General features: G+C 44.1%; 4 protein-coding genes and 1 long non-coding RNA gene across 11 annotated transcripts in view; 1 reads left to right on the top strand and 4 right to left on the bottom strand.

Annotated features, from left to right (window-relative positions):
• Positions 1-4,044: 4,044 nt before the first annotated feature.
• On the bottom strand, positions 4,045-36,456 carry EMC9 (ER membrane protein complex subunit 9). Of its 2 annotated transcripts, XM_085856698.1 has the most exons (6): positions 36,299-36,456; positions 35,942-36,155; positions 28,517-28,593; positions 16,041-16,110; positions 7,593-7,687; positions 4,045-4,636 (listed from the first exon to the last, which is right to left on the bottom strand). In XM_085856698.1, exons 2-6 carry the CDS (start codon positions 36,140-36,142, stop codon positions 4,483-4,485), a joined length of 597 nt encoding a protein of 198 aa, XP_085712824.1. In that variant the 5' UTR covers positions 36,143-36,155; positions 36,299-36,456; the 3' UTR covers positions 4,045-4,482. The 2 variants fall into 2 exon arrangements, with proteins under 2 accessions (XP_085712824.1, XP_085712825.1); XM_085856699.1 differs by lacking the exon at positions 36,299-36,456 and having other exon boundaries at positions 35,942-36,284.
• Positions 36,457-42,261: 5,805 nt separating this feature from the next.
• Positions 42,262-55,983, bottom strand: LOC147012449 (palmitoyltransferase ZDHHC3-like). Of its 4 annotated transcripts, none has more exons than XM_085856700.1 (8): positions 55,867-55,983; positions 54,200-54,240; positions 51,939-52,173; positions 51,498-51,622; positions 47,620-47,716; positions 46,143-46,224; positions 45,620-45,750; positions 42,262-45,351 (listed from the first exon to the last, which is right to left on the bottom strand). In XM_085856700.1, exons 3-8 carry the CDS (start codon positions 52,149-52,151, stop codon positions 45,193-45,195), a joined length of 807 nt encoding a protein of 268 aa, XP_085712826.1. In that variant the 5' UTR covers positions 52,152-52,173; positions 54,200-54,240; positions 55,867-55,983; the 3' UTR covers positions 42,262-45,192. The 4 variants fall into 4 exon arrangements, with proteins under 4 accessions (XP_085712826.1, XP_085712827.1, XP_085712829.1 ...); XM_085856701.1 differs by having other exon boundaries at positions 55,689-55,976; XM_085856703.1 differs by lacking the exon at positions 55,867-55,983 and adding an exon at positions 55,574-55,596.
• A 10,549-nt stretch (positions 55,984-66,532) lies between these two features.
• Positions 66,533-119,281, top strand: UBA2 (ubiquitin like modifier activating enzyme 2). Of its 2 annotated transcripts, none has more exons than XM_085856706.1 (17): positions 66,533-66,727; positions 67,208-67,291; positions 67,392-67,462; positions 70,975-71,039; positions 71,257-71,357; positions 72,417-72,538; positions 76,600-76,667; positions 81,019-81,146; positions 82,842-82,968; positions 86,180-86,403; positions 110,866-110,959; positions 111,221-111,333; positions 111,568-111,723; positions 112,134-112,230; positions 112,329-112,434; positions 118,090-118,232; positions 118,364-119,281. In XM_085856706.1, the coding sequence occupies exons 1-17, from the start codon at positions 66,602-66,604 to the stop codon at positions 118,540-118,542; spliced, it is 2,004 nt and encodes a 667-aa protein (XP_085712832.1). In that variant the 5' UTR covers positions 66,533-66,601; the 3' UTR covers positions 118,543-119,281. The 2 variants fall into 2 exon arrangements, with proteins under 2 accessions (XP_085712832.1, XP_085712833.1); XM_085856707.1 differs by having other exon boundaries at positions 86,258-86,403.
• On the bottom strand, positions 108,469-110,479 carry LOC147012451 (uncharacterized). 2 transcript variants are annotated; one of them, XR_015051624.1, is made up of 3 exons: positions 109,417-110,478; positions 109,125-109,313; positions 108,469-108,992 (listed from the first exon to the last, which is right to left on the bottom strand). It is a non-coding gene; the product is annotated as an uncharacterized LOC147012451 (long non-coding RNA). The 2 variants fall into 2 exon arrangements; XR_015051623.1 differs by having other exon boundaries at positions 109,125-110,479.
• A 1,052-nt stretch (positions 119,282-120,333) lies between the features above and the next one.
• Positions 120,334-144,179, bottom strand: part of LOC147012452 (myosin-6-like) — a 90,045-nt gene continuing 66,199 nt past the window's right edge. Inside the window, exons 30-40 of the mRNA XM_085856705.1 lie at positions 137,656-137,839; positions 137,366-137,531; positions 135,705-135,829; positions 134,649-134,957; positions 127,684-127,887; positions 125,680-125,805; positions 125,407-125,577; positions 124,680-124,784; positions 124,458-124,553; positions 124,179-124,313; positions 120,334-120,603 (exon numbers count right to left, since the gene is read on the bottom strand). Coding sequence (XP_085712831.1) covers positions 120,586-120,603; positions 124,179-124,313; positions 124,458-124,553; positions 124,680-124,784; positions 125,407-125,577; positions 125,680-125,805; positions 127,684-127,887; positions 134,649-134,957; positions 135,705-135,829; positions 137,366-137,531; positions 137,656-137,839 — 1,639 coding nt within the window. The 3' untranslated portion in view covers positions 120,334-120,585. The remainder of the gene's footprint in view (positions 120,604-124,178; positions 124,314-124,457; positions 124,554-124,679; positions 124,785-125,406; positions 125,578-125,679; positions 125,806-127,683; positions 127,888-134,648; positions 134,958-135,704; positions 135,830-137,365; positions 137,532-137,655; positions 137,840-144,179) is intronic.

The raw sequence follows: 144,179 nt of genomic DNA on the forward strand, positions 1-144,179 counted from the left end.
GGAGAGGAAAGTTGCTGCAGAATTTCAGCCGGATGAGCCCAGCGGTTTGGCCGGAGAAGTCAAAAAATTACCCCCGTGTGGGGGCGACGGTCATCTCTATAATACCACAAGTTCTCAATGTTCAGTGATGACCGAAGACTACTGCACAGTTCTACTGTGCAGCTCGAACTGCGCAGTTTGGTTAAAGATGACTCGGCATTTTGGCGCGCGCGCACGAAATTATATTTTGAAAATAAATGCCGACGTTTACATTTAGGGTTTTGAAACTTGCACCTTCGGTGGAAAATGTATAAATATAAAAGGCTAAAAATGTGTTTTATATTTATATTTCATTTCTCCTTCCTTCCTTCTTTGCGAATCACATCGGCGTTTTTGGCCATCTTCCAGATCACGTGACGATCAAAAGGGAAGGAAATTCAAAAATCTGTCCAGTTAGATACAAGATAATATTTTTTACTATCATAATCAATAAACACTTGGCGAATATCTTGTAGAATGGCAGACTAGATAGGTTTTGAAAATGGCGATTTTTATAACTTAGGTGACCTCGTGACCTTGACCCTGATCTTGAACCCGGACAAAAGTTATATCGTTGCGCAACACTCATCGACCTCGACCCACATACTAAGTTTCATCAAGACCGGAAAGAAAAATTGTTGATGGACGGACGTACGGACGGACATTTGGTCCGGCTTTATGAGGTCATCTCTACCGAGATGACCTAAAAATATAACGAGAGGAGAGAGGAGAGAGGAGAGAGAGACATCAGATGCTTCCAGAAATCACGTTATGTTGTGCAAAATAATTTTCAAAGGGCACTGACCTTTGACCTGTTGACCAATCATTAAACCAGTTCACCTTTGTATTGCAGTCCTACTTGTGCCAAGTTTGGTCGAAATCCCTGTCGTGGTTCACAAGCTATTGTGGTTACAAAAGACAATAATGTACGGATGGACAACCCCAAAAAAAACTCTGTCCTTTGGCTGCAGAGGCATTAATAAATAAACCCCCAAGAAGCAGCCACATCTCCTGTAGTTACTTTTCTGAAGAGTGCAGTGCGAGAACCAACTTGTTAAGAAGACGTTGTGTGTGAATGTCCCGTGTATTAAAGACAATTAGCCAGTATATAATAAAACTGAACAAAAAGGCAAACTAGATTGGCACTCAGCAGAGTGCATAGCTCTTATCTGCCAGGCTGAACAGTTTAAGTTTTGTATCTCACAGATAAGCCAGATCAAGATCGGGACGTGAACTAAAATCAAATCGGCTTATTCTTGTCACCGAACCAACTCTTCTACTTAGTTTTGTCACAACTCATCCACATTTTGATACATCATGACATATTGCTACGGATTTGGGAGCCATCTGCACACAGACAGTCAGCAGTCCCCGGAGTTCAGTTATTTCGATAAGTATGTGTTTATAGTTGGAATCCATCCCCTTTGTCTCATGGGAATTACATGTGTGCGCGACGAGTTATTTTATAGTCAGGTTTATTACATCCTCATCAACAACAACAACGACACCACCCTCACTGGACCTGGTCGCCATTACGCACGTGTTCGGGACCACGGACGTGAGCGGAGGTTTCGTCACCTCAGGGCTGGCTTCACCTTAGCCAGATGGAGTGTTCGGCCCAACCAATGAAGGGCCGCCACGAGTCGCCTGACAACCGACCGTCCAATCAGGAGGCGAGTGGCGAGGAAAAGAAACCCCTCCCACCTCAAGAAGAGGGGTCTGGTGGTCAGGACGAGTGCGTTCTGCAGGATCGTGGCGAGTGCGTTCTGCAGGATCGTGGCGATTGTGGTCTGCGGTCTTGATAGCGAGTGTGGCTTTGTCTGGGTCGTGGGTTCGAGTCCCACTGTGGTGTTTTGCGTTGGAGCGCTCGAGCTGGGATCCCCATTCCCGTCCACGGATTTCGAGCTCCACAAGTGCGGGTCCGGTGAAACCGCACGAGGCGGGGAGGTACCCGGCTCTACCGAAAATAGACCCACGAGGTCCATTTATTGTGTGTGTGTGTGTGTGTGTGTGTGTGGCGCCATCCTGTAAGTAGAATTGTTGAAGTGCCTTGTACATACCTGCATTGCTTTTAGTCAGTTTAACTCTGCTCTCTGTGTCCTCTTCCCCGATTATTATCGTTGTAAAATAAACCCCTGTTAAATGTACCAGCTCGTTTTCTGTGCTTTCTTCCATTGTCCTCGTATGGTGCGTGTTGCGAATTGGTAGGGCTATTCGTGCCGTGGATTGTTCATTTGGTCCAGCACGGCTTTGGTAACTTCCGCTCGGTTACGCCGGATCGGAGTCGGTAATAGCGACTCGATTCGGACAAAGTTGGTCAAGGGTATGGTTTTCTCCGGTAGTTGGACGACGTGGGTATTTCGGTATATTGAAATTTGGCAATTAACCCTACCCCACGCCGTCAAAATATTGGCGACCACGGTCCGCTAAAGGACCCGTGACCTTTCAGACTTATCCGAGAGTCACGACCTAAATTCCAGGGTGTTCAGTGGAAACGACTCTGCTGCTCCACCTAGTGATCGTTCATCGCCACCGAATCCCCGGCCCACAACAATATATCGTTTTTGGCCCAATCTCTCAATGAAGAAAATTACTTTTAAAATTCTCGCATCCAGATCTTAACCAAAATCGAATCGATTCATCCCTGTAACACACCCAACCTTTTCACCAAATTTCGTCTGAATCTGTCAATAACCTTTTGAGATAACCTACTCACAAACAGACAGAGACAGAAAACAGGGTTGAAAACACAAACTCCCTCCACCTTTGGTGGCGGAGGTTAAGATTCATTAGATTAGACAGACAGACTACTATGAATGGATAGTTCTGGGACCGATTTGAAACGTACCAGAGGTCTCGAGTGACAATTTCGAACCCTCCCGGCAGTGGCCTCATGATGAGGACAAACTAGTTGAAGCATGGCCACACCACATGGGCTTTTGACGCTCATTGCACCTCCATGTAGAGACTCAGGTGTTCAAAAATTTTAAAACGTTTTTCAGATTTAACGTTTGCAAAAGAAATAGCCGTATGGCACAACATGGCGCCCACATGAGCACATCTACAAAAATAAGTCTCATTTGATGTCCTTATATTAAAAGCAAGAGTCCTTACCTTACATGATGCGCATTTGCTTTTGAAAGTGATGGAACTAAAACAGGTTTCGCCCATTGTTTCCACAAACCATTCTTTCAGAATGTATAATCTACTTTTAAAAGCTTCCACAGGTTGGTTTGGTACTTCTGATCTCCTGAGTATAAATTCAATGCTTTATGACACCCATGTGCTAAAATATGATATACAAACACATAATAGTTGAGCTTTTAAAATGTGACAAATTATCAGATAGAAATCCCCATTGTACCACTACAAACAGACAGACACAAACACACAGTACCAGACTTGCTCGATAATCACACCAGAAACCAGCTCCACAGTTTCTGCATCTGGGGATTATCGATCGACTTTCAGATATCCCGATAAATTCATCATTCAGAGAGCAGGTGGATTGAGCCCCATATCATGAAACCATTGCAACAGATTCCAATTTGGTCACATATCATCTGAATGGAATGATCAAGTTTCAGAAGAATGAGAGGTGCTTCAGTGTTCGAGTACAGCACACTCACTGTATATGGCTGCGAGTGTAGTTTTTAACCGGAGTGTGCAGTGATCGTACACTTGTGTGTGCAGTCATGCACGAGAATGCGGTCATGCATGGATTGGAAACTCTTGATTGCACACTCTGGGCACTGCTTTCCCCTCAGCCCCAATGAAGAACGTATCCCAAGACCAATGTACTGTAAAAAGGTGCGCTTCCTCTTAGAATGTGATCTTAAAATGCAGGAAAGTGTTGCTCGGTCCAAAGACTTTTGTGCAAACATTCCTGATATTTACCAGCCTTCTATCACCGAGTCAGGCACCATTAGGTGGGGGTGAAGGTGGGCCTGCTGTGGGACAGGGTGCGGCTTGTTCGTGCGATCGTTTTAAACATACACAGTCAACAGGAAGGACGCGAGACTTAGCAATGGACAAGGTCCGAGCAGTGTTCATGAAATTGCACAATGTCAGCCATCAGTGCTGAGATACCCTCAGAACAAAGAAAAAGGTTGTTTCAAAAGGAATACATGATGGGTTGGATATCTCCATGGTATTAAGGTGCACCACCACCCAAAAGGGGCGACGTCCAACAGTCACGTGGATTTTTCACAAATTCACATCGACACGAGAAAACCGATGGGGCAGAGATAAACGACAAAATGGCAATTTAAAGTTGTGCAAATTCACAAGACGTTGATGTTGTTGGACATCTGCCAAGTTGTCATTAGAAACGTATAAACCACAGACATTTAAACTACAGACATGTGGAAAGCTCACAAAATCAAGTAACAAGTTAATTTCAAATCATTAAAATAAAAGTCTCATAAGATACAATCTTGTCAGGATACCAAGAGAGTGCTTAACTTAGCACGAATCCAGAATCATGCGATTCACGTGATCGTTGGCCCAGTCTCTTCGCAAGTCGTCCAGGTGGTTGTCGAAGTCACTGAGTTCCAGGTAAGCTCCAGACCGGATCAATGCCTCACTCACGGGCATGCAGTCAGCTTCCGTGACGACGCTGTGCAAGGCCAGAGCACCATAACCCAGTCAGCACCACGTGGGCAGTCACATCTCGAGCTTTTATACCACACCAGCTGTCAAGCTAACCACAATGCAGCATCTACCAGGGATCATTGAATCCAAAGAGGTGAATTTTTTATCCATTCCAGCCTAGTTTCTCCACCATATATATATATATATATATATATATATATATATATATATATATATATATATATATATATATATATATATATATATATATATATATATATTGTTATTTAGAGTTCACGGATCATTGGGGATCGATGCATTTTTACACACAACCTCGTCGTTTCGACTTGAGAATGGTACAGGATGTACCTGTTGTGAAATTATAGGAGTCCTTTTGTATGGGTCTTATGCGATGTGATAGCGACCGGGCCCAAACTTTCGGAATCTTGCAAGCACCATTTTAGTTGAAGTGTCAGTCAAAGTCAAGTCATGCCACAAAGAAACGTATCACACGATGCTGCTTAATCTCCAGGTTAAACCATCCGTTGCAAAAACAAATAACATCGACATAACCTTGGGTCTGACACACCATGTACTACACATTCGTCGTGCATGTCGAAAAGAAACAAGACATCAAGGTCACGTCATGTCATCCAAGGTAACATTGCAACTGCATAACTCATGAAACTCATCCTGGTGTTGGAAATAAATGAACAGCTCTCGTACAGACATAATCTTTCCTTTGGAATGATGATTCACTAATATTTACAGCCTATCCAATTTCATCACATTGTTGATCAATATTCTTGTATACAGAAATATATCTGAAGAAAACATGGAAATACAGAGGGCTGAGGAGCAAACATACAGACAGTGAGAAGGGAAGGGCCAGAAGTAAGGAAGAGCTGATATTGGAGTAGACTAGCTAAATATAGGATCTGACACAAGGTGATGATAACACCTTAAATTGATGAAAGAATGATTGAGCAGAAGCTTAGGAACTGTTCCACAGTAGAATAAAAGTAGAACAAGAGATTGGGGGTGAGCTATTTACCTGGACTTGCAGAAAGAACCGAGCAGGTGGGGTAGAACAATGAGCATGTAGAGCAAGCAGGACTGAAGTGAGATGAATGATTGGAAGTGCCGATTGCGCAAGACCAGAATAGTCAAGTAAAAAGGGAGGTTTTCAAAGGTCTCCAATCGGACGGCGGTGAGGAAAAGCTCAAGCCCAGAGTCTTGATATCCACTTTGGACATGCCAATGATCCTCGGCGCTTTTGCCTCCGTAGCTCGACTGCCGCATCGGATCAGACCGATACTACATAAATGAGTTCAGGAATGAGAGTTTGCGAATAATGCCAAGGCGGTGTCTGCCTCTTGAGGCCAACTGTGAAATCTCTGCTTTGTTCAAACTCTTTCTTCGATATGCTTAGTTGTCCAAACTAAATCAAACAAAGTATCACAAATCCTTTGGGTGTCTGTTGGGTGGTGTGTGGGAACGATGGGGGTGGGGAGAGGAGGGTTGGGCTTGTTATTATAATACATGTTGGTTATAATGTACGATTGTGTAATGTTTGTGGAGGTGTTATACATTGTAAAAGTTTGGAGTAGAAGGTGAACAGGTTATAACGTCAGAGTTAGTCTTTGACATATAAAGAATGATCGCTGAGGTGTGAGAATTTCCCCCATTGCTTCCAGCTTTAGAAACACCAAGAAAACACTTGTAGCTTGTAGGAAGAAGAACCATAACAGAGTTAGTCAGTCTGTCTCTCTATCTCCATCTCTCTCTGGGTGTAAATAGGAAGGAGAGAAGGAGTTGAGTTGTTGTGCTGTGCTGCGTTTGGTTTGATGGATAAAGTGAAGGTTGCACGACTCTCATCTTCCGTTGTGGATTGAAGGATCTAAGGAACCATCACGTTCTCTTGACAAAGGAATGGAAAAAATGACAAAAGAGAAACTATTTTGTAATCACACATCAAAATCTTCCTCCTTTGTTCCACAAGTTTTCATCATGATTTGCTAAGTTCTATCTGTGTTTCTCTGTCAGTTTGTGCAGTCAAGAAAAAGATTGTGTCATTCAAATGGAGACCTTGGATTTCCTCCATGGAGCAGTGGTACACATTCAAAGACAAAAATAGACTACCATTAACAGCAGTCATGAGCACCCAGGTGCCAAACTATAACCTCAATTGCAGAAGGATAGAATCAGTTGATCTGCCAGCTTGACCAAGAATGGGTTTGACTCTTGCCATTGTTGCAGTGCGAGCAAGGGGTGTATCATGGATTACACCAGTCAGACTTGCCAAGTTCTCTCCCAGTTGAGTACAGGAACCTCTACACTCATGGATGCCTGCCTTCCTCCTTGTATACAAGACATGCTGCATTCAAAAACATGATCTCTTCCACACTGTTGGTTTGTGTGACAAATGACTATTCCATGAGCAACCTATCGGTCCTCGGGACTGGGGTGGGAGGGAGTCACAAATCTTTGGGATTACAGAAAGGACACCAGGCAACTAATTCCAGAGGCTGAGGCAGCTGCCCGGTGTTTGCAGCTCCAAGGTGTAACACCAGCCCATGACGAGCGAAGAAAAGGTTTCAAAACTGGCAATGGGGAGAGAGCATGAGCACAGATATTGGAATTAAAGAAGAATCACAAAAATGAAAAAAAAACAAATGTAGAACCGTACATACATGTGAAAGTACAGATCATATTGACCATCTAAATTAGTACATACACAAAAATGGTGAAATGTACTCTCGACAAGCCTTTTACCTTCCTTGCCATTCCCTCTACCTACGACAGCTGTCCTTTCCCTACTTTCCCAACACTCTCCTATCCTTTCCCTACTTTCCCAACACTCTCCTATCCTTCCTGCTTCTCTTCCTCATCTCAATGTAGCCCCCTCCCCCCCCCACCCCTTTGTGCATACATAATAAGTAGATGGCACAGTGATCGAGAAAGAAGTTGCAAGCACTTACAAGCTGTTGTCCTTTAAACTCCACTTTCCCTCATTGTACTTGTAAACCTTCAGGGGCAGCCGACTGTGCCTCGAGCCAAGTCCCTCATTTTCCAGCTGGGGGATCAGAAATGGTGTGACGTGTGTGGGACGAAGGAGGACAAATAAATGGGAATAATAAGAAAGGGGGAGGGGGGGGAGTTAAAAAAAATTAAGAAGAAAAAAAGAAAGAAATAAAGTATGCATAATGAATTATTAATGACCATCAATCAGCCTCTGAAAGCTAATTCAGATGAAGAGTAAAGTTAATAATAAACCATTTTCCACTTACACTTTACATGGTTCAAAAGCAGTTTCTTTCTAGTTCGCACATTTAAATTAGAGTAATTTACACCATGAACTTAGAAGAGGACAGCGCACTCAGACCACTACATGTGGAGCACAAAAACATGAAGACCAGGACGTGTGGAGCACAAACACACTCGGACCAAGACATACATACATAGATACATACATACGAGTAGATAGATAGGTAGCATGCGCCACAGCATCCACTTTCCGCAAGTCCTCCAGGGGCCTCTGTCTAGCCATTCCCCAGGCAGATGCCTGGGCCATCCCCATCTCTTCGGGATAGGACATTACAGGCACCCATCTGAAGGGATCGCCTCAGGTTAACCCAAGGAGACTTGCTGAGTGAAGTGTTTTTATGGTGGCCGGAGTGCAACTCCTGACACCAACCTCCTAGGAAAGGTAACCCACTGCAGCAGGACGTCCGCAGACACAATTGAGCACCAGATATGGATAACCGTTGGCTCACAAGAAGCTTCTCCGCCCTTTGACAGATTTTGTTTTTAGTCCTACTGGGTGTCCATATCCATAAAGCCTCCTCACCAGGAGGAACCGGTGGGTGGAGCCGGTTTAGTGACCGACACTCGACCGAGGCCATGACCTGCAGGGCACAAACACACTCGGAACACGATGTGTGTGTGGGTTCAACGTGGAGTACAAACATACTCAGACCACGATGTACACGCCATAAATTAAGTTTAAAAATAAATTGCGACTTCAGAAGGAAAAATATAACCACTGGACCTGCAGCTTATCTGGGCCCTGTCCTAATGTTGTAACCCAAATTTGGTAGTATTGACTGGTGGGCCTGGAGAAGAAGATTTTTCAAGGAATTTACGGATTTTCCCAATACGTTATTGAGGTTGCTGAGGATATTGGCAGTGATGAAGGTGCAGCAGGAGCAGGTAGTGGTGCTGGTACAGCAGGAGCAGGAAGTGATGAGAGTGCATGCAGTAGTATGGGTGCAGTGGGAGCAGGAAGTGGTGAAGGTGTAGTGGGAGGAAGAAGTGGTGAGGGTGTCACAGGAGGAGGAAGTGGTGAGGGTGTAGCGGGAGCAGGAGGTGGTGGTTGTTAGTCAAGGTGAGGGCTTGTGGGGTGGCTGGTCAGGTAGCTAATTAGATTGCAAACTGGCTTAGTGATAGGAAGCAAAGAGCGGCTGTGAGTGGGAGGATATAAGTAGTGGGGTACCTCAGGGATCAGTACTCGGACCATAATTATTCATTACTTACATCAATGATTTGGATAGTGGGGTAAACAGTAAGCTTTCCAAATTTGCAGATGATACAAAGCTCGAAGGGAAGGTGGATAGCAGAGGGGGTGGTGATCAGATTCAGGAAAGTATTGATACTTATATAGATTGGGCAGAAGAATGGCAGATGGAATTTAACCTGAGAAAGTGTAAGGTGTTGGGGATGGGGAAGAACAATAGAGATTACAGGATGCAAGGGGTAATTTTGGAGCGTGTCACACAGGAGAAGGATCTGGGGTGGTAACAGATCCCGGATGTAGACAGGCAGCACAGTGCCAGGCAGCTATAGGTAAAGCAAATAGGGTTTAAGGTGTATTCGGAGGGGGATCATTTATAAATCAAAAGAGGTGGCGTTAACATTGCACAGGAATTCAGTGGGGGCCACATCGAGAATATTGTGTGCTGTTTTGGTCATCACAACTCAGGAATGACATAGATGTTATAGAGAGGGTTCAGCGCAGGGCTAGTAGATTGATTCCGGGCCTAGCTAGACTTAGCTATGAGGAACGGTTGAAGGAAACGGGGCTTTATTCATTAGAAAGGAGGTGGTTACGAGGAGATATGATAGAGATCTTTGAGATAATGAAAGGTATAGATAAAATAAATACAGAATAATTATTCAGCAAAGTCAACAGTGATAGGACCAGGGGGCCATAGCCTGAGAGTAAAGAAGAGGAGAGTTAGGATGGTAGCAAGGCAGGAGTCTTTTACTCAGAGAGGAGTTATTGCATGGAATGGTCTCCCTAGAAAGGTGGTGCAACCAAAACAGTGGATAAGTTTAAATTGGAATTAGATAGGTACCTGGAAGTACTGGACATAGAGGGGTATGGGGATGTTGGCAGGATTTCTAGGTAGCTTGAGCATCGATGCGTGAGTTTGTACATGTGTGCAGAGTGTTGTTTGTGGGCTTCTTGTTAAGGGGTGTTGAGTGGTTGTGTTTTTGTTTTTTAACCAAAGACGGTATTCGCTCTTGCCCCCTCCCCTGGGTGGGTAAAAACAATTTTTTTTGGATTTTTCATTTTTGGTCTGGTGTTGATAAATTGGTCTGGTGTTGATGTGATGCAGGCATGATGTGATGGGCTGAATGGCCTCCACCTGCGTCTGATTTCCTTGTGTAAATTTGTCATCAAGTCCAAAAGAGAGGATTTATCATTGGGAGATATCCGGGTTGGAAAGTCAGTCTCGTATGTTTATTTTTCTGGTGTCAGCACGCCACGTGTTCTTCATCACGATCTATTCTTCCTCTTGGAAAGTTACACAGCTCGAGTCAGTCCGATGGAGTCACAGAAGCCTTTTGCTGAAGTGCTGGTGAGAGATACCAACACCCAGCCAAGTTGCATGGTGACAATTGATATCATCACGTATAAGGAAGAGAGATTGGAATGAGTCGTTTAAAGTTTGTCCATGTTGTCAGAGAGAGAAAGAGATGTAGATGGAGTCGTCACTGTTTGGAGGATGGTACAACACACAGTCAAACAAGAGGTGGGAGCGGAGCGGAAAAATCACAGCGGACATACTCCTGGGGTTTGGAAGGTGTAAGAGCAGTAAATGGAGAGTGAGAAATAGAGTTCCGTGAGGGGGTGGGATGAATGGAAAGCCAAGAGAGGGCAGGACGAATGGGAAGCCATGAGGGGAGGGACATGAAGTGGAGGGATACTGAAGAGGGAACAGAGAGGAGGGGTGGGGTTGGAAGAATGTGGGCTTGTAGATGTGGGGGATGGTCCTGACACAAAAGAGGTTGACACATGAAGTGGATTTGATTGTTGTTTGTAGCCAACCTCTGCAAACTGGTCTTCTCAAGATTCCTGTATTTAACATTCTGAGATAAAGATCCTGTGATGGGTGAATGGAGTTTTGGTTCAAGGCACGGAGAAAAGTCGTGCTGTAGGAACCGGAGGATGGATGACAGTCTTGGTACTAAGGTGAGAGCCAGGTTTGCAAAATATGTCTTGTGCAGAAGAAGAGGAAAAAATAGATCGTGATGTGGAACAACACGTGGCATGCTGATGACAGAAAAATAAGGGAATTTAAGCATTTCAACAAGTTTTCAAAAGCTTTTAAAGGAAGAAAGACAAAAGCATTCTCTTTAATGAAGATATTGAGAAAATGACAAAGGCAAAGGATAGATGTACAGGAAGTACAAGTAGAAGGCAGAATAAGATAGTTTACAAGTGAAAGTTTTTTCTTGGGGGGGAGGGAGGGGCTTGAAGCGAGGGGGAAATTGAATAGCGTTGAAGGTAGAAAGGACATTTTTGGAAAAAAAGAAAATAAACAGGACGATAAACACCCTCAAAGCCGAGCCGATTAAGCTCTGGCTATTTGAGAAGGCCAAGGTTGCGTGAAAAAGAAACCCAAATTCAACAGACAGACAAGACACGATTTATCATGGAAATTTTTTTTATAAAAACACAAACAGCACACACGGATGAAAATGCAACCGAAAAACATGACAAACCTGCTTCGGAAAACTTAACTTTGATTCAGGTGGAAGGAGCAATTGAGGAACAGACGTACACATGGAGCAAACCCGAACCGGAAGTTCGAAGCCTCAACAAGACTATTCGTGTCTTTGTAACTCACAGGAAAATACACTGATGTCGACTCATGTCAAATGCACAAGTTCCACAATGAGCCTTCAGTCAATCATGAAATTAAAATCCTGGTTACCACTTCACTTTACCATATTTTTACTAACACATAACATTGACCACCTGTTCATCTTAAAGTGTTGTTATTCACATTGAGGGTAAAAGCTGTTTCCAACGAGTAGCGATGAAAATAAATAAATCGATAAGGTATGACTCGTTCGGCTCACAGTCTTGCTGTACATTAAACCCGTCTAATATGGCCAATGCTTCTTGCCAAGCATAGAGAAAGCGGTTGACCAAGTACATATTTGATTGTAATCACAAAACAAGTGAACTTGCCTTTGTGGATGAAGTAAACCACGATGGTTGAAATATTGCAACAAGGATACTTGTACAAACTCGTGAAATAGCACAGCTTCTGCTCAAAACATGTGCTTAATGAGCTGTCAAATATGTCATTAACACCGTTTCCTTGTGCAATGCAGGTGAGCATGACATGTTATGAAGTTGTGTCAGCCAATTTCGAGCATCTTCCCACACAATACAGACGCTGCGGTTCAGTCATGCTCACAATGCACTCCCAAGTTGGCATCAATATCCTGGCTCTCGCTGTGCAAAATAAGTGCTGCCCACCTTAACTTTTACGAATCACTCTTTGGGAATCTACCCGTGGGCAGGTTATTTAATTCAAGGAACTCTCCATCTACAGCTTTCCTTTTCATTCCGGCATATGAGTACTGCCTTCCGCCTGTCCAATAGTGACATGCTTTGTCTCCCTCTCTGTTTGGGATTCCATGCTTCCTTATATAATCTCCGTAAGCAAGCTTTCCTCTCAACATGTGCACTCCATCTTTTACGTCGTTTCCTTTCATCTTTAACAGCGTTCTCTACGTGTCAAACATCTCCAGCACTCCTCATTACTCTGCTGCTACGACTCGCTGATCTCCACGTCTCCCTGCATAAAACGTATAAATTATTAACTCGTCTATTCTTTCCTTCCCCATATCTGACTTGTCAGTCATTTTTCTTTCGACAAAAGCATCTCTGCCTAGTTTTGATATCTAAACCACATCTTCCCCTTCACGATGATTATCCTTTTTGTATTTTTGGATACCTTGACGAGGCTCATATGAGAGCTAACACACAAAGCACAGCAAGGGGAGCATGAGACAAGAGGGGCAGGAGAGGGAAGGACCAAACAGTGGGGAACAGAGGCATTTGGAGATCTGTGGAAAGGAGGGGGATGGGGCGGGGAACACGGGGTATACAAGATGGACATGCAGGGACTTTCAGAAAGGAAAGCAGGTAGTTTGAAGGAGGTGGGTTTGGTGTGGATTAACGGGGATAGGAAAGATCGAGGATTTGGATGGGGGATGATAAGAGGTGGTGGTGAACAACTGTTTTGAAGGCCTGGAGGGAAGAATGGGATTGAACAGAGTGTGGGAGTTCATTCCAAAGGCAGGAAAAAAAGAGGAATGAAAGAGTGAAGGTGAGCAGTGATTTTGGTAGTTTTACCAGAAGGGGATTTTTGGCGGACCTTGAGTGCCCTGCGGAAATATGGGGGGGGGGGGGGTGGGACATATCGCACACAAAGCGGGAGGGGGGGTGGGCGAGACCAGAGAGGAAATGGTAGAAGACCGAAAGACCACACATTCACCTGCCTGCGGTGAGAGAGTGAGAGGCCCAAAGACAGCCTCATCGCTGGAGATACCAATGATCACAAATGCCTTGGTTTCCACAGCGTGAATCCGAGAAAGGTGAGAGGCAGGAGCACCATCCCAGGAGGGGAGAGCAGTACTCCATCAGGGGAGCGGCCAGCAGTACTACATGTTGCCAATAACTCGAAGTATATATTGTGAACACATTAACAACCCGATTCAAGCTATCCACCATAATCTGCAGCCCATCCTCAGAACTGTGCAACAACACTTTATAACAAGTGATCCTCACTGTCATGATCCTCTTACCTCACTTTTGTTCCTTCCTCAATTTCCCATAATGCTTCTGAACCATTGCCTCTGCATAGATGTTGAAAAGTAGAGGATAATGAGCATGCCTTTCTCACACCTCTTCTGATGATATCTCGGTATCTTACCACTGAAAATCCCGGCGATCCAGCAATATATATATATATATATATATATATATATATATATATATATATATATATATATATATATATATAGAGAGAGAGAGAGAGAGAGAGAGAGAGAGAGAGAGAGAGAGAGAGAGAGAGAGAGAGAGAGAGAGAGAGAGAGAGAGAGAGAGAGAGAGAGAGAGAGAGAGAGAGAGAGAGAGAGAGAGAGAGAGAGAGTGAGAGAGTGAGAGAGTGAGAGAGTGAGAGAGTGAGAGAGTGAGAGAGTGAGAGAGTGAGAGAGTGAGAGAGTGAGAGAGTGAGAGAGTGAGAGAGTGAGAGAGTGAGAGAGTGAGAGAGAGAGAGAGAGAGAGAGAGAGAGAGAGAGAGAGAGAGAGAGAGAGAGAGAGAGAGAGAGAGAGAGAGAGAGAGAGAGAGAGAAGCCGGTAGGTGGCGATGGGTCGCCAAGCATGTAGACGATAAGATATAGAGCAAAATGGATGTCATATAGTGGATAGGGAATCACCTGAAGATTATGCATATCAAATCTCATCCAGTTCCATCTACTGATAACTACTCGGTATCCATTTGAATGAAAAGTACCGAAAATGCGGTTTGAAATCGGAAATCCCCAAAGTTCGAGGGGGTGCTGTGCGTGAACAAAGATCGAAATCGAAAATTCGGCTCGATCATTTGTGCACAATGTATTCCAGACGATTAGTGTGAATTTTCATGACCATCCGACCATAACCCAAGAAGGAGTAGCATTTGGCACGAAGGCACCTCCAGCTCTCGCATATTATCGATTTTTGCACCAATTGACCTTTGACCCTGACCTAAGCGAAATCGGTCAATATGTCCTGAGGCAAAGGTGTAGTACTCATTGAGTACCATGAACCTGCAAAGTTTCATTCGTATCGATGCACTCACCTGGTCGCTAGGGGGCCTTCAATTTTTGCGCATACCCTAATTGTAGGGGGCGCTGCGGGTAAAGTATTCCATATATCACAAAAAGCGGAATATATTTGATAGAGCATCACCTGTAGATTGTTCGTGCCAAATTTCATAACCCTACATGGGATAATGGCTTTCGGAATTGATTTCGTGTTAACGGTACAGATTTTGAAGGTTTTTCGGTTGGTGCTAGGTAACCAAAGCGTCCCTAGCAACCATCACAATTTCCAAAACACGAGGCCATAAGATGTACCTACCACCCGAGTTTGGTCAAAATCCGCCCACGTTTCCTACCAATTATGCTGATGACAAACGAACAAACATCCCAACAGACAGAATTACTGACAATAAGGGTCACCTATTTCGGCGACCATATATATATATATATATATATATATATATATATATATATATATATATATATATATATATCTCCTGCATCCTGACGACCGAGAGAGAGAGAGAGAGAGAGAGAGAGAGAGAGAGAGAGAGAGAGAGAGAGAGAGAGAGAGAGAGAGAGAGAGAGAGAGAGAGAGAGAGAGAGAGAGAGAGAGAGAGAGAGAGAGAGAGAGAGAGAGAGAGAGAGAGAGAGAGAGAGAGAGAGAGAGAGAGAGAGAGAGAGAGAGAGAGAGAGAGAGAGAGAGAGAGAGAGAGAGAGAGAGAGAGAGAGAGAGAGAGAGAGAGAGAGAGAGAGAGAGAGAGAGAGAGAGAGAGAGAGAGAGAGAGAGAGAGAGAGAGAGAGAGAGAGAGAGAGAGAGAGAGAGAGAGAGAGAGAGAGAGAGAGAGAGAGAGAGAGAGAGAGAGAGATCACCTGCATCCCGGCCACCCAGCGAGAGAGATCATCTATACCTCGCCGTGATCTCATGAGTAAGATCATCTGTATCTCGAGGAAATACAAAGATGGAATTCGGTCTCCATTCACCACTCACCATTGCTGTCTATCCTATATGCAATTCTGTGATCAACCGTATATCAATCCAGTTAACCAAAATATTCTTCAGAATGCCAAACAGTTTTATCCAATTTCCTTCATCAAAGGCCTTCTCATAGTCTATGTAGCATACAGGCAAACCCTTTCCCTGTGTAGGTGCTTCCTTCACAAGAGCTGTTTGACAAATAAGAAATCTCAACGGAATATTTCACAAGGTAAGTATAAAAGGAGACTTTTTAACTCAAAGTCTGGGTCACAAGCCCTTCGAGTGTAAATATTAATGACTCTATGACGATTTTAACAGTGTATACATTTTAAAATATTACCATCACAAGGAGACCCGTTCCGTTGTTGATTGCCACTCTCTCCGCTGTGCGAAAGGCGACTGGATTTGCCCTGCAAGATGGAGGGTGAATTGGGGAAGACATTGGCCGGGAATCTGGAGCAGCCCCAGGAGGTACAAAAACAATAAAAATACAAAAATATAATAGAAATACCAAAATTTAAATAAAATATTATTTTAAAAAATATAATAAAAACATTTCACAATCAGTGATTCCCATCATATCCATGCACCCTCCCAAAAAACCTTCACTGTGTTTTAGTTTATTCCCATTTTTCTTCTTTCTCACAACAGATATAGCGTATGCCAGGGGACAAGGGTAAGATGAAAAGGCAGAGTAACTCCAGCAAAAAGAAGGGATTAAAATACTAAACAATAAATTTATTTTCATTTTCTTCTCTCCTTAATGTTCTTGCTCGTTTATGACCGATACACCCTTTAAAGCACTTTCAGGATCCTGAACAAAGCCAAAACTACAACAACAAAAAAAATGTACAACACTGGTCATTCAAGCCAGATGGCCAATGACCATGACGAAAACCAGTTCAGCTGGTCTTGCCAACCACAGGGTGTGCTGAAGGCCCCTCGAGCAGTCTGTACCAGGCATAGATGGCAGTTCTGAGATAACAATTTACATTTCCATGGAACACGTTCATGGTCACAACATGCAAGCTGTTTGTTTTTACAGCTTCACGTTCAGTGCTCTATCGCTGCCTTACCCGCCACAATCACCCGAAAAATTGAAATCCTCTATGTCACCAATTGTATTGGCACAGCATGTTCACCCTTAAAATTGACCCTCCCAAATTGTTTGTGCATATTTTTTACCCAACAATACAAAACAGAATGTCCTCATTGTGATATTATGAACAAGGCCACCCAACCAGCTTTGATGCTGCACTACCATCAGGGCTCTTGTATCAAAATAAAGACCAATTACTGCACCATAGTCCCAAGAAGGAAGCCAGACGTTGCAAAACACACACACACACACACACACACACACACACACACACACACACACACACACACACACACACACACACACACACACACACACACACACACACACACACACACACACACACACACACACACACACACACACACACACACACACACACACACACACACACACGTTACTAACCAACGCCATCTTCGAAGATGGATGGAGGTTACTGTTTACACCCCTTTGTTTGTTTGTTTGTTTGTGAACAGTATTACGGAAAAACTCCTCGACGGATTTCGACGAAACTTGGTGGGGGGTTAGGTATGGTCCAAGGATCATGCCATTAAATTTTGAACTTGGTCCCCCCCCCCCCAAAAAAAATTGTTAGAGAATTTTTTTCTTTTTTTGCATTTCTACATGTTTTAAGTGATTTCCAACCCCCCCCAAAAAAAATTGTTACCCCCCCCCCCAAAAAAAGGGAATTTTTTTTTGCATTTCTACATGTTTTAAGTGATTTCCAACTCCCCCCAAGAAAATTTAGAGAAAATTTTTTTTTTTGCATTTCTACATGTTTTAAGTGGTTTCCACCCTCCCCCCCCCAAAAAAAAATTGTTAGAGAAAAAAATTTTTGCAACTTTTTTTTCAACAAAATTTCGATTTCTTTTTTTGCATTTCTCCATGTTTTAAGTGATTTCCAACCCCCCCCACCCCCCCAAAAAATGTTGGAGAAAACTATAACTGTCAGCACTGTTGACATCATTTAATGATTAAGATATAAGATTCACTTGAGTGACCCAGCAGTATTGGCGGCGGAAGTTTTGCACTCTCCTGAGTGCTCCCCCTCTAGTTTTATTAACCTCCGCCATCTTCGAAGATGGATGGAGGTTACTGTTTTCACCCCTTTCTGTTTGTTTGTGAACAGTATTACATAAAAACTCGACGGATTTCGACCAAACTTGGTGGGGGGGGGTTAGGTATGGTCCAAGGATCATCCCATTAAATTTTGGAGTTGGTCCCCCCCCCCCGAAAAAAAATAATTGTTAGAGAAAAAAAAAATTTTTTTTTTGCATTTCTACATGTTTTAAGTGATTTCCAACCCCGCCCAAAAAAATTGTTAGAGAAAAAAAAAATTTTTTTTTGCATTTCTACATATTTTAAGTGATTTCCAACCCCCCCACCCCCTCCCCAAAAAAAATTTGAGAAAATTTTTTTTTGCATTTTTACATGTTTTAAGTGATTTCCAACCCCCCCAAAAAAAATTGTTACCCCCCAAAACAAAAAAAAATTTTTTTTTTTTGCATTTCTACATGTTTTAAGTGATTTCCAACCCGCCCCAAAATAATTGTTACCCCCCAAATTTTTTTATTTTTGCATTTCTACATATTTTAAGTGATTTCCAACCTCCCCCCCCCAAAAAAAAAATTGTTAGAGAAAAAAAAATTTTGCAACTTTTTTTTCAACAAAATTTCGATTTCTTTTTTTGCATTTCTACATATTTTAAGTGATTTCCAACCCCCCCCACCCCCTCCCCAAAAAAAATTTGAGAAAATTTTTTTTTGCATTTTTACATGTTTTAAGTGATTTCCAACCCCCAAAAAAATTGTTACCCCCAAAACAAAAAAATTTTTTTTTTTTTGCATTTCTACATGTTTTAAGTGATTTCCAACCCGCCCCAAAATAATTGTTACCCCCCCCAAATTTTTTTTATTTTTGCATTTCTACATGTTTTAAGTGATTTCCAACCCCCTCCCCCCCAAAAAAAATTGTTAGAGAAAAAAAAATTTTTGCAACTTTTTTTTCAACAAAATTTCGATTTCTTTTTTTGCATTTCTACATGTTTGAAGTGATTTCCAACCCCCCCCACCCCCCCCCAAAAAATGTTGGAGAAAACTATAACTGTCAGCACTGTTGACATCATTTAATGATTAAGATATAAGATTCACTTGAGTGACCCAGCAGTATTGGCGGCGGAAGTTTTGCACTCTCCTGAGTGCTCCCCCTCTAGTTTTATTAACCTCCGCCATCTTCGAAGATGGATGGAGGTTACTGTTTTCACCCCTTTCTGTTTGTTTGTGAACAGTATTACATAAAAACTCGACGGATTTCGACCAAACTTGGTGGGGGGGGGGGTTAGGTATGGTCCAAGGATCATCCCATTAAATTTTGGAGTTGGTCCCCCCCCCCGAAAAAAAATAATTGTTAGAGAAAAAAAAAACATTTTTTTTTTGCATTTCCAACCCCGCCAAAAAAAATTGTTAGAGAAAAAAAAAATTTTTTTTTTGCATTTCTATATATTTTAAGTGATTTCCAACCCCCCCCACCCCCTCCCCAAAAAATATTTGAGAAAAATTTTTTTTTGCATTTTTACATGTTTTAAGTGATTTCCAACCCCCCCCAAAAAAATTGTTACCCCCCAAAACAAAAAAAATTTTTTTTTTTTGCATTTCTACATGTTTTAAGTGATTTCCAACCCGCCCCCCAAAAAAAATGTTGGAGTAAAGAACTATAACTCTGTCAGCACTGTTGACATCATATTTAATGAATAAGATATAAGGTTCACTTGAGTGACCCAGCAGTATTGGCGGCGGAGGTTTTGCACTCTCCCGAGTGCTCCCCCTCCAGTTTTATTTATGTAAATACCTCCTTTATTTAATAGATCTATAAATAAATTGTGTATATGTATATAGTGTTAAACCAATAATATTAAAGAATTTACCTCACCAAGATAATTAATTTATTATTATGATTATTATTATTACTAGTGCGGGCCCGTAGGTGCGTGCCAGTATGTGCAGCTTCGTTCCTTCGCTCTCGTAAACGACGACTGGATTGGGGCATTTTTTCAATTAGATCGGACCAACTGTGGTGAATTAACGTGAATCAAGGGACATGACGCGGGATCACATGTTGTGCGTCTCGCGTATAAGGGGATGTCTCTCTGCGGCACGAGTGATTGTCCCCGGGGCATTGCTATTGACATCGGCTGTCCACTTGATGCTCGTTAACTGAAGGTGCTCATTGACTGGTGAGAATGGAGATTATATCGAACTCCGTGCTTACGCGGATTAGTCTGCAATGGTTAACTGCACATGTATACGTTTCTGCTTATGTACTCCTAGCTGAACCTGTATTTCCTGGTGTGTCCACAGAAGCGGCTCCAATCAAATGGAATAAAGCCTAAACTCTGAAGGTTCATCTCTCGCTCTCATTTCAATTTATTCCATTTAATTTTCTCGGCTCTCTCAACCAAAGATGGACAAGATCTACAAACCAGAGAGGTTCGACGCAGACCCAAACACGACTGACGCAGAAATGAAATGGTCACATTGGTTCTGCTCCTTCTCACACTATCTGACCATCATCGCGGAGGGAGCTGACAAATTTGCCGCTCTCGTGAATCATGTCTCGCCCAGCGTGTACAGGCTCTTCTCGGGGTGCGACACTTACGAAGCAGCGATTGACGTACTGCAGGCGCTCTACGTGAAGCCCAAGAACGAGGTATACATACGACATCTTCTCAACACACGCAAGCAAGCAGCCGGGAGACAATCGATCAGTTCCTGCAAGCTCTGAATCAGCTGGGAAAAGACGGCAGCTTCCGGGCCGTAAGCGCCGAGGAACACCGAAAGGAAGCGACACGGGAGGCATTCATCCAAGGACTCAGATCAGCCCACATACGGCAACGCTTACTAGAGAAAGCGCAACCCACTCTTGACAAGGTAGTCGATCAGGCTCGAGCGATGGATACGGCTCAGCAGCAATCTGAGTCATTTGGGACACCAATGCTGCTCATGAACGCTGCTACGATGGGAACCCAAGGAACCCCACTGGCACAGACACAGCCAGACATGAGGGATGGAGAAACACCCGAGGAGCCGGATACCCAGACCTCGTCAAACTCCTCAGCAACTGCTCCGGTCGGTAAATGCTTCTTTTGTGGGTACAAAAGGCATCCTCGTCAAAAATGTCCAGCCAGAGATGCCACATGCATGAATTGCGACAAGAAAGGGCATTATGCCAGGGTATGTAAATCTACTCTAAGGAGGAATAAACCCACTTCTGCGGCTCTCTACTCGCAAAATAAATTGACTGCAGCCTCTCCGGGGAATCTATCCAAGGCTATCATCAACGTGCGAATTAACGGGCATATGGCTGAGGCTCTGGTTGATACCGGTAGCTCTGAAAGTTTCGTCAACAGCTCGCTAGTGAAGGGCAGGAAATGGGTAATCCACCCGACTGACAATACGGTATGCATGGCCGCCACCTCACTACAATCCCGCGTACGAGGGTACTGCAATGTTGAATTGGACGTAAAAGGGTACACGCATCGGGATGTAAAGGTGCTGGTGCTTCGTGATTTGTGCGCAGACGTAATTCTGGGTCATAATGTCCTCAAGCAGCACACGAGCGTCGAAATACCCTTTGGAGGAAGCAAGCCTCGTCTAATTTTAAATGCGCTGACCACCGCGGAGGTGACGTCCCCCAGCTGTTCGCTAACTTGTCGCCGGTCTGCAAACCGATAGCGATCAAATCGCGGCGATATACCACTGCTGACATGAATTTCATCACTTCAGAAACCAAGCGATTACTGGAGGAGGGAATTATAGAACCGAGCGATTCGCCATGGCGCGCACAGGTGTTAGTGACCAGCAGTCAGAACCATAAGAGACGGATGGTTGTCGATTATTCCCAAACGGTCAATCGCTTCACCCAACTCGACGCCTACCCCCTGCCGCGCATAGATGAGATGGTCGAACGCGTGGCCAATTATAAGGTATTCAGTACCATCGACTTGCGAAGCGCCTATCATCAAATTCCCATCCGAGAGGAAGACAAACCGTACACTGCATTCCAGGCAGGGCGGCGCCTCTACCAGTTCAGAAGGATACCATTCGGTGTCACGAATGGAGTAGCTTGCTTCCAACGGGTTATGGACGACATCATCTCAGATGAAAACCTCGAAGACACTTTTGTTTACGTGGATAATGTCACAGTGTGCGGTAGGGATCAGAGGGAACATGATAGGAATCTGGACAGATTCTTGAGCATTGCTGGAAAATATAATCTGACTCTCAACTACGAGAAATGCGTATTCTCGGCAAGGTCAATTGACCTTCTCGGCTACACGATAGCCAACGGCACAATTAAGCCTGATCCTGAGCGATTGCGCCCGCTCCGTGAGCTTCCACCACCTCAGGACTTGCAGACAATGCGCCGGGTGATCGGGATGTTCAAGCATTATGCGAGATGGATTTCGCAATACTCCGAGAAAATATATCCCCTAGTGCATTGCAAAAACTTTCCACCAGATGCCGCTGTCGTGAAAGCTTTCCACGATCTCAAGGATGATATCAGTAAGTCCGTGGTTTTATCGATCGACAGCTCGGTGCCCTTCGTGGTGGAAACCGACGCTTCAGATCACGCCATAGCTGCAACACTTAATCAGTCTGGGCGGCCGGTCGCTTTCTTCTCGAGAACTCTCTCTAGAAGCGAGCAGAGACACTCGGCAATAGAGAAGGAGGCGTACGCCATCGTCGAAGCGCTGCGTAAATGGAGACATTATTTACTGGGAAACCACTTCACGCTCGTTACGGACCAACGATCCGTGGCTTTCATGTTTGATGGGAAAAATAGCGGGAAAATTAAGAATGAAAAATTATGAGATGGCGGATAGACCTAGCCTGCTACAGGTACGACATTGTTTACCGGCCCGGGAAGGAAAACCCTGCTGCAGATACCTTCTCCCGGGTCTACAGTTCGGCAACAATCAGTCAGGCTTTGCAAGACCTCCATGTGTCTCTGTGCCACCCAGGGGTAACCAGGATGGCACATTTCGTACGCAGACAAAATCTTCCCTATTCTGTTGAAGATATTAAACAAATGAATGCTTCATGCCCTGTTTGTGCTGAACTAAAACCCAGATTCTTTGGCGCGGCATCTGGCAGACTGATCAAGGCTACTTCACCCTTCGAGAGACTAAACATCGACTTCAAAGGGCCCCTGCCCACCGAGACAGACAACAGATACATATTCACCGTTGTTGATGAATATTCAAGGTTCCCTTTCGCGTTTCCGTGCTCGGATATGACCTCGGGCACTGTCGTAAAATGTCTGTCTGACGTCTTCGCTATGTTTGGGAGACCTTCGTACATACATTCAGACAGAGGGCCGTGTTTCATGTCGGCCGGGCTAAAACAATTCCTATTAGAGCACGGCATAGCAACTAGTCGAACGACGGGTTACAACCCACAGGGGAACGGGCAGGTGGAAAGGTATAATGGAGTTATTTGGAAAGCCATAACTCTGGCGCTGAAATCGAGAGGACTGGGCCCCGAGCGATGGGAGGTTGCTCTTCCTGACGCAATGAATTCCATACGCTCTTTGCTCTGCACGTCCACAAATGCCACTCCTCACGAACGTATGTTTACTCACCAACGACGTTATGTTGACAGTCAAACGGTGCCCAACTGGCTGACCCACCCCGGTACAGTGTTCATGAAACGCCCGGTACGACAAAGCAAGTATGAACCGCTGGTGGAGGGGTCGAACTCATTGACACTAATCCAAAGTATGCTCATGTCAGGCTCCCGGATGGCAGGGGAGACCACTGTGTCGGTTCGCCATCTGGCTCCCGCCGGTACTCCTCCCGCCGGTACACCACCTCCTGGCTCTCCTCCTTCTGACATTTCCCCCCAGGAACTCCGCCAGGCGACGGGGCTGCCGTGTTCCCCCGAGGGCGATCGAGGAGTCATCCCCGGCACAAGTCGAGGCTCACCAAGAGGATCGGGAGTCTCCCTCAAGTGAAACTGCCGTTTACTCCCGGAGAGGTCGACGAATAAGGCCCCTCGACGACTCAATCTGTAAAGGGATTATCGGCATTCTCGCTGCTCATGCTCCTATATGCCCATTATATCATATATCGATGCTCATTTCCATGCTCCTACAACTCAAAATAATCACTGCTTGGCATGTATGCTCCTGTAGATCTATTAGTCCGCGTTGCTTGAAATGTATACTCCTATAGAGCTAAAGCAATCATGGTGTGTAAGATGGGCCCCTAGTTACATTTTAAAGGTGAGGAGAATGTGGTGAATTAACGTGAATCAAGGGACATGACGCGGGATCACATGTTGTGCGTCTCGCGTATAAGGGGATGTCTCTCTGCGGCACGAGTGATTGTCCCCGGGGCATTGCTATTGACATCGGCTGTCCACTTGATGCTCGTTAACTGAAGGTGCTCATTGACTGGTGAGAATGGAGATTATATCGAACTCCGTGCTTACGCGGATTAGTCTGCAATGGTTAACTGCACATGTATACGTTTCTGCTTATGTACTCCTAGCTGAACCTGTATTTCCTGGTGTGTCCACAGAAGCGGCTCTCATCAAATGGAATAAAGCCTAAACTCTGAAGGTTCATCTCTCGCTCTCATTTCACCAACCGTATCATAAATGGCCATAAATTTGGAAATGCCTGGGAAACATACTCAGGTCCCCAGCATCAATTGTGACGTCATATCAAATGAAGAAGAAGAATTGTGACGCCCCTCTCTCTCGCCTCTTCTCTCTCACCCTCCCCCCTCTCTCCCCCTCCCCCCCCTCTCCCCCTCCCCCCTCTTTCCCCCTAGTCTCGCCCCTCCTCTCACCCCCTCTCTCGACCCCTCCTCTCTCCCCCCTCTCTTGAATTGTGAAGCCCCCTCTCTCTCACCCCCCCTCTCTCGCCCCCTCTCTAATTGGCCGTAACTTGGAAACCGCTTATCCGATTAATATCAAACCTTGAAAAGGCACATCCGCGGGTCCCCAGCAATATTCCTGGCAAGTTTCAATCAGACCGGACCGTCAATCATGCAAATAAATAAATAAATAAATATTGTGACGTCATAGCACCGTGTCTTGTCATTGGTCGACAGATAAATGGCCGTAACTTGGGAACCGCTCGTCCGATTGACATCAAACCTCGAAAAGGCACATCTGCGGGGCCCGGCAATATTCCTGGCAAGTTTCAATCAGATCAGACCAGCGGTTGTCGAGGAACGGCGGAGACAGACAGACACAGACAGAGACAGACAGACACAGACACACACACTGCTGGAATTATAGATAGATTATTATTATGACTAGTACGTGCGTGGCCGTACGAGGAAATTTTTTTAAAAAAATAAAGAATTGTGACGTCAATTGTGACGTCATAGTACCGTGTCCTGTCATTGGTTTGGTAAATAAATGGCCATAACTTGGGAACCACTTGTCAGATTAATATCAAACCTTGAAAAGGCACATACTTATCTTGTTTCCATGCACCACCGAACACGGTTTAAAACCATGCTGCCCTTTATACTTCATTTCCTTGTAATCTATCCATCCCAGTTTGAGCTGTCAAAGTGAACTCGCTCCCATTTTATCAGGACCTTTCCCAAAGTGTGTGGAAGCATGATAGGGGTGATGATCGATCATGTACATAGAGTCAATTCCAAAAGAAAGAGGATGCAGTTTGGCCGACGATGATCCTAACGAGAGAGTGAAGTTTATGGCGAGTTATCGCAATTCCCCATGCTTCCCACCAAAGGAAATTTGAAAGAAAACCAAAAGTTCCACCGTGAATGACCCAATATCAAATAGAGGTTTTTTTAAATAAAAAAAAATTGCCCCGTTTTGACTTCTCTGACTCGAAGTCCCCACCCCCTGGGGAATTAACCCGAAGTCCAAGCCCAAAAAAATCGTTACATACTTCATGCATAACATAGTTTGATTTTTTTTAAGTTTTAAAAAGTACCCGTAATTACATTTTTGGTATTTGACCTTTGACCCTGCCCCAAAGTGTCAGGGCCAAAAATGACTGCTCTTGCACCTTTGTGTCATGTGGTGATCATAACTACCAAGTTTGGTGAATTTCTGCCCAACCGTTTGGGAAGAGATAGTGTGACAGACAGACAGACAGACATACACACCGTCACGGTTCTGCAAAACCGGCACTCCCACGAGGCAAAGGCATACAACATACAGTGGTCCCAAGACAGCTATTTCATTACCATTTATTTTTGATGGCCCTTCCCTTATGTCTAATGGGTTTATGGGACAATATACGTTATGTGGGCTCTTGGTAGGTCTTTAACCCCATCCTTTATTTTATTTACTTTGCTGCACCACACGAGCCTCTCCTTCACACATGTCTGCACGCAAGCAGTTCAATAGCATACGCATGCCATTTCTCATTCAAATCACATGCCATTACCCAACTGACGTGCTACTTACAACTTCTCCAGACTCAGACTACAATGCTACAACCTTCATATGACCACAACGCCTTTATAAAAATTGTCACACCATAGAACCCAACTCAAGCTCACCCACATTTACTATTGACGCCACAGCGAACAACGAACCACTCTTCATCATGAACCACCACACTACAACTGCTACGCTACATCACCACTGCAGTTTCTCAACCACAGTCACCGCTGATGACCACCACCGCCTTTTGGGACCAGCAGCGATTGGGGGGAGGGGGGCGCGTTCACGGTGGAGGTGTACGACTAAATACCTCACCCATGTTCATCTCGGAGCTCTGTCGCATGGCAAGGCACAGAGACAGAGTCCACTTCTGGAAACCAGGTCCTCATAGGGGTGGGACCAACACAGTGGCAATCATCCACGTGCCAATGGGGGCACGGAGTAAAGCTGATAGCTCCGCCTGATCCGCTTCTAAGCTCCGCCCCCACCAGGGTATTATAAAGTAATGTGCCTTCTGCACATTGTGGTTCATTCGCCGCACTCTCTGGCTGCATATTCTTGGTTTCCTGGCTCGACTCGGTTTTGGGTGAATTCCTGGTTTGCGGAGTAGACGGAGTGGAACGGAGCACTGCACAATTGAGTAGAAGAGCCAGACGCCAGACGCCAGACCGGGCGCAGTTCAGATAACCTTAGCATTTTCACGCGCAGACCTCTTTACACTCACCATTAGTCTATCTCCTCACTTTCTTTTCTTTGTTTCCAAAACACCCTGATCCACATCTTTACACCTTCCTCTCCACATTTCACCACAACTCACCGCGCCTCCTTCCGACCACGCACCATTTGACGCCTTCAGTTCCCCCCTCCCTTCCCCTCCTCAGCAACTGGGTTGTGTTGGTCCGTCGACCGCGCAAGGTAAAAAGAGGTCACAAACACCTCGTTCTTCTCTCATATTTCCTGCTCTCTCACCTTCCTCAGGGAATGATTCTGATGACACCAGTCATGTAAGCGTAATTAAGATTGTAAAAGTTTAGTATTGTTTTAACTCCGCCCTGTGTCTTCTATTTTGTATACACATGCATATTATTTTGTCACATCTCACGATTCCTTGCTTTCCCCTGCTGTACATATTTTCTGTGTAACAAATCCCTTTTATTGTACACATGCTTTCCCTAGCCCTCGCTTATAAATAAACTGCTTGTGTTACAAATGTACCCAGTTTGTCACGTCCTTTCCTCCATCGGTTTCGCATCGTCCGCATGTAGTGCTAGCCGGGAAATTCTACCTCACCGATTTCCTTCGTTTAGCCAGCGCACACCCACTGCATTGCTCGGCAGCAATCCGGATGTGCGTTGAGGGCACGAAACCCACCTTGTGCAGTCGTCCAAAGGTAAGGTACCACACGAAGTGGTGAAGTCATGTCAGGATTGACAGTAACAATCGGCATTCATGGTTGCTCAACAACACCTTGGAAGGAAACTCGAATGCTTCCACTCGTGGTAACCCTCGAACCTCGGCACGTAACAATACATACAATATCCCTCCCACACCCCTGGTTTTTATTTTTTATATATTTATTTTGGCTCGGATAGACTGTTTGCCGACCATGGTTTTCAACTCAGGTTGAGTGGTGCTTGGAATGAAGGTATTAGAGAACCAACATGATAATGAACCTCACAATACTGCTGCGTCTGTCTGTTATGAATTGTTTGAAGATAAAATTTTTTTTGAAATTCTGCAGTTTACTTCCCAGAGGCCCGACATGAAATCCAATAAAACCATGTTGGGATTTATTTTGCGATGTCGCAAGAGGTTGAAAATCGATATAGCACAAAGCACTGCTGAACCTGCACATGCTCTGGAGCAATTGTGAAATATTCTGCATGGCATCGTAATCCATCAACATTTATTAGGAAATTATTATCAACAAGGATGGATGCCATGGTGACCCCAGATAAATTAAATGAATGCACATTTCCTTACTGTCCCAATACCTTTTGGTAATATGGGTTGTCAAAAACTAGAAATGTTAGTTTTATATTTTTACTAGGCCTATTTATTTTATATTTCTCCAAGGCCCAGTGAGGAGCTTGGACATTAATCATATGAAGGACAAAAACATTAATGTACGTGAATGTACATTAGTAGACAATAGACAAATACTTAAGTGCAGTAAATGGGATTTCAAGTACAGTAAAGTCCCAACCATCAGCAAGCATTGTATTGGTTCAGACTAGATCGCTAAACAGAGATAACACAGATTTCGTTCCTGGAACTCACATGGTGTCGTGCTGGTTTTCGTTCACTTGGTAGTAACCAGCAATAACCAAATCATGCTCTTTGCACCAGATGTCAAGCTGAAGATGGAAGAGAATGAGTCTTGTGTGTGCTTAGTGTATTAAAATTATGCACAGCGTTACGGAATAATAAAAGTAAATTACAAATGTTATGATGGTAGATACTGTGGTAAAAGGTAACTGAAATTAATTAAGTATATACTGTGTCCAGGTCGCCTTGCTACCAATAACTTGCTGTGAGGCTGGGCAATGGGAAAAAGAATATGAATGTGCTTTGAACAAAGCTGTGTTGAGGTTAATGTATCGAAAAGACATGACAACTGCACGACCACATGAAAGAGAAATGGACTGGGGGGAAATAATTATTATGGGACACACTGAACCGGACCAGTAAAAACTCAACAGCAGAGACAAGGGAATGCAGATGCAGGCCTCCGAGTAACCTTGTGCGAGACACATAAAATGACACGAAAGTGTGCTGCTGCTTCAGGAGGGTGAGATGATGTGAATCAGGATGAGGGACGGCTACGTGCTAATGCACATTGCATTTTAAAACCGGCATTCAGTAACGAGGGCATTAGGAGTGCTGCATGTGAATCGAGACTGGTAGTGCAACTCCAACACCCCCCCCCCCCCACCCAACCCCAAGTCTCGGCCTCTCCACCATCCCAGGTCTTGGCCCCTCCACCATCCCAGGTCTCGGCCCCTCCACCATCCCAGGTCTCGGCCCCTCCACCATCCCAGGTCTCGGCCCCTCCACCATCCCAGGTCTTCGGCTCTCCACCATCCCTCCCCCTCTCTGCATTTCCAACCACCCCACGTCTAGGCCCTTCCACCAACCCCACATCTCGGCCTCTCCACCACCCCAAGTCTCGGCCAAGAGGTTAACAACAGTGAGGATCACTCATTATAAAGTGTTGTTGCACAGTTCTGAGGATGGGCTGCACATTATGGTGAATAGATTGAATCGGGTAGTTAAAGTGTTCCCAATATATACTTTGAGTTAATGGAGGAAACATGGAGTACTGCTCTCCCCTCTGGGCTGGTGCTCCTGCCTTTCACTTTTCTCGGCTTCACGCTATGGATACCAATGTATTTAGGATCATTGGTATCTCCCGTGATGAGGCTGTCTTTGGGTCTCTCACTCTCTTACCGCAGGCAGGTCGGTGGTCTTTCTGCCTTCTAGTGTCCTCTCGGGTCTCGCCCCCCCCACCTCCCTGCTCTGTCAAGGTCCGCCAACAACCCCCTTCTGGTAAAATTACCAAAATCACGAATCACTGCTCACCGTCACTCTTTCATTCCTCTTTTTCCCCATCTTTGGAATAAACTCCCAGACTCTCTTCAATCCCATTCTTCCCTCCAGGCCTTCAAAACAACTGTTCACCACCACCTCTCATCATCCCCCACCCAAAACCTCGATCTTTTCTACCCCCGTTAATTCACCCCAAACCCACCTCCTTCAAATTCCCTGCTTTCCTTCCTGAAAATCCCTGTAATGTCCATCTTGTATACCCCGTGTTCTCCACCCCATCCCTTTCCCTTCCACAGATCTCCTAATGTCACTGTTCCCCACTGTTTTGTCCTTCCCTCTCCCACCCCTTGCTGTGCGCTGTGTGTTAGCTCTCATACGAGCCTCAACAATGTGTACAAAAAATATACATCGTGTAAAGATACGTTTGCATGTCTATAGGATACAGAGTATTCAACCCCAACGGACCAGGAGTCGTGGTGGTGATAAAGTGACGTTTATCCTTCCCAAGTGCATTTATTATTCAATACAACTCCACATTGTTATAGAACACAGTTCGCATGTTTCAGTGTCATTTCGGGTTTTCAAGTTAAAAGCGCATTTCCCAAATTAGTCATTTATAATTCTCTAACAACAAATCATTCCCTCATTGTAATAATATCAAATCGAGCAAAAAAAAAAACCCCTATGGCAAACAATGGCCTGCACACACACGACGTTCCACCACAATATTAGGTGACATCCACCCTACACTTGTTCCTGGGGATTGTTCGAACACAAAATGCATTCAAACCCTTCATTCATGTGGTGCGGGTTGTGCGAGACCATGTGTGTCCCAGGGTCAGGCCCTTGGACTACAAAACGGGCGGGTTCATTACTCGTCAGCAACTAGCAAAGATAACACACACAGACACACACACAGACAAGCTGGTAGGCGGACATGGGTAGTCGATCAAGTCGAATTTAGTCGTTTGTCAGCCGTTACTAGCCAACAAAAGCGTCCATAGCAACGATTCTTTCTCACACATAACTAGGACATACCATACCAGTTTCATGTATATCTGACTCATAGTCTCTGAGATATAACGAACTTCGTTTTTTTATTGTTTTCGACCAGGGTTCATTCAAAGTCTATCTTCTCCGACAGTTTTCATAGGATCCGGCTGGAAATTTTTGACAATATGGCTGAATATGGCACAGTCGCTCGTGGCCCGATTTTTGATTTTTGAAAAAACAAATTTTTGACATTTTTTTTTGAAAATTTCAAAGGCCCGTTGCTAGGCAACGGATGGGTCCAGAGCAACGGTTCTCATTTGCACACAACTAGGTCATGGTATGAACCTACCAACCAAGTTTCATCGAAATCGCCATTGTATTAACGGAGCACTGGACCGAACAGACATACATACAGACAAGCCCGGTGGGCGACATGGCTGCTCGCTCTAGATGGAAAGCTGGCCGACGCGACTCGCCGATATTCATGTACATGCTATCAATCAATTTAGCACAATAAATATGATTATCACAGCCCTCTTAGTTTGCGCCCAGAAACCCGCCTTGCGAAATTTCAGGCATGTTTCCAAAGAGACTCTAACAAATGGCAGCCCTGGTAATTCCATTTATCTATTCGCTAAAGATTTTATTTTTTTATATGATGCTGAAAGAAATTCTCCTTGGGCACAAAAAAAAACAGGTCCCTCGGAGGTCCAGTTTCGGAGGTATTGATTTTTTTTTGTATAGTCCACAATAAGTGTACGATGTACGATAAAGTATTTTAGCTGTTGCTAAGCAACGGAGGTGTGCATAGCAACCATTCATTTTTGTGCAGATGCAAGCCACATTGTACACATTTCACCCAAGTTTCATCAAAATCAGACTCTTTCTCTTAGAGATATTCGCAATTAACCGTTTCTGAAATGTTCGACATGTACTCACCCAAAACCTATCTCCTCCTACAAATATTTTTGGTATAGTAGGGCTGCAAGTTAGCATGAAGGGAGCAAGATAGATTGCGTACAGAACTCTAAGCTTCGATTTTTCGATTTTTTGGGGGGATTTTTTTTCGATTTTTTCAGGTCAGGTCAGGTATGGGAGCATGTGCCAGAACAGTGCGTCACTGCATCCACTTTCCGCCGGTACGCCAGGGGCCTACGTCTGGCCATCCCCCAGGCAGATGCCAGGCCCATCCCCATCTCCTTGAGATGATGGTCAACCTGCTGCAACCACGAGGCATGTGGTCGGCCCACTGGCCTCCTCCACTCATGAGACTCCTTCACTGAGAGAATCTGGTGAGCAGGATCAGCGTCAGGAAAACGAGCCACATGTCCATACAGCCGCAACTGACGCTCACGGACTATGCAGGTAACAAATCTCATCCTAGTCTCTCTCAGCAACCGCTCGTTGGACACAAAATCCGACCAGCGATAGCCAAGGATTCTCCAAAGAGACCTGGAACCAAATGAACTAAGTCCCCGTCTCAGATCTTTGGTCAGAGTTCAAGTCTCGCATCCATAGAGCAAGACTGGAAGTACCAAGGACCTGAAGACTCGGACTTTCGTCCTCCCGCCCAGGTACCGGCAGCGCCACACCCCATGATCCAGTGAATCCATGACTCCCCAGGCCCGACCCAGACGTCTATTGACCTCTGACTCACAGCCAGCAGAGACATGAATATCACTGCCAAGGTAAGTGAATCTCTCCACGACCTCAACATCCTCACCACAAACAGACACAGACAGGACAGCAGCATCCAAGATGTCACCGAAAGCCTGGATCTTAGTTTTGACCCAAGAAACCCGTAATCCCAGCGGCTCCGACTCCTCAATCAGCACCTCGAGGGCCCCCAAGAGGATGTCTAAAGTCTCCGCAAAGATGACTGCATCATCTGCAAAATCAAGGTCCGAGATCTTGACATTCCCAAACGATGCACCGCAGCTTGATCTCACAGACATCCTCCCTAAAATCCAGTCCAAACAAGTGCTAAAAAGTGTGGGGGCCAGTAGACACCCCTGACGAACTCCAGTAACAACTGGAAATAAGTCAGAGATGGTACCACCACACTTCACAGTACTCTCAGTACCAGAGTAGAGTTCAGACATGAGATCGATCAGTTTTGGTAGCACCCCACGAAGACCAAGAATCCTCCAGAGGACATCCTGATTCACTGAATCAAACGCTTTACAGAGATCAACATAGGCTGCAAGCAGCCCCTGCCGAAACTCTCGTCTGCGTCCGGTGAGGACACGAAGAGCAAGGATACGGTCAATCGTTGACCTCTTTGGTGTAAAGCCTGACTGCTCTGGACGCTGGTGCTCAAGCAGATGGTGGTGAACCCTATCAAGAATTATCCGAGCAAAGACCTTGCCCGGCACCGAGAGCAGCGTCACCCCTCGGTAGTTGTTGCAGTCTTGGCGATCACCCTTCCTTTTCCAGAGAGGAACAACAAGGCCCCTCTTCCAGTCAGTTGGGATGATGCCTGTGTTCCAGGCAGAGCACAAAACTGCATGCAATGACACAAGTGCAGCATTTCCACCAGCCTTGAGAAGTTCAGCATGGATGCCACAGATCCCTGGAGCTTTGCCCCGTTTCAACCGGTTCACCGCAGCCCGTGTTTCCACAAGCGTAGGTGGACCACAGTTGATTCGAGGGTCAGCAACAGGGATTGTAACACCCTTGACGTCCAACTCGACAGCTGGGGGATCAGCCTGGTACAACCGCTCAAAGTAACCGGCCCAGCGGGCCTTCACTTCAGACTCCTCTGTCAAGAGACTACCACTCTCTGCTCTGACTGCAGTGCTCCGAGGGATGGGCTTGGATGAACGCAATGCGTGAATTCCCCTGTAAGCGGGACGAGAATCACCTGTCCACAGGTGATGCTCTACCCCCTCACAGATTCCTCGCAGATAGGCCTCCTTGTCCACCCTCAGTGCACGTACAGTTTTACGCCTCAGCTCCCTGAACAGCTCAGCTCTGCCATTCAGCCTGGCCCTGCGACTCTGGTCAATGGTATCCAGTGTCCCTTGAGAGACAAAATTCTTCTTTGCCCTGCGGTGAGTTCCAAGACATCCACCGGCAACATCAAGGATGGTGGTCTTGAAGGCACTCCACAACTCTTCAGGACCCCCCAAAGCACCCAGACCCCCTCAAGTGTCCACTCAGCCTGTTCGCAAACTCCTCAGCTACTCTCTCATCCCTGAGCTTGCCAACATCCAGCCTAGGCTGGGATGGTACCGTTCTCCAGGATTTAAAGTGCAGCTTTAGAGTTGCTACAACAAGCATGTGGTCAGTATTGAGGAACTGAGCACTCCGGTGGACCCTGCAGTTCTGGATCATCCTCCAACGACCGTCAATGAGGACATGGTCAATCTCCTTTGCCACACCGCCAGCGTTGGAATACCAAGTCCAGCGATGAGCTTGTGGGTGCGGAAACCATGAACCAGCCACCCTAAGTCCATGACTTCTTGCAAAGTCAAGGAGCTTAGTGCTATTCTGGTTCATAGTTACTGACCCATGGGGACCAACACACACCTCATAACCATCCCTATCAGTTCCAGTCGATGCATTGAAATCCCCCAAGACTAGAAGTGTATCTCGTCTGGGACACTGATCAACCACAGACTCGAGCATGGCGTAGAATGCATCCTTCACGGTGAGATCACTCGCCTCAGTCAGAGCAGAAACAGAGACCAGGGAAATGACACCTTAGGAGTGAGGAATCCTTAATCTCATAATACGCTCGTTGACCGGTGTTACCTCAATTATCATTGGGGTCAGCTTATTGGAAACAGCTACAGCAACTCCTTGGGTATGGTAACCATCAGAGCGACCAGACCAATAGTAGGTGTAACCACCCACCATGATCTCACCGCAATCTGGTCTCCGAACCTCAGAGAGAGCTGCAATCCCGATGTCTCTGTTATCATCTGAGCTCAAGCGTTTGGACAGGTGATCATCCTCTCTTAGGGATAGGACATTCCAGGCACCCACCCGAAGGGACCGCCTCAGGTTAACCCAAGGAGACCGCCGTTTGGTGGACGACACCTCAGCACCACTCCGACACTCTCTCCAGCAATCTGACCCAGGGATGTTACCCCGTGATTTCCCTCCTATCATCAGAGATTGGGGGTCCCGAAGGCTTTGCCCCAATCTCGTCATCCGTTGAGCTGCCCTGCGAAGGGAAGCTGCACAGGAGGTACTCCCACGGAGTGGGTTTTCAGTTTTCTTTTCATTTGTGGGTTTTGCAGAATGAAGGGTTTTACGGTGGCCGGAGTGCAAATCCTGCCACCAACCTCCTAATAAAAAAGTAACCCAACTGCAGGAGGACGTCCACAGACACAGTTGGGCACTAGATATGGATGGCCGTTGGCTCACAAGGAGCTCCTCCGCTCTTTGACAGGTTTTGTTTTTAATCCTGCTGGGTGTCCATATCCAAACACCCTCCTCACCAAAAAACCTGATGGGGGAGACGGTTTAGTCGCCGACAACCCGACCATGGAACAGGTTAGTACAGGTTTACATGGTACCTGTAGCAGGTCACAGATCTCACCTGACCTGACACAAGTCGATTTTTTGACCGCTTTAAAGGGCCCGGGGTCCCATATTCGAAAGCACACTATTCCCAGAAATATTGGTCCTACCTACCAAATTTCATTGGAATCGGTTGAGTGGTTTAGCCCCTAGGCTTGACCAAAGTTTCGCGGACAGACAGATGGAAATGTCCAGAATAAGGGTGCTCTCAGAGCAGCCAACAGACAGACAAATATATCGACGGAAATACTGATAAGGGTCGACTAAATTGACTACCCAACACACACACACACACGCACACGCACGCACGCACACACACACGCACGCACGCACGCACGCACGCACGCACACACGCACACACGCACACACACACAGACACAGACACACAGACGCACACAGATACACACAGACATAGACACACACACACACGCACACACACAGAGAGACACAGACAGACAGACAGATAGATACGCACACAGATACACACACACGCAAGCTGACACACACACACACACACAGTCACCCACATACACACACATACAAACCCACACACACACACACACACACACACACACACACACACACACACACACACACACACACACACACACACACACACACACACACACGTACCTGCGTTAGGGCCACCTCGAGCATCGGGGCGAGGGGCAGGGCCACGTGGAACAGAGGGACCGCGTCCACCAAGCTGACGCGCTCGAGGTCCGGGGCCCGTTTGTCCCCCAGGAGAAGGCCGCACACGGCCCGGTGCGGGTACTTGGCCGCATGCAGCACCATCTTGGTGTAAGCTTGGACGGTCACTTCGACCTCGGCCATGGTGGACGGACTCCTGAGGGGGAAGAAAAAAAAATTACATCCGAGGTCGATGTTAATTGAAGCCGATAACGTGGTCACGTATCCGAGAAGCGGAGACCCGTCTGTCTCCAATTCACGTCACAGAGATGTCACAAGTACGGAAAACGTCGCGCTCACCTCACGGCTCACGCCGACCGTCAAAACGCATTCACGTCAAACATTATTACCGCCTTGCATTTTCGTTTTTCAATATTGGAGAGAGAGCAATCCTTACGTCCATTAATTTTAAATGTTTAAAAATTCGCTCACATTTTTCCAGAAAGTAAACCTTTTTCAACTTTATCTTTAAAGAAAAAAAATCTCCATGCGAGGAAAGATTAAATAAAATTGAGGAACGACAGCCACGCTTGCCATGACGAGGAGGTTATACCCTTGTCGGTGAGGTCTTCTTCTTCTTCTTCTTCTTCTTACACTTGTTTTGGGTGCAGCACAAGGCTGTGGGATGCAGCATCATTGGCTGAAAGCGCGGCTGCGCCGGTGATGCAGTGCCCCCCTGTAGATTATGGCAGGAATTTGGAATTTGTTGAGGATGCCGGCGATAGCTTGCTTACTCTTTGTGAAACAAAAGACACCGTGGGATCTTTAACGTCCATCAACCAATGCCGCAGAAACAGGGACGCCTGTGTCAAGGTCCACAGAATCAGAAAAACTTAAAATATTTTTGATGTGATTATATTGGTTTTTAAGGAATAAACAATTAAAGACCTGAACGTGGTTTATAATTGTAATAAATTTTTGAGATGTTACGGTTAAAAACTCGAGCAATTCGACTGCGCGCAGTCGACGGGTATGCCTCCGCTCTCCCGCACAAACACTTGACTATTGACATATTTGACCCTTGACCTTTACCGCATCTGGCCCAAAATCTAATCACTTAATTGACCTGTCTTACTTTACCTTTGTACCAAGTTTGATGAAATTCTGTCCAATATTTCTTGAGTTAGGGCGTAAACAGTAAAATATCAGAGTTTGACCTTGACCTTTGACCCTTGACCTTTATAACATCGGGCCCAAAATCTAATCACTTAATTGCCCTGTCTTACTTAACCTCTCTACCAAGTTTGATGAAATTCTGTCCAATATTTGAGTTAGAGTGTAATAAAAATAACATTTCAGTTTGACCTTCACCTTTGACCCTTGACCTTTATCACATCTGGCCCAAAATATAATCACTTAAGTGCCCTGTCTTACTTTACCTTTTTACCAAGTTTGATGAAATTATACAATTTGCTTCTTGAGTTATCGCGTAAACAAAAATTCGGACGGACGGACGGACAGACGGACGGACGGACAGACGGATGGACGGACGGACGGACAGACGGACGGACGGACAGACGGACGGATGGAAACCCGGAAACATAATGCCTCCGGCATCCTTGGTGCGGAGGCATAAAAAGCAAACCCGTTGGGTACCGCTCCTCAAAATTCCAGATAAACTGTCATGACGTCATCCAGGGAAAGATCGTCAACTCCTAATGGATAATGGCCGCACAACTCGCTTCAGACGCGTCACAAAGTGAATTTGACGAATAATTTTCTGATCAGGAACGCCTCGTCGTGTTGTGTTTAACGTTTATGTCGACACAGAAAACGAATCACTGCACCATCGCTCATGGAACAGTGCGGAGTATTTATTGCAGCATTCACTAAACATCATCAGAGGCACAATAAACCGGAACTCGCACAACCGGAACCGGAACTCGCACAACCGGAACCGGAACACACTGAGAGCCATGAATATTATAATGACGTGACCTCTTTCTTTTTCTCTCCATTTTAGATAAAATTTTCTTCTTGTATCAATTAACCATGTTACAAAGGGATGAATCAAGATACCCAGGTTGAATAAATGCAAACAGCTTCCTCACCAAACGAGGTGTTCGGCGAAGAATAGATCATCATGAACCGTAAGGAGTAAACCACGTCTGGGCGAAGGCAATCAACAAACAGGATGCGTTCAGGGCCTTCATGGATGAGACTTTCTCCTCCAGCTACTGGGGTTTATTCTACCCCAAAATTGTTTCACATCATCCCTGAAGTATGAAATCTGTTCGATGTTTCCTAAAGCGTCTCTGTTGAGTTGAGCACCTCAGAGCGGGTGCCACGGAAACCGGGCCAGTGGAACAAACAAATGGCTGGATATAGGTGTTGTAAAAGTTGGTGTTACAGGATCAGGGGCCTGGACCAGGGTCTGCAGCACATAACCAGGCGAGGAAGACCGTGGCCTGGATCACGTATCGGCATCTCTGCACCAAGAGGCAACTTAGGGATTTGTTCCAGAGCTGGTGGTTGGAATAGAACTGGTGGGGCCCATCGTGGGCATAGTTAGTTCCATTGTCACCAGCATTGGAGCTGTGGAAGGTGTAGCCAGCTTAGCCATTATGTTAGGGTTGATAGGAATTAACTCGGGCGGTGTGGAGCAATCACCATGACTGGTGTGATGAAAGTCAAAAGTCGAGAAAACTGCAGGGAAGGTGTGGAAGGAAGAGACCTTGCAGCACTCAGAAATCTTGACTCGATAAGTTGTGCTGCGTAGCTGGGAACCGATGAACTTGTGAATATCGCATCAGTTGTCCTCGACAGAGGTCGCATTGGCAGCCTTGAGATTTGTTGCGCTCGGCATGATGGTTGATAAGGAATAACCCTTTGGTCAGATAGGGGAATCTGTACATTGGAGAACTTGTCTCTCTGTGTCCATAACTCTCTCACAGAAAGCCCCTGGAAACGAAGATGCGAGTTGAGTCGTGCAGTGATGATAGACAGGGCCAAATGTGTAATGGGGCCTCCCCGTGGATCATGGCGTAGAAGCTCGTCCTCCAGTTCTCGTACTGCTTTCTCTGCTACGGGGTTATTGTTTGGGTTTTGGTTCTACTGAGCTCAATGGTGATGTTGTGTTCATGTAGCAGGTTATCACCAAACCAGAGCAGAGAACCCAGGGGCAGGATCAGTCTGTATGATATCCAGTGGAGACCATCCAGTGGACGAAATCCAATGCACAATTGAAGGAGAGCATCCCTTAAGGTGTCATGGCATTCATTGGAAATGATGCAAGCAGCTGTGTAAGACGTGATACTGTTGGACGACTAAAATGAGTTGTTGCTCACGTTTGATATCAGGAAAAGCTGGATGTGACTGGGTAAGGAGAGCAGAGAGTAATGGTTTTGGGACACAATATTGAGAAGCAAACACAGAGTTTAGGCATTCAGCCTTTTCAGGGATGGTGTCAGCTGTGAAGGCTGAATGCCTTTTCAGCTGAACACTTCCCACATAACTGTTATATAAAACTGTTACATTCAAACGATTTCAGAAGTTTCACAAATTCCATCCATGACATCATTTATACCAAGCTCATCCACAATGTGTTCAAAATGTAGTTTAAATTTCGGGGGGAAAACCCCGTTCGAAGATGTCCGATTACATCTCATGAGATCTGATAAGAAATCTCAGTTTGTAAGGGATAGCTCCCACAAGGCAGAAAATGCATTGGCTGGTTTGCCATCACTCCTCAGGGCAGCAATTTGAAACTCGGCCATTGTGCGTCAATCGCCTCCCTGCTCGACTTTATTTCGAAAGGTAAAGTGGGATCTTGAACATCCACCAGCAGATGCTGGCAGACAGGACAGGTCAGGTCAGGTATGGGAGCATGTGCCAGAACAGCGTGTCGCTGCATCCACTTTCCGCCGGTACTCCAGGGGCCTCCGTCTGGCCATCCCCCAGGCAGATGCCAGGCCCATGCCCATCTCCTTGAGATGATGGTCAACCTGCTGCAACCACGAGGCACGTGGTCGGCCCACTGGCCTCCTCCACTCATGAGACTCCCTCGCTGAGAGAATCTGGTGAGCAGGATTAGCGTCAGGAAAACGAGCCACATGTCCATACAGCCGCAACTGACGCTCATGGACTATGCAGGTAACAAATCTCATCCGAGTCTCTCTCAGCAACCGCTCCTTGGACACAAAATCCGACCAGCGATAGCCAAGGATTCTCCGAAGAGACCTGGTACCAAAGGAATTAAGTCTCTGTCTCAGATCCTTGGTCAGAGTCCAAGTCTCGCATCCATAGAGCAAGACTGGAAGTACCAAGGACCTGAAGACTCGGACTTTCGTCCTCCCGCACAGGTACTGGCAGCGCTACACCCCATGATCCAGTGAATCCAAGACTCCCCAGGCCCGACCCAGACGTCTATTGACCTCTGACTCGCAGCCAGCAGAGACATGAATATCACTGCCAAGGTAAGTGAATCTCTCCACGACCTCAACATCCTCACCACAAACAGACACAGACAGGACAGCAGCATCCAAGATGTCACCGAAAGCCTGGATCTTAGTTTTGACCCAAGAAACCCATAATCCCAGCGGCTCCGACTCCTCATTCAGCACCTCGAGGGCCCCCAAGAGGATGTCTAAAGTCTCCGCAAAGATGACTGCATCATCTGCAAAATCAAGGTCCGAGATCTTGACATTCCCAAACGATGCACCGCAACTTGATCTCTCCGACATCCTCCCTAAAATCCAGTCCATACAAATGCTGAAAAGTGTGGGGGCCAGGACACACCCCTGACGAACTCCAGTAACAACTGAAAATAAGTCAGAGATGGTACCACCACACTTCACAGCACTCTCAGTACCAGAGTAGAGTTCAGACATCAGATCGATCAGTTTTGGTGGCACCCCACGAAGACCAAGAATCCTCCAGAGGACATCCCGATTCACTGAATCGAACGCTTTACAGAGATCAACATAGGCTGCTTGCAGCCCCTGCCGAAACTCTCGTCTGCGTTCGGTGAGGACACGAAGTGCAAGGATACGGTCAATCGTTGACCTCTTTGGTGTAAAGCCTGACTGCTCTGGACGCTGGTGCTCAAGCAGATGGTGGCAAACCCTATCAAGAATTATCCGAGCAAAGACCTTGCCCGGCACTGAGAGCAGCGTCACCCCTCGGTAGTTGTTGCAGTCTTGGCGATCACCCTTCCCTTTCCAGAGAGGGACAACAAGGCCCTGGTTTAACAAGACAGGACACCTGGTTTAACATCCCTTGGAGGTATGCCATACCCGTTGATGCAACCCCGTGCCTGTGAAGCACCGGAGTGGGATTCTGATCTGTTCTTGCATATGGCAGCTTGGCTGCCGGGTAGCTATCATTTCTTGGAAGCGTGGCTGTGCCGCTAATGCTGTGCCCCACTAACAGTACACTGGTACTCATTTTGCCAACCTCAGAAGGATGACAGGCTGAGTCAACCCCACCTGGTGTTAATTAATTCAGAAGCCAACGGGGCTTAATCTCAGGACCCGAAAGGTCCAAAGCCAACCCCCCTAACCACTAAGCCAACACCAGGCTGACTGGAATGGGATTCGAACACCAGCTAAATGACTCAAAAACAAGTTCATGACCTCTGAGCAGAGCTCAACTGCCAATTCTAATTGTAGCTTCCTCAAAAACACATTAAAAAACAACAAATTATTTTTGAGGATTAGTGATGCAAGTTCTCACCTGGTACAGGAACGTTGCAAAAAGGATATGATCTCCTGCCACGCCGCACCTTGCCATACAGGTCATGTCTGTGAACTGTCCACTTGTGGCCTTCTGTTATCTGGAACCCATCATCCTGTCCTTTCAATCCTCCGATTCTCAACTTCATGTTAATAAGCTTGACGCACATCCAGCAAACCTGTGGACAAATACCACGCCATAAACCCGTTTGACGAGGACGATTCAAATCCGAGCTGGAGTTTTGTTAAAACATGCAATCAAACTTGTACGTATCACACGGTACGTTACAAATAAAAGTTATATTTACACTAATGTTCATGGCATTCCGCAGCTTTGGACACACTCTTACCTCTTGTCCATCGATGGAAGATTTAATCAGCCTTCAGTGTATAACTCTGTAGGACGTTACGGAGTGAGTGCAGGACGTCATCGTCAGTCCTCCGCTGATGTAAAGCTTATCGGTGTTGTTACATCCTTCCTCGACACAAATGCACCAGCTACCCAGAGGTAGCACGGTAGAAAATATTTATGGACAATATCTCCCATCGATTGTTTAACAGGTGAAACCAACGTATGACGCGAGACAGGAGGATATTTAATAAGTAATTTATTCATCCCTACTGTCTACCTTTAAAACATTAATGGCATTTGAAAGCATCCCCCATAACAATTATTTTCCCCAGAACCCCCAAAGTAAAAGAAACACTCAATGATTTTAAAACTCCCCAAATGATAAAATACACATCCAGGTTTAAATGGAATTAACTCAAAACTTTTGAGTCAGTAACATATTTCAGGGACCCAGTTCTTGAAATAAAACTCCAGCAGGTTACAAATGTGTGAAGAGGTCAGTTGTGGACACGTTTGAAACATCCTTTCCCAGTTGAGTACGCACAGGTTGAAGTCTGACCGGCCAGTCGCGTTACAAGTCCCAAGGGCACTTGGTATCACCAAAGCAAGCAGATGTATCCAAATTCACTGCTCGCTGTTAAAGACCATCAATACAGACCGGCTGCTGAAGTGAGGATGGAGGGATACAGGCTCGTTGATGTGTCAATGCAACCAGAGAGGAGATGCCTGCTTGTATGTCATCTCCGAGACACCAGCAAGGCAGTAGATTCGTCGAGTACCGAACGGCTAGCAGATAAGATCAACCAGCATCCGCAGGGCTGCGGCCAGTTCTTCGGTGAAGGCTTTGACGTGCATAATCAGTCTCAGTTCTACATGCAGAACTCTCAATACTACCCTCTTTGCTGGTTGAGCCTGGTTTTAAAATGAAATCTGCCACAGGACGAGCAGCCAACACGGCTGTTCCTTCTCACACAGGTCGCATCGTGTCCTCCTGCTGAAAGTGCAGTGCTCTCTGCCCGTTATTTTGTTTCACAAAAGGTCACTCAGAGGCCGAGCATCGTGGTGTCTGCATTCACTCGTCTCTGCTGAGGAGTTTGTACTGGTCCAGTTCAGTGTGTCCCATAATTTTTCTTTCCCCCAGTCCATTTCTCTTTCATGTGGGAGAGCAATTCAGATATTTTAGCCGAAACACAGCTTTGTTCAAAGTAATTTGTCAAGCCACTTGAACATTAGCACCCACCTACTTTTTCTTACCAGTAGCCCTGACATTCCTTTACTTCTACACTCCTTGGGGCCGAGCCCCACAACATGAGTGGGTGCCTCTTAACACAGTGCATACTCACTTAATTTCAGTTACCTTTTACCATATTTCAAATTAAACGGTGTTCTTTAATCGTGGTATCCGTTGCACTTGATCATCACCTGCCTGTGTAAGCATTGGGTGTACATTTAAACAACCTTTTGACGATGTCATTCAGCATGAAGTTCATGGGTCCGACAGGATGGTGAAAAGGTAGCACATTTACCTCTGAGCTGTCTGGTCTCGGTTCAACTCCTGACCCAACTATAAACTGTGGGATTGGTGTTTCACCAGCAAGATGTTGCATCACAAAGTGCACCGTCCCGCGGGCACGGATGGCCGTTAAACTGGGAGTCCCTTCTGCTAGCATTAGTCGGTGGACGTTAAAGATCCCACGGTGTCTCATCTTTGGCAACCTGAACAAATTACAAATTCCTGTCGAAACCAGCTCCAGACGAACGTCAAACCTGGGCAGGTGGTTGGTGAAGTATTTGTGCCAAAAACATTTCAGCCAACCCCACAAGGAGGAAATAAAAATAAATTTTGACCCAGTCAAGGCTCGTGGAAGAAACAGAACAAAAAAAAAACAAAACAAAAACACGAGGAAGGGAGGGGGGTGGAGGAACCCATCAATAGCAGGTTTGAGGGGCAAAATAGAGGGATGAGGGACATGGGGAAGAATGAGAGCAAGGGAAGGACACAGAGGAAAACCGCAAACTCTCAATCAGAGAAGTGAAAGGGAAAACTCGACACTCATAAAGAGGTGGACTTGGAGAGAGTTGATGGGGGTAGTTGTAGATGAAGGATGACCTGAGAATCGGGGTCGTTGGTAGTAGATTGACCAGAAATTTAATTATTATTCTCTGCGACACAATGTTGTCTCAAATCACCTGCTGCCAATCCTCATTTTCAGCACACTTTAAAACGAGAAACATCTGATTCTGGATTACAGACATTAAACACAAATTCCCTCAAAAATCTACAAACATGCCTCTGCCATTACAACCACCAGTCTTCCACTTGAAATAAATCCCAAGTAAAAGTTTTGTTTTTATCATCCATTCCCAGAGGCAAAAGTAGTTAAAGGGTCACAGAGTCAAGTTGAACCAGGCCGTCACGAGTGAATAAAATAATTGAATATTCCAAACATCTCAAACTCTCATATTTATGAGAAGCCATTTTGTTCCAAGAATGCCTTCAATTACAGCTTTAAATACACTGAAGCTTGTGTCACCGAGCCGAAAGCAAAATGCGACTGAATCGGCAGATAGTTTCGTGCGTACCGCAACTCCATTGTTTGTTTTCTTAACACGAGAACGAGTGAAATATAAATTGCAAATCAGATTGTTTCACTCATGGCCCGTATGAACCGCAAAAGTGGGAATCGGGCGATATCGGCGCCGGGATACAGAGTGGCCAAGTTTTGCATCAACAGTCTCTGTTTTCAGAGTTCCACCGCGTAAGACCCAATGGGACATGGCCCTTCAGTCCCGACCAGCAGGCGTCGTTGCTCGTAGATTGACCAGAAATTTAATTACTATTCTCTGCTCCACAATGTTGTCTCAAATCACCTGCTGCCATCTTGATTTCAGCAGTGCCCCTGCGAAATTGACGCTCACGCAAGAAGGGGCGGCCCTTCGCAAGTCAGGGTTAGCATTTGGAACGTTGTGAAGCCTCCGACACAGGTGCCGAGTCGTGCTGTGAAGTTAAAATGCAGAGAGGTAACCTGCGACGATGCGGAACAGCCTCCAGTGGAAGAATGGTGTCCTGGGAATTTGTCTGCAAACCGTCGTGCTGCCAAGTTATTCAACATACAGATATCGGTGCAGTGACGAGGCGAAGGCAGAGGCGCGGACACGATGAGCGAGATTCAGACGATGTACTGGTACAGATCCGATTTTCCAGGCTCCGGCGTGGAAAAAGGGCTGAGCCAGGTAAGTGAACACTCGTGTCCAAAGACCGCTTTGAGATTCAGCCATTTGGATTTGTTAACCCACTTCCTCTGCTCCTTTTTGAGTTGTTCGATTCCCTGCACACAGACATGCTAGTTAGTTGTGTTAAATAGAATGACTATTTACGCTCAGCATCGTAGGAAGTATTCAGCAGGTATCATACAAAAAAAAAATAAAAAAACCCAAGTCCACAGGTGATACTTTTCCTAAATTACAAAATAATGGCATCAAAGTGCACGTTTGTTATAATCACCATGACTACGATCACCAAACATAATTAATTGCATTGTCATTTATATCACAAATTTTGCATATTGTAACTATAATAATTATGATTACCCTCACCGTTTCATCTGTGCAGATAGAATACATCTGGGTTCCAAACATAATTGCTGTGAAGACGAAGAAGAGGAGGCCTTCGAGGGTAAGCATGACCAGTAGCATGACCGTGACAGCTGGCGGTAAAGTGCTGCAGCCTGCACAGGTACAAGTAGAATGAGGAGGTGGGAGGGGCAAGCTGCCGATTGATTGTGATGATGTATCGGGTGAGGAGGTAGAAAACACACGGGGGAGGGATCAGCAGGTCTCCGTATCATTAGCACGGTCTTCGACCAAACAATGAAAAGTGCAATGGAGAGGTGAAAAATCAAATAACGTACATCGTCATCATGAGATGAGAGAGAGAGAGAGAGGAGAAGAATCAGAAGAAGCAAAAGAAAATGATGATTATGGAGAATGCAAGAATTAGTCAATGAACACAAAAAAGAAAACAAGATGATGAAAATAACAGAGAGAAAACAGGATGCCATGACGACGATGAAGAACAAATGGAGAACGTAAGGTCGAGGGAGTGAATAAAGACTCGTACCGGCAAAATGATCCTCAAAGCAATAAACAAAGTGCATTGCCACCAGGCCGAGGGTGTGGAGAGACACCAATGAAATGTACAACTGTCATGTGACACAAAGGGAGAGAAGCAGACAATCAACCTGGAGGAAACTAAAAACATCATCAAAGTGATCTTACAACTGCCGTTCTAATTGACTTGCCTCGAGCGACACCACCTTGGTGATGCCACGGAATCCAAGACCTTTTTTGGTTTCATTATTATTACGATTATCATTTTCCTGCGAAATTGAGGCGACAAAGGGGAAAAAGCACTGCACCGACAATGGGACAGCGGGGCGCCAAGCATGGGGAGCAAACGAAGGGGTTAAAGGGAAGGGGATAAAGCACGGCAACGAACCCAAAGAAGGCCACAGGAGCACGAGGCCTGGACAAAGATGCACAAATCCAGCACAAGAACACACAGGATGGCACTCAATGAGAGGTACAAATACGTTACATCGACAAATTAACAACAATGATGAACAAGAACCTTTTTCAGCCTTCAACCAATTTCAGAGCATGTATCCTCATCTTTACAAGACAGTCGCTCAGAGCATTCAAGATGGCGTCTGGCCGTGAAGGAACCTGGAATCGTAACCGAACCGCAAAGAAGCCTTGTATACGAAATTGAATGTACAACATAGTGTTGGACAAACTCCTACATGTACATGCAGACGCAGACGCACATACACGGAATCCAGAGTGAGATATGCCTTTATAAAAAAATATCAGATACCGAAGTTGGAAGCAACGAGAGACTTCCAAAGATCGTGTAATTTGGTAAGGATAATAAAAAGCAAAAACACCAATAACATCGTATTTTTTTCATACATTGTTTTAAGCTCATGTATGAGCTCGAGCGTACCTACATCCTGGACAAGGACATGAGGAGCTATGTGTTTTTACGTTATAATTGTTAAGGACACTACGAGATGTCAATTTACTTTTGTAGGGATAACCAGAGCAAAGTCGATGACGTACCGTCACAAATCCCCATGCTTCCCACCTAAAGCAAAGTTGAAAGATGGCATCAAGTTCTGCCAGGAATCACCCAACATCAAATTTTGTGTCAAAAACATTTTTCCCCCAATTTTGACCCCGGTGATATTAAGTACTCACCCCCTGGGGCATGAACCGGCAGTAAAATCCCCCCAAAAAGTGTTACATATTTCATGCATCCCCCCAAGGTCTACTGCATACACAGAGGTTCATTTTAAAATGTGCCCGTAATTGCATTTTTTTGGTTTTTGACCCCATCCCAGGGTGAGGTGCCAAAAATGATGCTGCTCTTGCACCATCTTGCCATGTGGTGTTCATAATGCCCAAGCTTGGTGAATTTCTGCCCAACCGTTTAGGAGATAGCGTGACGGGCGGACAGACAGACAGCCGATTACAATACCCCCCCCCGCCCCCGTTTTTCTCAAAAAGCGTGGGGATAACAATAAAGATTGTCTCACCGTGAAGAGCACAAAGTACTTCTGGTTGCTCTCTCCTACGCAGTTGTTCACCCAAGGGCAGTGGTGGTCCATATGGCGAATGCAGCGACGACAAACACTAGACCAAAACACACCAAGTAAATTGTTGTGGACCATGCCAGCATAAAACCATGATATACGAGGTACAAGATCATTATTTAATAAATAGCCTCAAAGTACAGTTATTGTAATTTTAATCCAGTTATGTTTATTGGCGTGGATGGAAAATGGGGGATGGGGGGTGTGGGACCAGGGAGGGCGCACGAAGGCACGGAGGTATCGTTTTGGGAGAGTATCAAGTCTCAGCCACTCCACATCCACCCCCCCCCCCCCTCAACCACCACCCATTCCCAGCACTTTCACCTTTCCTCCCTGTTTTCTCAAATCCTTCTTCATTCCTTCATGATGGTGTCTCATCTATCTATAATTCCAGCAGTCTGCGTGTGTGTCTGTCTGTGTGTGTGTGTGTCTGCGTGTCTGTCTGTGTCTGTGTGTCTGTGTGTCTGTGTGTCTGTGTGTCTGTGTGTCTGTGTGTCTGTGTGTCTGTGTGTCTGTGTGTCTGTGTGTCTGTGTGTCTGTGTGTCTGTGTGTCTGTGTGTCTGTGTGTCTGTGTGTCTGTGTGTCTGTGTGTCTGTGTGTCTGTGTGTCTGTGTGTCTGTGTGTCTGTGTGTCTGTGCGTCTCAGTGTCTGTGTGGTTGTGTGTCTGCGTGGCTGTGTGTCTGTGTGTCTGTGTCTGTGTGTCTGTGTGTCTGTGTGTCTGTGTGTCTGTGTGTCTGTGTGTCTGTGTGTCTGTGTGTCTGTGTGTCTGTGTCTGTGTGTGTGTGTGTGTGTGACCGCTGTTTCTCAACAACCACTGGTCCGATCTAATTGAAACTTGCCAGATATATTGCTGGGGACCTGAGGATGTGCCTTTTCAAGGTTTGATATTAATCGGACAAGTGCTTCCCAAGTTCTGCCCATTTATTTACCAAACCAATGACAAGACACGTTGTTGCGTGGGCGTGGCCGATGGGGAAGGGAAGCTCAGTCGCGTTCCCCATTACGGGTTACAACATACGGGCTTCCAGAGAGTGATGACTTCGTGTATTCTAATAATTTCTCGATTTCTTATGCGCATTTATAGATAAACACAATGCCCCAAGTTATGATCATTTTCATATTAGACGGTGCATAAATTTCGGTAACATCAGAGTGCTGGGATGCTCCGAACCAGGAAGTAAAAATTTTTTCTCTCTCTTCTCTTCTCTTTTTGTTTTTCCTTGCCACGACATTGCGAAAAGGTAAAATACGTTGGCGCTAATTGAATATTTGGGTATTAAAAGTAAATTGCGAATAATCGTAACTGCGAATAATATGCGAACTTCCGGGCCACGTACGTACGGACACGTGAGAGCGAAGAAACGGCCTATGTGGTTGTTGTTTGTTGCTCGTGGTTTGAATATTTATTTATTATTATTATTATTATTTTTTTTTTTTACGGGAACGTACTAGTTGCTATGAAATGTCGAATCCCATGAGGAACGTGTAATCAAACATGATCTTTTCACTCCACAACAATCTCATTCTACTTGCAGTTCCTTCTGCCTGCATTTCCTGTTCTCCATTCTTTACCTTCCCCCTCCCATTTTCTCAATTTCACCAAACTGAATCTTCACTGAATGCTTCCTTCTTCATTATTATTATATTATTATTATTACTATTATTATTTCTTCTATTCAAAGACAAAGCTCATGGAAGAGCAAGGACACAGAACATATCATGACGCAACATAACAGAAGGACCAGCATGAGACGGGGGAAATGCCAACAGCAAGGCGGAGGGAGAAAATAGATGGAGAGGGACAAGTGATGCAGTTAACAATGAAGGGCTTGGGAGAATGCAAGAGGCGGACAAGATGGATACAGAAGCAAAATTTTGGGAGAGGTTAGGGGTGGTTTAACGGGTGAAGAAAAGATCATGGTTTTGGATGGGGGATGATCTGAGATGGTGGTGAACAGCTGTCTTGAAGACTTGGATGGAAGAATGAGATTGAAGAGGATGTGGAATCAACTTCCACAGGCAGGAAAAAAAGAAACATGAGTGGAGGTGAGCAGTGGTTCTGGATTTCACGAGGAGGGAGTTGCTGGTGGACCACATACATCCGGCAGATACTTAAGTGGGGGACAAAGCACGGAGAGGGCAAAAGGTGCAAGACCAGAGAGGAGGCAAAAGAAGACAGAGAGACCACCGACCTGTCAGCAATGGTGAAATGATAGGCCCATTGACTCAGCTGCAGTGTGAGAGACTCCAATGAACTTGCAAACCTTGGTTTCCACAGCATTAAGGTGAGCAAGATGTGAGGCAGGAGTACCAGCCCAGAGAGGAGAGGAGTACTCCATCAAGCTGCGGCTGAAAGCCTTGTAGGGGGATGGGAGTTCAGACATGCCAAGGAAGGATTTTGCATGATGGAGGATGCTGAGTCGGCATATGGCTTTGGAGGCCAACCTTGAAATGTAGCTGGTCCAGGAAAGATCATGGCTGAGAGGAAAGACCCAAGAGGTTGAGTGACTGGATTTCTTTGAGGGGGTTGTTGAGAAAGTATATAGGAGGTTTTGCGGTACGTACAGTCCTTTCGGAGAAAGTGAAGCTGTTAAATAGTTTTTCCTATGAAAGGAATTAAAAATATTTTAAAATGCTTCGCTCTTTATTTCTCGGTGAGTACCCACCATGTGTTCTTCTTCTTCCTCACCAGGATATATTCCTCTGATTATTATTAGCTTATCGAGAATTTAAATTGCAGATAACATATCATGTCCGCCCGCCTGTCCGTCCGACCATCCGTCCGTCCGTCCGTCCGTCCGTCCCCTATTTCGACTTCTCGCGCCAAACCGCTGAGCCCATCCGGCTAAAATTTGGGAGCAACGTTCCTCTCCTGACTGGTAACAGGAATTGCAAAGCTTGCTCTGGTCACGTGACTTTGTCGGTCAAAATGGCTGACAGTAAATTTCTTCAAAAATCTTCTTCTCCAGACCCACCAGTCAGAATGCTACCAAATTTGGGTTACAACATTAGGCCAGAGTAGGGATGTTAAATTGTGGAGGTCAAGCCGATCACATGACCAGAAGTGTCAAAATGACTGACAGTCGATTTTAGGGGAAAATTGCGGAAATTCCTTCAGACATCATCTCCAGAACCATCAGTCAGAATGCTACCAAATTTCGGTTGCAACATTAGGCCAGGGTAGGGACCTTAAATAAATTGTCATGCCCATCACATGACCGGAAGCGTGTTAAAAATGGTGACCGGAAGCACACACGGTCCACCATTAACACCCTGCTGGCAAAACTACCTAAATCCAGGATCACTGCTTGGTCACTTGCACTAATTTGTGCCTCTTTTCTTTTGCCTGAGGAACAAACTTCCACCTTCTCTTCAATTCTATTCTATCCTTTAGGCTTTCAAGACAGCTGTTCACCACCTCAAGACAGCTCAAATCATCCCCAATCCAAGACCATGATCTTTGCCACCCTTGTTAATCCTCCCCTTCCCCCACCCCAATCCCTCCTCTTTCCAGATTTGCAGTTTTTCCTTCCTGAGAGTTAACTTCTACAACCATACAAGACTACTCTATTTTGTCCTTCAACATCGCTATTGGCGTTTCACTCCCCCTCTCTCCACAGTTCCTTATATTACGTAGTGTCTTGATCCATTCAGTGTTCTAACTCTTCCATGAGCCTTGATCTTGTATACAAAAAGAAACAAACAAAAAAAACGACACAAAGCAGTGCTAAAAACAAGCACAGTCGTCAAGCCATCAAACCATGGGAGCGTGCGATCACAATTCCACGCTTTAAATCCCTATCAGCAAAGCACCTTCCTACCTGCAGTGGTGAGCCCTGTCTGGCTTGATGCTGCAACACTTGGGACACTTATAAACCAGCTGTCCGGGTCTCAGCTGCAAGCTTTCGATGTACTCCGGTGTGGCATTCCCAAGGGTGACTGCTCCCTGATACATGGAAACAATGCCAATCATACTTTACCAACACATCCATACTGACATACAACCAAGCACATGTACTTACACTGCTTATGAACATTGAAATAATGAGTCTTCTTTGTTTTTCCTTTGTTCAACTGCAAAATGAGCAGGTGAAGAGGCATATAAAGCAATATGCAAATTTAGATCCTTTAGGTAAGCATTAAGTGAGGCGACTTTTTTCCCAGTGGTTGGAAATACACCTCGAGAAGAAGATGCCTCAGTTTTACACGAGCGGTGACGAGCGATACAAATACGAATCAAGATTAGCGTAACCATAGCTCACTGGGTTGGTAAACATGGAGCGCAGGTGAGCGACAACAGCAAGAAGTGCAAGGACGTGGTACAAGACCCCATGGCAAATTGAATAAGGCGAGGGCCAGCTGGGCAGCAGGATGACCGATGTCACGACAACTTCAGCGTACATGAGAAGCAACCACGTGAAGACGGCACAGGTCACTCCGCATGCATCTTGCACGAGCCACAAATTTGCAAACATGACCACTCACTGTACGCACACACTTGGAAAAAAACGGAAAAGCGTGCACGCACGCACATCCCAAAGTGAAGTTCCACTCAATCACAGACAAAATCAATTCCCTTATCATTCGGGCTGAGATCGACCCAACAAGAACCACTCAACGACAGGAGTGCCACGGCTCAAGCTAACTTCGTGCAAACTTTGCATGCCAAGATAATAATATTTATCCGATAGGTCCAGATCACCAAGTTTTGTGTTAGCAGACCATTTGTATTAGAGTGTGTCGATTCTGTACACATGCCGGACTATGATCGGTGTCGAACCATCTTTTTACATTGAAGAGAAGTTCATCATTATTTTCCAATAACAACAATGATTACATATCAGCACATGTATATGAAAAGAAATAAATAAATAAAATCGACCTCCGATTTCTGTGACCTCCCAGGGTCACAACATACACTTGTACATCATTCCTGACATGCTGACCATCTTAGTTTCCTTATTTTCATGTCTGTGCACTTAAGGATGTTTGTAAGACATAAGTTGGCATAAAAATTAAGGCTTTTGGCATCATAACAATTGGCATTTGAAAAATGAAGACATAATCTTGCAGGATCTGGCACATTTACATCCCAACGGGTCAAGTACAATCTCCGGGTGAAGGTCCGTGCATCCAGTAAATAGGTTCTTCATTCTCATTGACTGTCTCCAGCTTCAAATCCATTGCAATGGCGCTAAGGATTCTCAAATCATTCTTGAGACTCATTCTCCACATTCCAGCTGGCTCGCTAGTTAGTTAGTTTCTAGTGCATAATATGAAGGGAGAGCTATATCCTCAGGAAGAATAATGTACACCAAGACCTCATGTGTTTAGACTTTGGATGAGTTGCACATTTCCAATGAGTTTTCACACCGTATGAGAGCAGTGTTTGAGAGGTGTATTTTGGACGCAGGTCACAGCAGAGATTATATCCTGACTTATAGAATCGATCAACATTAGACATATATGGGATGAATTCTCATTTTGTGGATCACCAACCAATCAGAAGGCTTACGAGGATGTTTGAGACGTCGATACGAAACCAAATTTCCTTTAGCCAGATCCTGAAGGAGGACAGGGCCAGGGGATTGCGGTTTCCAGATTTTTCACAAACGATGCTCAATGAAAGATACTGTTGATGGCTCAAGATTTTGGATTTCCAAAGAGCCAGTTTGATTTTTTTTTTTTTTCAACATGATTTTCTTTATCAACGTCCTGCAGACCTCGGCTATGTGGGAAGATGTGCAGTGCTAGCATGTATACGTTAAATTGTATACAATGTTTCCACCATGTATACAATTTAACGTCTTGTGTATTACAGCAGATTATCGTATGGTTTGTGATCGACATTTTTGGATGTAGTGGAGATCTGGATCATCAGGGTGAATGTTATGTACAGTAGGATGTGCAAGACTTGAGGATCAATATTCCTGTCTGGTCCAATCTCCATCACGTGACCTGTGGAAATTCACTCTGCACCAACAGGTCTATCGGTTACAACCGAGATGTTTTCATCACCGCTCCCAATGACAATTTCTCGTCCCTCATCTACCTTCGAAGCTGTGTAGCTTTCACCAAATTAATTAAATTATTTTCCGTGGATGCACTTTTCTTTTTCACGTAAAGATGCATTCGAGAGGATAGATCGATCACAAGAGTCTGAAGATGATCTCTTTCTCTTTTTGTGCTCGTCACACCTCATCGTACATGTGACTTGTAGTTTCACATTCCAGAGATTAAAAATCCCTCTCAATGGTGAAGATGTTTCTGTGAAAAACAACAGACAAGCCCCGAAAAGGTTGTATGGAGTTCAGAGAGTGGAACAAGACTTCTTACTTTGGGATTCTCAAAAAATTAAAAAGAAGAAAAATAGTCAACCAGGACCCATGGCTTTGACAGTTGATCAACTGTTCATGTGGAATGACCGATTTCAAATCACAGTGAATCACACACTTGTCTTTTTTTTTCTTGTTCCATTGTTACAGATCTGTAGCTGCTCTTTATAAGCGGCATTTACACCTACTTTCAGCAAGAACCTTCTTTATTCACCGTCATCACCTCCATCTGAAAAGACAAACAGAAACATTTCATATTTCCTGTATTTAACCTGACGACAACTCGAGAGGTGGGGGTAGGTCGAGGAAGGCGGAGGGGGGTGGGGAGTCGAGGAAGGCGAAGGGGGGTGGGGAGTCGAGGAAGGCGAAGGGGTGGGGAGTCGAGGAAGGCGAAGGGGTGGGGAGTCGAGGAAGGCGAAGGGGTGGGGAGTCGAGGAAGGCGGAAGGGGTGGGAATCGAGGAAGGTGAATGGGGTGGGGAGTCGAGGAAGGCGAACGGGGTGGGGAGTCGAGGAAGGCGAACGGGGTGGGGAGTCGAGGAAGGCGAACGGGGTGGGGAGTGGAGGAAGGCGAAGGGGTGGGGAGTCGAGGAAGGCGAACGGGGTGGGGAGTGGAGGAAGGCGAACGGGGTGGGGAGTCGAGGAAGGCGAAGGGGTGGGGAGTCGAGGAAGGCGAAGGGGTGGGGAGTCGAGGAAGGCGAAAGGGTGGGGAGTCGAGGAAGGCGAAAGGGTGGGGAGTCGAGGAAGGCGAAGGGGTGGGGAGTCGAGGAAGGCGAACGGGGTGGGGAGTCGAGGAAGGCGAACGGGGTGGGGAGTCGAGGAAGGCGAACGGGGTGGGAGTCGAGGAAGGCGGAAGGGGTGGGAGTCGAGGAAGGCGGAAGGGGTGGGAGTCGAGGAAGGCGAAAGGGGTGGGGAGTCGAGGAAGGCGGAAGGGGTGGGAGTCGAGGGAGGCGGACGGGGTGGGGGGTCGAGGAAGGGGGAAGGGGGGGGAGTCGAGGAAGGCGGAAGGGGTGAGAGTCGAGGAAGTCGAACGGGGTGGGGAGGCGAGGAAGGCGAACGGGGTGGGGAGTCGAGGAAGGCGGAAGGGGTGAGAGTCGAGGAAGTCGAACGGGGTGGGAGTCGAGGAAGGGGGAAGGGGGAGTCGAGGAAGGCGAACGGGGTGGGAGTCGAGGAAGGGGGAAGGGGTGGGAGTCGAGGAAGGCGGAAGGGGTGAGAGTCGAGGAAGTCGAACGGGGTGGGGAGTCGAGGAAGGCGAACGGGGTGGGGAGTCGAGGAAGGCGGAAGGGGTGAGAGTCGAGGAAGTCGAACGGGGTGGGGAGTCGAGGAAGGCGAATGGGGTGGGAGTCGAGGAAGGGGGAAGGGGGAGTCGAGGAAGGCGAACGGGGTGGGAGTCGAGGAAGGGGGAAGGGGGAGTCGAGGAAGGCGAAGGGGGAGTCGAGGAAGGGCGAAGGGGAAGGGGGTAGTCAAGGAAGAAGTGGAGGATAGTGAAAGTGAAGGTGATGTAAATAAAAGAAACAAATGTAAGAATAACAAACAAAGCAGGGTGACCCAAACTTCATCACACCAAATTCATATTGTCCGGATTGTGAAGGTGTAGTGAATGACCGTGAGTATTCGCCCCTCCCCTCTTCCTCCCCTCTTCCTCCCCTCTTCCTCCCTGGTAGTCCCGACATCCCTACCTGGCTCACGCAATGAAAATGTGTCGGAAACATCCATATTGGGAAGAGCAGATCATCTTATGTCCCTTTCACCAACAGTCACAGGGACTCGTCTCACACGACCTGTTCAAACCAATAACGAATCTTATTTTCGAGCGAACAAAAATCATTTTGAACAAATGCGGAATTTCCAACAGACCCGCATTGCCCGGAGATCGTGAGATTATCGGTTTATAAGGAAATCCCTCCACACGTCCATCGTCGAGCCATGCAACCAACAACCATCCACACTCACTTCCGGTAATTTTTAACCTTTCTCACATCGAATGAAGACTTGTTTAGGACTTCGATCTTCATTTTAAAATCTAATGGAACCAATTTAAATTTAAAAAAAAATAATAATAAATTTTAATCCTTTTTTTTCATTCCAACAGTTCTGGCTCGTCCACTCGAATCCGCCTCCGACATTCCCCTCAATCCTCGGCTTCTTCTTCCTCCTTGCTTCCTCAATCCCTTGCTCTCTCTCTTCAAATCTGATACGACCTCCTCTACCTCAATCTCTGTTTTCCTCTTCTCCCTCCGATGGCTCATTCCATGATTTCTTGATCAGTTCTTCATTCGTTCTTCTCATCGTGTCTCAACACCTTAATAACCAAGTGACCTCGTCTCTCATTTTTTTTCCCCGAGTGCGTGCCCGGACGTGCAAAATAATGAATAAAATTAAAAAAAAAAAAACTTTCAAACCTCGTGCCAGAAACAACAACCACACAGGTCGTTCCGTCGCTCTCGCGTACCCGTACGTACAAAAAAAAGACAATTGTGACGTCGATTGTGATGTCATAGCACCGTGTCCTGGCATTGGTTTGGTAAATAAATGGCCATAACTTGGGAACCACTTGTCCGATTAATATCAAACCTTGAAAAGGCACATCCAAAGGTCCCCAGTAATATAGCTGGCAAGTTTCAATTAGATCGGACCAGAGGTTGTCGAGAAACAGCGGTCACACACACACACACACACACACACACACACACACACACACACACACACACACACACACACACACACACACACACACACAGATTGCTGGAATTATAGATAGATGACATTTACAACTCCAGGGGTGTGTTCAGTTACCAAGCAGCTTGCTAGCGCTTGCCAAGCCAGCCGTTCCTTATTAACCGTTTCGAATGAAGTGCTTGTGCCACGTAGTGATCGAGCGCCCCACAAGAAACGAGCTAACTGAGCACGGACCAGGACTAGGTCATGTGGAGGCGAGTCGGTTCGTTCAGTTTTGTTGTGCAGATCACCAATCCAAACGAAATTCACCCTGTACATTCATGAGAACACACCATTGAAATTCCTACTTGTTTCCATATGCACAAGTTGATACACCGACAGTTATTACCATTTGAAATTACCGCCGTGAAGTGGGCCTGGCATGCTTGTAATCGCGGAGGAAACGACCAGGAAACAACAAATCAAGATGGCGGCACCCATGGTTGTCTGGTGATTGAGTGATTTTTGGTCTTTCAACAACCAAATATGCGTCGTTTCATACACTTGGGCGGGGAGGATGATGAGAAAGTGACGCAATTCACGGATGAGACCTGGCGTAAGGTATGCGAGTGTGCGAAGGCTTGGTGCGACGCCACAGATAGTGAAACTATCAACAAATGCCGTTTGCTGGTTGATCAAATGATGAAACTGCTGCCAATGACTGATCCTCCTGCGGATGCCGGCCGTCACCGGTTCTGCTGTGCGTCGTTTTGTAACAAGGATCATATAAAACGCGCTGAAGCCAGGAAAAGGAAATCAGAAGCCAGCACTACTGCAGTTTCTGCTTGAGCCAGTTAGGTGGTGGGCGGACTCGAAGAAGAGGGGCACTCATACCACAAAATACGTAGAAAATCCCTCAGAACCTCTGTAGAAAGGGTGGCTGGCAAATCAGCTGGTGGACTGCCAAGAATTTGTATCATATGCCAGAAAAAAGACAAAATCATCCGTGTCGAAGGAAAATCTCAACGTGATCAGTTGTCCCTGGCAGAAACACAGGATGGAGGAAAGCTGAGGGAAACTGCTGAGCGGAGGAGAGATGAACGTGATGTGAGAATAATGACAACTATAAAGGATAAAGACTGTGTGGCGCTGGCAGTTTGTTATCACCGTAAATGTTATTACGAGTATGTGAATGACACATAGCACAGACAGAGTGAAAGGAAACTCCAAACTCAGAAAGTGAACTATGACTCAACATTTGACATTTTCTGTGATAAAGTAATCCAGATAAGACTCATTGATGGAAAGCAATCTATACATATGAAGAAGTTGTGTGAGATGTTCAATGACCTACTCAGAGTATGCGAAGGTCAGGATAAGGCCAACTACCAGGCAAGAAGACTGAAGAAAAGACTGCAGGAACGGTACCCAGACATGATTTTCTATCGTCCACCAAAAATGTCTGAGAGCGAAGTTGTGTACATGAAGGACATTGATATTGGTTCCATTGCTTAGGCTGCTGTTGTAGACAGTAGCTCTACAACAGAAACAGAGTCAACTACAGAGGATGAAGCCAGCCAGGGTCCACAGCAGGGTGACTCAGACCTCAATTTACATGTTCTATACTCGGGAGCACTCATGGTGAGGGATGACCTGAACAAACACCAAAGTGTGGACATTACATGGCCCTACTTGGAAATGGTGGAGCTAGCACTAGAGCTTATACGGGCAACTCGTACTTCGAACTTGCCGAAACACCTTGCGATCACGAGAGCGTCAATGCCCTGGTACTTTGCGTACGATCACCTAAACTATGCAAGGTACTGACCCGTTTACTGGCTGGAAATGGCCGGGCTAGAGCACTCCCACCCAGACACCTATCAAGCGTTCATGGACGGCAAATGGACTGCCCAACGGAATACTCGTTATGGATTTAGTAGTGTTGCGTGTGATCAGATCATAGAGCAGACTTTAAATAGGGACAGCAAGACCAGTGGAGACATCATTGGTTACACTCAGAAAAGCACAGCTGTGAAGAAGTGGATCCTGTCCCAACCAGCACGTGCGGAAATCGCAAGGAAATGTGAGTCCATGGCGGGTATCCATGACGAGCCCCGAACGAGAAAGGATTTGGATGTGTCGAGCTCGAAGAAGAACGAAGCAGTGGTGGTACAAGTGATGGACACAGTACTTCAAATGATTAACCCTTTCTCCGGCGCTCACCTTGAACTCGTCAATATTGGTTCAGGTGTCATCGCACCGCCAGCCACTTCCACGGACTTGAACGCGTATGTCAAGGGAGAGAATGCTGTCGTGCAATTCATGCGTGATCGGCTTCTCTCGGGTGAGGTCCCATTCTTCAGTCCGATTTCGAAGGCCAAATTGGCAACTTTCTCGAAGGCGCGAGGCAAGTCGGCGACTCCCCACCAGCAGACGCCGAAGGTTGAAATTGCGAATGAACGTCGTCTTTTCACACGACTGCTGTTGATTGGAGAGTAAAGCAATGTAACACTCCACTATCTGGTCGCGTACCCACTGGCGAACATATCTTTCCCGCTGGCATCCGGTGATGGTTCGATTGCTAAGACGGACAAAGCCAAACTTCGCAACCATATACTGAAACTGTGACCCGATTGCCGTGTGGACGCTCGGCCTATCCAAGGTGCAACAATTGTGGATGGAATGGCCGTTATTCAGGCGATAAAGGATGGTTCACTGCATAACACTTTCGGCAAACTGGAAGAGATGGTGCTGAACATCGTTGTGGCCAAAGCACGACATAACCAATCTTCGAGACTGGACGTGGCGTTTGATACTTACCCAAGCATCAGCATCAAGTGCCTGGATCATGCCAGACGAGCGGGCAGGGCGGGCGATCTTCAGGTGCGAACCATCTACGGACGTGATCAAACCCTTCCAAAACAGTGGGCCAATTATCTCCTGAGCAGAGCCAACAAAGGAGGCGTTGATAGAGTTCATCGTCGAATGGTGGACGAGAAACATCTCTCCATCAAAACTGGGCGACATGCTGTTGTACGTCAGTCATGCCGGCAAATGTGAGAAAATCGAGGCGTCGAATGGTGTCATGACTGTGTCGTCAGTACTTGAACTTGAATGTGACCATGAGGAAGCTGACACGATGCTCCTGCTACACGCCGCTCACGCGGGACAGAATGAAGAGTCGGTGCGCATAGAGAGTTTCGACACCGATGTGTTTGTGTTGGCGTTGGCTCACTCGAAGTCGATTCGAGCACGAAATTTCCATCTGGTCACAGGAAGTCCCAAGGACATTATCGTCGTTGACATTAGGAAACTGAGTAATGCCCTGGAAAGTTCTGTCTGCGATGCGTTGATAGGTTTGCACAATTTCACGGGAAGTGATACCACCAGTGCATTCCACGGTAAGGGCAAAACAAGGCCATTCGACTTGATGATGAAGGGTCCCCATCTCATCACCTGTTTCGGGAGCATTGGTCGAGAATTCACGCTAGATCAGAATATGATTCACGACCTGGAACAATTGGTCTGCGCCATATACAATCAGCCGACCATGAAGAGTGTGGATGAGGCTCGCTACAAGCTATTCCGCAGCCAGTCGCTGGGAGAACAGAAGTTTCCGCCTACAAGCGACGCTCTGATGCTGCATTGCAAAAGAGTGAACTATCAGTCTGCGATCCACCACCGCGCGACTGAGAGGTTTATAGAAGCCCCTTCTCCTACATTTCACGGATGGGTGGAATGCAACGGAGCAACGGAGTCCTGCACAGAGTGCTGTGGGTGTCAAAACTGCGCCAACAATGAACAGACCCGTGCAGAAATGGAACTTATGGATGATGAAAGCAGAACTGACGATGATTCCGACGACGAACTGTGAATGCGGGTGTCACACTGCTTTTGCTGTGGTGATCGACTACACAGTAGTATTCAGGTTGGTTAGCAATGTAATAGTGGACTTGAGTTTTGTAATAGCAGCAGTCAAGAGCCTAGTTCAGCAACCGCTTCAGAGCAAGAAATACTGGAGTTCTAAGACAGTAATCTTCTTTTGGCGGTTCCACTTTTCATCAGGCTGAGTCGCGCAGTCTCTTTGTCTTTGATTTAATCCGTAATAGCCAATGCAACTGTCTTTAATAGTCAATGTAACTACCTTTAATAGCCAGTGTGGCTACCTTTTTAGCAAAAAGTTACTTTGGTCAACTCGAAGGGCTGTCTGCTCGGTCCAGACGTTTTCGGCCGGTAAAAATATGTAACTGCTTGGGTTTACGACCTTTAATTATAAACATCTTTAATAACAGTTAATAGGGGCTCTGTATAAAGATATTGTATCATTTTAAGACCTCACAAGAGTTTTCTTTGACGTACATATCAGTCTATCCTTGATTCTTCATTTCTGTGTCACAATCGTGCTTTAATGTTCGGTTTGTCTTTAATTGCCAAAAATGACCAATTGTGTCACATCCTCGACGTGGAAACAAGTGGATTTGGACTCGGCGTCTAAAATTCTTTAAGTCTGCCAAATTTCATCCGGATTGGTGATCTGCACAACGAAAATCATTTTCTGAAGGTAATAGCGAGTACCTCCACATGGTCTAGACTCTCTGCGTATCTCCTCACTCCTCATCACTCCTCCATCGCTCTCCTGGTCATACCCTGACAACCCACCGAAGCACACTCTCATCTCTGTCCTCTCGAGAAACTCCTCTTCCCTTCATGTTCAAGTCCATGTTTGTGCACCACACATTACAACGGGGCGAATCACTATATTGTATATTCTTACCTTCAGTTTTCTCGATACAGACGATAAAATTGCACATGGACAATCAGTTGAGGTCAGGTGTGGGAGCATGCGCCGGAGCAGCGCGTCGCTGCGTCCACTTTCCGCCGGTACTCCAGGGGCCTCTGTCTGGCAACCACCCAGGCAGATGCCTGGCCCATCCCAATCTCTTTGAGATGTCCATAACTGTCAACTTGGTCATCTCAGTCCATAACTCATCAATCCCGCATAGGAGAGAGACGCGTGGAGGGCTTCGTATTACTCGGGATCAGGGTTATATCAAAGCCGGACATCTTGGTACCCGATCATCACTGCCAGAAGTTATAAAGTGGCAGTTCTAGTTTTCATTTATTTATATTTCCATTTATGGATGCTTTCTGATGGTTCTGTGATTATTTTCTGGTGCATCAGCTTTGATGTCCGTCGGCACACAAACTTACCGTGCTTCCCTATTGTCTCAGGTCAACGACCTGCAGTTCTCTTTAATTTTTTTTTTCATTTATTTACATTTTCATTTATGGATGTTGTCTGATGATTTTGTAAAAAAAAATATTTCCGGTGGAGTGGCTTCGATGTCCATCAGCAAGCAAAAATTCAGCTTTCTCCATCACCCGGAAGGCACCGATCGTTCATGTCTGTCAGTGGTTAGAAAGAGCTTTATATATTAGAATAGCAAATACCTCCCATCGCTTCACTGCCGAGAATACTAAGTGGGGAGGGGGAGGGAGGAAAAGGGGGGGGGGAGAGAAAGAGAGGGGCGAGTGACGAGGGGAATAGCACTAAGTTCCAATACTTTGCAAGAAGTCAGGGACTTTGGGTGGCTGGTTCATGGTTTCAGCACCCACAAGCTCATCGCTGGACTTGGTATTCCAACACTGACAGTGTGGCAAAGGAGATTGACCACCAACTTGTTGATGGTCGCTGGAGGATGATCGAGAACTACAGGGTCTACCGCCATGCTCAGTTCCTTAATACTGACCACCAGCTTGTTGCAGCAACATCCGTCGATGTACTGCAGTTAGAGCAGAGGGTGGTAGGCTCTTGACAGAGGAGTCCGAAGTGAACGCCCGCTGGGCCGGTTACTTTGAGTGGTTGTACCAGGCTGATCCAACAGCTGTCGAGTTGGATGTCAGGGGTGTTACTATCCCTATTTCTGACCCTCCAATAAACTGTGGTCCACTTTCGTTTGTGGAAACACAGGCTGCAGTGAACCGGTTGAAATGGGGTGAAGCTCCAGGGATCTGTGGCGTCCATGCTGAACTTCTCAAGGCTGGTGGAAATGCTGCACTCGTGTCGTTGCATTCAGTTCTGTGCTCTGCCTGGAACACAGGCATCATCCCAACTGACTGGAAGAGGGGTCTTGTTGTCCCTCTCTGGAAAGGGAAGGATGATTGCCAAGACTGCAGCAACTACCGAGGGGTAACGCTGCTCTCAGTGCTGGGCAAGGTCTTTGCTTGGATAATTATTGATAAGGTTTCCCACCATCTGCTGAAGCACCAGCGTCTAAAGCAGTCAGGCTTTACACCAAAGAGGTCAACGATTGACTTGGTCTTTGGGTCATCACCGAATGCAGATGAGAGTTTCAGCAGGGGCTGCTTGCAGCCGATGTTGATCTCTGTAAAGCGTTCGATTCAGTGAATGGGGATGCCCTCTGGAGGATTCTTCGTCTTTGTGGGGTACCACCAAACTGATCGATCTGTTGTCTGAACTCTACTCTGGTATTAAGAGTGATGTGAGATGTGGTGGTACCATCTCTGACTTATTTACAGTTGTTACTAGAGTTTGTCAGGGGTGTGTACTGGCCCCCACACTTTTCAGCACTTGTATGGACTGGATTCTGGGGAGGATATCGGAGAGATCAAGCTGCGGTGCATCAATTGGGAATGTCAAGATCTCTGACCTTGATTTCGCAAATGATGCAGTCATCTTTGCAGAGACTCCAGATTATCCTTTTGGGGGCCGTCAAGGTGCTGAGTGAGGAGTTCAAGCCGCTGGGATTAAGGGTTTTCCTTGGTCAAAACTAAGATCCAGGCTTTTGATGACATCTTGGATACTGCTGTCCTGTCTGTACCTGTTTTTGATGAGGATGTGGATATCATGGAGAGATTCAATTACCTTGCCAGTGATATTCATGTCTCTGCTGGCTGTGAGCCAGAGGTCAACAGATGTCTGGGTCAGGCCTGGTGAGTCATGGATTCACTGGATCATGGGGTGTGGCGCTGCCGGTACCTGCGCGGGCGGACAAAAGTCCGAGTCTTCAGGTCCTTGGTGCTTCCAGTCTTGCCATATGGATGTGAAACTTGGACTCTGACCAAGGATCTGAGACGGAGATTTAATTCCTTTGGTACCAGGTCTCTTCGGAGAATCCTTGGATATCGCTGGTCGGACTTTGTGTCCAACGAGCGGTTGCTGAGAGAGACTCAAATGAGATTTGTTACCTGCATTGTCCGTGAGCGTCAGCTGCAGCTGTATGGACATGTGGCTCGTTTTCCTGACGCTGATTCTGCTCACCAGATTCTCAAAGCGAGGGAACCTCGCGAGTGGAGGTGGCAAATGGGCCGTCCACGTGCATTGTGGTTGCAGCAGGTTGATCACCATCTCAAGGAGATGGGGATGGGCCAGGCATCTGCCGGGGGGGATGGCCAGACGGAGGCCTCTGGAGTACCGGCGGCAAGTGGATGCAGCGATGCGCTGCTCTTTTTGCATGCTCCCATACCTGACCTGACTTGACCTGTCAGTGAAGTGACGGGTGGTATTTGCTTGTTTACGATCATGCAAGGAATTGGCCAACTTAATTCCAATAAATTCAGGAATTCTTTGAAATGAATGAGAACTCAAGAAACAAAGGGCATTTCAGGAAAGCGAAGAAGAAGAATTGTGGGATTAAATCATGTAAAATACTTTCTCTGTGAGAACTAAAATCAAGTAAAATAGTCGGGGGGTGGGGGGGGGTACGCCCCGGGAAAAGACGTACGCCAGGCAATCCGCAAGGAAATTTTCACACACGAAGGCTCCAAATGTCCCAGCCTTCCTCTTCCAAAGGTCCAACCTGCCTCGTGCCCTCCTCATGCCGATCTCGTGTGTTTGCTCTGTCGAACTCCCATCCTTTCCAGACAGAAGCCTTCCACAATCCACCCGTGCGTTGCACCAGCCTCTCCTGTCTCTTCGATCACTCCCCTCTGCGCTCTATATCCTGCACCCCCGGGGCGTGGCCTGCTCACCCTCAAACCTGGGAAGGCGGGGCTTCTCCTGTTTGATGTCATTTCAGGGACACATTTCCCAGCATTACTGCCTGGCTTGGAATATAAAAATATAGTGTTCAGTTCTCCCAGAACCGAAACGCGCGTCAAGAGGCAAAGAGAAACACGGATTATACCAGAACGCCACCATTGTCAACAAGCTTTTAATCCGACCATCGCACACCAGGCCTGTCCACGCATACGCAGACGCAACATAGCAATACATCACACATTGGGAAAATCAGAGGGCAATCATGTACTGGGAACTTATTTTTTACTCCCAAGGCTAATTAACACCGCACCACCCCTCGTGTGGTGACACGTAACACTTAAGCTCACACATTCCCTAACTTAGTTCCATCGAGATGTTTCTACTCATCCACGGACCAAGAGACTCTACACAATGCTAAACTTCCTTATTAAATCCTTACATCTACCTCCACAACCGTAACAATACTTTCTCTGTGAGGATTAAAATCAGATAAAATACTGTCGTGTCCACGCCGGTCAAAACCGACCTGGACGGATTCACCAGGACGGAGGACAAGGGTTTATACTCAATCCCACAGCGAAAAGATAGACGCAAGAAATGTTAATAAATAGGGGTTTAATGAACATAAATCAAGTATTCGTAAAAGGAATAAATCAAAGCGTAACATAAAAAAACACGTGAGGTAATTTACAGCCTAAAGTCGAGGCGCCTCTACGCACAGTTACAAAAACCGGCAAAGGGAAAGGTAAAACGACAACAAAAAAATCCCTCTCTTTATTCTGGCACTTCACTTTGTCCAGAGATGGTCTTTCAGAACTCGTCTACCGAACCGTGTCGTCCCATGCGGGAAGCTCACAAAATGGCGCCAAGCCGCTCTCTCGGCGGGAAACGTATAGGAGGAAATTCGGGCGGTGATATTCAACACCAAGGCTCAGAAACCGCCGTGCAGCTTCTTTTCACAAGCGAATATGCCGACCGTTCCTCTCTTGCACCGGGTCCGTTCGCCACGATCGCCAACCTTCCTCCTCGACCGGACGAGACGATTTCTGAGGCCCCGCGATAAGGCCACGGGGGCACGTGCTTCTTCCCTCCTCAGAAATGTACACGATTCATGACTCAGCCGAACTGTCAATGGCCAGCGTGTGAACGAATTCGTCCCAGCACGAACACGAGAATCGTTCAGCCTTCTTCGTCGTGTCGAGGGGAAGCTGGCGAGCTCGTTCCTTTTCGCCTCCAATCGCATACCTCTCACAACTCTCCCGTACCCTGAACCTCCTCACGCCCATCCATCATCCTCCCCAGGGGGGCGTGGTTTGCTAGTTGTCATTCCGGGAGGCAGGGTTTGTGCCTGCTTGGAACGTTCGGTTCGGTTGTTGTTGTTGTTTTAAGGATTTTATTCCTTTTTATTGCCGGACTTGTTAAAGCAAAAACATCGGAGAAGGTCACAGGGGGCAATCACATACTGGGAAAAAATTTCTCCTTCGCCGAAAAAAAAAAAACCTGCATTAACCAATTCAAGTGAGCAATCTAGAAACGCCAGGCCAAGCGTCCATTGAAATAGAGCTCTCATCAACGAGGATACCGGGGAGTAACGAGAGTGACGTCAGCATAGACTCGCTTCACGTCAGCATCAACTCGCTTCACGTCCCTCCACGCAGTAACATCAGTAAGTCAGTAAGTAAACGTAGAGCGATATTTACGGTGTATCACAATGAAAGTTTGCTCGGCTGATGTTCTCCAAGTCACACTCATCTCCCCTTTCAAAGAAACGACGCGCGATTATAAACGAACATCGAGCTGATTAAACGCTTCCACCTTATTTAAAAATTTGACTTTAGGCTTTAACGGAAGAAAGGAAAAAAATGTGGTAAAGTGGAACATCGCACGTATGGAGGAGGAAAGAAGGGCGGCCATTTCCGGTTCGTGCTGGTAATGGCGCTTGATTGCGGCCTTGCCCTTGCCGTGTCACGCAGCCGGTTGCTGGTGGTGGGAGCTGGCGGAATCGGCTGTGAACTTCTCAAAAACCTTGTTGTGGCCGGATTCAGGCACATTGATGTGGTGTGTGGGTGTGAACCAGCGTGTGACGCTTTGCTGCTCTCTCCTGATTCCATTGTCCCAACACTGTTATGTACACTACTGTTAATGAATGCATGGATAGGTACGTCGACATGAGCTTCCTCACGCGGTAAAAGGACGCAGTTTCACCCGAGACGTCGAAATATTTGATGTTGATTGTTAAGTGAAGAAATCATCTCTCGGGGTGAAAGCAACGACGCGCGTTAGATGGTGAATAACTTCCGTTACAAAGCAATTTCTATCACGTTTTCGTGGTTTTTGTACAACTTTTTGCACCCGTCATTCATTGATTTTGAGCACCAATCTCCCAAAAGCGTCGCACGTGGGCGCGCGTTTCGCGCACGGAATTGTGGGTATCGTTGTGATGTGCCTCCCACGTGCGCGACGTCCTCGTTTTGTCGTCCGACCGTCGAGATGTGATTAAGCACTAACACGACTCTGGACTGATGTTCCTGCTCGCAGATCGATTTGGACACCATCGACGTCAGCAACCTCAACCGACAGTTCCTCTTCCGGAAGAACCACGTTGGGAAGTCGAAGGCAGAGGTAAGTGTTTGTGTGTTGTGTTTGCAAATCGCCTGCTCGAAGTAAGCTGCTTACTATAGAGGGTTTCAAAAAAGGTCACATGACCCTTTTTTATCGTCAGGTTGCCAGGGAGAGTGTTCTTCTGTTCTGTCCGGAAGCTAACATCACTGCCCACCATGACAGCATCACGAAGTGAGCGTTGCTTTTCACATTCTGATATCGATTTGACAGCCTATTCGTCTTGGGAAGATTGTTTGTTTTTTCTTTTTAAAATAAGATGTCCTTCCCTTAGTTGCTAATGTGTATGAAGGGGAGTTGGCAGCACTCTCGCCCCCACCCTCTTTCCTTCCATCCATATGTGCTGCTTCATCAGGATGAAGGTTTCCACACTGCAGTTGCCAGGCTTACCAGGCATGGAACAGCGCCGCCACAACCATTATGCCAGTACGCTGGTGCTCATTTCACCAACCTCGGAAGGATGACTGGCTGAGTCAACCCCACCTGGTGTTAATTCGGAGGCATACGGGGCTCAAACTCAGGACCCTAAGATCCCAAGCTAGTTATCCGAACCACTAAGCCAACACCAGGTCGACACTATACTAAACCAACACCCTCTTCCCACCCCCTCGTTCCATTCCAAACCATGACGTGAGCGATGTTCCCTCGCCTGATGCTAATTATTTTCTGTTATCACGCATTCCTTCCTTCCATTCAATGAGATGGGTTCTCTAGTCGTGCCATGCTGAAAGGTCGAGCGGGTGGTCAACTAGTGAAACGATTGACCTACGATGCGAAGAGCGGGTTGATATAAAATATGAGCGATGCATTACATGGGCACAATCCCATCATGTCACGCTTGTACTGTCGTTTCCCCCAAATTACGAGCTCACTGGCCATCAAAACCTGGTACGTACCCATGAACCTCGCCCGCTCGCTCACAAATTAATCGACTGTCTTCAGGTCAGGTCAGGTATGGGAGCATGTGCCAGAACAGCGCGTCGCTGCGTCCACTTTCCGCCGGTACTCCAGGGGCCTCCGTCTGGCCATCCCCCAGGCAGATGCCAGGCCCATCCCCATCTCCTTGAGATGATGGTCAACCTGTTGCAACCATGAGGCACGTGGTCGGCCCACTGGCCTCCTCCACTCATGAGACTCCCTCGCTGAGAGAATCTGGTGAGCAGGATCAGCGTCAGAAAAACGAGCCACATGTCCATACAGCCGCAACTGATGCTCACGGACTATGCAGGTAACAAATCTCATCCGAGTCTCTCTCAGCAACCGCTCGTTGGACACAAAATCTGACCAGCGATAGCCAAGGATTCTCCGAAGAGACCTGGTACCAAAGGAATTAAGTCTCCGTCTCAGATCCTTGGTCAGAGTCCAAGTCTCGCACCCATAGAGCAAGACTGGAAGTACCAAGGACCTGACTGTCTTGCCAGCATGCTTTACTCTTACAGGGTTTTCCCTGGGTTTTAAAATGACTTGGGTAAAACTGCCAACATGTATAATTTTGCGGGCCGCCAAGCAACACCACCACCGCCACCACCCATCACTTCCCCCACACCCATCACCACCACCTCTCCCACTCCATGACCCCCACCATCAACCTCCACCACCCACCACTTCCACCACACCCATCATCACTGGAAATCAAGGTTTGTGATGATAGAAGGTTGTATTGTTGAAGATTTTTGCCCGTTCAGCATGCGGACGACCGCCTTGAGCCCAATTGCGGCCGCGTGCGCCCACCGAACGTGGCAATCTAGTCGCAGCTTCCGGATCAACGCCGAAACCCAGCTACGGGTGTTTTTAACACACCATAAACCAGCCAACTCTTCTGTCCACGCGCTACAGGGTCAATCACTGAATTGTCGATGTACCTAATTATTCACGCGGACAGAAATGCCGGGAGTTTATACCTCGACGGGACCTGCACGAAAACGAACCGCTTAAGCAGCTCGTTCCGTATGCGATTGCCGAGCGGTTTTACATCGCCAAGTCCCGTCGGACCAAATGTACGTTTTATCGGCTTATAATCAGCCACCTAATATCCCGAACGCAATTATAGCAGTCAATGAAGGAAGGGACGCAACGAGCAGGTGACATTCAAAAATGGGGACATTTATTCGTACAGGCACGTAAGCAGTCAATGGGGGAATGGGGGCAGGACATGATCAAAAAGCCTACAGCCAATGTCTACTTATTATGTACAAGCACGTACTTACTCACAATTCTACTTAGAGACAAGGTGCCACAGACTTTCATACAAAAACCCAAGAAAGAAAGAACAGGCTCGTAAGCCTTTATTATTGTTCAGAGCCAGGATGACCGAAGGGGCTCCGAGAGACCGAGCGGGCTACCTGGCCACCCTCATGGTGACTCGCTGGTTCCTGGTTCGGGTTGGCGACCCTTGGTGTCTCCGTCTCGCTGGCTCGTTGCCAACGCTGCAGCGGCTTCGAATGGCGGCTTGGTGGGTCAAGGGCCTTGCGACGCGCCCGACTCTCCACTGCCGTCTGGCTGTGCTCCAAGGCTTCTCCCACGAGCTATTGCTCTAGCGATCTCAACCCACCAACCCCACGACGATACTCCACTTCCTCCAACTCTCAACCGGCTCTCTCTCTCACGCGCATTCTTCCGGCGAGCGAACGCGGCTTGTTATTGTCGTCGTTGTTGTTAAAATAAAAGATAGAGACAGAATAACGGCTAACTGAAGATGCACAGCCCGGCACACGAATAAAATCCCGTTATACATTGGTGGGGAAATCTAACCTGGAACACACACTTATCGACATAACTGATCTTCGGGGAACCTGAATGGTGATCTGTGAATTTCCACAACCGTAACAGTATATACATGTGGACAATGTTAAGTCATTTGGGCGGCCAGAAATGGGTGTTTAAGCAGTTGGGCGGCCAGAAATTGACTTAGGCGGCCGCCCAAGTGAGCCCTATGGATGGAAAACACTGCTCTTGCTATGTCCACATAATCGAGGCAGGGGGGTTAAAGCGGCGATGCGTGAGCGGAAGAGTCTCCGCCACCGCTCACCTACGTCCCACCAATACCGATTATACCAAATACAAACTCGGATTGGGCAGACAATCTATGATGATGGCATGGTGACGTTTTGATGCTTCTCTTCAATTGTCTTCCCGCTATGCCACCAGAAAGTCAATGAAAAGAGACTATAAATGCTTGAGTCGCGCGTTGGTGAGGATGAAAGGCCGATTTGTGAGGAAGCCCGTGCATCGTGAATGAACTGCTTGGGACTGCTGTTTCCTGTTACATCATCTCATTCTTGCTTGTCTCTGCCTTGTCATTTGTTTTTCTTGCAGTAATGGATGATCCCCGCTCTCCTATTACCTACTATTGATTGAAAGAATGATATATTATTTATTTTTATATTTATTTTTCAGGAAGCAAGTCTTGCACATGAATAGGTTATCGATAGGTTTCCAAATTTGCTTTGCCTCACCCCGTTTGTTTTCAAATCAGTGTAGTAGTACCCGGTGCAATTTGCTCTACCACCCATAGGCCGTAACTTGTGCTTCATCAATCACTGTATATTGCTTTACATCGGTTGATGTTTTTCTCGAAATGATACGTCTCGTAGAGCTAATATGTATTCCCTTGTGATGTATTGGTGGAGGTGCTTTTACACCCAATGGAAGCCAATTTTGATTGTAAACGTTATCTTCTTCTTCAGTCTTGATTATAACGTGGAGTTCTTCAAGAAGTTTACCCTCGTCATGAACGCATTGGACAACAGAGGTACGTTGAGTGACGTTTACGAGTCTGATTCTGTTGGTGGATGATTTTCTGTACTTGTGTTCTGCCTTTTCCGCCATCCAGCTCACTGCTTCACTACGTTTTTGCATCCTTTCATTTTGAGTGACGAACACTGAAAGATGATTTTAACGTCTCCTCGTAACCAGTTTTCAGAATTCACTTTCGTGTAATTGGTTTGTGCTCTGCCGTTGGCGTGCAGCTGCGAGGAATCACGTCAACCGCATGTGCTTAGCTGCAGACATCCCCCTTGTCGAAAGTGGCAGTGCTGGTTACCTGGGCCAAGTGACCGTCATTAAAAAGGTGAGGGGTAAAAGATGTTTTTGCTTTTGAGGGTTCAAGAAATATGTCGAAGGGTACTTTGTGCAATTTTTGTTTTTTTGACGTGTACGGTCATAATGATGATGACCTCCTTCCACTTGGTAATCTTCTGCTTCGATTGAAATGCGTTTCCCCGATGGGCCCCGAGTGGAGTTCCATTGACATTACGAGTGTTTCAGATTTTGCATAGGTCAAGTAAATTCTGCATGCTGAGGCTAAAGTATTAATGTGACATTCAGGGAGTGAATGTTGTCATTAGAAATAAACTTATTTTTAATTTTTATTCCTTCAAAGGAATATAGTGTTTTTGGGGGGGGGGGGGGGGGTTGTCCTTCCGTCCATATGTGATCAATTTTAGTTCCTGCAATAACTTGTGAACCACTGAAGGTTTTTTTAATTTTTTTTTAAACCAGACTTTGTAAAAAGGTGTATTATAATACAAACATGAACAGATTCGATTTTGGGTTCAAAGGGTCAAACGTCCATGTGACCTTTACCTGAAAGTAGCAGATTTTTGTTACGTGATAACTTGTGAACTGCTGAATGGATTTTGACGAAACTTTGCAGAACTTTGGACTGTAATACAAAGATGAACTTATAAAATGTTGGGTTCAAAAGGTCAAAGGCCGAAGGTCAAGTTCCCTTTGTTTGAAAATCTGTATTACTGCAATAACTTGTGACCAACTCGGATTCCAATCGTACTTGACAATTATGGACTGCAATACAAAGATGAACTGATTCAATATTAGATTGATTTAATCGGTCGTGTGCCCTTTGAAAAACATTTTGCACACCATAACTCGAGTTAGAAGCATCTGATGTTGTCTCTTGTACTTCTCTCCATATATCTCTTTCTCTATCTCTCGTGCTCATTATAAAGGGACCTTTAGTTGGGTTGACATGTTACGAGGGTGGAGGCATGTCCATTGACACATTCGTGTCAATCTGTACCTTCTCATTTTATCCAGAGGGAGAGAAAATTGGTTATTTTCCACGGGGAACAAGGTAAAATCTGTCACTGTTCCCATTTGTGACCCGTAGGGTGTCACGGAGTGTTACGAGTGCGAGCCCAAACAGCCTCAAAAGACGTATCCAGGCTGTACGATCCGGAATACTCCATCGGAGCCCATACATTGCATCGTTTGGGCCAAGTTCCTCTTCAAGTAAGACTGCTTGGTGTGGTTGACAAGGTGTGATAGTTGATCGCTTGTTTTGGACACTTGAACGATCACATTTGTGCCCAAGCTCTGGGGTTCCCGTAGAAGAAGTAGAATGTCCATTTTATTGCTTCTGGGAAGCTGAGTTGTGATGCTGTGACATGTAGTACCACCACCTCATTGTAATTTGTTTATTCCAGATTGGCAAATGGTATGGTGGTGATTTCAAGAATGCATTTGTATTCTTTTTCATTAAATAGAACGGTGAACAATATCATGCAAGTTGTACTGTTGTACGAAGTTGCTGCCGAGGCAACCATGTTTCACCCATCTTGTTTAATCTATACCTTTTCACATTATTTATCAAAATGCTTTACCAAGCTTTCTTCCATATCTATTGAGATGCTCACAAGCCTGGTGTTGCCTTCATGGTTAAGGTGGCTGGTTTAAGATCTTCGGGTCTTGAGTTTGAGCCCCTGCCGTGCCATTGAAATAACACCAGGTGGGTTGACTCGGCCTGTCATCCTTCCGAGGTGGCCAAAATGAGCACCACTGCGTCAGCGTTCCAGAAAATGATGCAACCAGCAGCCACAGGCTACATACGAAACTCTTGCAACCTGTTCACACCTATCACCTAGTTTGAGCTAAGAGGCCCCTCCCACATCATCCTCCCACATCATCCTCCCCACATCATGCCAGCTGTGTGAGGTGTCGGGGTAGTGCATTATTACGCCGACTTTAAGTGGAGAGACCGAATGGATAAGTTGTGTTCAGTGTGCTGATTTCCTATAGAGTCAAAACATTTTTAATACTTTGTGTTTTTTTTTTTTCCTTTTGAGAGCCACACTTTCAGAATAGTTTTGAAATGACCGGCGCCGCCTAGCATTTCTTGCAGCCTGAACATTATTGTCATCCCAAACCGCCAGCAGTTTGTCTATCTCATCCTGGTGCATGCGTGTGTCACGCTTTATTGCAAAGGCTCCTGCTGTTCTATCATAATGAAGATGGTACCATTGGAAAGTTAATAATCTATTTACCTGGAATAAACATTTGTGTCTGTATAATCATAAAAGTGCCTGTTTTAAAAGCTTGTTTTTCTGGGATTGAGGAAGAACAAGCAGGGCCTATACCTTTAGCGTCGCGGTTCCAACGCCACGACGGTAGGAACTTTTTCAAATAAAGCGTGATGGACATGGAAGGACACACAAAACATTGCATACAGTAATTCCCGAAGAATTTAAAAAAATATGTAATAGTACACTACCGGTCGAAAGTTTTAGAACACCCCCATTTTTCCAGTTTTTACTGAAATTTAAGCAGTGTAATGTTTCAATGTACTCTGAAATTAAAACATAGAACAAATAAACAATTGCAGATAAAAAATAAATCATGGAATCGTTTTGTTGATCAAAATTTTATCCATATTTTTGACTCATCAAAGTAGCCACCTTTTGTAAATATAACAGCCGAACATACTCGTGGCATTCTTTCTACAATGGAAATTAAATATTGTTCGGAAAGTTCTTCACAATACTGTTGCGGAAGTTCCCACATATGTGTTGCACTTGTAGGTTGCTTTGCTTTCACCCTTCTTCCAGTTCATCTCAAACCAGCTCGATGGGGTTTACGTCTGCAGACTGCTTGGCCATTCCATGATTTGAAGCCTACCATCTTGTTCTTTTCTTCTAAGGTAGATCTGACATAGCCTGAAGATATGTTTTGGGTCGTTATCTTGCTGTAGGATGAATCACTGATCAACTAGGCGTAGACCAGAGGGTATTGCATGGTGCTGCATAATGCTGTGGTAGCCCTTTTGGTTCAGGGTGCCAGTCAATCTTTGCAAGTCGCTGACTCTGGATCCAGCAAAAGAGCCCCAGATCAACACACTTCCTCCTGCATGTTTGACAGTTGGTGTCACACACTGAGGAACCATCCTTTTGCCCACATGACGGCGTACAAAAACCCTGCGTGATGAACCGAAGATTTTAAATTTGGATTCATCGGTCCATAAGACGTTCCAGTTTGCAGTGGTCCACTGGTGGTGCTTCTTGGCCTAGGAAAGCCTCTTTTTCTTATTTTGCCATTTTAGTAATGGCTTTCTTACTGCCACTCGACTTGTCAAACCTGCAGCTCGAAGTCTTCTCTTCACAGTTGAAACTGAGACTTCCTTACTTCGACCAATGTTCAGCTGTGCTTGAAGCTGCTGTCCTGTGAGCCGCCGATCACACAAGCTGTTGACTTTCAAAAACTTGTCTTCTGATTGTGTTGTGGCTTTGGGTCTGCCAGACCTCTTCCTGTCAGAGTTTCCTCCAGTTTCCAAGTGCCTTTTGATGGTGGAGGAAACTGTACTCACTGACACCTTGGCTTACTTTGCAATTTCTCTGAAGGAAAGACCGACACTTTTAAGGGTTATAATGGTCTGTCTGTCTTCCTTTGTGAATTGTCTTTTTCTCGCCATTATGATAGAAATATACTACTTCCTGCAGTGCAATATTGTCCAAATAATGCTTCAGAGTGTGTATCAACACAGTCTGTTCCAACACTGCTTTTATACAGACAGAGGGTTTGTAAGTAATCAACAAAAGTTGGGACACCTGTCGGAATTGTTTGCATCAACTTTCAAGGCTTAATTTACTTCTATTGCTGCAGAACAACTGCAGTTGCCAACCCATTACTTGTTATCTGAAAAGGGCCTTTTTAACAACTCTGACGTTTACATTATTTTTCAGTTTTTGGAAACTTTCACTTTTTTTAACCTCTGGCAGTTTACCACTTAGCTTTGTACCATTTCAGGTTATTCACTGAACTTGAACTGCTTAAATTTCAGTAAAAACTGAAAAATGGTGGTATTCTAAAACTTTTGACCGGTAGTGTATATGGAAGGAGCACACCAACAACAATAACCACAGCCACCACAGCAACAAGAACAACTACATGTCATAAAAGATCCTTTTATCGTGTTTCACTTCATTTTATGTCCTCATTGAGAATCGCAGATAGATATGCAGCATGTTTGAAGTACAACACGCTCTCCTTTGATCACACTTGCCAGTGAAGCAACCGGTCCGGGAAGCACGACGAGTGTTCTTTTGAAAAGAAACCAGAAGAGCGAATCACATAATGGTGATTTGAGGGGAATAACGAGGAAGCTTCACCTGACTCAGTGTCAGTGGTGTCCACTCTGTTTCCTGTGGGTGTGAGTGAAATCCTCTATTTGTGGTCCACCCAGAAATTTGTCAAACACGGCGCTGCCCAAGAAACCGCACTCCTCCTCTCCCCCTGTTAAAAACAACATTTCCGTTTTGCCACCGTTTTATCTGTGAGGGGTTGATTCGTTGTGCGTTGTAAGTGTTCTCTCAAGGACATTTGCAATGGTGGGTGGTTTCTATGGACTCAAATCGAGCACCAAACCAGACGGCTTTGTTGTGTAAATGGATCCAGGTTTTTTAGCTCACCTGGAACTTATTTACGGCGAGCTTATGGCATGGCGCGAAATCCGTCCGTCCCTCCACAAGTACTTTTAACTTCTACTCAAAGTACACATGCAATTCCGATGAAACTTGAGCACCGCCTTCATCACCCGTGATGTACTGAAATTCATTCACGACGTTAAAAAATTGGGGTCCAAGGGATTCTACGTGGGGCCCCCCAAAATATGTATTTGCTTTCTTTTCTGAAGCCACACACACAATTTCGATGAAACTTGACCACAATTTTTATCACCCGTGATGTACCAAGGCTTGTTCATGGCATTAAAAAAACATCCAGAGGTATTTACTTTCTTCTCCATGATATATCTTGTGGGTCATCCATGCCTACTAGTGGTTCCCTGGTTATCTTATCCAGCCACTACCAGGTGAGCACCCAGAGGTACTGCCCCTATGTTTTCCAACATATCAGATCGTCGATATACCGTTAGACATTTATGCAATGTGCTGTGCTGGTGGTGAGGTTTGGAAGCCTGATGTGGTACATTAGAGATAGTTTGTTACCTTGTATTGGCTGCCTTATTCTTACATACAGTATTCACATCTGTTACTCAACTGCTTCTGATTCACATCCCGCAGCCAGCTGTTTGGAGAAGAGGATGCAGATCAAGAAGTGTCACCTGACACTGCCGATCCAGAAGCTAAATGTTAGTCTTTCACTTTGTTATTTACGTGTTTCCTCCATTTGCCTTCTTTCATCAAAGGTCCTCTTGTTATTTTACAATTTATTTTGTCTTTACTACACCGCGCACGTGAAGCAAAAAGCAGAATTAAACAATTGGTTCACTTCTGTCCTGTCCACAAATGTCAGTTTATGATTGAAGAACAACTTGACTTCAATTGAACGTTGTATTTTGAACACGAATCGAAAGATAAAGTTTCTGTTTGGCAGTACTTTGTCTCCGATCTCATCCCGATCGCACGTGCGCAAAGAGTGAGAATTTAATTTACTCTTGTCTGCCAACCTGGCACTTAAACAAAATTGAAAATCATTCCAAGCAGGAAACGTACTGTTTTTAAGGGCGTCATAAAGAACACAAACTGGTGCGAAGAACTCGTACAACATGTTTGTGTGTTAAATAAAATGGTGTAAAAGATGCTGCAGCAACGGCGGTAAACTTACAAAAAAACTTCTTTTTTTCCTGACTTTTAAAATCTCTATTGTATTTAAATTGAATTATATACTTGAACACTGTCGAACATAAACCACCTTTTGGCACTTTCAAGACCCTACCGTTTCGCCGTACTTGGACAAAATATTACGGCATTTTACGTCCTTGCGACATCATCGCCAACTTGGCACACACCAACTGCATGCCATTGTGCTTATTTTTCGATTGTGAGGCATGTGGGACTCGTCCCTATGTGAGCTTGGAAACAGTTAGGAAAATGACATCTTTGTTCTGCTCGCTATTGGTCACCAGCAACACGAGCTGACTCAAACCTTTGATCGAAGTGCAAGAGAGCGACTGAAAAATTTATCGATAATCTTTTGTGAACTTCTAAAAACATTATTAGAACCAAATAAATTATATTTTACACATTAAAAAATACTTTATGTTCACCAAATTACTATCACTAGTTGCTCAGAAATGCAGAGAATGCAGAAACATGAAATCATACATAACCAAGGAATGGTTTCAAGAGTCTTGAAATACTTGTGACATCAAGTGCATCATAGCCAGTTCTATGAGTACTCTCCTTCACATGAGCACAGTGCAGAGCAGCTCTCTTGCATTTCCATAGGCTGTGGCATCCATTTTTACAGCCACAACAGAGCAAGCTCCAAGCACATGCTTTTGCTCCTTCTGGAAATGTTGTCCAGTTTGGCTCATACATTCTGTCTTCATTCTTCATCCAATGAAGTGCTTGAACCTGTGTCTGGTCCCATATGTGCCCACATTGGCCGGTAGCTGGCTTGACATGATGTTCAACTGCTGTGTAGGTGGAATTGCTCCTGCTAATATCTTCTTTGGGAACAACTTTCTTCTGGCTTAATTGACATCAGTGCATGTGTTGGTGTGGTTGTACATGAGTACGACAAATCTCTCTATGGTACTTGTGCACTTTTCTGACGCATGGCCGGGGCAGAGGCTATACTTAACAGTGTCGGTGAGCTCTGGCAAGGCATTCCATGCTGCCCAAGTAGTGTTCTTGCCATGCCCAATAAAAGCTGATAGTGCCACAACCAGTCACTGCATGGAATATTGGAAGGGCAAGTGACTTGTCTCGTCCATGAACAGCAGATATTTTATGTGTGGCCAGCTAGTGGTACCTCTTCCCTATTCCAAATACCAACCAGAGCTCATGTTGGACAGGCGATGTCTCGGATCTTCTGGTGGCTTTGTGATGCACGCGTGGCATAAAACATCGAGTGGGTGTTCACTTCTTCATGGTTGCATGGCACCAGTAAGACCAGATCCTCTTGAGTAGGGACACACAAGACTTGCTGCCCATCTTTAGCTATGATCTCCTTGTCCTGATCCTTAAGTGAGCTGATTACATGCTTTGAAAGGAAGTCAAACATTTACTACTTATTTTCATCCACATGCAAAAGAGTCTGCCAGTTTCCAGGTGTATAATATGCAGAACCAGTAACGCATTTGCGCACTCATTTCCCACGTTTCGCCCGAGCAGTACATTTTGGGCTGTCGGGGACGTACATGTCAGCTGTTCCACACTAGGTCAAGGCGTTTCATTCGTTGAGGTTGTGTTTGGTTATCGGGGATGAACACATGTTTGGCATACTCATCAAATGTTTTTGCAGTTTCTGGCTTTAACATTTGAATGGCAGCAGCACCGTCAGTTATTGTACAGGTGTTATCAGGTGGCCTGAAATTGGCCTCGGCTAAGCCTTCAAGGCACTCCAACAGATCACTTTTGGTGCCCATTTGAAGTGCTCCTCTCTGTAACAGTGATGGTGGTCAAGCTTGGCTCTTGTAGCAAAATAATTAATGTAGCCGTCCATCTCGTGTCTGGCATGCAATGTTCATGCATGAGAAGAGGACCAGGTCTCCTTTCGTCGAGGCCAATTGCTGCTTGCTCTTGGTTGTTCTTGAATGTGCACTTCACAAACAAGGGTAGATTGTGTGCAATGACATCATCTATTGGCTTGCTTCTTTCAATGAGGCGCTCTTTAGTGAAGTTCCCAAGCTGTTTTGACCAATCATCCGTGCATCCCGCACAGTCTTCAATGCAGACTGATCAGAAATCTCCTTGGTATCCAGGTCTAGCAGATCTGTGCTCCACTCCAGAAAAGGATTTCCAAGTTCCTCAATGGTTTCTGCAAGGGACTGAACATCCTTTGAAAATGCCTTTTGCCCACTTGGCGTATGTTTATGGTGGTGGTCTTCTTGTGTACTGCACTGCGGCTGAACTTCCTCAAATTCTGAGATCACCCAGGCAATTTCTTGTCCAGCGACGCAGGGCACTTGGATTGTCCATCAGACGAACAGCTCCTCCAATACCTTTGATTGATGCATTATTCTGTTCACAAGTATGGTCTATTGTAATGCATGAAAATGGATGCTTTGTCTTTGGTGCAATGAACGTGCCCCCAACAAATGCCTTCACTACATCTGGGTGTTTGTCTTGCAGCTGATGCATTCAGAAATGCTTGATGACGTTGATCTGGTACATTTAGAGATGGCTGCTGCATTCTTGCTTTCACAAGCACTGCCTTGCAGTTGTCTCTCTTCTGCCCTTTTCAGCATAGAATTGTTAAATTACAGTCTGTGTTTGGGTTGTTGGTGGAAAGACTGCCCTCAAAACCTTGACCCTCATCTGGCCTTACCTACTGTTGGGTTCTTGGTCCCTCTCCTCGTTCATGAAACCTGATTTGTATTTTAGTCAGTGATGTGTATCCACTCAATTTGGCTGGTTGTTTTGATTGATTTAAAGATTGGAGAGGATCATTTGTGTCATTCTGTCAAATAACACACGCTACCCAGTTTGTTGGGGATAGAGTACTCTGTGATGTGGAAGGATGTGCTGCCTCCACAAGCGTCAACGTGTTTGACATCATCAAGTGCGTCCACTGTCCACCACCACTACAGTATCAGTTCTGTTAGTCCATATCTGGCCTGAAACGCCAAATAAGAAATGTTTATTTTAGGCCAATATGAAATATTCATCGATAAACATGAGTGCAAGCACGATTACTTCGACTGTGATGATTAATTGTGTACACACATACAAGAACACTTATTTTGTATGCAGCCTGTGGCTGCTGGTTGCATCATTGCTGGGTGTGCTGCTGTGCCACTGATACAGTGCCCCTTGTTTCCAGTAAGCTGGAACTCATTTTGCTGACTTCAGAAGGATGACGGGCTGAGTCAACCCACCTGGTGTTATTTAACGGCTTGACGGACTCTGAGCTCCAGACCCTAAGATCTTAAGCCAGCCACCTTAACTGTTAAGCCAACACCAGGCCAATGTACAAGATGACATGTCGATATAGACGAACTGAAACCAAGCATGCACCAGTCGTCAGGAGTAACTAAAAGATAATAAGCGATGTAGTGTACAAAGTAATTTTCTACCATGTTTTGTATGATCATTATAACTTCAGACAGGTCAAATGATTTCAGCCATTCTCATTCCTCACCTTACCCTGGTTATTTGCTTTAAAGTTATGACCTCACAAACAATGTACTTATGGATAAGTCCATTTTCTGTCTAATTTATGATAATATATTTTACCGAATGGAGCAATTTAATTGGAGTAAAACATAAAAAAGTACAATTTTGCGTTTCAAAACACTTATCGCAGGCTCCAAGCGGTCAACTTCTCCGGTAGCCTTTTTGGACCTCTGAAAAATGTAAACTGATGCAATTTCAAGTGCCTCTCATTCTTAAATAATTATGTATACATGACAGTCGTTCACCAAATGCACATTTGTTGTGAGAATTTTATCTAAGCAGCTGCACTACGTGGCAATGTGATGATTGCCGTTTGTGTTTTCTGAACCTCTTCCCTTCTTGTGATCCCTGTTGTAGGGGGTCCGGGAGAGATTATTATCCAGGAATCGAACGAGCTCGATGGCGATTCCGGAAACATAAAGCGAGTGTCCACACGGGCTTGGGCGAAGTCGACCGGCTACAATCCGGTCAAGGTCTTCAATAAGGTATGGGCCAGTGGGGGTTGCTTGGTGCGTATTTGTATAGTCACATCCCTGCTTGTGTGTTTTTCAACTTTATCTCTGCTTTCTCGTTTGTCAATTGTTTAAAAGGATAGAACATGGACAATCCCCGTAGGTTGGCATCCATGGGGAGGAGGAAATTCCTCCTCGGTAAATGCCCCGCTGAATGTGGTGAGAAATTCGGTGCCATTGTTGTGAAGTCACTGGTACCCAGAGAACCCCGAAAAGTGAGAGCACTCCCCCCAAGCTCAGGGGTTGTTTGTCTCGTCTAACAGTCCTGTGTTGTCGTGTATGTTCGTCTTTGTGTGTGGCAGCTCCACTTCGAGCCTTCGATCATGTATAATAATTTTTTTAATTTTTTTTTTGAAAACCCTCTCAAAGCTTCAATTAGCTCACCTTAGGAACTTGGTTCCGGGCAGCTTTATGGGCTGGCATGTCGTCTGTCCGTCCAGCCATAAACACTTGCAACTTCTTCTCTGAAACTATGCACAATATTTCGATGAAACTTCACCACAACCTTCATCACCCGTGATGCACAAAAGTTTGTTCACAACATTAAAAAAATCGGGCATATATCATTGGTTCATTGGTACATTTTGCTCAAGATCCATTGGTTTGAGATCCAAATCCGGATCCAGTTGTGATAATGATTTAATTTTCCGAGAGATTGGGCCAAAAACTCTATATAACAAGACATTTCAAAAATGTATTGGGCCCGATGTGTTATTGTGGATCAAGCATTGTGTGGCAGAGGTATGCACTCTCCTGAGTGCCCTTCTCATAAAAATGCTTTTGTCACCGGAGCCTTGTGTTGCCCATGATTGCACCCTGAATTGCTTGTTTATCACAAAAAGTACACATCTTGCTCTCCCCGACCCTCGCAATTGTCCCAAAATGCTTGTTTATCCCTCTAACCCTACCCCACTGACAGGCAGATGCAACAGCAGTACTTTCTGTTGATCTGGAATCTATTTGATGCTGATCTGAGAAATAGAACATGCCCTTCAATCCCAGAGTATCTCGGTCACACCCTGTTGGTCCAGAAGGATCGTCGGTCAAACCCACCTATCTACTGCCATTGTCAACCATTGGTAGAGATTCAGGGTCTTGAATGTCTAGGCCCCATCCTCAGCTATGACCTATCCTGGGCTGACCATGATATAGCAAAGCTGGTCTCAAAAGCCAGCCGCAGATTTGGCATCCTTTATCGTTCCAAGTAATTATTTGACAAATGTACTGAAGTACTTTGAAAAACTATCTGTAACTAATTGGAGCGCTGCTCTCCTCATAGAGCTGGCACCCCAGAATCTTATCTTTCTCTTGGATACTGTGGAATCTAAAGCTCTTAACATTATTGGCATTTCCCATAAGGAGGCCAAAGTACGACGTATGTTCCTCTCACATCACAGATGCGTCAGTGACCGATCTTCTTTGCTTTTTTTTTTAAACCACCTCTCAGACGTTTGACCAATCTCACCCTTCTTCAGGCCGTTCAATCCCACTATACCCTCCAGGGCTTCAAGCAGGTGGTGCACTATCATCAGTCTTCCACCATCCCCAGCCTACGTTGTGTTGTTTGATTCCATATGTGAATGTTTTTGTGAATTATTGGAAAAGTTATCATTGTGGTGCGATTTGTGGTTTTGGAAATTGTGTCCTTACCATTTCTGCCTTCCTCAGCTTTTCCACGATGACATAAATTACTTGCTGACCATGGATAAGCTGTGGAAGACTCGTTGTGCTCCTGTGCCACTATCCTGGGAGCACCTGGAGCGGCAGGTGGATTCTCAAGGAGCACCGGTTGAGGGTAAGCATCCAATTGACCAACTGCCTTTGGTTGAGAGTTCAGAGTCTGAGTTCCTTTTGAACTTTCTGGGGAGGTCTTGAGTACTTTGTCCACCTAAGGCTGAACCAAATGACTGCCGTGTGTCATTTCCACAGAGTTAAGAAATACAATCTGTGCAGAGTTTATCTACAAAATGTGAGATTGCAACTTTCTTTTCTGATTTTCCACTTGGCTGTTATGTTGACTTACTGAATTGCTGCCTGGATCTTGATTGGCTGATGAGGTGAAGGTGAAGCTTGCATTACGAATGGTCTGATTTCACCCTTTTTTGGAGGGTTATGTGGACTGATGCCTGATGCTCCCATTAAAGTGAAAGGTTGGGTTCAATGACGAACACAGTGCACACACATCTTTTTTTTTTTCTCTTTTTTTTTTTTTTCTTTGCCGAAGGAGAGGGGATTGTGTTTAGGTCTGTTTGTTTGTTTGTTCGCACAGAACTTTCGTGTTTTTCTGCGCAACCGCTTGTCGGATTGAGAGGAAATTATCACCATTGGTGCGACTACTCGTGTAGAATGTTGTAATCATAATTATGACTTTATAGGTCACGTGGTGTGGCAGCCATGTTGGAAACGGAAAAACTTTGGACCACTCTATCTCTGAAACCGCACCAAGGAAAAAAATTGAAACTTTGTACGTATCACGTACTGCTCATTGGGGATGTGATTTTTTTTTAATGACGTCATAGGTGCCTTCGTTATGATGTCATAATTGCATATGTGGAATGCTACATCTGATCAGTATGAAAATTTTTCAGGGTCATCTTGGGATAAGATTGTCCACAATTTTTTTTTGATAACTGCATCGCTCATGTGATTCCGCAGCCACATTTCTTTAAATAAACAAAAGAAAAGACCTTCAAAATCTTCTCGAGAATGGTTGAACAGGTCATTGAAGGCCACCGAAGGTGAAGGAGGTTGTTTTCACCCCTTTCTGTCTGTTTGTTACTTGCAAAGTCGAATATTTTTCAAGTATATTGGTCAGTGGATTTTGTTTGTCTGTCTGTGTTTGTCTTTTTTTTTTGTCTGTCTGTCACCTACAAGTCACAATTTTAAACCAATCTTCACGAAACTTCACCACATGGTAAAGTTTGTCATAAGGAAGAAGCATATTGTTTTTGAAGTCAAAAGGTCAACATGGGCCAAAGGTCAACAACTAAGGTGGTATTTCTAAATTTCTCAATTTTCATCTGATTGACTTGAAATTTGGAGAGGATTTATATTTCAGGTCACTGAATTCAACCAGCCAATTATTTTGGAAGTCCACATAGGCCAAAAGGTCAAGATAGGCCGAATTTCTAAAATTGTCACTTTTCATTCGATTCACTTGAAATTTGAAGAGGATTTGTATATTTGGTCATTGAATTCAACCACCAATTATTTTTGAGTTTTTTTTTTTTGAGATGTGTAGCATGATATCTCAAAAATGTATTGGGCCAGATATATTCTTGTGGATCAGATATTATGGGGCGGAGGTATGCGCTCTAACGAGTTCCCTTCTTGTTCTTTATGCAACATATCAGTACACAAACACCACCCAAAAGTCCTGGCGAGGGTCTGCATTCTCTGATTGCTCTTTTTCTTGTTACTCTCACCAGAGGAGAGGGTTATTGCATTTGAGTGCATTTGTTTGTTTGTTTGTTTGTATGTCTGTCTGTTTGTCCACACAGAACTTTTGTGCTTTTCTCTGCAACCGCTTGTCAGATTGAGACAATTTTCACCATTGGTGCAACCACTCATGTAGAATGTTTTAATGATAATTCTGACGTCATGGGTCACATGGTGTGGCAGCCATGTTGGAAAAATGGAAAAACTTTGGACCTCTATCTCTGAAACCGCAAAAAGGAAAAAATTGAAACTTGGCACATAGCAAGTTCTCATAGGGAATGAGCGTTTTTTATAGTATTTTTTAATATATTTTTTAATGACGTTATGGCGTCATAATTGCATATGTAGAACGCCATATCCAATCAGTATGAAAAATTGAGGGTCATCAAGGGATAAAATGGTCCACAGTAAAAAATTAATAATAATAATATGACTTCATTGGTCATGTGATTCGGTAGCCATATTGTTGAAATAATAATATTTTAAAAATCTTCCCTGAAGTGGTTGAACAGATTGAGGCAAAACTTTACACATATGACCACCTGTCCATGAGGAGCAAAAGGTTCACACATATGAATGTCATTGGTCAAATGGTTTGGCAACCATATTGGATTTACTCTAAAACCTATAATAATACACCACTCAAAAGAAGTCCTGGCGAGGGTCTGCAATCTCTGATTGCTCTTTTTATTGTTATACTAGCATTAAACTGGTTGCTTTGCTGACTGTAGTTGAACAGCATAGCATGACTTGTACATTTTAAATTTCAGTAATACAGCTCTTCAGTCAATATTTGCAAGTATATTTACTCCAACAGCATTTTGTATATTGCCCCATTGATTTTTGTAATTATACGCACAATTATTCGTCAAAAAACAATATTATAGATTAGTTTTCTGTTCACAGGGATCAGACATTGTCATTTCTCTTTTTCATGTTGCATAAAAGCAATTTTCAGTCGGTCATGAATGATAACCCCCATAAAGGCCTAAACACAATGACGTCCCAGAGGTTATGCCATCTTACAACACCGCCATCTCATTAAATCTGTCATCCCGACGCTTTGAGTCTGGCATTCAGCCCGTCGCCTATGGATGTAAGATAGTTAGTGAGATATATGGGTTATGGTGTTCAACTGCCCTCAGCAAAGCGACGAGACTGGTTGAGTGCTGGACACTGGGATAACGTGTATGTCTGTGGAAGCCTCGCCTGGCACTAGATGTAAAGCCATAATAACGTCCCAGCGAAAAGTTTGACTGAGGAAGGGATGGACAGGAGAAGTCCAGCTGCTTTAGTATTTTAGTAATATTGTCGTCCTGGTAGTTTGTAGGCCAGGTGTGCGTGCGTGCGTGTGTGCGTGCGTGCGTGCGCGCACACTCGTGTTTTTGAAGCATTATTATGGAGATATGGATATAAAGTTTGAGTACTTACCATACCTCTCACCCCCCTTAAGGTTTTCTTCCACCTCCCCTCTTGTTTTTTTATTCCTTGTGGTTTTTTTTTAATCTTCTTTACCTTGTTCTTCTCCATTTGCTTCCCTCTCCTTTCTCTGTTCTCTGTGATTTCAGTATTTTCCCCTGAACCAGCTTGCCCTTCGATTGTCCTGCCCCGTGCCCTGTTTTCCCCACTCGCCACATCACCTGCAGATGTACGGGACATCCCGTCGTGTGGTTTGCGTGACCAGAGGGTGTTGGAGGTGCACGAACAAGCTCAGCTATTTGCGGGTAGCCTTTTGGACCTTCAAAAAGAGCTGCTGGCAAAGGGAAACGGAGCAGAGCTTGTTTGGGATAAGGTGAGTAACACTTGAATAAGTTTTGCAATTAGGTATCCCAAACAAACTGCTGTATTTTGTTTAACTAGTACGTGACCGTACGGCGTTGCCGTACATGCAAAAAAAAAAACACACAAAAAAAACTTTCAAACGGCGTGCTAGAAACAACAACCACACAGGCCGTTCCTTCACTCTTGCGTGCCCGTATGTGCGTGGCCATACGTGCAAAAAATAAGAAAAAAAACTTTCAAACAACCACACAGGCCATTCCTTCGCTCTCGTAAACGACCACTGGATTGGGGCATTGTGTTTATCTATAAATGCGCATAAGAAATTGAGAAATTATTAGAATACACTAAGTCATCACTATCCGGAAGTAGTGCGTGCCCGTACAGAATGTTCACATGCATTCCACGAATTATCGCTTGCATTGAAGTAACAACTGCTGTGATACTTACCCACACAGAGTTAATTAAAATCAAGTTTACCTCCCTGTCTTTGCTAGCCATGACATTCGCTGCCATTGACCATTGCCACTCCTACACCACGGTGAGGCGACAGGGTTGGATTTGTAGGAGACCTGAAAGTACAGGGTCATTAGATATTCCATGTTCAAATTGTTTTCGTTTTAAAATAGTTTTAAAAAATATAGTTTGCTAAGCATACCACCAAAATGAGATGTATTTCGTTGGCAAGCATGTGGAGTAGAGCTGAATTCCTTAACACTTCCAAGGCCACACCGTTTTGACAATTGGAAAAAAAAAAGTTGTGCACTTTTTCTGATAAATTATTTTCGGAACAATTTTTCTTCAATAAATAAATAATAACAAATTGTCTACAATCTACATGTACACACCTTTATCTCATTAGCACCTCTTCATAAACAACATTGCTGAGGAAACGGCGCTTCTTCTTTGTTTCCTCATCCAGGGCAAGAATGCGGAGGCTGCTGGATCTGCCAACATTTTGATAAATTATTAGTTTTAATGGCCAATTATTCAATTAGCGCCAACGTATTTTGCCTTTTCGCAATGTCATCGCAAGGAAAAACACAAAGAGAAGAGAAGAGAGAGAAAAAAAGAAAACAACTTTCAAACAACTACACAGGCCGTTCCTTCGCTCTCGTAAACGACGACTGGATTGGGGCATTGTGTTTATCTATAAATGCGCATAAAAAATCGAGAAATTATTAGAATACACTAAGTCATCACTATCCAGATGTCCGTACGTTGTAACCCATAATGGGAAACGCGGCTGAGGTTCTCTTCCCCTTCGGCCATGCATACGCAGCAACGTGTCTTGTCATTGGTTGGTAAATATATGGCCATAACTTGGGAAGCACTTGTCTGATTAATATCATACCTTGAAAAGGTACATCCACAGGGCCCCAGCAATATACCTGGCAAGTTTCAATTAGATCGGACCAGTGGTTGTCGAGAAACAGCGGTCACAGACACACACAGTAGGGTGAATATACTGATTCTGGCTCACTTTTCCCCATGTTAATGAATGGGGGATTTTCAGCGATTCATTTTTTTTTTCCCAAAAAATAAACCCCCCTTTTATCCCACGGTATATTTATTTGTCTCCCCTTTTAACCGAGGGGCACTCTTTTCAAATAACCAATGCAATAAGATAAAGATTTGTTCAAGTAGTAAAGTACTAATGTGATTTGTTAAAGGTGTTTCTAAAGAAATATCTGGAACATGTAAGCCCAGGGACACTCTTTTTCAAATAACCAATGTATATTGTTGAGCTCACTCATTGAACCTAAAAAGATTTGTTCATTCTCAAATTCCTTCAATAGTTTAATTTTCTTTGCACAATAATCCCCATCTAAAATATTTAAAAACAAAACATTTGAATCTTTATATTTTTTAAGATACCCCTTTGGTGCCATTATGAAATGATAAACTTCTCTTAATGCTCTTGTTTGACCACCTCCTGAGCCACATATCATTTTGAGATTATAGTAAATTGTTTTTCCATTGTTCAATTGACAACCATCAAAGTTTTCAGTCCATTCAAGGATATTTATTTTTTCTTTACATTCTCTAACTTACTAGTTTTTAAATTGATTTGCTTATTTGTTTTATTTACCTTTGTTTTAGTTATTTTTTCAATAAGACTTATTTGATATTTTTCACATTCATTATGTTTCCATTTATATACCAAGACTGAGATTTTCTCCACTCTTTAGTTTGATTAATACTTGGTTTGACCATTTATATATTGCAAAAAAACGTGGCGGTAGCCCTTAAAAACCCAAACCCATCTTCCCATCGTTAAAACACAATCTAATCTATACACTCTATCATACAATATCCATATGGAACCCAATCTATTCCATTATCTAAAATAAATCTCGTCATCAAAGGCTCCTAATGCCTTTTTATTTACTTCTTCACTATATATATATATATGTTATGTTTATAACTTCTTATTGTATTCATTTTCCTATATTTTTCTTTCTTGTTCACACACACACACACACACACACACACACACACACACACACACACACACACACACACACACACACACACACACACACACACACACACACACACACACACACACACACACACAGACACACACACACACACACACACACATTTAAAGGCCATTTTCCCCGCTAAAGCGGGGGTTAGCCTTGCGGGCCCCATGACAATCTTCTCCACTTTACCCTGTTTTCTGTATCTCCCCTTGCCCACATTTCCTCTTCCACCACATTTAGCCAAGTTTTTCTCGGTCTTCCCCGTCCTCTACTTCCGACTACACTCATTTCCAACACTCCTCTCACCCAGTCACTTTCATCCTTCCTCAACACATGACCCAACCATCTCAACCTGTTTCTCTTTACAACCTCCATCACAGACTCTATTCCCATCATCTTCCGCAAGTCATCATTTGTCTTCCTCTCTCTCAACGATACTCCACACATCCACCGAACCATTCGTATTTCCACCCTTTCCAGCCTTTGTTGCTGCTCCATGTTCAGTACCCATGTCTCACTCCCATTAATCATCGTACGCCTCACACATGAAGCATACACCTTTCCCTTCAGCTTCAACGACACTCCCCTCTTTGTCAGCACGCCACTCAGTTCCCGAAACTTCTTCCATGCACATCTCACTCTAGCAACCGTCGAAGAGTCTGATCCACCTTCTCCATTCAGCATGTCTCCGAGATAGCAAAATGTTTTCACCCCTTCCAGCTTCACACCATCTCCGAGATCCAACTCAACAATTCCTTCATCTGCTGCTCCCTCGATGCACACCTTACACTTGAATGTAGCTGCCACACTGGTTAATGACCCTCTCACCCCACTACATTTTCGATGAACCCATTCAGCACACATTGTACACTGAATGGAGTTCACTCCGACACCCTTCCTGCACACAGCACATGGCCATTTCCCAGTCCTTTCCACCTCACCACATGCTTTACCACTTGCCATCACCTTCGTCTTTCCGATATTCACCTTCAAACCTTTTGCCTCCATACATTCCTTCCACTTGTTCATCTTCTCCTTCAGTCCATCCATACTCTCTGCAATCAACACCAGATCATCTGCATACAGCAGCTCCCACGGTAAACCCTCCTTTACCCTCTGAGCCAGCACCTCCATCACAACTACAAATAGAAGTGGACTTAGTACCGACCCCTGGTGCACTCCTACCCTCACCTCAAACTCACCACTGTTCCCATCCTTCGTCCTTACAGCTGTGCGTGCTCTCTCGTACATGGCCATCACTACTCTGATCAACCATTCCTCCACTCCTAACTTCCTCAATGCCCATGCCATTACTTCGCGTGGGACCCTATCAAATGCTTTCTCCAGATCAACAAACCTAAAAAACAACTTCTTCCTCTTCTCCATGTACTTCTCCTGCAACTGCCTTACAATAAAAATTGCATCTGTCGTTCCTCTTCCTGGCATAAATCCAAACTGCATTTCGTCAATCTTTACCTTCTTCCTTATCCTCTTCTCCAACACCCTTTCCATTACCTTCATTCCATGCTCCAATAACTTTATTGCTCTATAGGAGCCACAGTCCAGAGGGTCACCTTTCCCCTTGTACAGAGGGATGAGGGTACTCAGTTCCCAATCCACTGGAATGCGGCCTTCTTTCACCACCAGATTACAGATCTCTGTCATTCTCTTCACACCCCAACTTCCCGCTGCCTTCAACATATCTCCCACAACTCCCGTCGGCCCTCCTGCTTTTCTACTCTTCATTGCTCTTATAGCTTCCTCAACTTCCTTCTCAGTTATCTTCTCTGCTGGTCCTAAAACTGGGTTACTCTCGGTGTTTCTATCCCATTCATTTTCTACATTCAACAGCCTTTCCATATATCTCTTCCATCTTCCTTTAATTCCATCTGAATCCACAACAATTTGTCCCACTTCATCCTTCAAGCAACTCACCCCCGTCACATCAAATCTCTCTCTCGCTCTCTGCTTTGCGATCCTAAATACCGCTCTCTTACCCTCCTCCGAATCCAAGCGTTCTCCAAACATTTTCCAATGGGCCTCCTGCACCTTTGCAACCTCTTTCTTTGCAGCCTTCTTGGCTTCCTTATAACTTTCATGTGCAGCCTCTTCTTCCACCGTATCCTTTGCCTTTTGCCATTCCTTGAACAACTTCCTCTTCTCTTCAATCGTCTTTCCAACTTCATCATCCCACCACCATGTTTCCGAGTGCCTCGGTGGTCCTTTTGTCCATCCACCTACCTCACCAACGGCTCCCAATAGACTATCTTTCATTGACATCCAACCACTTTCAAGTTCAACCACATCATCTTCAACCATACTCAGCCTCTCTCTTAATGCTTCCTTCACTGTCGCCTCTTTCAACCTCCACACCTTCATCCTCGGTTGGTACTTCACCCGCCGAATTCTCCGCACACCATTCACCCTTATATCGCAGACAACCAGGTGGTGCTGCGAAACAGTCTCCTCCCCTGGGATCACCTTTGTGTCCCGGAGGTTTCCCCTATCTCGCTGACGCACCATCAGGTAGTCAATGGTTGTCGTCAACCCACCTGACGTGTATGTAATAAGCTTATTATTCGCTTTCTGGAATTGAGTATTACAGAGCAACAAATCAGCTCCATCAGCAAACTCCAAGATCCTTTCACCTTCTCCATTTCTCACACCATATCCATAACCCCCATGGACTCCCTCAAAACCGTCTGTACTCCTTCCCACATGTCCATTCAAGTCTCCTCCAACCACAACAACTTCCTCATCTTTCACATTTTCCATCAACTTCTCCATCGCACACCAGAACATGTTCTTCTCTTCATCGCTTCGACCGACCTGCGGGGCATATCCCGAGATGACGTTCACCAAGAGATTTCCGATCACAATTCTCACCATCATCAACCTTTCACTCACTCTAGTCACACTCACTACACTGTCTTCAAACTCCTCAGAAAACATTACACCAACACCATGCACGCCTTCCGGGCACCCTTGCCACATAAACTTGTACTTCTGCCCCTGCCTTCCCTTCACCATTCTCACACCACGTCCCTTCCACCGTGTCTCCTGTACACAACATATGTCCACTCTTCTTCTGACCAATGTTTCAACCACTTCTCCAGATCTCCCTGTCATTGTCCCTACATTCCATGTACCAAACCTCAGAAACCGATCTCCACGTGGGGCATCAGACGATTGGTCATCATAAATGGAAAAATTTCCTCCCTTGCTTCGATCGGGTTCCCCACCTTGAGTTTTAACGAGAGGGGTGAGGACCCCCACGGGGTACTTCGGGCTGTATCCTGCCCATCAGTTGTACTCATCATGGTTTCCTTTTGAGGCGATGTTTTTATGGCCGGATGCCCTTCCTGACGCCAACCCTTTTAGTCGCCTTTTACGACACGCAGGGATACGGTGTACCTATTCTGACCGGGGTACACAATTCTTCTTTCTTGTTCATCAAACAATTATAATAATTTCTAAAAGTTATTGATTTCTTTATTACATATTTCTTTATTCCCTTTAACCTCATCAATCTGATCACCATACTTATAAGCATATGCCTTTGCTCTCAATCCAATAAACTCACTCATTACTTTTCCACCTAACTCATCCTTAAACTTACCAATAACCTTTTCATTCTTTTTTGAAAATAACTCACTCTTCTTATTAAAATCACTTGTATCATATACTCCAATATTTTTCTTCATATCTTTATAAACATCATTAGTTTTTATATCTAGGATAAAACTATCAGGTCCATATACAACAATGAAACATTTTCACCATACTCTTTCTTTAAGCCATTATACAAATAATCATACATCAATATCTTTGATAAATCAAGAACTGCTGTTCCAATATAAATTGGTTTATCCATTACAATACTTTCCTTTTCCATATGAATCGCAGAAAAGTTCTCTGAAAAAAACCTCTTCTCTCTTAAAACTTGGCTTATTTATCAATCTAGAAGCTTCTTTCCAAGATGTTGCAAATCTAATGTTTTGCCTGTTTCTAACATTCTCCATTGTCTTTCCAAAGACAGCATTATTCATCAATTTATAGAATTCCCCTTCAAATTTTACTTTTGTATTTGTTCTCCTATCTGTATTGAATTTAATATACTTTTTCATCCAAGGGCTTTGTTTAAATTTTAAAACTCTATGAATTTTAGCTACTCTCAATCCTTCTCTCAAAAACTGTTTCAAGCTTCTCTGATGCAAAACATATCCCTCTTTATCATAAAATGTTGTTAATAACTTTTTTGTTGATTTGCCTTTAATATTAAAACTTTTATGATAATCACTTCACCATTCTTTCTTTGGGGTTTCTTTCTCACATGCAAAAGGAAGGTCTTTATGTTTATTATGAAGATCACTCGGGTACCTCAAATCAACTTCAAAAAATAAACCAATGTCACCCCCAGGGTGACCAGTATCTTGCCAAGATGTGAACATGAGTGACTTATTTATTCGATTAAAGTTACTCAAAAAATAAGGGTTTTGTCGACCTTGATGCTTGACCCTTTTGTGACCTTGACCTTTGACCTTGACCTTTATATTTTCGTACGGTTAATGGTATCTCTCCAGGATCATTGTACATGAAATATCAAGAGATTTTGATGAGAACTGAGGAAATAAAATTTTCATAAAATCCATTTTTTCGTCATGACATCATCAAATGACGTCATAGCGTCAAACTTTTGACAGATCTGGAAAGCACTTATCAAGCGCTTTCATATGAGGTATTACTCGATATGGTATCTAAGATTTCAAAATTTGACCTTGGGGTCAAAAACTTTCGACCTCCAGCGCTAACCATGAAGGTCAAGGCCGATCGCCACCAAAAATTAATCAGCTGAGCGCCAGACCATGAACTATATTCCCATGAAGTTTGAAGACTATCCGATCAAAATTACTCAAAAAATAAGGGTTTCGCCGACTCCCCTGATTTGCGACAGTGACCTTGACCTTGAAAATTTTATGCGCTGAAAGGGACCTCTGTATGACTCTGATATGCGAAGTTACAAAAATTTCCAATGATAACTGTGCTCTGCAGATGATTGATACGTGATTACAGACAAACAAAAAAAAATTAAAAAAAACATACATGCTGACTAACATATCTTGCAAAAACTTTGTTTTGGCAAGATAATAATAACCTTCTTCTTCCTCATTCAATTCCTCTTGAGAAGAAATAATATTCATCAAAGCCTTTTCATAATCCTTTTCTTCCACCCATTCTAATTTACCATAAGGCAGAGATTGAGACATTGCCCATCCATACAAATTATTAGCATCAAAATACATCAAATAATTACTATCTTTTTCATTATCATAATTTGGAAGATATTTATTATTTGCTTTCGCATATCTTTTTGAACATACTTGTGATATTCCACCTCTCTTAGACTTCTCAATCATCAAAAGCATATCTACATCACTGATTAAATCTATATTTTGTTTTGTAATTTTCAACATTGCACTCCAAGCTAAACCAGGAGCTGTGAAATAGTGGGCAGGATCGAATCCATAACAATTTTTATTATCACAGTGATCTAAAAGCTTCAAACACATCAGCGAACAATAAAACATCTTTTTTTAGATACAAATCATGATATTCTCCAAGGTTCTTTATCTTAAATATTTTCCAAATTTCTTGTTCATGTTTATATTCCTTATCACTAATCTCTTTTTCATAAAGGTTATTATAGAAACTTTCTTTTGAAGGAAGTCGTGTTTCTTTAAATCTCATAAATGAATCCATATAATCATAAGGATAAATTCCCTTACTTGTAAGAATTTTGTCTTTACTTTGAATTTCATTCCTTGTTTGAATTTCCTCTCTTGTTAGAATACCCTCTTTAATCAGAATTTTATCTTTTATCACAATTTCCTCTTTAGTTGGAATTTCATTCATTGTTTGAATTTTCTTTATAATTAGAATTTCATCTTCAGTTAGAATTTCTTCATTCATTTCCTCATTAATTCGAATTTCCTCTTTACTTTGAATTCTCTCTTTAATCTGAATTTCCTCTTTAGTTAGAGTTTCCTCTTTTGGAAAGAATGAATTAAGATTTGGAAAAGACCCTGTGGAGCTTAGATTTGATGCAAGGTCTGCTCATGGTGTTCCCATAAACTTGTAAGAATCTAGAAACCTAATATGAGTTAAAGGTTTTGTGAATATCATTTTTGTAAATGAAATATACTTTTGACTTGTGTTTGTTATGGCAGAAATATTCCCTGGTGTTTTTGAAAGTTCATTTATAAATAGATGTGTATCATAGTTGGTGCTGTTGTGAAGAAAGACTGGAATAAAAGAAGGAAATTTATAATTAAGATTACAACAGCAATGAGCGGGACCTCTATATTTACCAGTAAGATGACAATGATCCCTAACTTTAGACTCCTCAATTTCCTCCTCACAAATATGACAGATATTGTTCTTTCTAAATTCTAATTTTTCTTCTTCGGTTAATTTCATCGGTTCATTTGCTTCTTTCATTAATTTAGTTAGTCTTATACAATCCTTTTCTAATCGTTTTACAAACTCTTGTGAAGCTTTTTTTCCACTATAATGTTCAAGTTTATTCTACTTTTCTCCAACAGATGATTTGATATAATAACAGAAACCACAAGGAATATGTTTTTGATATTTATTTGTATGTGATTCTTTTGGATTAGGAGAAGCAGTATTGATCTTTTTTAGGATACATTCAAAATCAGCGTATATCACAAATGGGTGCATGATCGATTTATTATAATCTTCAAAAGAAATCTTTTCACCAGGTTTAGGCATTGTAATTACAGTTGATTTATGATTACTTTTTTTGATTATTATTCAAAAATAACAATATTTTGAATGTTCTAATCGTTCTTTTTGTATGAAATGAATTAAGATTTCGCTCACAAGGATATATTTTGTTTGTTGTTCTGAATACCTGAGAAGAGATTAATCTTGATAAATTATTGATGTATGTATAATGTGAATTCTTTCCAACATAAAATATAAAAGATCAATGTGTGTTTCTTCATTTTTATAGTTGTTTGAAATTTTTAATAATTGAACTTTGTTTGGATCCGTTAATCCATATACATTAATAGAAAGATTATTCTTTTTTCTCAAATTTAGGAATATCAGTTGGTGGCATTGGGAATTTAAAATCTTTAATGTCCAAGGTATTCTCGTATTTCATTTATTGTTTTACTCTTTCTGAATTACAATTCGGTGGATGTAACTGAGCAAGAACAGGCCAGAGAAAACATTTATTATCATTGTTCTTAATATTAACAATGTATTATTTAGTTTTATTTCTTTTGGTAATTCAATACAAGAAGAAGCTTTAAGAGGGTTTGATTTTAGAATGTGTATATCTAAAAAGATGATTTTTAAAATATTAAATCCACTTCCTACCACTGTATTATCAACATCCTCCTCTTGTCTTGATAGTTCTTCATAAACCCCACTATTCAAAAAATCTTGAAATGATGTTATAAAATGAAGATCTGTTCTCATATAAGGAGTTTGTTCTTCATCTTGTCTTTTCATATTCATTTTCACTCCCATATAAAACTTTAAAGTTTTCATTTCTTTTCATGCCTTTTTAATAACTTTTTCAACATCAGGTTTCACTATTTCAATTGATTCAGCTATTGATGATGGACCGTGTTCTCCAAATTGAAAAATCCTTATTTTTTATATGCCCTTTAAATGCCCCATCAGTGTTTTCAATATAATAGTCTCCCTTTACTTTAAACTCATTTTTCTTGTGTTTTTGTGATTGAAGGTGATGCTTATTTCTGTACTACTCTTCAAAACATCCTTTGAGCAGATATCACAATGTTTTCTTTCCAACTCAAGAGGAGATATTTGATGAAATAGATGAAATGTGTTTGTTGGTTCGAAGGTGTTTTTTTTAGGTCATCTCTTCGAGCATGACCTTATAATATTGGTGTTGAGAGGAGAGGTGACGTCCGTCCGTCCGTCCGTCCGTCCGTCCACAATGAAGTTGAAGCGGGAGACCTAGTCATTAGTGATCCTGATAGAGGTCGATGAGACGTACACGATGGTATGACTTTCAAGGTCACTGAAGGTCACGGTCAAGGTCACGAGGCCTTTGAAGTTGCAAAAATGACGATTTTCAAATTCTATCTCCTACATTTCTCAAGCAATCTTGAATTTTATTGTGGCATATGAATCTATGGGACAATATCTAAATTTGGTCAGGCCAGATTTTTGATATTCGCTTTCGTTTTCGTGTCACGTGACTTCAAAGTTGGCAAAAAAATGCGAAAATGACGATTTTCAAAATCTATCTCCTATATTTCTCAAGCGATCTTGAATTTGATTGTGTCATATAAATCTATGGGACAATATCTAAATTTGGTCAGGCCGGATTTTCAATATTCGCTTTCGTTTTCGTGTCACGTGACTTCAAAGTTGGCAAAAAATGCGAAAATGACGATTTTCATGCGAAAATGACGATGTTCAAAATCTATCTCCTACATTTCTCAAGCGATCTTGAATTTGATTGTGGCATATAAATCTATGGGACAATATCTCAATTTGGTCAGGCCGGATTTTCAATATTCGCTTTCGTTTTCGTGTCACGTGACTTCAAAGTTGGCAAAAAATGCGAAAATGACGATTTTCATGCGAAAATGACGATGTTCAAAATCTATCTCCTACATTTCTCAAGCGATCTTGAATTTGATTGTGGCATATAAATCTATGGGACAATATCTCAATTTTGTCGGGCTGGATTTTCGATATTCGCTTTCGTTTTCGCGTCATGTGACTTCAAAGTTTGCAAAAACAGCCCTACCTTCAGGGGGCTATATATTTTCTCGCAGAGATGACCGTCACTCCCGCACAGGGGTAATTTTATAATGTTTATATTCCTGATTACATACATCGCAGTACGTTGTATTCACCATATTTATACAATAAAACTTTGCTTAAACTAAAATTTTCTTGATGAAAATTTCGTTTAATTTATAGGTGAATCTGTGCTTAAAACCATTTTATCCTCCAACTTGTTTCACTTAATAAATACAATGTTTCAAGACACAAAAGACAAGTTTCAATCAGTCTCTTCATTTGTAAAAGATACTGAGAAATATGTCAAGGATGTAAAATTGAACAAAGATAAATATAACAACTATTGGATAAAAACAATTATGGTGGATAAGATGAGTTCTTCAATTTCCTTCAGTGGAAGGGCTTTTAGTATACCTGGAAGAACATCAATTAAAGTATCTCTAACAAAAGTTTCTCCTCTCCTTCTGGTAATATATTCAAAACTAGAAAAAGCAATGAAACAAGAAAAAGTATCAAAAAATAAAAACCTTATGGATGAAGCTGTAGAAAGAAAAGATAAGACCATCTGTAATATGCAAGGAGAAATTTGTATTTTTTTCAACAACCCTAAAGATGTAAATCCTGATGAAATAAAGGATGTTAATATATCAGGTGAAATGACATTTCGTTCAATAGTAGTTAAGGATCATTTTAAAATTACCTTTAATATAAAAAATGTTGTAGTTGAATCTGGTAATGAAAAAAAAGTATATAGATATCAATGGTAATGTTGTTTCTACTAATTAAATACGAGTCAATATTCAACTGAAGATTTTGAAGATTATGAAAGTATAGATGATTCCGAAGATGAATTTAAGTTTAAGTAAAGTTTTACTTTATAAATATGCAAGACTTCCCTAATTATCCATATGACAAATTTGAGAATTGTCCTGCGTGTGATAGAGTGGAATTAAACACAGTCAAAAGCCTATAAACAATGTATATTCTGTGATTATCTTCTTATTAATGATAATAAAAAATAGAAAAAGGAAAATATATTTTTTTTAAATTTACACCAAAAATGAATTACTTTACAAGATTGATTCGAGAAATGAATGTAAAGTATGAGGGTGATAACACACCTTCCCTTACAAAGGAAGAAACTGAACGTATTAGAGAAATTTTCAAAGGATTGTTGTTATATATTATTCACGATTGTCATTTTCAGGGAAATATCAACACAAGATATTGTATAAATAAAATAATGGATTATCTTGAAATTAAACCCGAACTTAGGATAAAATATAGTTTCTCAAAAAGCCAATAATAAATTAAATAACCTGTTTTCCAAATATATAAATGAATGATTTTTTTTTTTTTTACCCATTTGGGAAAATAAGATAAAATTTAACAATCATAAAAATCTTCCAAATTCATTAAGATGTCTCATAGTTGGTTCAAGCGGATGTGGAAAAACCTGCTTACTTTTGAAGATGCTCCTGACTCCCAACTTTTTAGATTATGATAATTTAATAATTTTCACAAAGTCGAGTTTTAAACCAGAGTATCAACTTCTCTCACAAGGTTTTAATGCTGGTCTTCAAAAAGAAGATATAATCGGTTTATTTAAACTTCAAAAAAACTTTAATTATTATAACATTGAAGATATAATACAACTATTTTGTGATACACAGAGATGTAAAAAGAAATCAAAACCGATAACTTGTATTCTTAGTGATAATATGGATGATATACCGTTTCCCCAAGATTTGGATAAATCAAAAAAGAACCTCGTTATCTTTGATGATTGTGTTAATGAGAGAAACCAAACGGTAATGGACAGCTACTACACAAGAGAGAGACATTCTTCTTGTAATTGTATTTATCTTAGTCAATCGTACTTTCAACTTCCTCGTCGTTCCATAAGAAACAATGCTAATGCTTTTATTTTATTCAAGTTAAATTCAATAGATATAAATAATTTTTGGAGAGATAATTGTTCTCCATTATGCAGTAAAAAGGAATTTGGGGATGACATGAAGCACACGACTGAAAAATATAAATATATTGTTGTGAAACATGAGATATTAAATGATATTTTCCAATAAATACAGTAATCCCCCGCTATATCGCGGTTCACCTATTGCGCCCCCGCTTCATCGCGGTTTTTCCCTTGGAACCTAACTAATTTTTTCTGCGGATTCCCCCGGTATATCATGGTAATAATATATAAAATATAAATTTGCTCGACCAGTCACACAACGCACGATACAAAGTTTCGCTTGTGAACTTCGAATATTTTCTACGTTTTTTTTCTCCAAGCCCAACGATGCCGCCCAAATGCCCTGCACCTTCGAAGGCTTCTGGCAAGGAACCGAAGCGCCAGAGGAAGGTTTATATTCACTCGATATAAATCGAACCCAATCGTGTTTATACACCGCCCAGCGTTTAATAATCACTCGATATAAATCAAACCCAATCGTGTTTATACACCGCGTTTATAACAAAAAAAAGGCATTTTTGGGGGAGGCGTCCATTCATCGTGGATTTTCACTTCTCGCGGGGGTGGGGGGGAGGGGGTTGAAACGTAACCCCTGCGATAAACGGGGGCTGACTGTAAATGGATGTGAAAGAAAGAGCAAGAAGATTTAAGGAACATCAAGAGTTGGTTTCAAAAGTTGTAAAACAACAGGAAGACATAAAGAAGAAACTCAGACAGAAACTAACGGGTGAAGAAGCATTTGAAAGAAAACGAGAGAAATTTTTTAAACCACTTTTAAAAACTTCCAAAGAAAAAATTGTAGATGTTTCCACAGTTCCCACAGTCGAATGTACTCCTAAAAAACTTCAAATGTTAAAAGATTTTGATTAGAGCATATCGGGGAATTAGAATATGATGATGAAGGATAATTTCAACAACTGGAAGAGATGAATCGCACCCCCCTCCCCCCTTCCTCACATAGAGGAAGAATTAGAGCATATCGGGGAATTAGAATATGATGATGAAGGATAATTTCAACAACTGGAAGAGATGAATCGCACCCCCCTCCCCCCTGCTTATATTGTGAATGCTCTTCAAAACAATGAATATTCAGTGGAATCAAAAACCAAAGCAGGACTTATTCCAACAGAACAACCAGCAATATTTCATCTTGTTCAAGAAAAGGTATTAATATTAAATGATGAATTAAGGTTCTTGAGTTCTGCTCAACCTCCTGTCAAACTAACTCCGAGATTAATGTTTCTTCTCACAAAAGATGGAAGACAAGGTTCAACTGTGAGGGATGAATCAAAGTATATTGATAAACCATTGCATATGAAAAATAATGATGATAAAGTATATATTGATCTGCTGAACTCTGATTATAAGGTTATTCTTTCTGATAAAAGTAGGAAGAATGAGAAGGAGAAACACATTATTCAGGCTTTAAGTATCCTTGGTTCAGGTGTTAGTTTTCTTCCAAATGACCCATCACAATTAGTTCATAGACTGTTATTGTTGTTTGGTAGTAAGAAGGCTGGAAATAAAATTGTTTTAATGAAGCATCAGCCATTTTAGACCAGTTGATGAACATGAAAATAATTAATAAATCTCAATATAAAGACATTTTGTCTCATTAAATAAGATGAGAAGCACAATCCTGAGTTTTAATTTCACAACAAGCGACCACACATCTTCATTCCCATACCCACTACAACATCCCAACAAAAGAATATGAGGCATCTTTATTGTCTATGGAAACTTATAATACCTAATTTAATATAACTGAGAAAATGACAAATTTAGTTATAATCCGGGAAGTGGATACAAAACGATAACAGTCTCACCCGGAGCATATGAGATTTGTCAAATATCTTCCGAAATTGTTTGTCTTATGAAAGAACAGGGTGATGAACCCAAAAATATTGTTTTAGATCTTGGTTTTTCAAACCCGGGGGCGTGACCGCAAGTGGGGTCGTGGAGCAAATTTTGTGGGGTCGCGGGCGTACCCTTGCAGCAAAAAAAAATTTGTCTATTTTCGATCAGTGTTCGCTTTTACAGGATGTAATATAAAGGGTTCGTTCAAAGTATCGGAACCGGCACAACATGACGCTTGGAATGGGATCCAGCCGATGCGCGGGCTCACTGAAAGGCGGTTCATTTTGGTGGGAAATTAGTGGTTTCATCCACGGCCTCTCAGAGTCAGAGTCTGAGTCTATCATTAACATCTATTCACGTCTCCACGTACGACTCGAGACCTTATTTGTGATGGCAGCACCGGCCACCAGCAAATCTCGAACGTTGTTACCAGGATAAATTTCTGGACCTTGGATTTTACTACGTGGTGGATAAAAGTGGGGCACAGAGGCCTCAGTGTGTGATTTGTTTGGAAGTGCTTTCTATGGAGTCTATGAAACAAAATAAGTTGCAGAGGCATTTGACTACAAAACATGTGCCTTATCAGGATAAGGAGAGAGAGCGTTCTTTGAGAGGAAACTTCTTGCACTCAAGAATATGCGTCTTGACAGAGAGGGTACATGCCATCAGACCAATTCTCGGGCATTAGAGGCCTCGTATCGAGTGTCGCTCCATGTTGCCTAGACTAAAAAGCCTCACTCCATTGCGGAAGAACTCGTGCTGCCATATGCAAAGGACATGGTATCTCTGATGGTTGGGGAGGAAGCGGCAAATAAACTGGCAGTTATACCCCTCTCTGATAACACCATCCAACGCAGAATTGAAGATACGAGTCTGGACATGGCTCAGGTCGTACAGAAGATCAAGGAATCGCCGTGGCATGCCATACAGTTGGACGAGTCCACTGATATCGCACCGTACGCGAAAGTCATCGTCTGGGTCCGCTTCATCAAGGCCGATAACTTTGTCGATGAGCCTCTGCCCATCAAACTATTGGAGGCCACCACCAAAGGCGAGGACATTTTTGGGAAAGTCGAGCAGTTTTATCATGACCATGATCTGGACTTCGGAAAGTTGCTCGGTTCTACAACAGACGGCGCGCCAGCAATGTTAGGAGTGCGTTCTGGATTCAAGGCTAAATTTCTTGAGGTGGCTCCTCAGACCTCCATCGTACACTGCATGATTCACCGAGAAGCCCTCGCCTCTTGTACTTTGCCAGGAACCTTGCAGAGCGTGCTCTCAGAAGTCGTAAAAATGGTGAATCACATCAAATCGAGCGCCCTCAACACTCGGTTATTCAGGCTATTCTGTCAGGAGATGGACGCTGACCATAAGAATTTACTATTCCACACTCAAGTCAGATGGTTATCTTGAGGAAACGTACCTCTGTGCGTTTACGAGCTCAAAGATGAACTGAAGGAGTTCCTACGCACACAAGGGAAAACAGCATGGGTAGCGTTGCTTGAGTCGGACTCTTGGCTGTCAGAACTGTGCTATCTCGTTGACATGTTTGAACATTTCAATGTACTCAACCGCTCCTTCCAAGGCAAAGACACCAACCTCATGATTTTTCACGACAAAATGAGCGGATTTCTGGCGACTCTAAAATTACTGGCAGACAAAGCAGCTGTTAAGTGCTTCAGCCTTTCCCCCGTCTGGTGGAGCATCTAACGACCTGCCAGTACGATGATGCTGAGCTCGACAGTCTTTCTGGGGAGATAGCACGTCACCTTCGGTCGCTCATTGAACAGTTCGAGCACCATTTCCCTGAGCTGGATGTGCAGTCCTTTTCTGTGGTTCGGGATCCTTTCACGGCTCCACTGGACTCGATTGCTGATGAAGATGATACAGCACAGGAAGAGCTTGTACAGCTCCAGCAGGATTCAGGAGCGCAGGCCCTTGCGCTGACGAATTCGTTGTCGACATTCTGGTGCAAAATGCTGCCGTCGTACCCGACCCTGTCACGGCGCACCATTAAGGTTCTCATGCCATGTCCTTCATCATACTTTTGTGAGCAGTCGTTCTCCACCATGGTGCTGATTAAAACAAAGTACAGAAATCGCCTAGAAATGGAGCATGATATGATCCTGGCATTGTCATCTACTTCTCCACGAATGGAGAAGTTGGTTTCTGAAAAACAGGCTCATCCTTCTCACTGATATATCTAAATGTCATTCGGACTAAACTTCTGAAACATTCAACTGTACCATTTGGATACCTTCGGCTATTCTTTGATTACTCGTCTATGAAAACATGACGATGGTGAATAAAGTAAACAGTAAATGTTCTTGTGTCATATGAAATCTTATCTTATATATTATGAATTGGGTTTTGAATCTTTTGGGTCACGTGATGTAGAGAGGTTCTGAAATTGGGTCGCCACTAAGAAAAGTTTGAAAACCACTGTTATAGATATTCAAAAACATACTTCAAAATCAACGATTAAACTTAAAAATAACTACAAGGTTGATTTCACAATTGATAATTCATTTCGAGAGTTATTGGGTTTCTCCTCAAAAAAGATTGAAACTAATGGGACGTTTTACAGTGATAATGTCATTCAAATATCCTCGTGAATAAATTCGGTATTAATTCACTGTGATTTGATTGATGGTGCTTATAATGATGGAATAAAAACAAATACAATATTTTCATTCATCGCATACTCGACCCCAATTGGTTATAAATTCAATATGGAACCCAAAAATTTGGTTTATCTCCCTGTGTCAGGAAAAACCATACACAGAGTAAATTTTAGGATAACCGACCAAGATAATCGTATGATTAACTTTAATGGAGAAGTTATATCCATCAGAATTCACCTTCGTGAAGTTTTCCAATAAATAAATACGATGGTTATTGTGAGGAAACACGAGTTGGGAAAATATAAAATAATTACAGGGGATGGGGTGTTCCTTTTCCCATACCACAAGGGTGAAGGTATGTATCTTTGTAGAGGATACTATAAACCTAGGAGACAAAGGGGTGTAGGACATCAGTTTAGAGGAGATGGGATAATTGATACTCTAATGGGTATCTGTTCAACTATTCTGAAACATAAAGACCTAATTGGTTCAACTGCTTCTGCTGTGGGAAATGTAGCAGGTGCTGTAAAGAGCATAAAAGATGCCCAAAAGGAATCTCATAAATTACAAGCAATAAAAGAAATTAAGAAAGGCAAAACTCAGTTGTCTCCCCAAGAACGACAGAAAATAATTCAAACACTTGGGTCAGGTTTTCAAAAGTTTTAACATCTTTTTTCTGAAATAAATACAAGTATGGAAGCAATTGATAGTGTCTATGATTTGGATGATACCATTGTAATCTCAAACTCCACTAAAAAAAAAGATTACTTCAAGGTAAATGCAATAACTGGAACAGACTGGAATGCAAATGGCACAAAAAGTTTTGAAATAAATAATCAACAAACCTATTTGAATCTATCCGAAAGTTTCTTGTTGTGTAAATTTAAATTCACTAAGGCTGGGAATAACACAAACGCTACACTTGTAAATGATTTCTTCTGGAAAATGTTTGATAGTGTTCGTTTGTACATTGGAACACAAGAAGTTGAAGCAGTTGATTATTTCTCTGCTGTATCTGAAATGATGAAATTTACACTATAGACATTCAGCGATAAAATGGGAAAGGGGGCTGTCGAAGGTTTTATTCCTGATATGTCAACGGGAACAACCACAGACCCTGGATTTACTCAAAGGAAAGGAGCGTATACTGATGATACAAAAGCAGTAAATAGTTTTACTGTGGCAGTTCCTCTTAAAGGTATATTTGGATTTTGTGATCATGATAAAGTTCTGCATGGTCTTAAAATTAGATTTCAACTACAAAGGAATGATAATGAAAATAGATTACTTTTTGGTGTTGGTAATGCTTTTGGTGAGCAGAATAAATTTGTAATTGATGAAATGAGTTGGTATATTAGTGAATATACTCCTAATCTTAAAACAGAAGAGATGTTGAATAGAAGACTTAACTCAAAGAAACTACTCAGTGTATCATACCTCAAAAGAAGATGTCAACGCGTTACATTAAACCAAACCACTTACACGTGGAATTTGGGTGTTCTAGAAGGAAAGCCACGATATCTGTGGATCATTTTAAAAAAAACCAGATGGCATACTGCTACTGATAAGAATAATGCATTGAGTGATAATGCTAAGGTGAAACAACTTCGTGTTTCTCGAGATGGAACATTTTATCCACGAGATAGATTGGAAATTAATTGGGAGAAAAAAATGATTATGCTGAAGCAAAAAGTCTTACCAAAAGATGTGTGAAAGTAATGGAAATAAAGAACCTATTTTGGAAATGACCGCATTTAAAAGTTTGTATACAATCTATGCGTTTGACCTGAGTTCTCAAAAGGAAACTATAAAGTCTAATCGAGTGGATACTTCCTTATACATTGAAAGAGGAGAGAGTGAAGAAGTTGATGCATATTGTTTGCTTTTGGAAGAAACAGAATTACAGATTAATACAGATAATGGTGTTATGATTAGTCTCACATAATTTTTTGTTAAATAAATGAGTGGAAAGTACCGGTATATGTTAATCAAATCAATCTTCATAAACTATCATCTTGTGTTAAAAATCAAAAGCCTTGTACGATTAACGTTAATACAGTTCAGAGAAAAGGAGCAGTAAGAATTGATGTTTTGCTCACAAGAGAACAGGTTAAAATCTTGAACGAAACTGGCTCACTTAAAATTAAAATAACAAAACCAATGTTGAAAAAATATTCAATAAGAGAGATGAGTGGGGGATTTCTCCCATTTCTAATTCCTTTATTTGCTGGTTTAAGTGTGGTTGGAGCATTGACTGGTGGTATTTCAACAGCGATGAAAACTGCCAACGAAAGGAAGGCTCAACTCAGGGCTCAAAAATAATTGGAAAGACATAACAAAGAATTGGAGAAACAAATTAGTGGAAGTGGTGTAATTGTAGATTTTGCTGAAAAACTTGAAGGTCTGCCTGATAAAGTGAGATTGTTAGTTGGAGATATGCTTTCTTCTATCGCATAAGCGGGTGTAAAATTAACTTAAAGGGGTAATGGATTATATCTTTCTAATAAATAAATGAGCATCGATGAGTGGTTTTAAGAATTTGGAAAGAATACAACTTGTCAAATATTGTAAGAAATTAAGAATTCATAATGTGGTTATTTGTATGAGAGATGAATTAACAAATGTGCCTAAACATACAAATAATATTATTATGAACTTAGAAGATAATAATGGAAACGGTTCTCATTTGGTTTGTATTTTTAATAGTGAAGACAAATATTATTTTGATAGTTTTGGTCTTCCACCACCTGTTGAAGTCATAAAATTCTTACAGAATGGTGTTTATCAAACATTTCAAGTCCAAGAATTAAATTCCAAGTGTTTTGGTCAATTATGTCTATATATGTTATTTCAATTCGACAAAAATAAAAAATTTTATGACATTTTTAATCTAATATAAATGACTTATGTTGGTAAAGATGGTTCTATCTTTGGTGTATCCTAAGAACTGGATATTGATTTATCAAATTATTACACAAAGGCACAGGCTGAATGACATAAATATAGTATAACAAAAAAATATTAATATAAAAAATGCTTATAAATTAAAAAATTATCCAAGCCCGACTGACGCGAATGACTTGGTGAGATTAAGCGATTTATCACAATATATATCCTTAAATAAAACGGCCGTGTATTCCAAAGATACAGAAGTGTTGATTTTTATCTCCAGGTCATACAGAATTCACAGTTCGAATTAAAATAAATTTTTATAAAGAAGGGCGTATCGTTTGTATGAGAATAGAACAATGGAGGTATGATATGAATGATTTAGGGTATAATTGGTCATTTAAAATTGACCGAGAAGACCTGGAACAATTAAGTCAGTCTCGTAATGAAGAATATTATCCACTTGGTATAGAGAATGAGTTTTGTGGAAGCACGATTAGTAAACAACAAATAAAATAATTTAATAAGGGTAAATATAATAATGGTTTTGTCCTCGTTTATATCATGAAAACAGAAAAAACAGGATTATATATAATAAGTAAGGAAATACAAAATGATTTAACTATGGGAAGATGGGGAGGTGTTTCGTGTCATAATATTATTCTGTCATGTATTTCTAATACATAAATGACAGCAAGAAGGCTTCAAGAAAATTATCATTTCTGTGTCCAAGCATACCTTCAAGAAAAGGGTATTTGGTATTTTAATAAATATGTTCTACAACATAAGAATGAGGTATTTTCAATAAAAGATTGGCATTATGCTGATGTTGACAAACCAACAACTTTGGATTTAATTAGAATGTTAAAAATGAAAAAATTATTAAGTTAAGAAAACGTATGGCTCTTTTAGAAATTCAAAACAAATTTTATTGGTTTCCTGTTGTAAAAAAAATTATTTTGGATCGAGGAATAACAAGAAATCCTGATGAATATATTGTTGCGGATTCGCGCCCGCCGGCGTGCGAGCGGCCACGTAACTCGAATCGCGGCACGTCGCCCACCGGATGGACAATTCCGTCGTGACCCTCTCGGACTAACGCCGGGAACTAGTCACGGGTGGGCCTTTCGGCCTCACCACGATCGTGCCAATCGGCCCCCCGCGTGGGATAGGGTTGCTCGCCAAATTCGACCTACCTAAGTACCCACACGGAGGGTAGACCGGGCGATCGCACCTCGCCGCAGGTCGACTTCGGACACGGGCCACTTTAAGCGACCCGTTCCGTACTATCGGGATAACCGAGCGGTGTTATCGTCAACCTCGACGGTTCCGATTAATTATCGGGCGTATTTAGCCCACGACCAACCCTTTACGTGAAGTAAGATGGAGATTCAATAAAAGAAAAGACGAAGCGAAACGGGAGAAACAGTTCAACATTAGGCACATTTATTCCGTGGCAAACGGAAAGCACGCATATACGATTACAACAATTATGCACCAAAAGCAAATGTAAAAGTAACACAACAATTATGCACAAAAAGCAAATGCAACAAAAGAGACACAATGCAGATCTACTACCGACTACGCGAGCACACGGCAACACTTACACAGTTTTACTTTACAGACGGCGCCGCCAACACATATACTCCAAAGCAAAAGAAAAAGGGGCCACCCTCAACTACAAGGGGGCAGACGGCTCGTGGGGTGGCGCACCTAACCCCCCCTCCCCCCTCCCCTTCCCTAAATCTCCTTGATTCGCTTTTTGTAGTTAAGAATTAGATAATTGTAAGGAAAGCATTTATAATTAATCAACATTGATAATATTAAATATTCAGTTGTAAAAATAGATGCTATTTCCAAGCAGTCTGCTTCAGATGTCTTGAGTGTCAGGTCAGATTCCTGCAGATGATTAACTTGTGCACTTGGTTCATCCAGACAGGTGTTTAAACTGAAAAATAAAAAAATAATGTGTTAAAACTCAGGAGACATATTGACAGGCAGAGACAGATATAGTAATGAACACAGAGACAAGCAGATATACATACACTCACACATCCACGTGCACGTGTGTGTTTCTCACCTTGAAGTCGGATCTTTCAAGATTATAGGAGATAACAGCAACGTCTTCCAGTCGGTAATGATTTCTCTCATTTCTCCCCTGAAAATCCGAATCTCTTGTACAAAATCAGACATCTGTGCCCAGACATCGTGTAATTCGGATAATTCATTTTCAACATCGGCGATCAACGATGTTGTTATTGGAGACAATCTGTTGAAAAAAAAAAAAACAATATATTTTAGTCATACAGTGATTTAATTAATAATCAGTTGCTTCACTGTGATTCTCAGAGGAAGAACACAAACAAACTTACCGATATTGTAATTGATTCTCTTCTTCTTCAGACGAAAGATAGTTCATGTTTCAATCGTTTCTCAATAGGACAAGATGAGTAAAATTATAAAGCTTTCAGACAAAGTTTACGACTGACGGCTCATTTGTGAAATTACGTAATCTTGGAATTTTTTCAGGGAGTGTCCACACGGGGAAATGACGGTTCGGGCAAGACAGCTTAACTTGGGAAATGCGTGGGCGATACATTCTCACGCAGTTTTACCCATTTTTAACACAAAATGAAAATGCTTTGAATGATTTTTGATAAAACTTATGTTTATTGGCCTGTTAGTGTTCTGATTTAAAATATAACCACAAGGCCTTGTCTCTCACAGAATACTTCCTCATCTTCACGGCATGAACTGAAAACACTTTAAAAAACTTCCCCATTCGTTGGTTCACCTTTGAGTGGAGTAAGAGTCAGAGGGGGAGAGAAAATCATTCTCCTCTTTTTATCCTAATGGGTTTCGAGTCAGAGTTCTCCGTATTCATTTGTATGAGTTTTTTTTTTTTGTTCTAATGGGTCTCGAGTCAGAAAGCTTCCCCTATTAATTTGTATGAGGTTTTTTTTGTCCTCATGAGTCTCGAGTCAGAGAGCTCTCCCTATACTTTTGTATGGCACAAAAGGGGTATCTTAAAAAATATAAAGATTCAAATGTTTTATTTTTAAATATTTTAGATGGGGATTATTGTGCAAAGAAAATTAAACTATTGAAGGAATTTGAGAATGAACAAGTCTTTTTAGGTTCAATGAGTGAGCTCAACAATATACATTGGTTATTTGAAAAAGAGTGTCCCTGGGCTTACATGTTTCAGATATTTCTTTAGAATCACATTACTACTTTACTACTTGAACAAATCTTTATCTTATTGCATTGGTTATTTAAAAAAAAGTGCCCCAAGGTTAAAAGGGGAGACAAATAAATATACCTTGGGATAAAAAGGGGGTTTATTTTTAGGGGGAAAAAAAATGAATCGCTGAAAATCCCCCATTCATTAACATGGGGAAAAGTGAGCCAGAATTAGTATATTCACACGCACGCACGCACGCACGCACGCACGCACGCACGCACGCACGCACGCACGCACGCACGCACGCACGCACGCACGCACGCACGCACGCACGCACGCACGCACACACACACACACACACACACACACACACACACACATACACACATACACACACACACACACTGCTGGAATTATAGATAGATGTTGGGTGTGTGTCTCCTGGAACAATTCCCCACATTCTAACACACCTTCTGTGCTCCTTCTTGACCCCTGTAATGCTGTGAAGTGGGTTCACTCGTATTGCCAGCCTCGTAGTGAAGGTTTGTTAAGACGTCCGTTTGTGGTGGGAATGGATGGTTTGACGGTGACACGATGGAGCAGGACCCTGATTTGTGGATTTTATTTTTCTTGAAAGGAGGAAAAGGCAGCCATGGATTTTGTGAGCTCCGCTGCTAATCTGCGTATGTTTATCTTCAGCATGTCCATGAAAAGCCGCTTTGATGTAAAGTGTGAGTATTTGTGCATTATCGTTTCACTTGTAAATTTTAAACTCGATGCTAACAAACATCCGCATGGCTCTTTCAAAAGTACTTTTCTCCCATGATTTTGTTATTTCAACGCTTTTGTTATTCAACTTATGTTATTTCAATTAACAGCCCAGTGGTACAACATTGTCACATGGGCATCAAAAGGGAGCAATCGGTGAGACAGGCGTATGTGTGTGTCGGATTTGTGTAACAATCCTGTATCGGTACGTGTTGTCGTCCCAGCCATGGCAGGAAATATAATACCGGCCATTGCCACCACCAACGCTATTATTGCCGGTCTGATCGTGCTGGAAGCCTTCAAGGTGCTCACACTCCAGCTGGATAAGTGTCATACGGTGAGGTATCAGACTCCCCTCCCCCACATTCCCCTTTCAACCTCTTGTTTTTTTTTTTTTTTCTTAATTATTTTGCTCTTCCTCCATGTTCTTCTCCCCATGCACTCCCAACAACCTCTCGAGCAGTTTGCATGTAAATTTTAGTGCCAAATCCCCTGTTATATTTTGATATTGTAGCTCCCTTAACACCTTCTCATGCTGTGACGTGATGTGACGCATTTGCCTCCTGCGCAGGTATTTTTGAACAGGAAGCCGAATCCACGTAAGAAACTTCTCGTTCCGTGCCTGCTTGTTCCTCCAAATCCAGGCTGCTTCGTATGCTCCAACAAGCCGCAGGCACTTGTGCGGCTCAACACAAGCACCATGCTGGTGTACACCCTGCAGGAAAAGGTCTGTCACAGCAAGGCCTATCCTGCATGCATGCGTTCTTCCATGGATGTTGAACATGCATCTCAAGGATGTTTAACCCTTTGTTCACCATGGTCTTCTGTACTTGCCTGTGAGGGTGACCTTGTTTTTCATTTGGTTTTCTCACTGTGAGCCATCATTTCTGGATGTTCCTTCTTGCTGCTTTGCTCCTCAAGGCTGAGTATTGATTTTGATTCCGTGTGCTTGCTAATGCGTGAACGAAACTATCTGGTGAGGTCTCTGTTTGATGGGCATTAAACGGCCTCCCTACAGAACCTTTTGCTTATGAGCCTGCAGACTGCACTGTAGCTGATGGAAATGCTAATGCTGATGGAGAGCACACTGAAGTATTGTGTGTGCGTGCACATATGCTACAAACTCATCTGCACCAGGTGCTGAAGGAGCGATTTGGAATGGTCGCTCCAGATGTTCAGATTGAGGACGGTCGAGGAACCATTCTAATTTCCTCTGAGGAGGGCGAGACCGAAGGTGCATATTGTTTTTACGAATAACTCGATGGTGTTCTTGATTATAATTGATGACAAATCTCATCTCTGCAGTATTTTAACGGCAATCTGTATTTCCAGTAAACAACGACCGTCCTTTGAGCGATTTTGGAGTGCGCGGTGGTTCACGACTCCAGGTCGATGACTTCCTGCAAGATTACACTCTCGTCATCGATATCACCCACAGGCAAGCTTCTGACGTTGCCCTTCCAGTGGCTACTTACCGACCAATTTAGCAAGCTTGAAGGTTCAAGATCAGCATCACCAAGATTACAAACTGAAATTGTGAAATTATTTAATTACGAGCAGACACAACCCATCACTTTGATGATGGGAACATTAAGGGGCTGGGTGGGAGAGAGGTGAGGAGGGGTGGGGCAGCTAGGAAGGGGGAAAGAATGATAAAACTGGGGGTGAGGGGTGAAGAGAAGGGGTTGGGGAAGAGGTTTGGGAGGTGGGAAGGCACTGTGAGGGAAGGGAAGGGGAAGGAAGCATGAAGGGGAAGGGAAGGCAGCTTGAGGTGAGGGGAGAGGAAGGGAAGGGTGATTAAAATGTGCTGAAACAGCAACATTTTCGTTTTAACCGCTGGGTTCTATATACAACCCAGCGGGAGTGTTTAAAACCAACCTGGCACATTCAAAACTAAATCGTCAGTCCTTGACAGTCCCCTTAACTCAGGGGTGTGTGTGTGTGTGTGTGTGTGTGTGTGTGTGTGTGTGTGTGTGTGTGTGTGTGTGTGTGTGTGTGTGTGTGTGTGTGTGTGTGTGTGTGTGTGTGTGTGTGTGTGTGTGTTTTTAAAGCGGTGGCCGAGTTGGGTGGGGGGAAGCACGACAGGGAAGAGTGACACCTCATCAAACGTCGCGATAGACTCTGGGGGTAGGAACAAGGAGAATGAGGGGGAAGGGGGAGGTGGTTTGGGAGGAGGTAAGCTTGACGCCAGGGGTTCTCGCCTTGTTTTGTAGTGGGACTTGTGGGGAAAAAGGGGGGGAGGGGTGGTATAGGATTGAACAAAATGTGGCGTACGTTGAAACAGCATGTGGAGACCACCCGGGTCCATGGAGGGTGGAGAGGGGAGGGAGTTTGGGAGTAGGTGAGAGGAGGGGGAGGGAAGGCAGCATGATGGGAAGAGAAGTTGGCGTGATGCGATGTGAGGGGAAGAGAAGGCGGCGTGATGCGATGTGAGGGGAAGAGAAGGCGGCGTGATGCGATGTGAGGGGGAGAGAAGGAGGCGTGATGCGAGGTGAGGGGAAGAGAAGGAGGTGTGATGCGATGTGAGGGGAAGAGAAGGCGGCGTGATGCGATGTGAGGGGAAGAGAAGGCGGCGTGATGCGATGTGAGGGGAAGAGAAGGCGGCGTGATGCGATGTGAGGGGAAGAGAAGGCGGCGTGATGCGATGTGAGGGGAAGAGAAGGCGGCGTGATGCGATGTGAGGGGAAGAGAAGGCGGCGTGATGCGATGTGAGGGGAAGAGAAGGCGGCGTGATGCGATGTGAGGGGAAGAGAAGGCGGCGTGATGCGATGTGAGGGGAAGAGAAGGCGGCGTGATGCGATGTGAGGGGAAGAGAAGGCGGCGTGATGCGATGTGAGGGGAAGAGAAGGGGGCGTGATGCGATGTGAGGGGAAGAGAAGGCGGCGGGATGCGATGTGAGGGGAAGAGAAGGCGGCGTGATGCGATGTGAGGGGAAGAGAAGGCGGCGTGATGCGATGTGAGGGGAAGAGAAGGCGGCGTGATGCGATGTGAGGGGAAGAGAAGGCGGCGTGATGCGATGTGAGGGGAAGAGAAGGCGGCGTGATGCGATGTGAGGGGAAGAGAAGGCGGCGTGATGCGATGTGAGGGGAAGAGAAGGCGGCGTGATGCGATGTGAGGGGAAGAGAAGGCGGCGTGATGCGATGTGAGGGGAAGAGAAGGCGGCGTGATGCGATGTGAGGGGAAGAGAAGGCGGCGTGATGCGATGTGAGGGGAAGAGAAGGCGGCGTGATGCGATGTGAGGGGAAGAGAAGGCGTGAGGAAGGGAAGGGTGATAAAACATGCCCAAACAGCAACAACTTCCTTTTACCACGTGAGGGCAATTAAAACCCATGCTATCTACCTGGTAAATTCAAATTGAGTTTACCTGGTAAACTCCATTCAAGAGCGTTGAGAGAGAGAGGGGCAGGTGAAAACCGGATGTCACATCTCCCGGAATAACGTCCATCTGAGGGATGGCACACGCATCGATGAATCTCCCTGCCTGTGAAACACCAGGATGACAGTTTATAGTTGGGTCGAGGTTCAAACATTGGCTCGACAGCTTATTCGAGTTGGAGCGAGCGTGCGTACCTCTCAGCTATCCTGCCATGATGTGGCGATTCATTGCTTTGTTATTATAACAACTGAAACCATTTTTACTCATTGTAATCAAATTTATTTTATCTCCCGAACTGGAGTTGTAAGCACTCCACTCCAATGAAACAGTTGAATAATTTTTTTAAAACAAAACATTTCATTACCCACATGTACTGTATCTATCGATGTCGAAATGACTGGTCGTATAATGAAATAAGATCATACAAAAAGGGGAAAGGTGGTGTAAAATAAAATTGCACATTTTCAGTGAGCTTAACCACTGACCAACTCACCGCGTGGCCAAACGCAGGCGGTTGGGCCCTGAATCTTGTTCAAGTCGATTGATATATTCAGTGACGGTGCGAATATTGAGTGCTCGCCAATTAGCTTCAACACTGAAGCAAATACTCCAACAAAACGGTTCATAAGGAATAGCTGGCTTGCCGGTCGGTTATATTGTTTTGGGGCCGGGTCTCGGTGGTGAGTTCGACTGTTAAGGGGAGCAGTAGAGTCGGTTCCACCAAACACACCGGAATTTAGGTCTTGACCCTCGGATAAGTCTGAACGTACGGGTCCCTTACAGGACCATGAATCGCCAATAATTTAACCGCGTGGAGGAGGGTTAATTTCCAACTTCAATGTACCCACGCGACAAAGCTGACCGGGGAATTCACACCCTCGGCGTGCCTCGAGCGGAACGAGCCGTTACCGTGCTCGAACCGTGTGTAACCCGAGCGGATGGTTACCGAGGTCCGTCGGTCCAAATGTACAACTACGGCAATGGCCTTCCTAATCCCCAATATGCACCATGGCAAACCAATGGCAGAAATGACAAAGAATGAGCTGGTACATTAAACGAGAGGAATTTATTAACAATAATAATTTGGGAACGAGGGGAGCACGTAAGGGAAGAGTTATCCGAATAAGCAAGGCAAATAATGTACAACAAAAAGCACTAAACAATCCTACTTATAGACGGGGTCCACGGACACACACATGCACACACAAATACCCAGAAAGAGATGGACCTCGAGGTCTATATTACCCCATTCAGCTCGGAGGGAAGACGAGCTGAGGGAATAGAACGTGCTGGCTACCTGGCCGCGTTCGCGCGGCTCGACGTCCGTACCTTCCCGAAGCACCAGTCGCCAAAGAACGGACCAGGGCAGCCGGACCCAGAGGAGGCGAGACGAGGCGGTCTCCCCTGATGAGATTGTCGACCGCTCACTGCAATGTGCCAGATGAGACAACTCCGATGTGCGGGATGCAGTCCGCTGCAGACCCAGACAGAAGCGCTCTTGTCGACAACCACTCACTGGCTTTGGATGCCAGGTTGGAAATGTCTGAATTGAAATGTCCTTTCCCACAATAAATGTCTCACACACAATGGCAGGCTGCTTGTCAAAACGCCACGATCTCTGTCTCCACGCTGGTCCCGCCAACCACACCACTCCTCTTTTGGAGGGAGGGCTTCTTCTCTTGGCTACTCGCCTCCTGATTGGTTGGACCCATCGTGTGATTCCCTGGCCGTCTCCCATTGGACAGGCCCTCGGAAGGTGGGGCAACTCCCACCCTTCTGGGTGGAGTCCCGATCGGAGGCGTTTGTAGCTCCGCCTACCTCCTCACCTCCGACCACGTGCGTAATGGCGATGGTGTTGAGTGGGAGTCAGGGTGGGTGAGACGCCTGCTCCTTGCCGATTGGCCAAAGAAGGACGCCATGCCCATGTTAAACTCCGCCCACGCACGCGCTCGCTCGTTGACGAGCAAAGGGCGTGGACAATACCAAAAGCAGAGAGTTGTTGGTTGGGACGTAAAATCCTAACTATAAAATAACTCTGCAGCGCACGTACAATTGATTCCCATTAGACTAGGGACGGGACCCTAACTAGAAACACGTACTTACCGATATAACTGATCTATAGGACCTGGCTGTTGTGTGCGGTAAGCTTCCAAATTCGTAACAATATAAACACCATGCGCCCGTTGATGCCCGGAATGTCAAGTGATGTCCAAATTGGACACAAACTTTATTTTTATTTTGGCAGTCGGAACTATTGCTGAAGTCGATAAAGAAGATTAAATTTTGAAATTTGGCTTCGTTTAAGAGATTCTCAAGGTTATGACGTGCGGAAATTAAATAAAGCCACAAACGCTGGTGTCTCCGGGCGTTTACAAGCATAGCAATGCATCCTTCAATTCATAGCTCGGATGATCAGGCATTTGATGTGATTGGGGAAAGTGGGGGGTGGAGGGAGGACCTATCGTGAAGAAATCATTGTGGCCTGTTCCAAGTCGAATTGAGCAGGCCCAAACAATGACGGCTTCGAGTGAACTGTTGGAGGGCTGACTGAGATGGTGTGCTGCCATCTTGTTGAAGCTTATTTTGGTTTTTCGTGATGAGCACCCCCTAAATTATCTTCAAAAGGGGTGTTTAAATTAACCCCAAACACCCAATTTTCATTCATGCACCAACTTGGAGTTCCCTTAGTATGCATGCAAAGTTTGGGGCTACCAGGTTTCATGGATTTGGAGTTTTGGAGGAGACAGACAGACAGACGGACACACATTGACATTTATTATTATTATAGATTTTCGGCCTTATTAATTTTTGTCTTTTCTTCAATCTCCAAAGGTCGGTGTGAAATAGCTTGTGGTGTTTGTTTGGGTTGGCACAGTGGTTTTCCTCGAGCATATTCCCTTAATTACAGGAACATGAAGAAATTGCATGTAACGTGTGATGCCTTTTGGACACGAGGGAGGCATGGTTAGAAAAACTGATTGATTTATGACATGACATGTTTGTGATTTGTGTTTTTTGTTTTCAAAATCTAGTGTCATGGAAGGGCCAGGTAATGTTGGGTAGAAAGTGCAACAAGCTGGCAGTTGCACAACAGGGAGACAAAAGCAATGGAATGAACGAACAGGAAAAAGAGAGATTAGAGCAGAGCGAAGTAACCATGGTAATGTGCAAGAGTGTGGTTTGCGAGGAGGGGACGTTAATGGCAGGAGATTGACGATGACATGAGATCAGTGACCTTTTATCCTGAAGCCTATGAGGTGAGTGTGGAATTTAACTGACTCGGGAAGGTAGTTGTACAATTGGGAGAAAAAGGGACCAAAAGAATGGAGATGACCAGTAAGCTGAGATTTTGTCATACCAACAAGGAAGTTCCTGTAAGAACACTCTCACATCCCTGGAGGGTGGAGTGAGGACGGATGGAGAAATGACCAGAGGCTAGGTAGGTGTTGACTTCGGATACTAGAATTTTTAAAGTGATTCTTCATTGAGAGATGGGGACAAAAATGATGTAGCACAATACCTCAACGTTATGGACGATCATTTCTCCATTGCGTCATGGCCATGATTGCCTTTGTAAGTAGTTGGTTGATTGTTTTTTTCCTTCAATGATGTCGTTCTCATGATCTCGTGTCCACATATACCCGCATGTGCCAGCACGCAAGTACCCCCCACGTGCTCACTCCAAGCTATCTGATGTATTTTCTTTACCCCTTCTAGTGACGACCTCCCTCCTGATGTTGACTTTGAGGTGTTGGGGGATGCACCCACCTGTGCTCCTTCCCCAAAAACGAATGCCACTCCCACAAAAGCCAATGGCGCGCAGGCAGTTCGACCTTCGACCTCCTCTTCTCATACACGAAGTATTTGGATTCCTTCTCCATTTATATTTGGTTATTGTTGGTTTCTTTGTTTTTTGCTTTTTCCTTCCATCTTACCATTGCGTGAAGATGATTGTTGTAATTTTTGTATTCTTTGTTTTTCTATGTTGTAGCTCCAGATCCAGAACACAGCAACACCCCGATCGACCTTGAAGAAAATGATGGCATGGAAGCGACGGATGGGAAGTGGCAAGGCGCCACGTCTCCCCAGGGTTTCGGCCGGAAGCGCAAGCACTCCGATTCGGATGCGGTGGTGCTGCAAAGTGACGATGACGTCATCTTGTGTGACTGAAGGTGTGCTGCATTCCGGAGGTTCATCGATGCACTCCCAGTTTCTCAGCCAGCGGATGCAAAACCCAACATGTGTACGCAAATTCTGGGGGTTAACTGAGCAGTTGCAGGTATTGAGTTCTTCACGAGTTGAGAAAATAACACCACGCTGTTTATTGGCTCGTCTTAAAAATTGATTCGTTCATTCTCCTTGTCGAAACACTTTTACTATCTTAAATCCGTGCTTGTAAACAGTTACTTCTGATTTTTTTTGGGGGGGGGGGGGCTTTTATTTTATTTTAGATGGAGTGGGGGTGGGGATGGGGGGGAGTTGTGCATATTGACATCACTTCCTGGTTACACTTTGTATTAATTTTTGTTTCTCGATCTCAGAGTAATTTTTGTATGACATAACTTTGACTTGCTGTTTTTGTCCCTCCGTCAGCCCCTGTAAAAACGAGTTTTCTTTTTGATTTTAGACTCTTGACAATTTTCCTCAAGCATGCAGACCTTTGAGGAAGGCCTTGCGAGTCAATTCCGTGTTACTCGTTCTTAGGGACACTGAACTCTTCCACTGCCTGGTGTTGATCATGGAGAGCATCGTTTTCTTTTGCTTTAAAACCACTGGGTTTGTGTTGTTGGCCACAGATGGTACACAGTTCACCGGATAATCGGCAGTTATTTATACATTATTTGTTTTACACTTTATTTCTGACAAAAGCCAAAAATTATGACAAATTAAAGATTTTTCTGCAGTTTGACTAATGTTCTTATTATGCTCGGTCATGTTCTTTATTTGGAACCACAGTGCAGATAATGTCGGATAAACAATTTGTAAAAGCTCGAAATGCAACATTTCAACCTCTGTGGCCTTCGTCGTGGCGACTCAGGTCACGTGCTCTCGGATCTTGCATGCTTTACCGGCGCGGTAGAGCAACGGCAAATGGATGACCGTTCTCTTTGACGACTACCTTTTTATTATGTATTTTCCCAAAGCGTTTGTGGTTGAAGCGCACACAGATCCATGTTTCTCGAATGGTGCATGAAGGCCTTCAGTTGTCTGATTTAAAATGTCGGATGGTTTTTCTTTGCTCCACCATAACCCTTTGTATATTCAACAACAATTTGCCTTTCTTTTCTGTCTATAATTACTAAAATGATGAGGCCCTGCATCATCCTTGATAATTTGTGGTTGGGCAGAATTTTTGGGAATTCCGAGTGCTTTGTTTTGACAAACGCTCGGTTGCTTTTGTATGTTTTCCACACTGGATTCTCCCACGTAGAAAGTTTATCTTCAATCGGGTTCCTTTTGTGCTGTGCTTTACAAATGCATGTGTACGTGCTGAGAACAGATTAACACTTGAATACAAACAGGCATCAGAAGGAAAAACCAAGCTTTTTGCATGTTCTGCACAAGAGTGCAGGTTGCAAAGCAAGCCACAAGATGTCCAATTCCATGATCATTGCACCCAGACCCAAGAAACGGATTTCCACATCTGCATTTGTTTTGTCCAAACACCTCACCAGAATATTTCAAGGATTACAAGGAAATCAAGTGCAGGAGGAGGCCCTTCGGTCCATCATGCCTGCGCCGCACCAATACCAGATTTAATAAATCCGTTAATACTTCATGTGCAGCCGTTTTGGCTGCTGCACTGGTACTCATTTCACCGACTTCAGAAGGATGACGGGTTGAGTCAACCCCCTGGTGTTAATTCAGTGGCCAACGGGGCTTAAACTCAGGACTCCAGGATCCCAAGCCACCATCAGGTTTTTATTTTTTTTTGTTACAATTCCAAAACACGGACATAAGTTTTCATCAACAGTTTTTATTTTGGAAGCATGCATAAGCATGGAGTACACTTGTTTTTCTATTTTTAGAGCAAGTACTAGTTGGGCTTGAGATTTCATTCGTTGGTTCTTGGTGTTTTGCTATCATGCCAGACCTGTACATTGCACTGCAATGGCTTAGTGATAAAGGGGTTAAGTGTTAATATTGATTTGTAGTATGTTCTGGCAGGTTAAGCAAGGCAGGTGACGTGAAATCATACTCCAGTATCTTTCATCAATCATCTGCCAGTTTCTGCAAAAAGAGAGGGAAAAAATTGGTATGAAAGGCACATGAAGGTGATATCTGTCCACATCAGCATTGCTTCCCTTTGCCTATCTGAGACTGTGCAGTGATTATTGGGTACCAAACCACATTAACTAGTTAAACTACCGTTTTGTCCGTGATCAGCTGGAAAACATGGCACAAAGCTTTATCAACATAAGAGAAGAGCAGAGGAAACAAAAGATGAGCGCCTGTCCCATTCCATCATGGATTTCAAAAATATAAGGTGTGTATTTTACACAAGAAACCTAATTAATGCAAAAACGGTAAATTTGCTGAATACAATTAAAATAAAGACCACTGATTGCACTGTCGACCCAAGAAGGAAGATGGACATTATACATATGCATATGCATATACATTTAAAAACGCTGGGCGTCGTGGCGTGCGCCTGTAATCCGGCAACTCGGAGGCTTGGGTTGGAGGATCGCTTGAGGACGGGAGCTCTGCGTTTGGCCGTGCTATGAGAGGGTGTAGGGCAGCCCGGAAGCTGGAATCATGGCGAAACCCAATCCTTATCCCTGTGTCGTAAGAGGCGACCAGGGTTGCGTCAGGAAGGGCATCTGGCATAAAACCTATGCAAAATCAGTATGCGGATCATAACGGATGATCCGCTGTGGCGACCCCTAACGGGAGCAGCCGAAAGATAAACAACATATACTTATAAAAAGAAAATAATTCAAAAGCAAAAAGAAAGTAGGCCTCAACATTTTGGGCAGCATGTTCCACCCATCAACAGGAAGAAGCAACTCTCCCTATCAAGTGCAGCCTATGGCTGCTGGTTGCATCATTGGTTGGGACACAGCTATGCCACTGATGCAGTGTCCCCCTTACCAGTACACTGGTACTCATTTTGCCAACCTCAGAAGGATGACAGGCTGAGTCAACCTCCTGGTGTATTTAATTCAGTGGTCAACGGAGCTTGAACTCAGGGCCCTATGATTACAAGCAGGATTGTAAGCCACCACCTTAACCACTAAGCCAACACCAGGCTTGAGGAAGTAACTGAAACAAATAAATAAATACAGCTTTTATAACAACTCACCCCCATTGGCTGATTATTGTGGGGTGCAGAGTGGCTCATTCTTGTGAGGTGCTGATTGGCTACTTATTGTGAGGTGCTGATTGGCTGTTGAATGCATGCTGCTGATTGGTCGATGCATTTTGCCCATCATCGTCCAATGCCCTCAGTGACGTGCAAGCTGGAGTTTACGATGTCGATTTGTTGATAAGGGAGAGCCAGATATCGCTAATGGGTATCTCGTTTTCATGAGTGGAAACCTCAATGAAAAACGGTGCCCACTTGATGAGCCAGACAGTTGGGAAATCAGTCAATTGCTTTTAAGTCGTTATAACTTCAAATAACATACCTTTTGTAAGTACTTACCAGTACATAATATATCTAGGTGTTTGTGTGTGTGTTTGTATTGTTATGTCTGGTTTCCTTCTCGGGATGACGGTGCAATAATTGGTCTTCATTTTGATTGTGGCGTCACAAAAATCTTGGTGGGACAATATAGATGATAGAACTCCCTCGCTTTGAAAAAGTTATCATTGGTCAAACTTACCGTGGGATACAAAAGTCCGAGTTCAGTCGGAAGTTATAGCCTGATGTTGGCTTAGTGGTTCGGGTGGTGGCTTGGGATCCTAGGGTCCTGAGTTCAAGCCCTGTTGGCCGCTGAATGAAATACACCAGGAGGTTGACTCAGTCTGTCATCCTTCCGAGGTCGGCAAAATGAGTACCAGTGTACTGGTAAGGGGGACACTGCATCAGCGGCATAGCCGCGTCCCAACCAATGATGCAACCAGCAGCCACAGGCTGCACTCGATAGAGAGAGTCAGAAGTTTATTAAACAATGTCGAATGAGCTAAGATCATTGTCCTCTTAATGATGACGTCATAGAAACGAATATGACGTCATTGTGATGTATCAGGTTTGCGATAAATGATCTGTGCTAATGCCCGGCTTGATTCCCGCAATCAAAATTCAAACAGCTTGCCGAGTTTCAGAGATAATGGTATCGGCGATTTCCATTAGCGGCGATATTATGACGTTAACTTTTTTTCTAGGAAGAATTTCCAAAATCGGAGATGGTTACTGTCTGCGCGTGGGCTTTCTGCATATACATGGCAAGTTTCACGAAGATCCGATGAAAACTGTCGGCTGTGAAACAAACAAGTCCACAAGAACAACAACGTGAGTTAGACTTATAGATCCTCCACGAGGATCTAATTATATGTGACAAAATACAGGATATCGTTTATAATATGAAACAATAAGCACTTACTGGGGATTTCCATGAATGCTTAAGGATATAGTAACACTTGTCGTGGGAAAATCAAATCTCTCCACATTCATTCAATAACCTTTGGCTTTGAGAAACATGTAAACTCTACCTGGCATGGATTTGATTAGTTTATAACCTCCGTCACCAAAGGTGGACAGAAGTGACGTTTTCACCACTTTGTTGGTTTGTCTGTGAACGGGATATCTCAAAATGCCATGGACGGATTCGGATGACACTTGGTGGACATGTTGTGTGTGACAAGAAAGAATTCGTTAGATTTTGGTGAAAATCCGGATAAGATAATTTATTTAATTTTTCAAGTGATTCTTCACCATTGAGAGATGGGACCAAAAACTATATATGGCACGATATCTCAATAGGTTGCGATAGAGTTCTGACACAACTCTGTGGATGAGTTGGTTCGGTGACAAGAACAAGCCGATTAGATTTTGGTTCGGATCCGGCCTATCGGTGGGATACGTGAACTGTTTAGCCCGGTGGAGGTGTGCGCTCTACCGATTACCATTCTTGTGGGTTATGTTTTCGTGCATTCCCCCCCCCCCCCAACGGTTTTGTAATGAACTCCAGAGCATCATCAGACTGCTCACATAAATTTTAATTCTCTCTCAAAATGTATCGACCTTTCCTTTGTTCTGTTAAGACAAAGTTCCAGTAAACAATAACGGGAAAGAATATGAATAAATATCTTCGATATTATGAAAAAATAGTTTGAAATCATCGTATGAGAAAGCTTGGTGTTGAGTTAAGTTAACTCGGACTTTTGTACCCTACTGCATGTGACATGTCTAAGGATTCATACCCTACTGTACATGTGACGCGTCTCAGGATACAATGCTCATGTTGGACCCACGATGGACACCGAGGCAAAACACTTGATGATTGATGTTTGACCCCTGATGCCTTTGAGGCTGCACTTTGGTTCTTATCATGGCATGACTCGCAAGAGAATGCTGAACCTACCTGTGAGCTCTGTGTTTGTCAAGTTTTCTGCTGATGTCATAACAAGCGATGATAGGTCAGGTCTTCGTGTGCATGCATTCACAGCCTGGCTTGTGTGTGTGGCTATGCTCAGCTCCTTATGTAGACCTGAACTAACCCTGACTGTGTCCTTTTGGAAGAGTTCCAGGAGTCTTTCGGCGTGTGTGTGTGATTCATCAGAACCAGTGGACCACTCGTGGTTGAATTGAAGCGGTGAGAATGCGAATTGTACACAGATGCAGAAATAGAAGAACTTGCCTTGCTGGAAGTGTCTCTCGAGCGTGCCCGTAATTTGTTTGCTACTGACTCTGCTATATCGGCTCTCTCCTCTGCTTCGTCCATCTCGTGTTGAAGTTTACGGTTCTTCGACACGTGCTGGTTCACCAATCCTTCCTGTATAACAAAAGGAAAAATGAGAGGCTATAATTTCTATTTTGGTCAAGGGGTGATGAAAGACATTGGACAAAGGTGTGGGAAAAGTGAAAGGTTGGAAATTAAAAAAAAAAATGAAACTCGGAAAAGGAAAGGAGCCCTCACCGCATCCTCTGCCTGTCGCTTGTAACCTTTCACCTTCAGTTGTAGTTTCTCTACAAGGTCCTGCAGCCTGATTGAGTTCTTATGTTCTTCCTCAGCCTGAAAGGTACCAAGCCGTGAAATATATAGGCAATCCCTGTTGAACCACCGTCAACAAATTAGGAATGTTGCATTTTTAGCTTCCATGAAGGTTGGTGTTCCATCGGGTACTCACGGCGCACACACCTGGTACGTGACTTCTTTAAGTCGACGCTCCATCTTGCGAGTTGCCTTGGTGGTTTCGACCGCTCGTTTCTGTTCAATCTCCAGGTCTCCTTCGACCTCTTTTATCTGCAAAATTTTAAGCTTTCAGTCCATTATTTAAGACGTTTCATTTGTCCAAACCTTTTCTGAAATTTAAACTCTGACCTTCATCACCTTCACTCAGCTCCAAACCCTGGAACTCTGTTCAATAACTTGTAGGTGCCCAAACCTGCTATTTCCATTTTATCACGTTTTTCACAAATCTGGACCTATATTTCTGAGAAAGATTCGGACATGCTGCTTCGTCTGTTTGTCTCCATTTATATTTCAAAACTTTAACAACTAATCCAGCAATTTTCACCAAACTAGCAACAACCGTTGCTCATTCTCAAATTTGTTTGAGCCATCCCTTTTATATGGGTCACAGTGGGGACACAATGTCAAAAGCAGCCATTTTAACCATTACTCAAGTACTGAACAAGAGATTATGGTCAAAATTGGTGATCTACTTCATTACCAGGCCCGAATAATTTATCGAATCAGTCCCAAAATAATATTTTAAGGACATAAACATTTTGTGACAACACAGAGCACTGAAAAGACCAGTACCAGCTGATCTACTTTCCCATTCGGCCTGTCGTTCACCTTGAACACTCAAGATTGTAATATTTTGAAACAATCTCGCAGAAATAATGCTCTTTTTGCTTACACGCTTCTCCATCTTCTGCAATTCTTTCCGGCCCCCTTTGAGAGCCAGCTGCTCCGCCTCGTCCAGCTTTTGTTGCAACTCTTTCACTCTTTGTTCAGTGTTCCTCTTCATGCGTTCTAGGTGTGCAGCCGCATCTTGCTCCTTCTTTAGCTCCTCGGCCATCATGGCGGCCTGGAGTGGGACACGGATACGGAGAGTTTTTGTGCAATCGTGGAGGACTGGGTGATGCAAATTGAGTGGAAAACCTTTTTGAGGAAGCGGTGAATTACTTACGTCGATGATCGCTTTCTTTGCCTTTTCTTCTGCAGTCCGACATTCCTGCAAAGTCTCTTCTACCTCGGCCTGCATCTGAGCCACGTCGACCTCTAATTTCTTGCGCTGGTTGATGAGACTCATGTTCTGGATTTATTGGAAACATAGTGACGTGTTTTTAAAAAAAAGTGATTTTGTGGGTTTCTTCTTGAATACAGGGAAGAGCAGAACAAGAGGGAGATGGGGCGACATGTACAAACTGGGGTGAAGAGGAAACACGTGCATGAGAATGTACAGATGTACCATTGATCAGTGTAGGAGTTGCAAGTGAAAGGTGGACATTGTCTCAGTGGGTGAAGAAAAGCTTTGATGTATAGAAATGGGAGATACCTCTAGGTCTTCTCCCAAAAATTTCTGAAGTGTCCAAGACTCATGAAGAGACCTTGCACATGGTTTAGTGATTAAGATAGAAAGGACAAACCATTACAGAACTGCAATAAATTCTAACCCGGTGCCACAGGAATGTTCAGCATGCAATACCAGGCAGGCTTGTGTTACATATCAGAATTCATTCAGTGACTTGGTATGTAATAGTAAAGTAAAGAGAACGACGTCGATGGCGCACCATCGTAAATCCCCACGTTTCCCACTGAAAGCAAAGTTGAACAAGAAAAAGAGCGATCAGAGATTGCAGACCCTCGCCAGGACTTGTTTTGTGTGGTGTTTGTGTACTGGTGTGTTACCTAATTAATAAGAGACATAACTAGAACTGTCACTTCATAACTGTCGGCAGTGATGACCGGGTACCAAGACGTCCTGTTTTGATGCAACCCCGTTGTGATTGGACACCTGACCCATGACATTATGACGTTTTTTATTATTCAATTGAATTTAGAATGGGATTAAAATAAATTCAATTCAAATCAAGTGGAACACCAAATCGCTGCAGTCCTGCATTGGAGTAATCAGGAGGAACCCGAACCAGCAAAGAGCAAAGATGAAGTCATCAGGAGGAACCTGGATAGGATTCAGATTTCTGCTGTGACTCCTCTACCCTCAAACCTATCCAGGCACAGCGAAGTGAGCCTTATACAAAAAAAAATTACATATATATCAAAAAAATCATAAATATTCCAGATAAAAAATTAAATAATTTGGCCTGTCAGACCATGCATCCAATGAAGTTGAAATTTAAAACATGTATTCCTCATCAGTACTAGATCACAATTGTGAAGTTTCATGTCGATTGGTTAAGCGGTTCCAGAGAAAACATTTAATATCTTTCTTCAATTCAGTATGGCTACCAAACCATGTGGCCTCTTAATTATTCCTTTAAAAATTTGTACACCTTTATTCCTTTAAAAACCCATGGCTTGGAGAACATTTGTGTGACGTTTCCCCTCGATCTGTCCAGCCATTCTGGAGAAGATTTTGTTTTTAATGGGTTTTCAGGTAAATCCAACATGGCCGCCAAACCATGAAACCTTTGACGTCATATGTGTGAACCTTTTGTTCCTCATGGATAGGTGGTCATACCTGTAGTTTCACCTCGATCTGTTCAGCCATTTCAGAGAAGATTTTTGAATGTTTTTTTTTTTAAAGCAATGTTGCTGTCGAATCACATGAGCAATGACGTCATCAATGTTTTTTTTCTGTGGGCCATTTTATCCATGGATGACCCTCAAAAATTTTCATACCGATCAGATGTAGTGTTCTACATATGCAATTATGACGTCATAACGAAGGCATCGATGATGTCATGAAAAAAAAATCCGACTTATTCCCCATGATGAGTACTTGCCACATCTGCCAAGGTTGAATTTTTCCTTGGTGCGGTTTCAGACATACAGAGGTTCAAAATTTTTCCGTCTTTCCAACATGGCTGCCAGACCACGTGACCTATGACGTCATAATTATCAATATAACATTCCACATAAGGAGTCACTCCTATGGTGGAAAATATGGTGGAACTTCACCAGTAATTAATTAAATTTCTTCTTGGTTGGTCAGAGGTTCAAAGGGCACCTGAGTGTGCAGGAGCTGGGCTCGTTCGCTCGTCTCGATGAGTTCTTGTTCTGCAGCGCGTCTCGCCTTGTCCGCCTGCTCCAAAGTGGCACGTATCTCGTCCAGCTCTCCTTGTAGCAAGGTGACACGTCTCTCGGAGAGGCACGCAGCCTCTCTCGCCTCCTCCTCACCATGCTGGGCGGCTTCCAGCTCCATATGCAGGTCCTGTTAGCAACAACAGTCTTTGTACAGCAATGGCATCAAGGTGGATCTGAACTTTGACGTAGATAGACACATGTAAAAAAATATGACAATCCTTAAAAAAAAATTCTTCAATCATTTTGTTGGAGTGCTTGCTTGGAGCGCTCTTCCAACTTCGATCCCTTCAAGCTTCCCTGGCAATACCGCGGCTTGGTTGTCCATGTGGACATCTCTAGAGTTATGAAGGCAAAATAAATGAGATGATTGTAATGGGGGGGGGGGGGGAAATGGTTGCAGCTATAAAAAATAAAAAGGAATCGCCATATCACGGCAGGATAGCTGAGAGGTACATGCAACTCACTTTAAGCTGTCTAGCCTGGGTTTGAATCCAAACCCAGCTAAAAACTGTCAACCCGGTGGTTCACAGGCAGGGCAAATCAGCAGTGTGTGTCCTGTCTCTCGGATGGATGTTAAACTCAGTCACATCTGCCGGAATCCTCCCCACTCCCTCTCCTCTCTTCCCCCTCCACTCTTTCACCTCTTTTCCTCTCTCTCTCTCCCCCTTCCCTCTTTCTCTCTCCCACACATCCCCCTCATTCCCCACCCTCCCCCTCTGTTGAGGACTGACCGTTTTGTTTTTAATTTAAAATGGCTTCCCCACCAGACCAGAGGGGTGCAAAGGTTGCTGCATGTGTGAGCATGCACGCAGGCCTTCCCAAGGTAGATAGGATGATTTTTAAATGCTCCTGCCTGGTTTTATGTGGAACCGGTGGTTAAAAAGAAAATGTTGCAGTTTGTGCATGTTTCCCTTCCCCACTCCTCATGCCACCTTCCCTTCCCCTCCCCTCATACCACTTTCCCTTCCCCTCCCCTCATGCCACCTTCCCTTCCCCTCATACCACTTTCCCTTCCCCACCCCTCACCCCACCTTTCCGTCCCCTCATGCTGCCTTCCCTTCCCCTCACACTGCCTTCTCTCCCTCTTCTCTCACACTAAGCTCCTCCAAAACCTCCTCCACTCTCTAGAGTACCTATATATAGAGAGTAGCGACAACTCAGCTATAGGCGCCATTTTGTTTCACTCTGGATAACGCGCGGTGCGTGCGCTACCGCCGTAGCAGCATGCATGAATGAAGCAATACATCAGGAGGGTGGGATACATCACTGGACATATATATTTATTCTCATGTTTTACTCGGCCAAAGATCTTGATTATAGAATCAATGGGGTTGAAAGTGATAAAATGTTAAAATGCATGTACTCATTACACGGGAAACTCAGAGTAAGTTTGCCAGAGAACGAGACATTTGCGAGAAACTCGGCCTGTGTAGGCTTATGACATGAAGTCAAGCCAAATAAAAATCTCGAGTCCATAGGCCTAAGTTGGGACCTCAATTTGATCCATACCTGCCCCTACCCATCCCTCCCCACCTCACCCATCTTTACTTTTTTCATCTCACCACATTATCATCTCACCCATAACAAACAAAAACAACAAACACTGATACCTACATGTAATTTATCATCATAGTTACCACCCAACACGCTCTCAAACACACCAAAAAGTGACTATGCCAAAATGATTGTATCAGATTTCAAAAATATCTTAACAATTGAAATGACCCTTTTTTATGGGCAAAGAATAGTTAATTGCACAGGCCTGCTATGCAATTATTGGATGAATCTATGAAGCACGTTCATGTCAAAATGCTTATGTTAAGTATTCAACTGGTACAATCTTGTGAAGAAACAGTCCATGAAAAAAATCGCAGTAGGTTTGACTTGCTATTTTATTTCTGTCAACAGTGTTCCATCAATTTGCAAGATGATGAACGATAAAGAAATGCTACAAATTATAAGTACAGGTAACTCTGCTTAACTTGAATCTCTTGGGACCACAGAAATCTGTTCGACGTAGAACAAATCTGCCTCACAGAAGGTAAATAACACGTCTTGCATAATACGGTTTCAAAATTTGTTTAAACTTGTGCGATTATTCGACTTAATAAGGCTGACTTACATGCATGCAGAGTTACCTGTATTGTTCATACACTGCAGGCATTTTCAAATTCAAGTGTATAAATACGTAATATCATGATTAGTTATATATTAGTGTTTACAGCAAAATTAATTTTGGTGAAATATTAACAACTTGACAGCAAGTTTTCAAGACAATACTACATGATTGATGATTCTGAACAAAAATGGAAATACACCAAATGAAAGTATGAAGGTCAGAGATTGTAGGCTAGATTTTTTTTATGAAACCCCATCTAATGTGTTGCCATGGTAACCAAATAAACAGACAATTCATTACCAATTGTGTATTTTCATAAGAATGTGCAATTCAGTGATAAATATGTAAATTAATTGGGTTGCTAAATAATGATTGCCCATATTGTTAGCTTTCTAGATGCCAACATCCCAGACTACCATTGATCCTTACTGGGGTTATGATAATAAATAAGATCAACGGCATGCATAAAGAGGGCCCCCAAATTTAAAGCATTTCATTTTTAGGGCAGGCGTGGGGGCAGTGGTTCTATAGGTAATTTTTTGTTCCAATTTAATCATACAGGCTATAAATCAAATAAATCAATAATAATATCAATTGCTGCTATGATTGATATAATTCTTATTACAATAATCTTTACCATGGTAACACATTCAACACATATACAGTAAGACTTATATACCATACATGTCAATGTCCATATGTGTACATTATTTTGCCCTTTTTCTTAGTCTAAAACTTGACTGGTTTTTGGTCAACATAAGAAATAGACAAATACCAAAATTGTTCATCAAATTACTTATCAAAACAACGAATTTTCTCTTCTTTCCATAGATAACAACTTCTAAAAGCTTAGATGTCCTTGAAAGTTTATATGGGTCACATGATGACATGCTTCCAATACCGGGAGCCATGCCTAAAGGCACTGTCGACGGCTAAAAGCTTAAATGCAGAAATTGAAAACGAAACCTATACATCCTGTACCCCTTCTCAGATTTGTTGCTGCACCCAAAGGCGCAACAACCCGTCATTTTGACTAATAAAGTTTCACTCAGTTTCAAACTCGGTCTCTCTGAGCTCACTCGGTGAAGATCTGGATTCGATGCGTAGCTTGGCGCTACATTGTGAAACAAAATGGCGCCCATGTGTCACGTGACCATCAAATTCTGGTCCCCCTATGTCACTACTCTCTATATATAGGTACTCTACCACTCTCCACCCCCCCCACCCCACCAACCCATGGACAGCTCCGGGCAGTCTCCATGTGCTGTTTTAACGTACCCTTTTTTGTTCATTCCTGTACGTGACCTTCTCCACAAGACCCCCTACCAAACGCAAGTCATGAAGCCCCTCCCCTCATGCTTACCTACTCCCAAACCCCTCCCCTTCCCCACTTCTCCCTCCTCTCCCCCATCCTCCTCGCTCCCACCACTCTCCCGGAGTGTATAGCAACGTTTGGCGAGGCGTCGTTCTCCCCGCGCCCCTTCTTCGCTTTTCCCCATTTCCTCGCTCCCCTCTTCCTAGCTCCCTCAACCCTCCTTGCTACCCTCTCCTCTCTCTCTCCCTCCCCGCCCCTCTCTCTTCCCCCCCTATCCCCCTCTCTCCCTCCCCTTCCTCCTCTCTCTTTCCACCTCTCCCCTCTCTCCCGCCCTCCCTCCTCTCTCTCCCTTCTCTATGTGTAACACATAAATGTTGTTGTTGTTGTTGTTGTTGTTTGTGTGCTCCTTCATTGTCCTAAAACGTTCCTGTTGTGTAGAATAATATATTTTAACATTAGACTGGTCACGTCAAACTCCCTTTCCCGCGTCTTCCTCAATCGTGGAAAGACGGGCTTTTAAAACGAATTTCTGTTCCAAGTCAATCGATTATTAGTTTTCCACCAAAGTAAATCGATTATAAACTGTTTCCAATGTTTATTATTCTATGTCGACAGGGACACGTGAGAATGAAATATGACGACACACGGACAGACTACCTCCTTTTAGGAACACAAGATTAATAGCTTATCCCATAAAATCAGCATTACACAATTCCCAAACAAACTAGAACGGGCACTCAATGGAGCGCACACCTCTACAAGGATGATAAGTTTACCTTTTGTATACCACTGATAGGCCGGATCCGGATTCGGACCTGAACTAAAATTTAATCTGCTTGTTCTCGTCATCTAAAGCCGCTGTCACACCTTGACGTTTTAGCCAGCGTATGGCAACATATCAAAATGTATGTAAAACGCTGGCGTACGATGAACTATTGATGTTTTTTTTCCAGTTTTGGACGTATTCATAACGAGTTGGACGTATGCATAACGTATTAGTAATGTACACAGAACGTTTCGATAACATAAAGATAACTTATACCAACGAATACTGAGCGTGTTGTCGGCGTTCACAACGTATGCCCAACGATAGTCTAACGTATGCATAGCACGGCAGCGTATCGCCGACGATCACGTGGCGTAGCCTATTAAAAGGCTGCCGCTCGACGATTCAAATCATAACCGCACTAGACATCGAAGTGTCAAGGCCCTGTCACACCTTGACGTTTTAGCCAGCGTATGGCAACGTATCAAAATGTACATAAAACGCTGGCGTACGCTGAACTATTGATGTTTTTTTTTTCCAGTTTTGGACGTATTCATAACGAGTTGGACGTATGCATAACGTATTAGTAATGTACACAGAACGTTTCGATAACATAAAGATAACTTATACCAACGAATACTGAGCGTGTTGTCGGCGTTCACAATGTATGCCCAACGATAGTCTAACGTATGCATAGCACGGCAGCGTATCACCGACGATCACGTGGCGTAGCCTATTAAAAGGCTGCCGCTCGACGATTCAAATCATAACCGCACTAGACATCGAAGTGTCAAGGCCCTATCACACCTTGACATTTTAGCCAGCGTATGCCGACGTATGAAAAATTTGCCAAATACACTGGCACACGTCGAATATGTTATGGGTAAGTTTTGTATCCGTTAAGAGCACGCTGTAACATGCTGGCATACATCGTAGTACGCCGAGCACGTCGACAAATTTTAAGCATGCTCAAAATTTTTAGACGTATGCCAGCGTATGACGCACACGTTCCGCATACGCTGACCATAAGTTGTAGGCACATTACACGATCGGTGACACATGTCGACACACGGTACTTGTAAGGTACTCATAAGTCGAAACACGTCGAGGTAATGTTTAGCGTATGCGAAACTTATTTCTCACCAATGAGTAACGTGCTTTGAACCTATGTGTAACGTATCTCCAACGCATATTGACGTATGTAGATGTATTTGACGTCTTCCGGACGACCACAGAACTTACTGAACGTGTTACTAACTTACAGCTACCGTATAATGGCGTATTGCCAGTGTTTAGGGGAATTGGTATATAAAAATGGGGTTCACACAGGAGGAACCTGTCAGTGTTCCAGACTCCATGGTTTTTTTTTTCTTCGGTATGACGGTGATGTTGACACTTCGATTTCTAGTACGGTTATGATTTAAATCGTTGAGCGGCAGCCTATTAATTATATTATATTATAACCACACTAGAAATCGAAGTGTCAACATCACCGTCACGCCGAAGAAAAAACATCAACAACAAAAAAAACATGGAGTCTGGAACACTGACGCTAAACATTACCTCGACGAGTTTCGACTTATGAGTAACTTACAATTAACGTGTGTCGACGTGTGTCAACGATCGCGTAACGCACTGACAACACGTTACTCATAGGTTAGAAATAGGTTTCGGGTACGCTAACCATTACCTCGACGTGTTTCGACTTATGAGTAACTTACAAGTAACGTGTGTCGACGTGTGTCAACGATCGCATAATGTGCCTACAACTTATGGCCAGCGTATGCGGAGCGTGCGAGTCATACGCTGGCATACGTCGAAAATTTTTGAGCATGTTAAAATTTGTCGACGAGCTCGGCGTACTATGACGTATGCCAGCGTGCTTCAGCGTGCTCCTAACGTATACAAAACTTACCCATAACATATTCAACGTGTGCCAGCGTTTTAGACAAATTTTTCATACGTCGGCATACGCTAGCTAAAACGTCAAGGTGTGACAGCGGCTTATCCAACTCATCCATCAAGATTCTTCCGAATCAATCTATAATCTTTTGAGATATCGTGCTCTATATCATTTTTGGCCCCATCTCTCAATGGTGAAAAATCACTTTGAAAATTCTAGGATCCGGATCTGGATCCATCCATCCATCCAAACCCTACTCGGTGCAGAGCGTTGGTGCTGCCTAAACAGTCTCCTTGGCTATTGGACACAACCCTGGATGAATCACCACTCCGAAACAGGATACCAGCAAACTGGCACTCATTTTGCCGACTTCAGAAGGATGACAGGCCGAGTCAACCCCACCTGGTATTAATTCAACAGCCAAGTGGGATTATGAACTCAGGATCCTAGGATCACAAGCCCACCACCCTTACCATTAAGCCAACACCAGGCATGGATTTGGATCTTCACTAAAATTTAATCATTTTATTGGTGTCACAAACCCAAGCTCTGCAGCAAATTTTGTCCAAATCAATCGAAAACATTTTGAGATATCTTGTTCACAAACAAACACACAGACAGACAGAGAGACAGACAGGGGTGAAAACATCCACCTTCAGTGGCGGAGGTAATTATTCTTCACACCATGGAAATATTGTTTTGTTGGAGGCCAACATTGGTTACCTTAGCTATTGTATAGTGACACCCAAGTTTATCAAGTGAAACATCAGGAGTAGAAAATGTACCTTAAGTGCACTCTGTGAAACCCGTAGCTGTTTCTGAGCCTCAGCGGCCTGGTGGGAAGCATGGGACAATCGAACATCCATGTCGTTTAGATCACTTTCCATCTTCTTCTTGAGGCGCAGGGCTTCGGCTCGACTTCTTGTCTCTGCGTCCAGGTGTGTCTGCATGTCTGCGATCACCCGTTCGTGCGAGCGCCGGAGCTGCTCCGTCTCCTCGTTTTTCTCTGCAATGCTGCGTTCGGTTTCACTGCGCACCTGGCCAATCTCTAGTTGCAAACGCAGGCTCCGACCTTCCTCAAGCTCCAAGGAAGCCTTTGGTATGGATGTGGATTGGATTATATGTTAGTATCAGTGGAACAGCATTTACCCTTTACAGGGTCACCATCATCATAGTCTTAACCTTTACCGAGATGGTCTCCACGAGAAATCATTGAGCAATACACAATGGACTGTGTGTGCTTTCTGAGATGGTCCTCCTCTACATGGACTATGTGTGCTCTCTGAGATGGTCCTGCTCTATTTGGACAATGTTTGCCATCTGAGATGGTCCTCCTCTATATGGACTATGTGTGCTCTCTGAGATGGTCCTCCTCTATATGGACTATGTGTGCTCTCTGAGATGGTCCTGCTCTATTTGGACAATGTTTGCTCTCTGAGATGGTCCTCCTCTATATGGACTATGTGTGCTCTCTGAGATGGTCCTCCTCTATATGGACTATGTGTGCTCTCTGAGATGGTTCTCCTCTATATGGACTATGTGTGCTCTCGAGAGATGGTCCTGCTCTATCTGGACTGCGTGTGCTCTCTGAGATGGTTCTCCTCTGAATGGACTACGTGTGTGTGCTCTCTAGATGGTCTTGCTCTATCTGTACTGCGTGTGCTCTCTGAGGTGGTCATCCTCCATATGGACAAAGGGTTCTCTATGGTGCATCACTTTAGGTGTAATCAGTACACCAGATGGGCCATTGGAAGTAAAAGAGAGCAGAGGGAATTTCTTTCATAGTTCTTGGGCATATTGTGACCTAAATGCTGGAATTTTTACACCGATCGAAAACCCACCTCCGCTTCTTCCAGTGCGGTCTGCAGCTCGGCACGTTCACCCTCGAGCTGTTTACGATTCCTTTCCAGTTCATGTTGTAATTTCCCTCCATCAGCCAGGCGTTCGGTCAACTCCTGGATCTCGTCTGTATAAAGGGATGGAGTACGATGTGTCCGAATAAAGTCACTGGATCATAACCATGACCGAATGGGCCGGCAATAGTAATGAACTCCGATGGACATACAGACCTACTGATCTCTGTCCCCTCTCTTGACTTACTATCTGAATCAGGTTACCAGTTAAACCATAATGAACTTTCGTGAGGTCGAGACCATTTATTCCTGGTACGTGAAACACCCTGCAACCCATTCCTGCAGAAAACAGACTTTTTGGAACACTGCCGCATTTTCCATTCTATAAGAATGTAACTTTTTTCGAAGATTCTCCATGGGGAGGCGATCCGATGATGAAAGTTTCATATCAATCGTTAAGCGGTTGCGGAGAAAACTAATTTAAAGGTGAAAAAGTGAGGGCTTCCGCCGATGTTCCGCAACACGGTCAATGTTGGTTATGGACGCCTATTACTAGTTTAAATTGCTTGTTTGTGTTAGTTATAGTTTAATGAATTGTATTATTTAATTTGCTGGCTGGTGTTAAGTGGGAATTTGGAACTTTCTTATCGTTAAAGTTCCAAGCACCGCGATATCCCGCGAAGTCAACTTGGTAATCAAACCTCCTTTACAGATCGAGCATCGTCTCGTCGATGGAACCCAGTAGTGTGTAAAGTCGTGCGATGGTAAATGGAAACAAGGTTTTATAACCTCCCTGATGTGCTGTCCGTTTTATCCATATTGAGTATTGCACACCGTAACTGCAGAGATTAGAGATGTTTCATCTCCTCAGATTGCTCCATTAAATGTTGTAAATAACAAGGAGAAAAAGACATAAAATGTCATAGCCCCCGTGGTTTAATAACTTTGCTGTACGGAGAAAAAGCGCTCGCCCATATTGACAAAATTTATGTGTATTGCACAACTGACTTGAGTGGTCATGCGACATAGAACATTTGTGACATGAAACATTTACCAAGTTTGAACAAATTCGGACCACGCATGTCTGAGAAATGGTTAGGGACACGTTTTAGTGGCAAAATGGCCGTCAGTCGGCCAACTTGCATCTTATCTTGGAAAAACATATGACGTGCATATGTATACCATCATTCTTTATCTGTGCGCCAAGTTTGAACAACATCGGTAAATGCATGTCCGAGAAATGGTTGAGGATGCGTTCAACATCGGGTATTTTAACAACTAAAATGGCCGCCAGTCGGACATCTTTGATCACATTGCAAAACAAAATGACGTGCGTAAGTTCACCATCATGTGTTATCTTTGTGCCAAGTAGGAATACAATTGGTTTATACATGTCCGAGATATTGTTGCGGACGCAAGCATGTACGCACGGACGGACACGAAAATCGAGACCAAATCCATATTAAAGCCCCCTTGTCGAACTAAGTCCAACAAGGGCTAAAACTAATTACTTCTCCAAACTGCTTGTGTCTGTGTATTTATACAAAGGGTGCTCAACTGTTCATGGGATCAAACAATGTTTTTTCCTGTTATTTTTGGCATCGAATCAGACCATTCAAAATCATGAGAGCAATTATCTGTTATTGTACCCTGAAGGTTCTTGTTCTCCCTCTTTATTGTTTCCAACTGATCAAGGGCTTCTTCGTAAGCATTCTTGAGTTTGAAGAGCTCGGTCCCCAGCTGCCTCGACTCCTTTTGGGAAGATTCTAGCTCGGCCTGGCTCTCTTCATATTTCTGACGCCACTCCGCCAACGTCTGTAACGTTCCACGACGTTATATGATCAACAAATGAGACACGACCTTCACATGCACTTCAATCGATGTCCTGTCCTCAACATGAACCATGACCCTCATGTGTTTTACTCTGTGTTGCCATTACCTTGTCGAAGGCTCTTTGCTTTTTGTCCAAAGCAGCAGCAGCAGCGTTTGAGCGCTCCAGGTCCAACAAGAGGTCCTCCAGCTCTCCTTGAAGCCTTTGCTTAGTTTTCTCAAGTGAGGAACATCTCGCGTTTGCAGCTTCTGTCTGTTCCTCTGCTTCCTGCAGATGCTGGGTCAGTCGCTTCCTGACCAGCAGATGGTGCGGTGTGATAGGTGCAAAGCATCAGTCATGCACAACGTTCACATGAACACAACGCAATTCTTTCACAGACAAGAAAACAAATAAATTCCACTCTAATTTATGGGTTTTTTTTTTTTTGCTGTGATTAATCAAACCTCACAACACTTAAATTGAAGAAGTCAAGATGATATTTTGATTCAAACTTGGATGAGAATGTGATCTTAAACACCGAGGACAACAAAACGACCTGCTCCATGGAAACTGAAGAACCTGCTCCATCAGGTGTACTTGGACATTGAACGTCCATAAGATAAACGTTACTCATCAATGCGTCACCAATCTGAGAGTGTGCGTTTGCTCCACCTGGGAAGGCATTTGTATCATTATAGTGAACATACTCCTTCACATTCCTCCGATGATACCGCAGGCCCGAGGCCCGGCACAGTCATTTGGCCAATGTAAGCAAGGCCCCCTGTCAGGCACACTTCTTGCCCGTCTTATTTGAAGAGCGACGGGGAAATAAAACCAGCAAGGAGCGTGGTCGCCAGGGGAAACAAATTAGGCCTCAGACCGGCCCTCAAACTAGGCCTCGAAGCAGGCCTCAGCTTCGTCACTCTCTTTCAAACGTCTTGAGTGAAGGGAGATGAGTGAAGTGAGATCTCCACGGACCATGCCACCGCGGAACTAACCAGCCATGAGGACAGCGCGATGATCACGTGGGGAATTGCGAATGTACACACGTCTATACAGCGTGCTCACCGATGAACTGTCTGGTTTTGGATTCAGTTTGTCCTCAAAAGGATTGTATATTTATTTATTTATTTTCATGTTTTCCATACTGAAGAAGAAGAAGAAGAAGAAGAAGAAGAAGAAGAAGAAGAAGAAGCAGGATCTGGAGCATTAACGTCATGTTTCCAGCGGTTATGGATAACGGTTCCAATGGTCCAACGGCAGGAACCCCTTCAAATAAAGTGTGACGGACGTGGAGGGTGCACACAAAATTATATACAGCGTAGTAATACTTTTTTGTATACATATTCGAGGCTCGTGGAAGAGCTCGTTCGAGTACAGTGAACAGATCAGGACTGAACAGGACAAAAGGAACAGCAGAGAGAGAAGGGAACACCAACAGCAGAGTTAAAGGCCAAGATAGAGGTATACTTTGACAAACAATGGGTTTGGGGAGGAATGGGGGCGAACGAGAAGATGGATACAGAAGGAAACTCTCAGGAGGGAAAACTGGAAATTTGGAAGGAGGAGGGATTGGGGTAGGGGTTAATGAGGGTAAGAAAGATCATGGTTTTTGATGGGGGACAATCTGCGACGGTGGTGAACAGTCGTCTTGCAGACCTGGAGGGAAGATTGAGATTGACGAGGATGTGGAAATTTGTTCCACAAGCGGGGAAAAAGAGAAATGAATGAGTGGAGCTGAGCAGTGATCATGGATGCAGGTCGTTTCACCAGGAGGGGGTTAAAAACCTGAGGGGAACAAAGCACAGAAAGAGCAGAGGGTGCAAGACCAGAAAGGAGGTGGTGGAAGATAGAGACCACCGACCTGTCCGTGATGGTGAGGTGAGAGACCCATAGACTCAGCTTCATCATGGGAGATTCCAATGATCTTGAAGGCCTTAGTTTCCATGACATCAAGCTGAGCAATGTGCGAGGCAGGGGAGCCACTCCAGTAAGGAGAGCAGTACTCCATGAAGCTGCAGATGAAGGCCTTGTCGATGGATAGGAGTTCAGGTGTGCCAAGGAAGGATTTTGTAAGACGAAGAATTCCCAGTCGGCGGCTGGCTTTAGAAGCCAACTTTGAAATGTGGTTTACCCAAGAAAGATTGTGGCTGATAGTGATACCCAGGAGTTTGAATCAAGAGGATTGTTAAGAAAGTAGATACGAGGGTTTGCCGACGGTCCTTTTGGAGAAAGAGATTGAGAGTGTGAGGGAGTTGTCAGGCTTGAAAGACATATTCCAAGTGTTTGACCAGCTTGTGATTTTGTCAAGGACTCAAGAGAGGGAAGAGCTTGCAGCCTGCCTGTCTGAGGGATGAGGGATGTCGTGGCACAGGGTGGAGTCATCAGCAAAGAGATAAAGAGGATTTTCCAGAGGGTCAGGGAGATCATTGATGAAGATCAGGAATAGGACTGGGCCTGGAACACTGCCTTGGGGAACTCCAGCCTTGACAGGTAGAGGAGATGAAGGGATTCCGTTCAGTGCCAAAAGTTGACTACGAGAGGAGAGGAAGTCAGTAATCCAAGGTGGATTTGGCCTTGGATGACAGATGCAGAGAGTTTTGAGAGCAAGATAGGATGTCAAACTGTATCAAAAGCATGAGATATGTCCAGAGATGGCTCTGATCTCATGTCTGATATGGAGGGCCTCCATCCATTGTTGGGTGAGTCAAAGCAACATGTCCAAGGTGGAGTGACCTGGTCTGAATCCAAATTGATGATCTGAGATGAGGTTGTTGGAGAAAAGGCAGGATTTCATATCAACTGTGATGATGGATTCCATGACCTTGCTGATTGGAAATAAGCTAATAGGACATAGTTAAGGTCTTCACTTTTTGCACCTATTTCATGTAATGCAGTGATGTTGGTGGATGTCCATACAGGTGGAAGATGACAAAGGGCAGATAATTGGGTGAAAAGGGCAGAGACAGGATTTGCAAGAACAGCCGAGCAGGTTTTTAGGACACGTGAGCTGATGCTGTCCGGTCCAGTAGCAGTCAGAGTCGAGGGTTGAAAGAACCTTTGCAGGTACAAAAGACACAGAGTAGAGGAGGAGTTGTGTATGACAGGGAAGAATGGGTCCAGAGAGTGAGGGGTGAGGGGACACAGTATTTGGAAGTAAACACAGAATTGAGGCTTTCAGTCTTCTCACGAGCTGAGTTGTGATGCCATCTGAAGAAAGGAAAGGGATCAAAGGGGAGCATACACCAGAGACAGACTTAACAAGGTGTCACCAGGTATTTGAAGGAGGAGACAAGTTTGAAAGTTCAATCTTGAGATTGGAAAGATGTTGTTTGCTGGCTCTCCTGAGTGTAGACACACACTTGTTGTGGGCTTTGTGGAATGATCTGAAGTTGCTTCAATTACATTTTCCTTCGAGGAAGAGAAAAAAGTTGTTTCAAGGCAACTGCCTCACCACAGGATTCTGTGTATATGGGGTGAGAAGATAATTATGATGACTGCAGACAATATGGTGTAAATCTGTGTATAAGGTAAACCAAGCTTGTGTGGAAGAATTTCCAGGCAGTACTAATATCAGGAGAGGTGGAAAGGAAGGACCAGTCTTAACATGATAGGATAGCTTACAGTCCCTGCCACTCAGCTGGAGTGAACTGCCAGACTCTACAGTGCTGAGGCAGATCTCTGACATTAGCCAGAGAGACGTTGACTCTCACAAGCACATGATCAGATGAACCTATTGGAGTATAAAAGGAACAGGAGACATTAGTATGAAAATTCGTCATTGCAAAGTTCAGAAGGAAGGACAGGCCATTGGGAGGGAGAAATCTGGGTCGGAAAGCTCACTGATTGGGTAAGGCCATGCAGTCATAGAAGCCCGACCCAGACGTCTATTGACCTCTGACTCACAGCCAGCAGAGACATGAATATCACTGCCAAGGTAAGTGAATCTCTCCACGACCTCAACATCCTCACCACAAACAGGGAAAATGGGAAAAGACAATAACCAGGAAAAGATATGTCGTATGAGAAAAGATAATATCCAAGAAAAGACATGTCGTCTGGGAAAAGACAATATCCAGGAATAGACAGGTCGAACCAGAAAAAACAATATCCAGGAATAGACATGTCGAATGGGAAAAGACAATCTCCAGGAATAGACATGTCGAGTGGGAAAAGACAATATCCAGGAATAGACATGTCGAATGGGAAAAGACAATATCCAGGAATAGACACGTCGAATGGGAAAAGACAATATCCAGGAATAGACACGTCGAATGGGAAAAGACAATATCCAGGAATAGACATGTCGAATGGGAAAAGACAATATCCAGGAATAGACATGTCGAATGGGAAAAGACATTGAGGATTCAGGGACATCCTGTGCGAGGAAGGATCTGTTCAGCAGAATTTCAAGTTTCCCAGTGTCGGCTTGGATTGAGCGATCTGTCAAATTGAGCGAAGACCTAGAATGTTGGAGGTCCATAGTGTTAGTGTTGGGGGAGGAGGTGGGGGAGCAATGGAGAGGGGGAGGCATGAGGATGTGGAATGGGACGTAGGGTGAGCATGAAGGGGGTGGGACGCTGGGGAAACAGAGAGGGGGTGAGAGGGTGGGGAAGCAGAGAAGGGGCAATACACTGGGGAAGCATTGAAGGGGGCAGGACACTGGGGAAGGAGAGGAAGGAAGCAAGGAGGGGGCAGGGCATGAAGGAAGAAAGGAGGGGGAGGGGCATGGGGTGGATGGACACGTAAATCAAGGGATGCAGGGGGTTAAAGGTTCTAGAGTGGCTGGAGGAAAAACCCGAGTGTGAAGACAATGCGGCGGAGTTTGTCATTGTTGTCCCACACCTAGTACAAAAAGGGTTAGATTTAAAGATTCCAAGGGCAGAGAGAAAGACAGACATCAGGATTAGGGATGGCAATGATGATTATAGGCATGAACACGATGGTGGATCCATCCATTCATCGATTGGTATCACACTCTGTACAGAGTGTCGGTGCTGCCAAAGCAGTCTCCTGAGCTTTTGGGTACAATCCTGGATGGGTCGCCACTCCGCCAACGATGGTGGATGAGACACAAGTCTAGGGGTTATCAAGGGATGGAGCGAAGAGGAGAATGGGAAATTGACTGGAAGGAATGTGTTTGGAAGCAAACATCTGAAGGGGGTGGGAAGATGGAATATTTTGAAATCGCTGTTTCAAAAGGTTAAAATTTATGGAGAGAGAGAAGGAAGGAAGAAGAAGAGGAAATAACTTTTTGTCGATTTTTATTTTTATTAAACATAATTGAATTTTATTTTCATTAAGGGAGGAATTACCAGAGTTGGTGTCAAAGCCACCTAATGCTCGCCTGTTTATACATTTATCATTTTTAAAAGACGAGTCTAATAATATTTTTTTAAAGCATTGCAGTGAAGTCTGATCCAAATAATTTTAAAGCAATATAATATATGTATTTGTATATTGTAATCAGTAACTTGAGTGTTGTGGTTACCAAATTCGCAAACCACCATTCAGGTCCCTTAGGTGAGGTATCTCGGTAAGTACATGTGTAGTTAGGCCCAAACCCGTTGTCTAGTGGGAATAAATGTCATTCATGCGTGCTGCGACTCTTCAGGATAGCCGTTTTTCTTTTACTATCTTTATTTTGGACCAACCGCCATTGTTACCACCACCAACCACAACATCAACCACCCACCGCGGCGCCGCTTCACGTCACACCTCGCAACCGTCGCATCGCCACCGTTCTTGCGCCACTTGTGGGTACCGGTGTTGGACTCGTGCAGGGCGCGCGCCGAACAGCGTGTACAAAACCACGGATTTTCCACTTCAAAAACGGATCAAAAACGACACACGCCCACTTTTGTTCCGTCCAATCGGTGAGCGAGGGGCGATCTGGCCCCGCCTCCAGGGCGTTGGAGGGCGATCGCTATATGCAAATTTATGGATCAAAAAGCATTCACGCCCACTTTTTCTCGGGCCAATGGGGAGCGAGGTGAAAGGTCGAAGGGAGGGGGTCAAAGATGAGAGAGCGAAGCCACGGGGCTTATATAAGCGACCGTGTTCGTCAGTCGAGGGATGAAGGAGTTAAGACTTCGCGGGCGGTGGAGTTGGGAAGAAGAAGAAGAAGAAGAAGAAGCAAGAAGGAGTTGGACGTCGTCGTGTGCGTTGGAGTCGGAGCGGAGGGGACAGAGCTGTGGAGAGGTGGCGAGGGCAGACGAGGGGGTGCTCGCGTCGTGCAGGGAGCTGCACACCAGGGAGGCCGACGGCGCGACCTGGCCGAGGTGGAGACACTCGTCGCGGGACTCGAGGCAGAGTAGGAATCCTCTATACCCCGAGCATCAGCAACCCCCTCCTGTTTCCCCCCGCGCTGAGATAGTGCGACCAAGGGGGCCCCTTTCCCACCCCCTACCAGACACTGCCCGCGAGGCCCGCGGAGTTGAGGCACCATCGCCGCTCCGCGTCTCATCACCAGACGGGTAGGCCCGACCCGGTCTCGGCCTCAGGCCCGCCTCATCCTTGAGGGTGGTTCTCTTTTCTTTTGTTTTTGGGAATATGTGTTGTCGGCGCCGTCTGTGAAGTAAAATTGTATAAGTGTTGCCGTGTGCTCGCGTAATCGGTATTAGATCTGCATTGTCGCATTTGCTTTTTGTGTA

This window comes from Eptatretus burgeri, chromosome 15 (assembly GCF_056783735.1).
Source record: "Eptatretus burgeri isolate ZD-2024b chromosome 15, Ebu_testis_v1, whole genome shotgun sequence".
NCBI classification, from domain to species: Eukaryota; Metazoa; Chordata; class Myxini; order Myxiniformes; family Myxinidae; genus Eptatretus; species Eptatretus burgeri.

Coding starts and splice junctions, on each gene's coding strand:
- UBA2 (XM_085856706.1), top strand. CDS start 66,602: ATGGCGCTTGATTGCGGCCTTGCCCTTGCCGTGTCACGCAGCCGGTTG. Junction 72,539..76,599: donor TGGGCCAAGTTCCTCTTCAA/GTAAGACTGCTT, acceptor CACATCCCGCAG/CCAGCTGTTTGGAGAAGAGG. Junction 118,233..118,363: donor CTCCTCTTCTCATACACGAA/GTATTTGGATTC, acceptor TCTATGTTGTAG/CTCCAGATCCAGAACACAGC.
- LOC147012449 (XM_085856700.1), bottom strand. CDS start 52,151: ATGTTTGCAAATTTGTGGCTCGTGCAAGATGCATGCGGAGTGACCTGT. Junction 47,717..51,497: donor GACAGGGCTCACCACTGCAG/GTAGGAAGGTGC, acceptor GTTTTGGTCTAG/TGTTTGTCGTCGCTGCATTC. Junction 45,751..46,142: donor CTTTGAGGATCATTTTGCCG/GTACGAGTCTTT, acceptor GTACCTGTGCAG/GCTGCAGCACTTTACCGCCA.
- EMC9 (XM_085856698.1), bottom strand. CDS start 36,142: ATGGCCGAGGTCGAAGTGACCGTCCAAGCTTACACCAAGATGGTGCTG. Junction 28,594..35,941: donor TCGAGGTGGCCCTAACGCAG/GTACGTGTGTGT, acceptor TTCCATCTTCAG/CTTGACATCTGGTGCAAAGA. Junction 16,111..28,516: donor GAAAACCAGCACGACACCAT/GTGAGTTCCAGG, acceptor TCCATCTTGCAG/GGCAAATCCAGTCGCCTTTC.